We start from the raw sequence: 102,500 nt of genomic DNA on the forward strand, positions 1-102,500 counted from the left end.
CGCGCCTCCTCCAGCTCCAAAAGCAGCTGAAGCACCTGAGACCTCTGCTCCTCCTCCTCCTCCTCTTCCTCCTCCATCTCCTCCTCCTCCTCCTCCTCCTCCTGCTGGCCCTTCTCCCCATTCCTCAGGCGCGCCTCCGTCTCCTCCTCCTCCTCCTCCTCCTTCTGCTCCTTCTCCTCCTCCAGAGACTCTCTCTCCTTGGCCGTCAGCCCGACCTCCATCACCGGACGCTCCGCCTTCAGTTCACACACGTCGTCTGGAGGGAGGGAGGGAGGGAGGGAGGGGGAGGGAGGGAGGGGGTGGAGGAGGGAGGGAGGGAGAAATAGAGGGAGAGAGGGAGGAAGGGAGAGAGATAAAGAGAGGGGGAGAGAGGGAGGGAGAGATAGAGGGAGGGAGGGAGGGAGGGAGAGAGGGAGGGAGGGAGGGAGGGAGAGAGAGAGGGAGGGGGGGATGGGGGTGGGGGAGAGGGAGGGAGGGAGAGATAGAGGGAGGGAGGGAGGAACGGGGGTGGGAGAGGGAGGGAGAGATAGAGGGAGGGAGGGGAGGAGGGGAAGGGAGAGAGAGGGAGGGAGGGAGGGAGGGAGGGAGAGAGAGGGAGAGGAGGAGGGAGACAGAGAGGGGGAGAAACATTACTATCACTATCCACTGTGCACAGACTCTGTAATGATGTGGAGGTGATTGACTGCTCCTGTGTTCGCTGTCCAAACCAAACACACACACAACATCTCTGTGGAACAGGGAACTCACTGACCCTGCTTGGTGGGATTCTCTACTCTCCCCCCCCCCCCCCCACCCCCCCTCTCTCTCTCTCCCCCCCTCTCTCTCGCTCTTGGGGAAACAGCTGACAAGGTCTCCCCCCATTCAAGCCCCTGCCTAGGTTGTGTCTCACAGCTGAACTGGCCCCCCTCCCTCCCTCCCCCCTAATCCCTCCTCCCCAACCCTCCTCTTCCTCCTCCTCCACCTGTTGTCCTCCTGTCCCCCCCCTCCACTGGTCTTCACCTGGCCTCCCCAGAGACCCCCCCCCCCCCATGTCCTTACACACGTTCACACACACACACACACACACACACACACACACACACACACACACACACACACTACGAAAAGTCAATGGGCCCTATTATGCACTTCTTAACTTGCCGTCTTAAGTCTTAATTAAGACGCACCGCCAGGTTAAGACCTACCGCCACCCTTATTATGCGCTTCATACGCGCTACTGCTATTATGCAGGTGTCGATAGGCGCCCACACATAAGACGTAAGACTCCCGTGCATATATTACTCATTGTGGGAGTGTTCATATGTTAATGAAGTGCACTAGGCGCCCTTGCTATTATGCGATCTGACTTTGCTCCTAGCGCTAAGAAGTGGTTTGAAAAGTTCTTAAGTTTAGACTTCATGCACGTTTTGAAACACGAGCGCGCCTCCGCGGTTTGCGCATGCATGTGGGCACACATGAACACGCACGTGGCTCCACGGCAAGACGTCAATTACGGTCACAGTATAAATGCCACCACTGGCAAATGTTAAACCAGAGAGAGAGAACAATGGAATATATCCTAGGAAGGAATTATGATAGACGAAGACGGCGCGCCGAGCGCATATACCGGCAACGACTTTGTTACCTCGGGCTGACAGGTAGGCCAAATCTCAAATCAATCCTGGATTCGTGATCTAAGCATTTTAGCGCTTTCAATTGGTGATCCAACTGTTAATAATGCTATAATATATTGCAATTACAATTATATTATAGCCTATTATTAAAATATGTATAATATAGCCTATATATATATTATTTTATTCTGTTTACAGAGCAGCAATGCTTGTATGAGCTGCGCTTCACCCGTCAGGCAGTAACTGACATATGTCGTTTGGTCAGCAATGACATAGCCACCAATGCCTGTTTCACCACCTCGGCTCGGGGAGGATTTCGCGCCGTTCCAAAGATTGCGAACTGACGAGCCTTGACCTCATGCACAAGCTTGTTACTTTCTTCTGCAGAGAAGCGCGCTGACCTCCTTCTTAAGACTTCCATAATAGCATAGCGCTAAAGACTCAACGCAGCCGGTTCTTAAAGGGAATGGCACCTGGCACGCTGATTGGGTTGATTGAGAAGACGCCCAAAACACACCCATGACTAATTTCTTTGCTTAGCTACCGCACGCATAATAGCAAAGTGGCCTTGACCACGCCTCCACGTCTTAAGTTTATATCTACCGCCTCGTCTTATAGCTTAAGACTTATGAAGTGTATAATAGGGCCCAATGTCTCCAGCAGACTTCATTGAGGCAAATTGTGTCCACTGAGGCCCTCTAGTGGTGAGTAGATGTCACCACTAGATGTCAGTCTCATTGTGTGTAGAATCCCCCTTCACTGTGCTGGAGGCTCTGTTAAACCAGACTCACATCAGGAAGAGGGGGGAGGGAGGGAGGGGGAGGGAGGGAGAGGGAGAGAGGGAGAGAGGGAGAGGGAGAGGGAGAGGGAGAGGGAGAGGGAGAGGGAGAGGGAGAGGGAGAGAGAGAGAGAGAGAGAGAGGGCGGGAGGGAGGGAGAGAGAGAGGGAGGGGGGGATGGGGGTGGGGGAGAGGGAGGGAGGGAGAGATAGAGGGAGGGAGGGAGGGAGGAACGGAGGAACGGAGGAAAATATGTACAAATACTTGTACATATTTTTCCCATTTAACATATACAGATTTGTAGGTACACCATATGAACAACCCAACATGGGTCCTGTCAGTCCTGTTTGGTCAATTTCAATTCCCAGCTCAGGGAATGGATCTCCCTCGTCAGGACTTTCTGTTCCACTGGAGTATTCCCGTAACATGACTTGTTCCTTGCTGCTCAGTTTTTCAGTCCATGCATTTAAAATGTCTCTGGTATGCCGGGATGACCTCAGACCCAGTAGAGAAGCCACTGCCTCTGTGTTGTGAAGTCCGGGCCCAGCTACATCCACTTAATGCCTCAGTTTTACTGCCCCCACTGAGCACAAACGCTGGACAAGCCCAGGTCTACCATTGTCCTGAATGTCTAGCCGGGCGCCATAAATCAAAGGTTCCTCTAGCAGCCAGAACAGTGAGCTCCAGTCTGTTCCATTTGAATAATGTAAGTGCAAATTATTCAATAACGGCAGCCTGTTTCGTTTCAAGATGTATAAGAAAAGATATTTAATATTCTTCTGCAGAAGGAGGAAGTTTAAAAGCACGTCAGACAAGTCTTAACAGTGAAAGTTCCTCGTAAAGTCCAGATCATTCATTTCATCTCAGTATTTATACAATCAGGTACCTTCAGGTACCAAAACTGCTCTAGATGGTAGGGCAATCAGGTCTTTGTAATCATGTAAATGTGTCTATTGTCTTAGCCCATGTCAAGCTTCAAGTAGAGAAACTGGTTCTATTGTGTGACAACAGGAAATCATCTTCTACAGCCCGCTGCAGACATTCAACCCAAGATGATGTTTGGTTCTTAAATGTAGCTTATTACATATAATAATTTTCTCTCACAATAAAAACCATGCTCTAAAAAGACTCAGATAAAAAGGAGGCATTCCACACCAATGTGCAAAATTACAGTTAAGCCTGGTACACATATAAGGATTTTCGAAATCTTAACAGATTTTTTATCTGAAGCGGGGTACACACATACGGATTTTCTGCGATTTCAGCGATTTTCGGATGTCTGAAAACAACAGAAAACGCCCGGTTATCAGATGGATCTTAACATTTTCCTATAACAGAATCCTGGGGTGTGAGGTGTGTTAAGAGTCAATCTCTCCCGGCAACCTGCTCGGAAAATGGGCGTGGCCGGCAATCGTAAATGTGAAATGTGTTCAATACTTCCGACCAGAAATCATAGGGTTGCCAGATTGTTTGGTGGAATTAGCGGTTTTAGACTGTGGTTAGGGTGGAAAATGTCATTCCCATCTGGCAACCCTGCTCGCCAATCAGGAAGCGAGCTGACTAGTCAGGGTACTACGTTAGATAATAATAACTTTATTTGTATAGCGCTTTTCCTGCAAACGTTGCGGCTCAAAGTGCTTTAATCATTATATAATCTTAATTTAATTATTTTGTAATTTAAAGGCAATATTAAAAGTATGGGTTCACGCGAGATTTCTGGCTTGGGGAACGAGACTCTAGAGTCCGGAATCTGTCGTTCCCCACGCCCATTTTCCGAGCAGGTTGAGAGTTGAGAGTTGATTGCACAATTGAAGAGAATTGACTCTTAACACACCTCACACCCCAGGATTTTGTTATAGGAAAATGTTAAGATCCATCTGACAATCGGGCGTTTTCTGTCGTTTTCTGTCGTTTTCAGACATCCCAAAATCGTGCCAAAACCGGCCAAAAACTCCTTATGTGTGTACCACCCTTTAGTTAAAAACAGAGATGCATCCAAACCCACCCCTTCCACTCTCCTTAAAATGGCACTCATTACATGTTTCCATACAACATTGTCCCCTCCTATTAAAAACCGCTGGATATGCTGCAATCTAAAAGCTGCCTTTCTACTCCAGGTGCACTAAACCCTGACCCCCCTCCTCCTTCGGCAGATACAGTACACTCTGTTGCACCCAATGTAAGTTATCCCAGAAAAAAACAACCATTGTAGATTGCACTTTTCTTAATAATCCAACAGGGGGCTCTAGACATTTTAACTTGTGCCAGAGAGTTGATGCAACTAAGTTATTTATGATCAGAGCCCTCCCTCTGTACGACATTTGGGGTAACAGCCACCTCCACCTTTTCTACCACTCTTTCCCAGTTCCTCTGTACCGTCTTATCATCACCTAAGTAAACCCCCAGGTACTTTAATCCTCCACTCTTCCAGCTTAAACCTCCTGGCAACTGAGGAAGACCTGTCGACCACCTCCCAACTGCTACAGCCTCGCTTTTTGCCCAATTCACTTTCGCAGCTGACAACTTTCCAAAAGTTTCAACAATTTTGCCCAAAACCGTCACATCTTGCTGGTTTCTAATGATCACAACAATATCATCTGCATATGCAGATAAAATAAAATGTGTATCAGGTAAAATCAGGCAATTTATGTTAAAACGAACATTGTGCAACATAGGTTCAATGGAAAAAGCATACAGCATACCAGACATGGAGCAACCCTGTCTTACACCTCTCGTTGCTTTAAAAGGTTTACTTAAAACACCATTAATTTTCAGCACGCTCTCAATGTCTTCATACATCACCTTAATCTTGGCAATAAATCCAGGGCTGAGGCCAAACCTTTTTAACACTTTCCACAGGTATTGGTGCTCAACCCGATCAAAAGCCTTTTCCTGGTCCAAAGAAACCAGACCCGCTTCAAAACCCGCTGAACCAGAGACTTCCAAAAGACCTAGAATTAATGACACATTGTCAACAATGGACCTGCCAGGCACACAGTACGTTTGTGTCCTATGGATGACCTGGTCCATCACCTTTTTCAGTCTGTTGGCTAGGACTTTAGACAGCAACTTATATTCGCAACATAAAAGCGACACTGGTCTCCAGTTCTTTATTTCTTGGAGGTCTCCTTTTTTGGGCAATAGAGCTAGAACTGCTCTCCTGCAACTCTGAGGCAGCAAAGAGTCCTCAAAACTCTCATTAAAGACCTCCAACACATCCTCTTTCAATTCGTTCCAGAATGCTCTATAGAACTCTGGTGGGAGCCCATCTATCCCAGGAGCCTTTCCCCCCTGCATGCTCTGCAATGCTACATCCACCTCTTCTGCAGTCAAAGGTTCCTCCAACTCCTTATTGCTCTCCTTTGAAACAAAAGGTAAACCACTGCAGAAAGATTCAAACGCAGATTCATCCTCCTCATATTCACTTTTAAACAAGTGAGCATAAAAATCAACAGCCCTCCGCCGGATATCCCTGGCTTCAGTTAGAACCTGCCCTGTATCCGAACGGAGAGCATGGATACACCTGCTCTGTCCATTTCTTTTTTCCAAACTGAAAAAGAACTTTGTTGGCGAATCCATCAGCGCGACATTCTGAAAACGTGACCGGACCAGCGCCCCCTGTGTTCTAGTGCCCAACAAGTCTGCCAGTACAGCTTTTTTGAATTTGAGGTCTTCATTATACCCTCGATTTCCTGTGGACTCTGCAGAAGCTTGCATCTCCACTATTTCAATCTCCAGATCTCTCATTGATTTGGTGATGTTACAAGAAACACTGAGAGCGTACTGTTGACAAAGCTGTCGAATCTCTACTTTCCCACAATCCCACCACTGTTTCAAGGATGCAAACTCTCCTTTCCTAGTTTTAAAAACTTTCCAAAAAACCCACAAAAGTTTCCTTAAAATTCACATCTAAAAGCAAAGCCGTGTTAAAATGCCAATATGCAGACTTGTGCTTTACATTGGCAATAAAAACATTACATATTACCATTGAATCATCAGAAAAACCTACAGGTATTATCCTGCACTCTTTCACAGTACTAAAGTGATGTTTAAAACAATAAAACCTATCTAATCTGGCCATAGAAAAACTACTCTCTCTGCAATGAGCCCAAGTGTATTGTCTTTGTTTATCATGGATTCCCCTCCATACATCAATTAAATTGTTGGTGTTCACAAGCTGCTTCATAGCATGTTTTGAAGCAGGATGTGGTTCACTGTGGTTCCTATCTATCTGATCATCCTCTGTACAATTAAAATCACCTCCCAAAAATAAGAAGTCTTCAGGCTCACACTGACCTAACACTACTCCAAGTTCACTTAAAAACTGAATTTGGAGTTCTATTGTATTGTTTGTGTTACATGCATGCATATGTTTAATGCTTTTTGTGCTTTGTTTTTAACATGTTTTATTTTTCAGTCCCCTTTCCCCTTATTGCATGCCGGCATTGTAAATAAGAATTTTGTTCTTAATTGTCTCGCCTGGTAAAATAAAAAAAATAAAAAAAATAAAAACCCTGGTGGGTCCTATATTTGGAGCATAAACATTTACAAAAACAATATTAAAAAGCTCATATTTGGCTTTAACTATCAACAACCTACCCTTAATATTTTCTTCCACAACGAAAGATTTTGGTATAAAATGTCTGGCGAAAAGGACAGCCACACCTCCACTACTGTTACTTAAGTGGCTTAAAACAACTTCCCCATCCCATTCTTTCCTCCAGTCAATTTCATTTAAAGGGTCACTGTGCGTTTCTTGAACCATCACTACGTCGCATCTCTTCAATTTACAGAGTTCAAACAAGTTTGCTCTCTTCCTCATATCTCTGGCTCCATTTACATTAAGTGTGGAAACCTTGATATCACTCATTATATATAAAAGGAGTGTACAACAGGAAAAATTCTGATTTCCCTTCATTGTGTGTTTTATTGCATTTTTGTATGATTTTCTTCAGCCTAAAAACCTCCTGGGAAGTGTACCCCCCACCCTCATTGCTCCTCGCTCTCATTTGACTTCTTGCTGAGTTAACAAACATCTCCTCATCTTCAAAATAATCTCTAATTTCTACTTTCCTTATGTTTTTTGTTGTTTGCAAGAACTTTTGAATCTGTTTAACTGTATACCGTTTCTTCTGTTGTGATTCAGACACTTGTGAATCAGTGGGAAAATCATCTTCTCCACTACTTATTTCAACATTATGACTATCCTCCTCATCCTCATCCTCATCTATGCTGGACGAATAACCTCCTTCTACATCCTGCTCCTCTTCTTCCTGACTCTCTTTGACATCACTTTCCACTCCTTTTTTAGCCTGAGAGCCACTATTGTCCCTTTCTTTTTCCTTTTCAACTGGCTCAGGTATATAATCCTCCACCTCACCACTGTTGTCATCCACTGTCTGGCTGTTTACCTTATTTATCACATTCGGCTCTTTCTCTACTATTCCGCTGTCACTTGCTGTCACCTTTTCCTTGTCTCCTTTCCTTCTCCGACGTGTTAGGGGTGCCGAACCACCTTTGTTCTCCCCCGTCACGTTACCACTGTCCGCACCCGCACTGCCCTCACCACTGGCCGAGGGGGGGGCGCTCCCCCCTCCCTCTCCCGCACCCGCACTGCCCTCACCACTGGCCAAGGGGGGGGCGCTCCCCCCTCCCTCTCCTACACCCACGCTGCCCGCACCACCGGCCGAGGGGGGGGCGCTCCCCCCTCCCTCTCCCGCACCCGCACTGCCCTCACCACTGGCCGAGGGGGGGGCGCTCCCCCCTCCCTCTCCCGCACCCGCACTGCCCTCACCACTGGCCGAGGGGGGGGCGCTCCCCCCTCCCTCTCCCGCACCCGCACTGCCCTCACCACCGGCCGAGGGGGGGGCGCTCCCCCCTCCCTCTCCCGCACCCGCACTGCCCTCACCACTGGCCAAGGGGGGGGCGCTCCCCCCGCCCTCTCCTACACCCACGCTGCCTGCACCACCGGCCGAGGGGGGGGCGCTCCCCCCTCCCTCTCCCGCACCCGCACTGCCCTCACCACCGGCCGAGGGGGGGGCGCTCCCCCCTCCCTCTCCCGCACCCGCACTGCCCTCACCACCGGCCGAGGGGGGGGCACCCCCCCCTCCCTCTCCCGCACTGCCCTCACCACCGGCCGAGGGGGGGGCATTCCCCCCCCCCCTCCCTCTCCTACACCCTCGGTGCCCGCAGCTCTACTCCCCCTTCCTCCGCACCTGCACCGCTCCCAGCTCTGCGCTCTTGGGGCTGTGCGTCTCCCGCCTCTCTTTGCGCACAGTTTCGGATCACATGCCCCTCCCCTCCGCACTTAAAACACTGAGGGCCGGTTTCAGAGACAAGGCTTAAGCCTAGTCCTGGACTAAATCACACTTTCAATGTAAAATCTCCATTGAAGATGTTTTTTAGTCTAGGACTAGGCTTAAGCCTTGTCTGTGAAACCGGCCCTGAGAGTTCACAAAAACCACGTAATCAAATTCATCCACTCTCAATTTAAAATACCAAATTAAGCTCTTCTCTGCTGTTCTTGAGAACCATTATTACCTGTCGTCTATGTGAGACAACATGTTTCAATAGCGGAGATTTACATCCCGATGACACTTTCCTTATAGGGGAAATTATCCTCCCATGTCGTTCTAATTGACTTATCAATAGATAGTCACTTATGAACGGTGGAATGTTAGATATGGTGATCTTTTTACCTGGTGTGGAGAGAGGCGTCACGTTAACGAAGACACCGTCAATACTTACACCGGATTCAATCACGGTATTAACTTTCTCCATACAGTCCAGAAAAATCACAACTCCACCGTTCATTCTAGCAGCAGATTTAACACTGTTGTATCCAACAACCTCAGCTACAGCTAAACTACAATCCTCTACGGACACATTAGAAGCAGATATTCTAATTCCATGCTTTCTACCAAGTTGAGAAAACTCCATACTGGCGTCTTACGCCAGACTGCCAAACAAAACTCCCCGCTTAACCCTGTACACCCCAAACACTCAGTAAACTAACACTACACTATAAATTGCAATATTGCATATACACATTTAAATAAATATATAGATAAAGATAGAAAAAAGTTAAGCACTCACTACCTCCACGCACCTCCGATCTCCAATCTCTTTCCCAGCATGCACTGAGAGAGAGAGAAAGAGAGAAAGAGAGAGAGAATGAGAGAAAGAAGAATGTACCTTGGTGGGATAAAGAGTGTTGGCAAGCAGTTAAGCATAGGAATAGTTCATTTAGACAGTTGAAAAAACATCATTCTCTGGAATCATTAATTCAATATAAAAGGGCACAAGCAGTAGTTAGGAAAACTATAAAAACAGCTAAACGGACATACTGGAGGAAATATTGTAATACGATAGGAAGAGAGACTAAGCTGTCTGATATATGGGGAATGATCCGAAGAATGAGTGGAATTAAAAGGAATTATGTAATACCAGTGTTGACAGGTAGCAATAAATCAGCAGTCAGTAATAAAGATAAGGCAGAACTTCTGGCAGAAACACTAGTGAAAGTTCACAGTTCAGGAAATTTAACAGTAAATGCTAGACACCGTAGGGATACAATTCTTGCTCAGAATATAGATGTTAATGTAAAGAAGAGTGCAACAAGGGAAGGGATAGTTTAGATTTACCTTTTACATTGCTTGAATTAAAAAGGGCTGTAAATGTGAGGAGGCAATCATCACCAGGGAAGGATGGTATTTGCTATAGTATGTTAGCTCATATGAAGGATCATGCATTAGATTTAGTATTAAAGTTGTTTAATAAAGTGTGGGAATCAGGTAAAATTCCAAACAAATGGAAACACTCAATCATTGTACCTATTTTAAAACCAGGTAAAGACCCATCAGATCCATCAAGCTATAGACCAATAGCACTTACATCACAGTTAGGGAAAACTATGGAGCGAATGATTACAGAAAGGCTAACATACTATTTAGAAAGTAAAGAGTTGTTCTCTCCTTTTCAAAGTGGGTTCCGTAGAGGAAGAAATACTATGGATTCCATTTTACGTCTTGAGTCAGAAATTAGGAAAGCTCAAACTAACAAAGAAATGGTGTTAGCTGTCGTTTTCGATGTTGAGAAAGCTTATGATATGTTGTGGAAGGAAGGATTGCTAATCAAATTAAGTAAACTGGGGGTAGATGGTAGGTTATATAACTGGGTGTTAGATTTTCTTTTTGGCAGGACAATACAGATAAGGGTAGGGACAGAACATTCAAAGGAATACAGGGTTGAGAATGGGACTCCACAGGGGAGTGTTTGTAGTCCAGTATTATTCAATGTCATGATTAATGACATCTTTGAACAAATAGAAAAAGGAATAGGGAAGTCTTTGTATGCAGATGACGGGACCTTATGGATAAGGGGGCGGAATCTGAGATACATAGAGAAGAAAATGCAGATTGCAATTGAGAAGGTGGAACAATGGGCAAATGAGTGGGGGTTCAAATGATCTATACCTAAAACACAGGTAATAGTTTTTTCTAAACGATCGAGAGAAGTGTCATTGAAATTATATGGGCATACTTTAGAACAGGTTATTGTAATTAGATTCCTTGGTGTTTTATTTGATGAAAAGTTGACCTGGAAACAGCACACGGATAAAGTAAAAGATAAATGTAAAAAGGTCAATAACCTGTTAAGATGCCTGTCAGGGAGAGATTGGGGAGCAAGCAGAGCAGCATTGTTTAATGTGTATCAGGCATTGATGAGGGCTTCTCTAGATTATGGATGTTTAGGATACATGTCAGCAGCAGTAAGCCATCTTAAAAAGTTGGATGTGCAACAAACACAAGGACTTAGAATATGTAGTGGAGCTTTTAAAACATCCCCAGTAGCAGCAATACAAGTTGAAGTTGGGGAACAGCCACTGTGGATACGCAGAATTAAACTTTTGTTAGTTTACTGGGTTAATCTCCAAGGTCAGAATAGTTCACATCCAACTAGGTCTATTGTACAAGATTGTTGGGAGCATAATAAGACTCATTATATTAGTTTTGGATGGATAGGGAATACAATAGCAAAAAGATACGATTTAGATAAATTACGGTATAGTCCAGTAATCCCGCATTCAATTATTCCACCCTGGTTATATGTGAATCCATTAGTAGATTTAGATATACAACAAGAACTACGAAATAAGTCCAAACATGCACATCCTGGGAATGTGGTACAAAACTATATTGGTCAGCACTATACAGGCAAGTTCTTCATTTTTACAGATGGCTCAAAAGACCCAGAGACAGGACGTACAGGAGCTGCAGTATTCTTCCCACAGTATAAAACAGGAATTAAAAAAAGAACCACTGATCATTTATCAGTGTACACAGTGGAGCTTCTAGCAATATTGACAGCATTAGAATGGTTGGTAGAGAATAGGGTTAGTAATGCAGTCATTGCCTCTGACAGTTGGGCAGCACTGTCAAGTATCAGATCGTTGAAATCATGCAGACAGGATATTGTTTTCAAGATCCATCATTTAATTTATGTAATATATAGTATGGATATCACTGTTTGCTTTGTTTGGGTTCCTGCTCATGTAGGGGTAGAAGGAAATGAAGATGCGGATATATTAGCTAAGCAATCAATTAAGTCACAAACAATAGAAATGGATATTCCACTTAGTAAAGCTGAGGTAAAATCAATCAATAAAATACACATGCAGGAACTATGGCAAGAAAACTGGAACAGAAATGAAACAGGAAGGCATTTGTTTAACATTCAAAAGAAAGTCGGAATAGGAAGTAGGATGGGCCGGAACCGGAAAGAAGAGACAGTGATATGCCGGCTGCGAATTTGCGAAACCTAGGATGGTAGGGGGTGGCAGGGCAATACCGCTACCTGATTGGTTGGCGAAGCACTCCCTCATTGCCCCCTCATTGGCTGGCAATACCGCTACCTGATTGGTTGGCGAAGCACTCCCTCATTGCCCCCTCATTGGCTGGCGAGTCTACCATCTAAAGCCAGACTCCTTGCTATAAGCTATAGCTTGGGCTAACGTAAACGGCTAACGTAAACGCTAGCATGCGGCGTGTGAACGGGTTGAAATGCACGCCCAGAGAAGTTAGAAGTCATAAGGAAACATGTTTATTGACTGGGCAACACAGTGTAAAAATACACAGCTTCATAAAATAAACCAGAAACACTCATTCTGCAGTCTGCACGTTTTATTCCGATATTAACCACCCACAAACCATACTGCATAAGCAACCACACAGGGGAAATACAGTATCAAAGGAGCAGTACATTTCAGGAACATTTCAGAACTTTAGGAGTTGTTTAAACTTGAACTCTCTTAGATTATATTCAAGCCGATCTTCAGACTTAATGTTCATGGCTGCCTCGATATTTTCCCTCTCTCGCTCGTCTTTTCCCTCGCTCACTTCTCCTTCAGTAGTCTACCTTAATTGATACAAAATGTAAAATGTTAGACATGTTAGAAGGGTGGGGAACAATGAGACTGTTACACTTAGAATGTGTTTTTGAGATTAGATTGCAAGTGGACAGCGAGAAACATTGCTGTTTAAACTTGTAATATGCGTCTCCAAAAAAGTGTTCCACTGACCACCTCTGTCCACTTGTGTCCAGATGTCATTGACAGTTCAGCCAAGTTCCTCAGCAAGCATCCAGCGTAGATAATATATATATATATATATATATATATATATATATATATATATATACATATATTAGATAGAAAGGATAACGTACACATCTGCTCGCATCGGTTAACATTCCGGAAAGAGGAAGATTTATTTGGCGCTCTAACATTTATAGACATGAATGTAGCATGAGTATGCAAATGAGATCAACAGTCAACGTCAACAACGTGAACGTGACATGTTTCTTTATGACTTCTAACACTGTAGCTGATCGGCTTGAATATAATCTAAGAGAGTTCAAGTTTAAACAACTCCTAAAGTTCTGAAATGTTCCTGAAATGTTCTGCTCCTTTGATACTGTATTTCCCCTGTGTGGTTGCTTATGCAGTAATATGGTTTGTGGGTGGTTAATATCAGAATAAAACATGCAGACTGCAGAATGAGTGTTTCTGGTTTATTTTATGAAGCTGTGTATTTTTACACTGTGTTGCCCAGTCAATAAACATGTTTCCTTATGACTTCTAACTTCTCTGGGCGTGCATTTCAACCCGTTCACACGCCGCATGCTAGCGTTTACGTTAGCCGTTTACGTTAGCCCAAGCTATAGCTTATAGCAAGGAGTCTGGCTTTAGATGGTAGACTCGCCAGCCAATGAGGGGGCAATGAGGGAGTGCTTCGCCAACCAATCAGGTAGCGGTATTGCCAGCCAATGAGGGGGCAATGAGGGAGTGCTTCGCCAACCAATCAGGTAGCGGTATTGCCCTGCCACCCCCTACCATCCTAGGTTTCGCAAATTCGCATCCCGGCTCAGGATAGGTCATACTGGGTTGAATGACACACTTTACAGAATAGGAAAACACCCAAACGGCATTTGTGCACACTGCAATAACCCGGAATCTGTTCAGCATGTGCTGCTGGAATGTGGAAAATATGAAGAACAGAGAAAGCTCCTGAAAACAGCAATTCAGAAGGTTAAGTTAAGGTTTACTGTAGGGAACTTACTTGGAAACACAGTTAAAGTAAATAACCAGTTAATTAAATATTTGAAAGAAACAGGATTGATAGGTAGGATTTAACTCTACCCCTCCCCACCATTTTGTTTATTTCTTTCATTTACATTTTCCCCCCTGTCAAGCTAACGTTCCACACAGTCCGGTAGGGGGTGGTAATGCGCCACACAGTCCAGTAGGTGGCGGTAATGCACCTTAAGCTGGTTGCCAACCGCCAATCAAATAAAAAGAAGAAGAACGTTAGTCCGTTGGTGTGTCTGTCAGGTTGTGTTGGCGGGCAGATTGAAAGCAGGAAGATGGAGCTGATGGCGGCGCTGGAGTTCCTGCAGCTGAGAGAGGTCCCTGAAGGTAAGGTTCATCTTCTAGTGATGGGGGAAACAAAGCTTTCGACGCAATTGACAGTTCGACACAATTGTGTGGGAAAAAGTGTCGATCTATCGGTTATCTCTCTCTATTCTCGTTTGTTGTGGTCTGGGTTAGCTAGCTAGCTTAGCACACACACACACCTTTACTACGCCGGGCTCACCATGACAACTCACACTCTGGCTAGTCAGACACATTCACCTCAGGTCAGCTAGTCACACACATTCACCTCAGGTAAGCTAGTCACACACCTTCACCTCAGGTAAGCAGGGAATAAAGTTCTCCAATTGTTTCCAAGTCGCGACGGATTTCCGTCAATTGGCTACCTGGTGCAGTGTTCGATAGTTATGGAGATAGACTCCAGTTCTATGAGTGGAGCGGAGCCCCATAGGGGAGCTCTGCTCCTATTGGTTTACCCGCTACCTAAAGTAGCCAATGACTGAATTTTTCAATGCCTGCGCCCGCCTGGGGTGCTATATAAAGGGGCGTACATCGCTCCATCATTCTCCCAAACATACAAAACAGCCGGGTTTGAACGAGTCGAAGTGGGCCAGCAGCCCTATGGGGCTCCGCTCCACTCATAGAACTGGAGTCTATCTCCATAACTATCGTTCTATATCGTGGAGCTCCGCCCCATAGGGGAGCTCTGCTCCTATTGGTTTAGGCGGAGCGAGCGAGGCCAAATGTACCCCCACTGAGACTATTAATCCGAAAACAATCTCAGCGGCACCCGGAGCTGACCACTGATGTTGGTTCAAGACAACCTTAAAAAGTTGGCCCAACCCACACCGAGTCTGCTCCACTGATCTAGCCCTTACGTGAGCACGCAGGGTTGTAGATCTAACGGAACATGTCCTGGAGGAGGGTCCCCTCCCCAGGCACATCCGTAATCATCCTGACAGCACTTGAATAGCATCCCCAACCAGGGTAATCCAAGTGCCATCCCCACTACATCAGTCCTCAGCAAACTGAGGACAGAATGAGAAAAGGATGAGGAAGAAATATCACTTACCCAACCCTTACGTTGGGTTGTTGATCTAACAGACATGTCCTGGAGGAGGGTCCTTTCTTTGGGACAAGGAAATACGGGGAGTACCATCTCATGTCCCACTGGTCCCTCGGAACCAACGTCACTGCGCCCTTTGTTAGGAGATTCGTAATCTCCACCTGGAGCGCACGTGTCTTTATCGGGCAGGACAAAAAACAGTCTCTCTCACGCCCCTGAAGGGCGGAGGAGGCTGAATGAACTGTAGTGCATATCCCCTCCTCAATGTCCTGTCTAGCCAGCCCGACAGAATACCTGTCCCTTCTAGTCATTCTGCATAACGCAACGACAGCGGCTGGACCGTCTGTTGTGGTGCAGTCGACAGAAAAAAACTTGAATTTCTGTATGATCCCAGCCGCCGCTGCACACCGAGGAGGTGGCACAGCCCAAGGTGGGGTCATTTCGAAAGGGATGGGCTGCCGTCTGTAAAGAGTGTTTGTTATGTGTAACAATGCTCTTTATTGACGCAGGTTTATTATGATAATCAAAGAACCGTCCGCACGCTCATGAGCTGGGCCAGGTCTTGATAGACATGGAGGGGTTTTTGATGTACATAACGACCCCTCTATACGGCTACATACAGGGGTGTTTAACCCGCTACGTGTCGTGATAGGGGTAAGTCCGTTAGACAGAGAGCTGGCCACACGCCGGTAAGCTGGGCCAGTCTCCGGTTTGTTTCTAACCGGTAGCGAGTCGACCACACTCTGACAAGGCAGGTCGATCTCCGCTCTGGTAGATAACGGTCCCTCTATACGGCTACAGACAGGGGTGTTTAACCCGCCTCGTGTCGTGATAGGGGTAAGTCCGCTAGGCAGAGAGCTGGCCACACGCCGGTAAGCTGGGCCAGTCTCCGCCTTGTTTCTAACCGGTAGCGATTCGACCACACTCTGACAAGGCAGGTGGGTCTCCGCTCTGGTAGATACCATGGAAAATCCTCCTTAGGGATGGTTTGCCGTCTGTAAAGAGTGCTTGTTTTGAGTAACAATGCCCTTTATCGACGTAGGTTTATTATGCCTGATAACCAAAAAACCGGCCGCACGCTCATGAGCTGGGCCAGGTCTTGATAGACATGGAGGAGTTTTTGATGTAAATAACGGTCCCTCCATACGGCTACAGACAGGGGTGTTTAACCCCCTTTGTGTCGTGATAGGGGTTAGACCGCTAGGCAGAGAGCTGGCCACACGCTGGTAAGCTGGGCCAGTCTCCGCCTTGTTTCTAACCGGTAGCGATTGGACCACGCTCCGACAAGGCAGGTGGGTCTCCGCTCCGGTAGATAACATGGGAAAAAATCTCCTTTACTGAAAAGTAAGGTGGGGATTTTCCCTCTTTTGCCTCTTTATGAGGTAGCAGCCATGAAGAGGAAAACGGTGGTGGGGTCATTACCGACCCCTCCGCCCGTGAAAACGGGCCACGCTGCCGTGGGGGGCCGTAGCGGGCCCTCCCAGTGGTCAGCGGCGGGGGCTGGGGATGCCGAGTGGGGCATGGCTCCGTCGTTTAGAGGTAGAGCCAGTGCCGCATCACGCCGAAACCTCCGTTTCGCAGTGATTTTCGCAATGGCGGCGTTAAACACGGCGATGTTATTCGCCGCCTGCGCACCGAGATGGGGCGGCGAGGGCGGGGAGCACGTGCTCTACCTGCCGCTCGCTCTCATCAGAGCTTTCTGATTCTGACACCGGCACCGACCACTCAGCTGGGTGAGGGCGGCGTGATGTCAGGGCCGGCTGAGCGGGCGGGACCATCCCTACTTGGGGAGGTGCCTGCCCAGAACGCCGTTCTTGCTTGTCCTCCGCTGCTAGAAAATCGCAGCGGCAGGTAGTCCGCTAGGCAGAGAGCTGGCCACACGCTGGTAAGCTGGGCCAGTCTCCGCCTTGTTTCTAACCGGTAGCGATTGGACCACGCTCCGACAAGGCAGGTGGGTCTCCGCTCCGGTAGATAACATGGGAAAAATCTCCTTTACTGAAAAAGTAAGGTGGGGATTTTCCTTCTTTTGCCTCTTTATGAGGTAGCAGCCATGAAGAGGAAACCGGTGGTGGGGTCATTACCGACCCCTCCGCCCGTGAAACCGGGCCACGCTGCCGTGGGGGGCCGTAGCGGGCCCTCCCAGTGGTCAGCGGCGGGGGCTGGGGATGCCGAGTGGGGCATGGCTCCGTCGTTTAGAGGTAGAGCCAGTGCCGCATCACGCCGAAACCTCCGTTTCGCAGTGATTTTCGCAATGGCGGCGTTAAACACGGCGATGTTATTCGCCGCTGCCGCCGCCTGCGCACAGAGATGGGGCGGCGAGGGCGGGGAGCACGTGCTCTACCTGCCGCTCGCTCTCATCAGAGCTTTCTGATTCTGACACCGGCACCGACCACTCAGCTGGGTGAGGGCGGCGTGATGTCAGGGCCGGCTGAGCGGGCGGGACCATCCCTACTTGGGGAGGTGCCTGCCCAGAACGCCGTTCTTGCTTGTCCTCCGCTGCTAGAAATCGCAGCGGCAGGTGTCCCGGAGGAACTTCTTCGTGGTCGGCGGCGGACGATCCATCGCTGAAGGGAAAAGTCTCCTCCGCTGAAAAGTGTCCTCCGCTGCTTGGAAGTCGCAGCGGCAGGCGTCCCGGAGGAACTTCTCCATAGGCGGCGGACGATCCATCTTGAAGGGAAAAGTCTGGCGGGTCCTCCAGTCTTAGTAGTCGTCCTTCTCAGTCTTCAGATATAAACCCGTGCTGAACTTTTTGGGAGAATGATGGAGCGATGTACGCCCCTTTATATAGCACCCCAGGCGGGCGCAGGCATTGAAAAATTCAGTCATTGGCTACTTTAGGTAGCGGGTAAACCAATAGGAGCAGAGCTCCCCTATGGGGCGGAGCTCCACGATATAGAACGGAATAGCGTAATAGCATACTGCATACTAGCATACTCAATGAGTATATACTGCATACTGCCTACTACATTCATAAATTCACGGCTTAAGGCCCTTGCACACCAATGCGTTTTTTAACGTGCCGTTAAAAAAATAAATTAGAACTCATGTTGTGTCAACCACCGCACACCAATCCGTAATAATTCGTCCGTCAAAAAAAAAAACGCAACAGGTTCGATTTTCTGCGTTTTTCGCGTCCGTCAAAAGCCTTTTGAGAGTTGTTATTGACCACTCCGCCATGGTATAGACTGGGACACATCGTCAAATTAGAACTTTAGGACAGTTGGATTAATGTTACGTCTTAGGACGTCATCCAGCACAGAGGCAGCCTGAGGAGACACATTTGAGGTCTTTTGATAATGAAGAACTGAATAATCGGACCAACTGGAAATCCCATGGGTTTATATTAAGGGCTTGAGTGTGAGTGGGTTATTTGCAACCTATAGTGGTAACGATTGGGACAGTGACTGGGCATGCAATCACTTGATGTTATTGATGTCTTTAAAATCTATACTGTATGAAATGTATCTTAATTGTGTCTTAAATGTATCCCTCCTCAGATCTGTGAGTACGTCGCTTTTCTAGTTCAATATTGAACTTATAAACAGGATCAAGGGGGCGTGTCTGAACACCGCATGGAGTAGCTGCGTTTTAGAGAAGCTCTTCAACCCTCATCCAAAATATACAACTAAGTAAACTCGCACCGCCAACAAAATGTCAAGGAGAGGACGTATATCACACTGCAGGAGATGCACACCACGCTTTGTTAAAATAAATAAAGATTTATTGTACTTTTCTACTGATAATACATTCTACTGATGTGGTCTACCATTTGGTTTTAGTTATATTGCTCTCAGTTGTTTGTACCTTTTGCTAAATCAAGCATTTAGAATGTAGAGTGCATATTGCGAAAGTTCGCAACGTAAAAAAACGCAACGGACTCCGCAACGGACCGGTGTGCAAGGTCTCGGTGCGTAACATTTTTTTCGGATGACGGATTAAAAAATACGCATGTGTAACGGAGTAGAAAGGTCAAGTTCAATTATAGCTAAAATAGGTATAAACTGCGCCCTCTAGGGGTTTAATGACGTGGTATATCCGGGGTGTGTCCGTGACCCGGATGCTGTGTCCGTGACCCGGATGCTGTGTCCGTGACCCGGATGCTGTGTTCGTGACCCGGATGCTGTGTAAATATAGCTGGACAGTGCAATTGCACGTAACGTGATCTCCCTCGGTTCATTTTTAACCACTGATGCGAATGTAGCTCGATGACCCTGCAAGTCCCGTGTCCAGAAATTGATGCACTGTTTTCTACAGAATAAATGAACGTGAGCCATCCAGCTGAGAGTGATTCATGAAAAGATACACCCCGTCACATTGGTGCCGTGACCCGGATTATTTTGTTCCCCATGGCTCTTCGAGTAGCTCCTCTGTTACACAGTCCGACACCGTAGTCAAAAACTCCTTTTCTCGTGCTCTGATTTTACTGCTCTTATTTGTGTCTGGTAATGTCAATGTAAACCCAGGCCCCAGGTCTCCCTCCGATGGTCTACATCACCTTACCACCCCAACGGATCTAGCAACTAGACATGGTCTGGGATTTCTACATCTTAATGCAAGAAGCCTTGTGCGCAAGCTTGACTTACTAAAGTCCTGGTTTATAATGGCTAAACCAGACATTGTCGTAATTTCCGAGACTTGGCTGAAGCCCTCAGTAACTGATGACGTTCTGCATGTGGGTGGTTTTAACATATTTCGTTGTGGCCGTACAGGACATGCTGGTGGCATCGCGATCTATGTTTCAAATAAGTTCAACGTGTCCATCTTGAACTGCATGTCTATTCCGGGACAGTTTGAACTCCTATCTCTCCAATTAACGATTGCCAATGCCCCATTAACCATCGTCGGTTGTTATAGACCTCCCTCTGCTACTGCCGATTCAGTGTCCAGACTTACTGAAGTTCTGTCTGGCCTGACGAATTCAGAGCTGGTCTTGCTTGGAAATCTTAATTTGGATTGGCTTTCGGACAAGTCCGAAGCCCTAAAGGTAGCCTGCAACTCCTTGAGCTTAGTCCAACTTATTGATAGCCCAACAAGATGCAACTCCTCCAAGCCGAACCGTGATACTCTGCTGGATGTCATTCTCACCAACGCACCACACAAATTTACTGCTATTGGTGTATTTGCAAATATAAGTGATCACTGCGTCATTGGCTGTGTTAGAGACACACGACTCCCAAAGGCCAAGGGCTTATCTGTACTCAGACGAAGTTTTAGAAACTTCTCAGAGCAGGCCTTCCTAAACGACCTGGCTGTACTGAACTTGGACAGAATTACTCTTATCCCGTCTGTAGATGAGGCTGTCTCCTTCTTGTTGCAACAGTTTCTGTCTGTGGCGAACAAGCATGCTCCCTTTAAAACCTTTAGAATCAAGAATAGAGACAACCCCTGGTTCACATCTGATATCGCTGACCTACTTCACGCCAGAGATCTGCAATGGGCTAAGGCCAGAAAGGCTAAATCCAATCTGGAATGGCAGTCTTTTAGATTCTTGAGGAACCGGTGCACCTCTGCTATCCGGACGGCTAAATCAACATATTACCTTACCCTGACAAATGACTGTGCTTCTGATCATTCTAAATTCTGGAAAACCATCAAGGTCTTACAGAACCAAAAGGTCTCGGACTTCCCTGAACAATTGATTGTTGGTGATATCCCTATTACAGATAAACAAGATTTACTAAATGCCTTCAACAGTCACTTTGAAAGGGCAGGTCATATATTTGACCAGCAATCCTCAGTACCCTCTGCTGACTCCTCTGAGGGTCTAAACCCAGCGGATTTGCCCCCTTTCACTGTTCCCTTATTCAACTTCACACCCTTCCAATTCTCGGATGTCCTTAAAGCGCTCTCATCTATTGACCCTAAAAAGGCCCCTGGGCCTGATGGATTGGATCCTCTTCTACTAAGGGCAGGTGCCTCTATCATCGCAAAGGCTGTTACCTACATCTTTAACCTTTCCCTGGATCTTAATCAAGTTCCATCAATCTGGAAAGAAGCCTTTGTCACACCGCTCTTCAAATCTGGTACACGAACAGATCTTGACAACTACAGACCTATATCTAATCTGTCTGTACTCTCGAAGATCCTGGAATCCTTGACTGCTGCCCAAGTTAAATTACATCTAGACTCTCATAACATTCTCAATGAGATGCAGTCAGGATTTCGCTCTGGGCACAGTACTATTTCTGCCACGCTTAAGGTCTTTGATGACATCAAGGAGGCGCTTGGTAGAAAAATGTCCTGTGAGTCCTTGTTTATTGACCTTTCTAAAGCGTTCGATACTGTGGACCATCCTCTGCTACTTGGATCCTTGTCGAGGGCCGGCCTTGGATCCAATGCTATTGGGTGGTTCCAGAGTTATCTATCCCAGAGAAATCAGAAGGTTAAATATGGACATTTCTTGGCGGACCCCGTCTTCATCACAAAAGGTGTTCCCCAAGGCTCTGTCCTGGGACCCTTACTTTTCTTGCTGTATATTAACAACATCTGTGACAACTTCAGCTTCTGCAAATACCATCTATATGCAGATGATACCGTTATCTATTCTTGCGCTGCCTCTGCTGAGGAAGCCCTCTCCAACTTGCAGGCAGACTTCAATGCCCTTCAACATGCTTTGTTTGGACTTAAACTCTGCCTCAACTCCTCAAAGACAAAGGCAATGTCTTTCACCTCCGGGAGGAAAAAGGCCAGTGCCTTTTGTTCTCCAGTCACTACACTGGATGGCATCGCTATACAGCCCGTCGACCACTACAAATACTTAGGCATTTGGCTTGACTCTCACCTCAACTTCAAACATCATGTTGATCTTCTCGCCATAAAGCTTAAGCGTACAGTGGGCTTCCTGTATAGATTTAAATCTTGCTTTTCCTTGGCTTCCAGAAAACGTCTTGTCTCCGCCCTTTTCCTTTCACAATCTGAGGAGAGATCTTTCTGAAGCAGCACAGATCGCTCAAAGGAATGCCATCAGGGAACAAGATCGTCACGCCAAACTGTACAACCGGAAGGTCAGAGGACTGCCGTTGGGTGTTGGTGACAAAGTGCTACTTGCCAATCGAGGTGAGAGAGGGAAGAGGAAGATCGCAGACCGGTGGGAATCAACTCCTTTCGATGTGGTGTCTGTGAGATCGGACATCAACGTGTACAGGATCAGAGATGTTGTCACGAATAGAGAGAAGGTTGTACACAGGAACATGCTGCTTCCGGTTGACTTCTTGACAGTTCCGGAACAAGATGGGAACCCGGCATCCCTAGAGGAGTCGCAGTCTATAGCTTCCTGTGCCAGTGTTCAGGGCTCTGTCACCTCTGATGTTGAAGAGGCCTCTCGGTTGCGCACCAGGGACTGGGTCTTGGAGTCGCCTGAGCACGCGGGGGCAGAGAGCATCCATGAGGAAGAAGTCAACGGAGGGACTATGCCCGTGCCGAGTGCCTCGAAGGAAGACCGACCAGATGAGTTGCTGGATAGTGTTCCTGATGACTCTGTACCTGACTGCCACACTGATTATCCCCCTGACACAGTATGTGACACAGTACACTCACCTGAAGCTAGATGTGATGCCCATGGTGACCTTCCAATTCTAGTTGAGGTTGAGCCGGAGCAGGTAGTTTGCACACGTTCACAGAGTGCTCAAGTTCCATCAGTTGTCACGAGATGTGGGAGGAGTGTTAGGAACCCAAATAGGCTTATTTGTGAGATGTCAGGGCAGATGCTTAAAGGGAGTACTGAGCCTTTCATAAGTTCTGCATTTAGTTTCATTGCGGCGTCTATGTAGGGGCGTAGTGCATCCAGTTTTTTTCTTTATTTATTTTGCTTCCGGTCTGAGTCGTGACCTAGAGTCATGAGATCCTCTTGTAAGGGCAAAGTTATGTACAACTGTGGGATGTAGATGGCATCTCTTTCTCCTCTGTGATAAGTACGGGTTTTGGTACCAATCTGTCCTTACACACTTCTTATGGAAGAATTTATAATGTTGAGTTTTGGTACATCAGTGCTCGAGATCCACGTTGTTTTTTTGTTTTGTCATTTGTTTGTTTTTTTTCGCTCCTGTTTTTTTTTTTACTGTCCTCCGGTTTTCATGCTGTTGCCCCATTTTAGTATAATTTAAGGGGGGTGTATGTAACGGAGTAGAAAGGTCAAGTTCAATTATAGCTAAAATAGGTATAAACTGCGCCCTCTAGGGGTTTAATGACGTGGTATATCCGGGGTGTGTCCGTGACCCGGATGCTGTGTCCGTGACCCGGATGCTGTGTCCGTGACCCGGATGCTGTGTCCGTGACCCGGATGCTGTGTAAATATAGCTGGACAGTGCAATTGCACGGGACGTAACGTGATCTCCCTCGGTTCATTCTTAACCACTGATGCGAATGTAGCTCGATGACCCTGCAAGTCCCGTGTCCAGAAATTGATGCACTGTTTTCTACAGAATAAATGAACGTGAGCCATCCAGCTGAGAGTGATTCATGAAAAGATACACCCCGTCACACATGCGAAAACGCACGCATTGGTGTGCAAAGACCTTAAGTATCCGAAAACCAGCCGTCCATTATGCATACTGCATTCTCGCATACTGCCTCCCAGAATGCATTTCGCCGGGAGCGGCAAATTTAGACCTCAATTTTAAACCTCCATTAGCTAAAATATGTAATTTTGGCTTTACAAGTGTTAACATGTCATTTTATGAAGTTTTAATATGTTTTCAGGCGAGAAAGTAACCACATATATTCCCAAAATGTGTCCAGTTTACCAAAATAACCCGTTTATATATCTGATCTGACGATTTTTTGCGTCTTGTTAGCTAGCTGCGTTCGTAAATTCGCCCTGGAAATATGATCAGCACTCATGGAATGCCTCTTGTCCAATCAAATTACCTGGTCCCTTTATGACGTTGCCCCCCGTGTGCGCTCCGGCGCTCTCAGAGCGATTTTACGAACGCACCCTACGTTTACCTTCACACACTCGACAGAAATATCGTAACATAATTACAACACGTTGTAAAATGATTTGGGGGGCCAATATCTTAAGTATATCTCAAGTAACTAGCTTACTATATTGTTGTCTTAACAGTTGGTAAAAGAACATGATTAAAATAAATATATATGAGCAATAACAAGACGTGGGCTTGCTGCAGCAAGCACAATAACAACCCAACCTGTCCGTCTGAAGCTACAATACTGGGATCATTCGTGATTGGGCTTCAGGCAGTCAAATACTAGGTGAACATGTGTGTAAGACACAAATAAACGTGGATTTCATGCATTTCAAGTAGCATATTTGTAATCATGACGACTAGCCTGGTCTAAGAATGCATTTCATCATGTTAATTCCCAGTAGGCTATAGTGAAAATACCACCTCTCATCCGTGATCAGACTTAGCTGGGGTGCTGCAGCTGAAGAGTATTAAAAAAAACGATGTTTATTGCAAGCTTTCGGTCCCCAGGCTATCGGACAATGTAAACAAAAGCTGTATGAGTTTGACGAGGCTGAAAGCGCACAGGGTTGCCAGATGGGATTGACAATTTACAGCCTAAACTTAAACTTAAAAATGTAATATAATGGAAGAGACTCGGGAGGATGTTTTCTTTAAATGCAGATGAGGCAACAGATGGTAACATGGACAGGATCCTTAATGTTCTTGTAAGGTACTTCGATGAGGATATGGGGAAAGTGTTGACCCAGCATCTGGCCTCAAGGATAGTTAACATCGCAGATGCCTCAACCCTCACACACACACTGACAGATATCCTCCAGTCATACAACCTGAACTGGAACCAGGTTGTTGCTATACTGCTGGATAACTGCAATGTGATGAGAGGGAAAAGGTCTGGAGTGGAGACACAAATCCGAAAAGAAAATCCATCACTCCTGGACATCAGCGGAGACACGGTTCACATGGTCTCAAATGCAACCAAGGCCCTTTTGAAGCCTTTCCAGGGATTTGTGGACGAATTTTGCTCTGATGTCTACTATGATGAAACAGAAGGAGCTTTTTGGCGAGTTTCAGTCCTTGCTCCATTTGGAGAAGAAGAGCTTGATCCGTCCCATCAGCAGCAGGTTCCTCCAAATGCTGGATGTGTGCAACAGAATACGGGAGCTTATGGATCCATTGATTGTGCACTTCTACAGCTTCCTGTCTCCTCAAGATCAGCACAAATACAGGTACAATAGCATTAGCATTCTCTTTTTAAGTCTGTTTTCTCTGTACTAGCAGGCCCAATTTGCAAAATCTAATTAAATAAATCAGAGCAAATATAGCATTCCTGTTCCCCCAACTGTATAATTGTATGCTTTTTGTGATGCAGATGGCTCCTGAACCAGGTTCTTGATCAGCATGCAGTTACATCTGATGAGAAGGCAAGGATCACGGTTCTGCAACAGCAAATGGCAAAATCTGCAGGGACCGGAACTGATGTCAACCAAAACCGGAAGACACGCATCTGTATGCTTTTCTCAGAGTTCAACAAGCTCACAGCCTTGATTGATTTATACAGAGGTATGTTCTCGGGCTGGGTGATATTGGAAAAAACTGACATTGCAATATTCTTTTTCACTGCAATATATAGGCCTATTGTGATACATAAAAAAAACTGGCATGCAGGCACGTGTTACAGATTTACTTATCTAACTTAAGATCAGTAAATCTGATTGGCTGACCTGGCATGTATGAAAGAAGCAGCTTCATTGGAAGAAACATTACACAGCAAAAAATAATGATGCAGTTTTTTCAGGAGTTGCAAGTGGGATTAATAGGGACGTTTACCCTATATTGTGCAGCCCCAGCTCAGTCACTTTTGAAGTGGAAAGAAATGTACAGAGATGTCTTATCGATTTATTTATTGTTGCATATTTTTCCTGTAATGGAATCTGAGTATGTTACATTACTATGTTTGTGATCAGGAAAGAATAGTAAAACATATTCAGCGACTTTTCTAATCAGGCTTAATTGTGATTTTCAGGTGTACTTCCAACTTTCCAGGTGTTCCTGAAAAAGTTGCAGCATGAAAAGCCCATGCTCCACGCACTGCATGCCGAAATGATGCTACTGGTCAGGGAACTTCTCTCCATGTTCATGAAGCCTGTTTACATCCCCCTGAGTGTGAAGGGCTTGTTGAAGCTTGATGTTCAGAAGAGAGACCTGCAGTACCCTGACCAAAGGTTGTCTGTGGGGAGATTCAGCTTCTCTACCTTAACACTAGAACAGCCGTGAGGTGTTAAACAGCACCAGTGAGTACAAAAAAAATTCTACCTTTGCACTCGATCACATTTCAGGACCCTCCTTTCATGACTTTTCCTAGATATGTGCGTTCTACCACCCAGCATTTTTACATTTTCAAAATCGAGTTAGTATAAAGCGTTTTAGCAGTATTTCTGTGTGTGTCTGTGTATTTGTGGCTGCTATCTTTTTCTCCAAGCCTGCAATTCTCTTTTATATCAGCAGATGTAGCAAGGGGGCACACACTGTGCTCAAATTCAGGCTTCCGTGCTGAATGAGACACAGTGCATAAGACTGATATTTGTGTTTATATATAGGCTATAATAACAATCAAAATAAGATATGTATATGTGCAGACAGTTATGAAAATGATAAACTGTACAGTATGTCTCCCAATCAATGTTCGTTCAGACAATACAACCAAAGGCGTAAAAATACTGATGTTCTCATAATGTAATTATAGATATAGCTAAATTAGACTGTAGACTGCTATGGAGGTATATTGAAACCAATATATATGTTATGAAGGCCCACAGTTTTAGAGCCAGTTTTAGTTTACCCGAAATTCAGCCCTTTTGCCCTGTTATTTCCTTTCTTATTTTTCATACTATTTCTGTACGTTTTATGAAGGTGTATGTATTATTATTGTAATGTTTATGTATATGTTTGATGACGTGGTATATCCGGGGTGTGTCCGTGACCGGATGCTAGGTTCGGTGGTGTATATATAAGAGACGGAAGTAGTCCGTGAGTCAGTGTGTGATGAGAATCAGAACGAGAGAGACCAAACGAGAGAGAGTAACGAGAAGCCCATCTAAGATGGCGGATTCAGCAACACGCACACCGTGCAGAAGCTGAGGACGCCAGGAAAGTGATTATCGAGTTCAGAGCTGTATAGCCCGTTTAGTTGTGTCCCCGTTAGACAGCCTTGCCAGCAGCCGGCTGTTAAACGTTGGACCAAGCGAGACGCCAAACTGGACAGAATCGTCGCCTCCACGAGCGGACTGCGACCGAACGCTGACTCCATCGGAGCTTCGACGTGGACCACCCGGACCTGAGCCCTTCACCCCTCGGCGCGGACTACGAAGAAGGCCCTTTCCCTCCGCGTTGCTACGTCACCCCCCCCCTTTCGTCTGCTACCTGCCTCGACGCACATGCCATCCGACCAGGCCTCAACGCGCACCACAGCCCTGGACTATAAGCCTGTTCAGGCCAGAGACTATGAGTGAGTGATTGAGTGTGTGTGTGGCCGGCGGGGAGGGAATGTATATATCTGGGGATGTATACATCAGTCATGTAAATAAATGTGTTGTTCATATGTGATACTGTTACCGTGTGTTAGTTGTTTGTATGCTAATTCCAAGGCTAATGCTAATGCTAATTCCAAGGCTAATGCTAATGCTAATTCCATGCTAATGCTAATGCTAATTCCATGCTAATGCTAACGATAGTAACTGCTAGTCTAACGGTTTGCTGGCGCCCCCTGCCTGTATCCTCCTACACTGCCTATTTAGCTTAGAGTTAGTTAGATAACCAGCCCCTTCCTAAATTATACAGTCCTTTTCAGCTACTCCCTGGTTACAATTGGTCCTTCGAGCCGGATAGGTAGTGTAGTGATAGCATGGCTGAGCGCAGCCAACCAGACCAGACAGTTACCCCCCCTTCTCCGCCCCCTGAGCCAGAGCCACGACCACAGAGAGTCCCGCGGTTGCCTCCGAGGTTACAGGAGTATGAGCTTGAGCTCGAAAGCTCACTGAGTGGTAGCGAGGAGCGCACTCCACGGGATACAGTGGTCGGAGAGGCCGAGGTGTCCGCCGGCGCGCGGGTGGCTAGCACTGAGACAGCCCTCAAAGAGCACCAGCCTGAGGATGAGATGGCAGAACCGCAGGGTTTTGCCGTGGAAACGGAAGAACAGGAAGGAGAGGCCCGGTCCGACAGCGCCTGCGGGCGGAAGAGGGAGGGCCTCAGCCTTAACGATCTGCCTCCCAGTACGGCGCGCTCGAGACCTAGCTCCTGCCGCTCAGTGGCTTCCTACCGGTCCAGGGTTTCCGTGGGCAGTTCTGCCTCTGGGGCGGATAGCCTGCACTCCAGAGGGAGTAGTGCCGCGCTGTCCGAATATATGCGCCAACAGGCCGAGATGGCGTTAGAGCGGGAGCGCCAACAGGCCGAGATGGCGTTAGAGCGGGAACGACTCCAGTTCGAGCGTGAACGCCTCCAGTGCCAGGAGGCGCTAGAACGCGAACGCCTCCAGATGAACGGAGCGGAACGCGCGGCGGAGAGACAGCGCCAGGAGGCGCTAGAACGTGAACGCTTCCAGATGGAGCGCGACCGCCTCCAGGCGGAGAGACAGCGCCAGGAGGCGCTAGAACGTGAACGCTTCCAGATGGAGCGCGACCGCCTCCAGATGGAGAGAGAGCAACTGCACGCGGAGAAGATGGAGGAAGTGATGCAGACCATGCGCGACGTGTGCATCAGCAGAGCTCCGTCGGCCCGTAGCTCCAGAGCATCATCCGCACGGCCCTCTCGAGTGCCATCTCCTGAACCCCCCGCCGATGGCTCCATGACCCCCGCCATGACTGTCCAACTACAGGCCCAGCTGACCACCTGGAAGGAAGAGGACCAGGGACCCGACCGCTACGCGGCCCAGAGGGAGCCAGCGTCGCTGCCCGGGAGGGGAGCCATCCCCCAAGAGCGTAGCACACCCCTAGGTCCTCCAGTGCACCAAAATGCATGCAGGCCGGACACCCAGACCGTCACTCCAGCCCCGATGATCCACTACAGGATGTTCCCCCAGGTGGAGGGACCCAAGTTCCCCTTCTTCAAGGACGAGGACAGGAGCCAGTATGTGGAGCTACGCATCTGCCTAGACACGCTCTTGGACGACTCCTGCTCAGAGTCCTACAAATATGCGATTCTCCTTCAGCATGTGAGGAACCCCAGAGCCCACAACATGGTACTGGCCCATGCCTCCGCACCGACACCTTACACCAGAGCGCTCGCTGACTTGGATGCCCGCTACGGTCGTCCCTGGAACCACGCCCTTGCTGAACTGCAAGCCCTCGAACAGCAGGCCCCCATCAAGGATGACCGGGCGCTGGATGACTTCGCGCTCCGCGTGCACACCTTGGTTGGAATGCTGAAGACGCAGGGCCCAGCTGGCGCCAGCGAGATCAACAGCACCTCCAACGTAGAGCGGCTGCTCCGCAAGATCCCACGCTTCCGGCAGGAGAGGTTCCGGCGACAGCAGCGCGTTCGTAACCCCGGGAAGTTGGGTCTGAGCATGGCTGCCTTCGCGGAGTTCCTACTGGAGGAAGTGCATGACACCAACGTAGACGCCATGGGTTACGCTGAGCCGAAGAAGGAGAGGGAGAAGGGAGACCGCTGGGACCGGCCGAGCTCGAACAGAGGACGCCCAGTAGGAGTGCTGCACACGGAGGAGGAGCCTCGGAGAGAGAGGAAAGCCCGACCTGAGGGAAAGGATTCCTCTCAACCCCCTCAAAAGGGGCGGAGAGGTCCACCGCCATGTCCGTACTGCACCAGCGAGCACTGGTTCAATGAGTGCAGTGACTTCAACAACCTGAGTACCGAGGACAAGCAGAGGTGGCTCGAGGAGAACAAGAGGTGCTGGAACTGTGGGCGCGACCATCTGGCTAAGAACTGCACCTTGAGGAGAAAGTGCAATCGCTGTGAGGAGGTCCACCTCAACATTCTACACGAGGTCTCCCTCGCCAGGTCCACGGAGGGCACCAGAAGCCCTAGGTCCGGTCGCGCACCGGAAGAGGAAACCCCTGTCTACTACCTAGACCCAACCCAGAGCAGCGGCTCCAAGGTCCTACTGAAGGTGGTGAAGGTCCGACTCCACCACAACAACGCTGTGTACGACACGTACGCCGTTCTAGACGACGGGTCGGAACGGACCATCCTCCTCCAGGAGGCAGTGCGCCGGTTGGGGCTCCACGGGACTGAGGAGAAGCTGACTCTGCGCACGATACGTCGCGACCTTAAAGAGGTCACCGGGGCGAGAATCAACTTCTCTATCTCCCCGGCGGGGAGGCCGTCGGATAGACATCGGCTTCAGAATGTCTTCACCGCCGACCAGCTAGCGCTCTCCCGCTACGACTACCCCCTGGAGAGGTTACGCGCAAGATATCCCCACCTACGGCGAGTAGACCTACATCCGATAGAAGGAGCGGAGCCAACCCTTCTCATCGGCTCGGACAACGCTGCACTGATCGTGTCGCTCCGTCCTCCGCTGAGAGGACCACGAGGCTGCCCGATGGCTGTTAAGACTGCGCTTGGGTGGGCCCTCCAAGGCGCTACCGAGTGGAGAGATAGAGACGGGAGAGCTACGTCATCCCTCCATGTCCGCACCGAAGAAGTGCAGACCATCAACTGCCTTCACACCAGTGTGGACTCCATGAATGCGGCGCTGCTAGACAACGTCCAGAAGCTGTGGACGCTAGACGTCGCGCCCTACAAGAATGAGAAGCTCTACGTACGGTCAAAGGAGGACGTCTACGCCCTAGACCTCCTTAAAGCAAAGACAGTGCGTATCGAAGTCCAGGGCGTTAAGAGATACGTCACACCACTACTCCGCAGAGAACTCATGCCAGAGTTTCGAGTATCCCCTCGAACCGTCCTACAGTGTCTGACCAGCACTGAGAAGCGTATGAGGAAGGACGAGGTCCTTGCTGCTTCTTACCGAACGGAGATGAAGAAACTGACGGAGTCCGGTCTGGTGAAGAAGCTTGAGCCAGCCGAGGCGAACCAGAGTGCCGAGTCTTGGTACCTCCCGCACCACAATGTTCACCACAACGGGAAGAACCGAGTGGTCTTCAACTGTAGCTACCAGGTGGGGAAGCTCAACCTCAACCACTATCTTCTCCCTGGTCCAACCTTGACCCCAGCCCTCTTGGGAGTTCTGGTGCGCTTCCGTCAGCAGCCGATCGCAGTCAGTGGTGACATTAAGCGAATGTTTCACCAGGTCAGGATGTTGGAGGAAGACAAGCCACTCATGAGGTTTCTCTGGAGAGAGGACCCGAGCGACCCCGACCCCTCTATCTACCAGTGGGAGGTGCTACCCTTCGGGACAACCTGCAGCCCCTGCTGCGCTACCTATGCGCTACAGACTCACGCCGCGCAGGAGACGGCACCTCCTGGAGTGTTTGACGCCGTCCATAAGAGCTTTTACGTGGACAACTGCCTCCACAGTTCGAAGACAGCCACGGAAGCCCGTCAGCTAGTCCAGGACCTGCGTGCTCATCTCCAGGAGGGTGGATTTGAGATCTGCCAGTGGGCCAGCAACGACCCGCAAGTCATCAGAGACCTCCCGAAGGAGGCCACCTCGACCAGCAGCGAGGCTTGGGTCTCTCACTCACCAGATGATGCTCAGGAGATGACGCTCGGACTTATCTGGCAGTTCCAGACCGACACTCTACGCTATCGCAATAAGCCTGCCAAGCCTCAACGCGTCACGATGAGAACGATATACAGCACTCTAGCGAGCCAGTACGACCCACTGGGATATATCGCTCCCTTCACGACGATGGCCAAGGTGCTTGTCCGGGAGCTGTGGACCCAAGAACGAGGATGGGACGATCCTCTGCCTCGTCACCTAGAAGAGAAGTGGAAGGCCTGGGAGCAGGAACTTCCCACTCTCCAGCACATCAAGCTGCAGCGGAGCTACTTCCCTCCCTCCACGGACCTAGAGAGGAGTGTCATCACGCTACATGTATTCTGCGACGCCTCGGAGATGGCGTACGGGTCCGTGGCATACGTCAGAGCGGCAGAGCTTGGAGGTGAAGTCCACGTCTCGTTTGTCCTGGCACGTTCCCGAGTGGCGCCGAAAAAGCAACAGTCCATCCCAAGACTGGAGCTGTGTGCTGCCCTGAACGGCGCGCAACTGGGAAGGTTCCTGCTCGACGAGCTCCAGCTACCTCTGAAGAGCGTCACCATGTGGTCAGACTCCACTACCGTCCTCCAGTGGTTGAAGTCCAGCTCATGTCGGTATAAGGTGTTCGTGGGCACCCGAGTCGCAGAGATTCTGGAGTTGACTGAGGTGAACTGCTGGCGTTATGTAGACACCAAGAGGAACCCTGCTGACGTCATCACGAGAGGGGCAACTCTACAGGATCTGGCTGAGCCCCACCTGTATCACACGGGACCAGACTTCCTACAGGAGCGGGAGTCAGAGTGGCCAGCCACGCCGGCGTTAGCCGAAGACAGAGAGGACAAAGAGCTGCGTAAGACGTTGTTCTGCGGAGTCACCCAGGTCGTAGACCCTGAGACTACTCCAGGAGAGGAGTGTGAGACGCTCGAAGAGCTGCAGAAGAGGATGTTCTGCTCCAAGGCCGGTCTACCCCTAGATACTACGCTCAGCGCCGAAGATTACACCGCGGCGGAGCTCCTGGTGCTGCAGAGTGCCCAACAGGATGCCTTCTCCCGAGAGCGGGAGTGTCTCGAGAAAGGGAAGCCGATCCCCTCGGACAGTAGACTCCGCGGCTTAGCTCCAGAGCTCGACGGTGTTCTCATTCGCGTGGGTGGCAGACTGCGCCGCGCTCAAGATCTAGACCTGGACACGAAGCATCCCATCGTGCTTCCCACTAAGCATCAGGTCACCAGGTTGGTCATCAAGCACCATGATGACAAAGTGCAGCACGCGGGTGGAGAGCGTGTCTTCGCGGAGGTACGACGGAGATTCTGGATACTCCATGGACGGGAGGCGGTACGGAGATATCAAAGGTCCTGCTCGGACTGCCAGAGGTGGCGAGCCACGCCGCCGCAGCCCATGATGTCCGATCTGCCCGAGGACCGGCTGCGACTGAGACAGGCTCCGTTCCACTCTACTGGGGTCGACTGTTTCGGGCCACTCCTAGTCCGAAACCGGCGAGCCTCCGAAAAGCGGTGGGGCATCATCTACACGTGCCTGACGACGAGAGCAATGCACCTGGAAGTTCTGCACCAGCTCACAAGCGACAGCTTCCTCATGTCCTTCAAGAGGTTCACCTCCAGGCGAGGGACCCCTAAGACCCTCCGGTCGGACAGAGGCACCAACTTCGTCGGTGGTGAGGCCGAGCTGAGGGCGAGCTACGCTGCGATGACTGAGGAGGCCCGTGACCGACTCGCCTCCCAGCAAGTGAAGTTTGAGTTCAACCCCCCAAATGCTCCACACTTCGGGGGAGCCTGGGAGCGGGAGATTCGCTCAGTAAAGAACGTCCTACGTACCATTCTCGGACAGAAGGTGCCTACCGATGAGGTGCTCCAGACTGTGCTAGCAGAGATTGAGGGCATCTTGAACTCCCGGCCCCTAGGCTATACCTCCAGTGATGTAGCAGATCTGGATCCCATCACGCCTAACTTCTTGCTGATGGGGCGGCGAGACTCTGCACTGCCTCAGGTAGTCTACGACCCTGCAGAGCTCACCGGAAGAAGATGGTGGAGGCACAGCCAGGTGCTCGCGGACCAGTTCTGGAAGCAGTTCATACTGCACTACCTGCCGACCCTGCAAGTCAGGCAGAAGTGGACGAGGGAGAGAGACAACTTGTCCGAAGGTGCCGTGGTACTGGTGATCGACCAGTCCCTTCCACGCGCCGCCTGGCAGACAGGCAGAGTGACCAAGGTCCTGCCGGGTCCGGATGGAAGGGTGCGGACGGCCATCGTGGACGTTGGTGGTCGCACTTACACCCGACCTGTGGCACGCCTGATTGAGCTCCCTCAAATTACCAAGGACACTATCACCTCCTACCTCACGCTGCTAGAGCAGCCTAGCCAGTGTGCCTTCTTAGTTAACTGAAACCGAGGGTTTCATGGGGCGGCTGTTATGAAGGCCCACAGTTTTAGAGCCAGTTTTAGTTTACCCGAAATTCAGCCCTTTTGCCCTGTTATTTCCTTTCTTATTTTTCATACTATTTCTGTACGTTTTATGAAGGTGTATGTATTATTATTGTAATGTTTATGTATATGTTTGATGACGTGGTATATCCGGGGTGTGTCCGTGACCGGATGCTAGGTTCGGTGGTGTATATATAAGAGACGGAAGTAGTCCGTGAGTCAGTGTGTGATGAGAATCAGAACGAGAGAGACCAAACGAGAGAGAGTAACGAGAAGCCCATCTAAGATGGCGGATTCAGCAACACGCACACCGTGCAGAAGCTGAGGACGCCAGGAAAGTGATTATCGAGTTCAGAGCTGTATAGCCCGTTTAGTTGTGTCCCCGTTAGACAGCCTTGCCAGCAGCCGGCTGTTAAACGTTGGACCAAGCGAGACGCCAAACTGGACAGAATCGTCGCCTCCACGAGCGGACTGCGACCGAACGCTGACTCCATCGGAGCTTCGACGTGGACCACCCGGACCTGAGCCCTTCACCCCTCGGCGCGGACTACGAAGAAGGCCCTTTCCCTCCGCGTTGCTACGTCACCCCCCCCCTTTCGTCTGCTACCTGCCTCGACGCACATGCCATCCGACCAGGCCTCAACGCGCACCACAGCCCTGGACTATAAGCCTGTTCAGGCCAGAGACTATGAGTGAGTGATTGAGTGTGTGTGTGGCCGGCGGGGAGGGAATGTATATATCTGGGGATGTATACATCAGTCATGTAAATAAATGTGTTGTTCATATGTGATACTGTTACCGTGTGTTAGTTGTTTGTATGCTAATTCCAAGGCTAATGCTAATGCTAATTCCAAGGCTAATGCTAATGCTAATTCCATGCTAATGCTAATGCTAATTCCATGCTAATGCTAACGATAGTAACTGCTAGTCTAACGGTTTGCTGGCGCCCCCTGCCTGTATCCTCCTACACTGCCTATTTAGCTTAGAGTTAGTTAGATAACCAGCCCCTTCCTAAATTATACAGTCCTTTTCAGCTACTCCCTGGTTACAATATAGATTATATATATAGATTATATATACAACCTGATTGGATTAAATAAGATTCTGTTGTGATTGTGTTGACATTGTTGTGATTGCAAAATAAATCTTGGTTATGTAATGTGTAAAGAACATGATGACACGAATGCCTTTTATGATGATATGCAAAAGGGACAATCTGTGTCTATGAATCTTGAACAATCACCGGTTGAATATGCTAATATAGGAACAGTGCCTAAAACCCCACTTCAAAAGGTTGTTATTCAAAGGCAGCATCCAAAGCCTACTAACACATTGCACAGTAAAAGAGAACATGATCAAATGTCAACAATGAATAATCAGTCAACAATGGATAATCTTATCAATCAAGACACCATGTCCAATGTAGAGCAAAAACATGACATCGCTGATATCCTTCTTACTCAGCAGAAACTTGCTTTACTTCCTGTGAGGGAAATGAATACATTTGATGGAGACCCAATGAATTTCCTACCCTTTATGCGTGCTTTTGAACATTGTATTGAGGACAAGACCAGTAGCAATCCAGACAGGCTTTATTTCCTGGAACAGTACACCACTGGACAGTCACGAGACTTGGTGCGTAGCTGCATGCATATGCAACCAGACAGAGGCTATGCTGAAGCTAAGAAGCTACTTGAAAAGAATTTTGGAAATGAAATCAAGATAACCAGTGCCTACATGGAAAAAGCCTTGAACTGGCCAAGCATAAAGGCTGAAGATGGAAAGTCACTACAGGCCTATGCACTGTATGCAAATATATTCAATGGCATGATCTCTTTCTGATCGTTTCCGATCACCACACAAAGGATGCCTCCAACAAGCCCTTCAAACCATCCCCCACCAGAAAGGTTGTACTTACAGGAAAGTAAGGAGAAGAAGGAAGAGAGTATATTGACAATTGATAATAAGATATTGATAATGTATTTCGCTGTCGACCAAAATCGTTTGAAATGACGTGCTTGTGCATTGAATGACACTATGTACAGCGCTGTCAATTTTTTAAATAATGCAATAGGCTATATATATGAATGTTCAGTTGTGATATGAAGTAGCCAACAATTCTCATGTCGACCATGATAATAATAGGCTACAACAAGGTTGTACATAGATATACGCAGATTCATATTTGGATAGTTGATTTTGGCACCATTGTATAGTAGCCAATTGCAGAGAGTATACATTATTTTGTTTGTTTACTGCACATTATAAATGAAATGATGTGTATTAATTATTTTGTTTGTTTGAATCCTCACTGTGTTCATGTTATAATGTTTAGTGAACAAACAATTGTTGGGTGTTTGCCACAAATCGGAATTCTCTTGCCGTGAAATGTGTACTCGACATGCGCTCTGCGCTGCGGGCTACATTTGATTATGTAATCATCAACGATTGATTAGTAGGCCATTGTTTATCAAAGATGAATCCTGACAATTGAATTCCATTTGAGATCGAGACTCGGTAGCCTAATAGTGATAATGAGTTCAATCTGTAAACAGTTATCGTCTCAATAGGACGGCCAATGTAATGCGTTGTTTTTTTGATTTTGCATTCCTTGTTTCGTGGTAAACTAATCTCTTTCTGATCGTCCCGTTCACAAAAACCTAAGGTGCATAAGTCACGTAATATGGTGAAATAAATGTTCGTTCAGACAATCACTGTATGGGACAACTCGTTTCTAGGTAACAATGTAAAGTAGTGTTCTAGTTAACTAGGTAACAATGTAAAGTAGTGTTCTAGTTAACTAGGTAACAATGTAAAGTAGTGTTCTAGTTAACTAGGCAACAATGTAAAGTAGTGTTGTAGTTAACTAGGTAACAATGTAAAGTAGTGTTCTAGTTAACTAGGTAACAATGTAAAGTAGTGTTCTAGTTAACTAGGTAACAATGTAAAGTAGTGTTGTAGTTAACTAGGTAACAATGTAAAGTAGTGTTGTAGTTAACTAGGTAACAATGTAAAGTAGTGTTCTAGTTAACTAGGTAACAATGTAAAGTAGTGTTCTAGTTAACTAGGTAACAATGTAAAGTAGTGTTCTAGTTAACTAGGTAACAATGTAAAGTAGTGTTGTAGTTAACTAGGTAACAATGTAAAGTAGTGTTCTAGTTAACTAGGTAACAATGTAAAGTAGTGTTCTAGTTAACTAGGTAACAATGTAAAGTAGTGTTCTAGTTAACTCGGTAGCAGTGGGGATTACTCACCCAATCCATTGCGCTGTTGCAGTGTTTTGTGATTCTCAACAACGTCAAAACGTAGTTCCCTGTTTCAAAAGAAACAAGTCCGAAAATGTTGATTGGGGTGACGACATGTGGACCAAAAGACTAGAACCAGACCAGAGTTTGAACCCCGGCTGGCCACATGTCGAAGTGTCCTTGGGCAAGACACTGAACCCCAAATTGCTCCCAATGAGCGGGTCGGCGCCTTGCATGGTAGCTTGCCGCCATTGGTGTGTGAATGGGTGAATGGGTGAATGAGAGCCGCTGTAAAGTGCTTTGGAATAAGGCGCTATATAAGTGCAGTCCGTTTACATATGTCCAGACCCCATATCCACTGACCTCCAGCTCTCATCCTGTCTTGTCCAGCCTGAACTGACCCTCCTCCCCTCCCCTCCAGGCCTTGTCCAGCCTGTACTAACCCTCCTCCCCTCCCCTCCAGGCCATGTCCAGCCTGTACTGACCCTCCTCCCCTCCTCTCCAGACATGTCCAGCCTGTACTGACCCTCCTCCCCTCCCCTCCAGACATGTCCAGCCTGTACTGACCCTCCTCCCCTCCCCTCCAGACATGTCCAGCCTGTACTGACCCTCCTCCCCTCCCCTCCAGGCCATGTCCAGCCTGCTGAAGCACGGCGTGATCACGCTGAGTCAGGAGAACCTGGCGGTTCTGTCTGAGCGCTGCCGCGACCCGGCCGTGTCCGTGAAGAAGAAGGCCCTGCAGAGCCTGGGGGAGCTGCTCAGCGTGAGTCTGACTTCCTGTTTCTACTTCCTGTTTCCTGTCTGGCATCATCCACCATACTGAAACTGTGTGAACGGTGTCAGCTGGACTCTGGGGGGTATTCCATCAATGTCGCTGTGTAGGAGGCAGGCTAATTTATGTGGTGCCCCAACTAGATACAGATACAAATACAGAATACTTTATTTATCCCCAAAGGGAAATTCAGTTTCCACTGTTCATGGCCACAAACACAATGATCACACAACAACACACTCACCACTGGAGCTCAGCACCCAGCCCACGGTTCACAAGTGCAAGTCTGACAGCTCAAGTTTAAGAACAGTTCAATAAATACATAAAAAGTGCATAAGTTTACAATTCAAGTTTAAGAACAGATTCAGGGATGCAAAAAGAAGTGCATAAAAAGTAAAAAGTGCATAGGATATGGCAGGACCCCCCCCCTGATATGCACACAGCCTCCCCTACCCCTAACCACCCCCCCTGTCCCCAGTGTGCGAATTAAATCACGGTGTGCGGGGGAGCCCAGGGATTAAAGCAAAAAAATATATATCTCCTGACGGGAAAAAAAATTCAGGCCAAATCGGGGCCGGTGGCTTTCCGTGCGCAAAGCGCGCGTGCGATTTTCCGTTCTACGTTCTAATGCTTTGACTTTTCTTTCGAAAAATGTGAATACATTTCCGCGTTGTCGAAAATCAATGACACATCGCTAGTCATTATTTTTGAATAATAAATGTGTGGACTGACGATGTAGCGCAGCCTAACTTATTCTAATAATTATTTAACATAGTTTTATTGTGATAATTATTCCCCCCTCCTCCCAGACTTACAAGGTCACATTATTATTGGATTGGTTGTTTGCGTGCCGGGTGAAGTTAGCTAAACATTTAACCTGCTAGCAAGAGAAACATCATGTCACTCTCCAAAGGTCTAAAGAGGAAAGTTGACGGTGGAAACAGGGCATTTAGGAATGGACAGTGAACTATGCGTTCATCCTACCTGGTTTCATCAATGCAAAGCCGTTGTGAGACTCACATTTTCCGTGCTCACAATGAATGTTCCCTTCCACCTATACATGCGAGTCGTCCTTTTCGTCAATGAATGTGATAAAGACGCACTGACTAGAGCAGGGGTCGGCAATTAGGTTTGGCCTCGGGCCCAAAAAAATTTGAGCCACTAGATGGCGGGCCCGAACGTTTTTTTTTTTTTTTTTTTTCTTTTTTTTTTTCCTAACACCAGGGGAGCCACCCCTCCTAAATTTCGTTGTTTGGTACCTGTACTGTAGCAATGACAATAAAGACCATTCATTCATTCCATTCATTCATTCATTCATTCATAAGTAAGTAATTGATTGTTAAAAAATGTGACACGTTCTAATGCTTTGACTTTTCTTTCGAAAAATGTACACATCGCTAGTCAACTAACACAGCTTGTTTTGTGAGCCTGCTAACAATGTAAAGTAGTGTTGTAGTTAACTAGGTAACAATGTAAAGTAGTGTTGTAGTTAACTAGATAACAATGTAAAGTAGTGTTGTAGTTAACTAGGTAACAATGTAAAGTAGTGTTGTAGTTAACTAGGTAACAATGTAAAGTAGTGTTCTAGTTAACTAGGTAACAATGTAAAGTAGTGTTCTAGTTAACTAGGTAACAATGTAAAGTAGTGTTGTAGTTAACTAGGTAACAATGTAAAGTAGTGTTGTAGTTAACTAGGTAACAATGTAAAGTAGTGTTGTAGTTAACTAGGTAACAATGTAAAGTAGTGTTGTAGTTAACTAGGTAACAATGTAAAGTAGTGTTGTAGTTAACTAGGTAACAATGTAAAGTAGTGTTGTAGCTAACTAGGTAGCAGTCCAATCCATTACGTTGCAGTATTTTGGCTTGACTAGCAAGTTTGTGTTGTGATTCTCAACAACGTTGAAACGTAGTTTCACCCTTTTCCATAGTTTTGAATAATAAATGTGTGGACTGACGATGTAGCGCAGCCTAGCTTATTCTAATAATTATTTAACATACTTTCATTCTGAATGATTCCCCCCTCCTCCCAGACAAGGTCACATTATTATTGGATTGGTTGTTTGCCTGCCGGGTGAAGTTAGCTAAACATTTAACCTGCTAACTAGCAAGAGAAACATCATGTCACTCTCCAAAGGTCTAAAGAGGAAAGTTGACGGTGAAAACAGGGCATTTAAAGAGGAATGGACAGCGAACTATAATGTTCATCCTACCTGGTTTCATCAACGCAAAGCCGTTGTGAGACTCACATCTTCCGTGCTCACAATGTTCCCTTTCTATACATGCGAGTCGTCCTTTTCCTCAATGAATGTGATAAAGACGCACGAGAGGAATCGATTGATGCAAAAAAAAACTTGAGAACTGCCTGCGGATTAAAGTGACGTCCATATAACCAGATATCAAGCAAATACTGACCGATGGGAGATGCCACTTTTCACATTAAGTGAGTACCAAGCCTGTCGTTATTGTATTTAATAACCTAATTGTATTTTTTATATTTTGAATGAATGGCTCATTGTAATTATTATCCCTAATAGCGTGTTTGCTCTGTCGTTTCAGGAGCATAGGCCTATGCACCACCACCCCTCGCATAAGCGGATTACTTTTCTTTCTTTTCTTTTTTTCACCGATTTTGTTGTCAATGTTTTTCAGAATATTAAACTGAATTTGCTTTGTTACTGTTCATATGTGTGTTGCAGTCACATATACGTAAACATTACGTTTGAATTATTTACTGAGCTGGTGTTATTTTTTTCAAACCACACACGGCTATTTCAGCACTACACGTTGTCCACCTACTTATGATTCACTATGAGGGGTTCAGCGTCAGTGCGCTTCGGTGCACCCCGCTGCCTGATTGTCTGTCCCTGTGTCATTCACTCTCAACATGGATAAAAGTACAATAAGCATTATTCAGGTGGAGGTAGATTCTCTATTCGGACATTATAGGCGCTATATGTGGGACTGTCGGTCCGATATTGTAAAAAAAAAAAAAAAAAGAAAAAAAAAAGTGGATTCTCAAAATATTCTGCTGGGCCAAATATTATTGGTGATGGGCCAGCAATGGCCCGCGGGCCGCCTATTGCCGACCCCTGGACTAGAGGAATCGATTGGTGCATAAAAACCTTGAGAACTGCCGGATTAAAGTGACGTCCATAATAATAATAAATAATAATAATACATTAGACTTAGCGCTTTTCTAGACACTCAAAGACGTCCATATCACCAGATAGCCAACAAATAGTGACCGATGGGAGATGCCAGTTTTCTCATTAAGTGAGATTTAATAGCCTAATATTATTTTTTCTATTTTTTATGAATGGCTCATTGTAATTATTATCCCTGGTAATGTAGCGTGTTTGCTCTGTCGTTTCAGGAGCATATAGGCTAAGCGGATTCAGCTTCTTTTTTTTTTTTTGCGCCGATTTAGTTGTCAATGTTTTTCATAAAATTAAACTGCATTTGCTTTGTTACTGTTCACATGTGTGGTGCAGTCACATTCACATAGCCTATAAGTAAACATTAAGTTTGAATTATTTACTGAGCTGGCACCATGTCCACCTACTTATCACTATGAGGGGTTCAGCGTCAGTGCACCCCGCTCTGTTACCTTCGCATAGTTGTAGCCAATAAAGGCCTATATGTAGGCTATATAGGCTATTATATATCATTTATATACCTAATACCAACATCTAAATAGATTGTATGCCTCTACAAATCATATTACACCAGGTAAAATCCGTCACAACTTAAATCCATCGCAATTTGGAATATTTTAGAGCTCCCCCAAAATTTCACAAACCATGTTTCCAGGGGAGCTCATGTCACCACTAGGGGAGCTATAGCTCCCCGAGCTCCCCCTTATTTCGCACCCTGCCTGTCCCTACCACCCCCCGCCCCCCCCTCCCCGTTCGCTGACTCTGTGTTCCATGTTACTTGTTGTTTTTTGTGTTTTCCGTATCTCCTATATTGTCAGCGTCTTTGAGCCTCGGAAAAGCGCTATATAAATTCAATGAATTATTATTATTATTCCCTGCTGGGTCTACTCATTTAGTAGTACTAGTGGTCGTTGTGTGTAAATAGCAGCTTAGCATTGTAAAGACTATGGTCATTTGACCCCCGAGGCGGCTCTTATAGTCGGTAACATAGACACGGCTGTTCTGCTGTTAAAAAACCGTGCCCTGCTGACATGCTCTCTTCTCCTTACTCTCCTTGCTTTCCTGTCTATCTAAACTATCTCTGTCCAATAACAAAGATAAATATGAGTGGGACTGCCCCACTCAGAAAGAAATAACCTTTAAACCAACGTGTGTCTCTCCCCCCAGGCCCAGCCAGAGAGCACTCTGGTCCAGAAGGCGTGGCTGGGCGGGGTGGTGCCGGCCGTGGTGGACCCAGAGAGCTCGGTGCACGAGAAGGCCCTGGAGTGTCTGGACCAGGTGATCCTCAGCCAGGTGAGGCGCCACGCCTCCCACACCTCCGCCCCCGAGAGGCTCACCTGGGCCCTGCTGGTTCTGCTGTGTGAAGACTGCAAGGACCTCAGGTAGGATGACACACCTGCTGCCTGCGTGTCTGGGCAGCCATGACAGTAGATGTGTGTGTGTGTGTGTGTGTGTGTGTGTGTGTGTGTGTGTGTGTGTGAAGACCACGCTCACGTGTGATATGTAGCACACTGCACGAGAAGGGTCCAGCTGCAGGCTTGCAGCCAGGGGCCGAAAGGAATGTGAGGACGGAATGGAATGTGAGGACGGAATGGAATGTGCCTGTGTGTTGATTGCTATCTGCGCATGCGCTTAGCACGAGCGAGCCTGTGGCATGTTAGAACAATGTAGGTAAGGGAAAGTCGGCAAGTCAGATCCGTAACTTCGGGATAAGGATTGGCTCTAAGGGTTATAAGCCCAGGAAAGAAAGAATGTACGTTAAAACAGCTTCTGAAAGGTTAGAAATGCTTAATTTATCGAGTGTAATGCCATGGCTAGCTAGCGCGGTGCTAACGGAGGTAGCAAGATGGCGTCGCGGGTGCAAACAAGCAAGATGGAACAGCCTCTGAAAGGTATAAATGACTTTAATATCGTTTATAATGTCCATAATATCGTGTATAATGTCCATAATATCATGTTTAATGTCCACATTATCGAGTGTAATGGCTAATTTATCGTGTATGAGGCCATGACTGAGCTAGCGCGGTGCTAACCGAGGTAGCAAGATGGCCTCGCGGGTACAAACAAAGAAAGATAGAACAGCCTCTGGAAGGTATAAATTACTTTAATATCGTTTATAATGTCCATAATATCGTGTATAATGTTCATAATATCGTGTTTAATGTTCATAATATCGAGTGTAATGGCTATTCTATCGTGTACAAGGCCATGACTGAGCTAGCGCGGTGCTAACGGAGGTAGCAAGATGGCCTCGCGGGTACAAACAAAGCAACATAGAACAGCCTCTGAAAGGTATAAATGACTTTAATATTGTGTATAATGTCCATAACATCGTGTATAATGTCCATAATATCGTGTTTAATGTCCACATTATCGAGTGTAATGTCTGAGAGACAGTGCTAGTCATCATCTATTATTTATCATCTATCCTATATGTTGGTATCTATCATCTATCACCTGTCATCTAACAGTATCATCTATCATCTATCATCTAACATTATAATCTATCATCTATCATCTATCATCTAACATTATCATCTATCATCTAACATTATCATCTATCATCTATCATCTAACATTATCATCTATCATCTATCATCTATCATCTATCATTATCATCTATCATCTATCATCTATCATCTATCATCTAACATTATCATCTATCATCTATCAGCTATCATCTATCATCTATCATCTATCATCTAACATTATCATCTATCATCTATCATCTATCATCTAACATTATCATCTATCATCTATCATTATCATCTATCATCTATCATCCATCATCTAACATTATCATCTATCATCTATCATCTAACATTATCATCTATCATCTATCATCTATCATCTATCATCTATCATCTATCATCTATCATCTATCATCTAACATTATCATCTAACATTATCATCTATCATCTATCATCTATCATCTAACATTATCATCTATCATCTATCATCTATCATCTAACATTATCATCTATCATCTATCATCTATCATCTGTCATCTAACATTATCATCTATCATCTATCATCTAACATTATCATCTATCATCTAACATTATGAATGAATGAATGGACTTTATTGTCATTGCTACAGTACTGGTACCAAACAACGAAATTTAGGAGGGGTGGCTCCCCTGGTGTTAGGAAAGGGAAAAAAAAACACTTTTAAAAAAAATCACAAGAAGGGAAGGAGCTGGTTTACATAAATAAAGGCTATGTACACAATCCACTGTACTATACTGTACAGATAGACGACTAGGGTTGTCATATTGCACAATAGTATTGTTTCACGTTATTTAAAGTGTCACAGTTTGCAGGCTTGAAATGTACATGTTTGTGCCTCAGCACTACACCTGATTTTTTCAGTCCAGCAGCTGCCATACAATCCGTCCAGACTGTCCAGGGCCCAGAACTTAGGTCTTTGCTGTGTTCAGGGCCTGGACGGCCCTGTGGTAGAAGCTGTTCTTCAGTCTGTTTGTCTTAGCGGCCAGGGTCCTGAACCGCCTTTTCGAGGGCAGCCTGGTAAAGTGTACGTACCCAGGGTGGGTCGGGTCCCTGGAGATCTTGGAGGCCTTCCTGAGACAGCGTGTGTTGTACAGCTCTTCCAGAGAGGGGAGAGGGCCCGGTGATCTCCTGTGCTGTTCTCACGACTCTCTGTAGCGCATTTCTCTCCGCTGTTGTGCAGCTGGAGAACCAGTTGCAGATGCCGTAGGTGAGGATGCTCTCCACTGCGCCGCGGTAAAAAAAAAACAGTATCTCCTGCTTGCTGTGTTCCTTCCTGAGGACTCTCAGGGTGTATAGCCGCTGTTGTGCCCTCTTGATGGTGCCTTTTGTGTTGTCCTTCCAGGTCAGGTCATCCCGCATGTGCATCCCCAGGAATCGGAGGGTTGAGACTCTCTCCACGCTCTCTCCGTCGATGAGCAGGGGCTGGATCTCAGACTTTTTCCTCCTGAAGTCTACGATGATTATCATCTATCTATCGTCTACGACGATTATCATCTATCATCTATCATCTATCATCTAACATTATCATCTATCATCTATCATCTAACATTATCATCTATCATCTATCATCTAACATTATCATCTATCATCTAACATTATCATCTATCATCTATCATCTAACATTATCATCTATCATCTATCATCTATCATCTATCATCTATCATCTAACATTATCATCTATCATCTATCATCTAACATTATCATCTATCATCTAACATTATCATCTATCATCTAACATTATCATCTATCATCTATCATCTATTATCTATCATCTAACATTATCATCTATCATCTATCATCTAACATTATCATCTACAATAATTGTATATTTCTCTATAGCAATCTAGCACAGCAAATCGACCCTGGGACCTGGACTGAAAAAACTGGCTATGATATGGGGAACTTACCACGCCAGCTCCATGGAAATGACTGTGGGGTTTTTATGCTTATGGTAAGGTCTATTTTTTTTTGGGGGGGGGGGGGGTAATTACATGCCGGCTTTTGTCAACATTATGAATAAAATTGCCTTCCGCTTTGTCTGTTCCAGTACACCCTGTCCCTTGTCCTGAACACAGGGTTTGAGTTCCATGTGGTAAGTTAGAATACCATTTAACCACAGAACAATTAGGCTAGTTAAAATAATGTTTATGTTGCACCATACTATTCATCTCGAAGAGAAGGAATACATTATGGACAAAAGATTATCCGCGTCGCTGTAATTTATTTCAGACGGACATGCCTCGGATCCGCAAGTGGTGGTGTCTCTTTCTCATGGAGCGTTTCAAAATACAAGGGTATGACAGCCCTGACCAATATGTGTATTCATTTTGGTAACACTTAATGTATAGGGTCACTGGCAGAAGATGTAAAACATCTGAAACTTAATGGAGCATTTGTTGGATGCATAAGTTAACACCCACATTCTATCAGTATAACATCATTAAAAAGATATTGGAAAAAGCCCAGGCATCAAGGCCATAGCCTTTTGCTATCCAATACTTAAAATTAATTTTGTTTGAAAGGTATGGCCAGATGTTTGCCTTTTGGAGTGACCAATGAGGCCAGAGGGTTGCTTAAGGGTAACCATAACCCGGTCTACAGAATCCCAAGCGGGAGGGCCAGCACGACAAAACTTCCAGCCCATGTCCAGGGAAGATATTGAAAGGTATTTTTTGGGTTGATTTTTGGTGCCGGCTTTGCTGTGGTAAAAATGGTAGCGGGTGCGTGGGTCAAGGAGAAATCTGAAAAGAGTGAGGTCCTGCCAGACCTGCAGTTCATCGCCAGATCGTAGTCTTATGTTCACGGTACTATCTTGCTCCTTGTGTTTTTCTAGTAACCTGCCTTCTTTCCAAACCCTGCCTTACCCCGTTTGTGTTCTCTCCCAAGATTCCCACGGACCCTCCCTCGCGTCTCCCCGGCCCCGGCTCTCGCATTCCCGCGGATCCCTGCCCCGTCTCCACGGACCCTCAGAACCCCTCGAGCCACCCCCGAACCCCTGGACACCCTTGGACGGATCTCCCGGTACCACCCTCGCCTCCTCCCTTGGACATCCCCTTTTGGACTCTCGGACTGTACTGTTGCCAGGCGCACGCACATACTGACAACACCCTGCCCGCCTACGTCACCCCGCACCCACGGTAGACCACACACATAGTCTTGACTACGCATTACACATAGGTATCCACATATCCCATACTCCAAGACTATCAGCACACCACACATTCTTCCGCATACCCCCTCCCTAAATCCTGTGAATAAACACGCCCACGGGCTAACGGATTCTCGCTCTGTGCCGCCTCTTTGGTCCCCCCGGGTAGTACCCCATAACACACACAGGTTGAGCCATTCCTCCACCTCGTTCTACAGCTGGTAAGACAGAGAGAAACGGTTGGTCCTCACAGTCACATAAACCTGACCCCCTCCAGACTCTTGAGCACAATCTTAATGAACCAGTCCAGGTGCGTTAGGATCCGTTAACGTCGGTACAGGCCAGGGTCTTGTCAACTTCTCTCTCTCTCTCTCTCTCTCTCTCTCTCTCTCTCTCTCTCTCTCTCTCTCTCTCTCTCTCTCTCTCTCTCTCTCTCTCTCTCCTGCAGGGGAAGGAGTCCAGCTGATAATGACAGCAGGCCTGTCAATACCTGAGCACCACGGCCGTCCCCCAGCTGTTCCTCCAGGGCCCTCGTCCGCCCTCCATCCATCCCTCTATCTATTTCAACCCTACCTCCTTCCTAGCTGCCACGGATTGTCAATAAAAGAAATAAACAAATAAACCTGTTCCGTCCTCTGACCTTTTAAAAGTAGACAATCTGGTTTAGGCAACTTAGATTACAAGTCAGTTTTGGGAAAAGTAAGTGAACACAGAAGAGCACAGCTTGTGATAACGGCTGCAGTGACTACTTATGAGTTTTATATTGTTAATATATTGTGTGAGCAAAAAGAAAAGAAAAATACATTTTATGAAGTATAGTTAATTTACTCATATACAGTATGTATATCCTCTGGCTTGTTTGTAGAACTGCCCTGTATTGTTGACAAAGCTAAACCCTATTGATATGAAGTCTACTGGGAACACGAGAGGATGCCGTCAGTATTGCATTACTGAGTTAAGATTTGGTACTGAGGAAAGGTCAGCGTTTAGGGGTAACTGGATAGCACTTGGAACACCATCCGTGTTCCATTTCTTGGTTTGACTTTGTGTGTATATGTTCTGTTTGTAGTTCCTCATAGGTAACAATTGTGTGTTAACACTTTGCCATCTAACCCTAGGTTATGAGGGAATCAAGTACATGTGGTTGGTGTCACAATTATGTATAACTAATACACAATCTATGCTGAGTCTTTCAGGCTTCATGTTAAGTATTGCATAAATCACAGATGTAACATTCATAAATGCTAGAGATCATCATTTGACTCACTTCATCAGTCAGTTCTACAAATCGGAATGTTAAACTCAATGGTTCAATGATAAACTCAATAGAATCCAACTGGATTCCCTCTTGTAAACAGTAGGTATTGGCTTTTTTTGGAGGAGTAAGCATTATGTCACACGTGAAATAGACTTAGCATTTCATGTCTTGGTGGTTTACAAAAACTTTCACTGATTGTGTGTATTGAATGTTCAGCCATGAGAGAGCATCAATCGTTCATGAAGGACATAGTATATAAAGGAGAATGCCAGTTGTTGGGTGTTTTCCGTCTAGGTGTTTCCCACGCATGATTGGCCATGAGGAAATGCAAAAGATCTTAGGTGAGTTCCATAAAATGCTCTGGGTTCTTTCGTCTGCTAGGGGTTTACTGTGTAACCACGGGAATGGTCTAACATGTGGCTTGTGTTTCTAGAAAGACTGAAAACTAGATCCTCTTTTAAGAGAGGGTAAAAACTAGACCACTGAAAAGCATCATAATGCTAGTGTTAGGAGTTCCCCTGCCACTTATTTATTTTGTTGTTTCTTAAGTGAGCTGCTGTAACGCATTAATTTCCCTTCAGGGATCCCATTATGTACAGTATTGTACAGTATTTTTCTGCTGAAATCATAACCAAGGTACCATAGAACTCCTAGCATCTGCTATTGTAACCATGTACTTTAGTAACTTTGTCTCAATGATAATATAATAATAATAATAAATGATTAAAGTGTATAGCACACTTTAATAATATAATAATAATAATAGTAATAAATTGTATTTGTATAGCACACTACTGGAAACTGTTCTCCGCTGCAATACTCCAATTTATCACTACTGGAAACTGTTCTCCGCTGCAATACTCAAATGTATCACTGGGTGGCGCTTTCCGTCCTGAAAGGCACATTCCATTCCGTCCTCACATTCCATTCCGTCCTCACATTCCTTTCCGCCCTCTGCTGCAAGGCTGCAGCTAGATACTACTGCACTGCACGCAGCTAGGCCCAGAGCCATGTGTTGATGTGAACAGATAATGGATTTGACTGATAATTTTGAGAGTTTAAAAGAGTAATTTAAAGAGTAATTTGTGTGGATTCCAAGTTAGGATTTGGGGAATGGATCTACATCTGTTTTTTGTGATTGGCATAGCCATGGCAGGGGGTGGTCTAGATCCTAGCCTAAATGACTACGTTTCTAATCTAATCTAGTGGGGGTAGTGGCACTCAGCCCTCAGTTACTCCTGGGAGACTGTCCCTGAAATCTCTCATTGTAAGTCGCTTTGGATAAAAGCGTCTGTTAAATGGTTAAAAATGTTAAAAACATTTCAAATCTAATCCTCCCCCCCCCATTTCAAATCTAATCCTCCCCCCCCCCCCCTGGGATGACATGGTCAGGTTAGTGCATCAGGACCCCCCCCCCCCCTAACCCTAACCCCCCCCCCCCCCCCGGGACTGCAGGAGGAGGAGGCCTTTAGATAGGATGTTCAGTCTTTAATGTAGCTGTATGACTTTCCACAACAAGTAACATGTCGTTAGCCTCATAGCATAATTGCCTCAGTCACGCTTCACTTGTGGTCAGCCATCTTTGTATGTAGTGTCAAACATGCCTATGTCAAAGAGATGACTTGGGCAGATAGTGATTTTGGAATGTAACAAGCATTCTGATAGGCTGATGTCATAGAGGCAATAATGCCCAGTGAATCAGCAGTGTTAGGAGAGTAGAGTTAGGCAGATATCTCAATTTGGCCAAAATATGACTTAAGCATACCTTTTGACGTGGGTCTGTTTAGGACCAAGAGCGTCAGTGTTACGACCTCCTGCAACATCCTGTCTGTGATCGGGGACATCGCTCAGCATCTCAACGACGACACCAAGAGCAGGATCGTTGGTGAGTTAAATGTTGTTGTTTTTTTACCGTAAACGGCGGTTTCTGAAAATGGCAACGTTTTATAATCAGATTAAAGGGGATCAATGACTATTTTACATTACTGGCAGTGCATTCCACAATTTGGGTCCATAAAATGAGAATGCAGCTTCACCAAATCGGTTGATATATATTACCAATAGGTAAGAGGTTACCAATAGGTTAGAGTGGTTGACAGAGGTGTCTCTCTGGTGACAGAGGACCTCATGACCTGGCTGAAGAGTCTGGAGATGCCCCTGGAGGTGATCAGCGCCAGCGTGGAGACCCTGTGCAGGCCCTGCAGGAGGAGGCCGTCAGCGACACACAGGTAAAAAAAATAATAATAATCAGTCTTCTATCATGACGACTGCCAATGGCCTGAGCTTGATTACTCTTCCTGCTACGACTGGTTTGATTGATGATTCACTTGCTTAGTCAAATGTATCGATTGTAAGTCGCTTTGGAATAAGGCGTCTGCTAAATGCCAAACATGTAAATGTAAAAAATGGAGTAAAATCAATGGTAAATCAGCTTTTCAAACAGAGTTTCTACTCCTCCTCTGTAGAAGTTCCTGAACCAGTACTGTGGGGAGCTGGTGTCGGTGTGCGAGGCCTACCTGTCTGACGTCCTCCTGAACGAGAACGGAGCTCAGAACCTGAATGAAGACCTGGTGGTGAGAGGAAGCACTCACTCACACTCCTATTGGCCAAGCAAGAAGTGCATGTTTCTGGCTGTGAATTCTGGGTACAGGGTTCCCGCGTTGGTCTTAAAAAGTCTTAAAGTCTAAAATCCAGCAATCCGATTGAGGCCTAAAAAGCCCCTACATTTCACCGATTCGGTCTAAAATTGAGGTGCCAGGTCATAAAAATGTGATCCTGCAAAGAAATCAGTCCGACCACATCTATTGAATGAAGACCTGGTGGTGAGAGGAATGGTTGCATGTTTGTTTCTGGCTGTGAATTCTGGGTAACATTTATATCACACTAACGGAGAGTCCTGGGAAAACTGTTGCGCCTTACTTTGTCCTTCCTCGCTTCCCGTAGTTGGTTGCAGGTGCGGTAGTTTGCAGGTGCAAGGTGTTGGACAAACGTTTCGGTCATACGAATGAGTGTCCACTGATGATGGTCGTATGACCGAAACGTTTGTCCAACACCTTGCACTTTTAGCACCAGAGCGCTTTGCACTTTTTAAGAGCATGATGAAATAAATAAAAATATATTCTTCTAGTCTCTATACTATTCTATACTTAAAGTTCATGTAGTGTGCCAGTTTTTCTACACTTGCTGCCCTGTCACACTAACATATAAATGACAGTTTCTATTAGTTTATTTTTCGCTAACGACTCTCAACTTTGACCCTGTCAGGTGAAGCACCTGTTCACCCTGGGCGTGGCGTCGCTGCACTGCCCTGCCAAGGTGGGCCACCGCCTCGTCCTCCTGGTCCAGTCTGTCCTCACCTGCACCGCCGACCAACAGACAGGTAGTTACCCTGTCTGTCTGTCTGTCTGTCCTCACCTGCACCGCCGACCAGCAGACAGGTAGGTACCCTGTCTGTCTGTCTGTCCTGTAGAACAACAGGTAGGTAGGTACCCTGTCCATCTGTCTGTCCCGTAGAACAACAGACAGACAGGTACCTTGTCCATCTGTCTGTCCCGTAGAACAACAGACAGGTAGTACCAAATATGTACCACCCTGTATCTAGAGAATCTAAATGCCCATTTGCCAGATGTTAGGCTACACCACAACATCTGTCTTCAGCGTGTAGGTCTTGACCTGTGTGTGTGTGTGTGTGTGTGTGTGTGTGTGTGTGTGTGTGTTCCTCCAGCAGGCCCGGGGGAGCTGCCTGCCTCCCAGCCCCTGTCCCAGCCCCTGTCCCAGCCTCTGTTTCAGTTCAGGCCCAACTCCATGCCCAGCAGTGTCCGAGCCCACGCCGTCCTCACCCTGGGTACGACCTCTCACCTCTCACCTCAGGAACACCATACCTCAACAAATAACCAGCACCAAATTGCTGAATTCCAAATCAATTCGTGGCCCTACTTCCTAGATCTGAAAGGACTGGTTAATCGGAAGCAATATAGCACCATTTCCTCCTAGCTCATAGGAGGGTGAGATTGAACCATTGCCTTATTGCAAGTAAAACCGATCCAATCCCTTATATCTGTTAATGTGGGTCTGTGGGTCTTAAGGGATTGGATCGGTTTTAGTTGCAAGGCGATGGTTCAATCTCAGAATGTAAGGAGCTAGTTTAGACTTCACGGTGTGTTTACTTGTCCTCCAGGTAAGGAGCTAGTTTAAGATTTCAGCGTGTGTCTGTGTCTTACCTGTCCTCCTGTCCTCCTCCAGGTAAGCTGTGTCTCCAGCACGAGGAGCTGACCCAGAAGTACCTGCCGGCGTTCGCCCACGAGCTGGAGCTGTGCAGCGAGGTGGCGGTCCGCAGCAACGTGGTGGTGGTGATGTGTGACCTCTGCGTCCGCTACACCAACATGGTGGACCGCTACGTCCCCAACATCTCCGCCTGCCTGCAGGACAGAGAGCCGCTCATACGGGAGCAGACCCTCACCATGCTCACCAACCTGCTGCAGGTAGGACACCGCCATCTACTGGACTGGTGGTGGAAATGCGGGGGAAAATTTAAATAAAAGCCAGACTGCTGTGATTTGATTGGTTAACACTAGAACAGCCGTACTTGTTTTTTACCTAATGACCATAGTCTTTACAATGGAAAGCTGCTACTGACACACAACGACCACTAGTTGGCGCGTCTTGTAAATTAGCCTGCCTCCTACACAGAAAAACTAGCAAAATAGCTTCATACTAGCTTATCCTGATGTGATTTTGAAAATGTAAGGATACTGGGTGGTAGAACGCACATATCTAGGAAAGGTCATGAAAGGAGGGTCCTGAAATGTTTTACTCACAATTTTTTTTTTTTTTACTCACATGGTTAACACCCATGGCTCTTCTAGTGTCAAACAATATTGAGTGTTATTGAAAAAATCATGTACAGTGGTATCTTTGTGCTAAATATTCCTGTACATATGGATATGTCTTTTCAGGTCATACACCTAGCATGTTTTTATTCACTTTTTGTGTTCCTCCAGTGTGATATTAACGTTGTATTTTCTATGTCCTTGTCTGAAGGAGGAGTATGTCAAATGGAAGGGGTCCTTGTTCTTCCGTTTCGTTGCCGTGTTGGTGGATGAAGACCCTGCCATCGCCAAGTAACTACCCTCACCCTACTGCACTATACTATACCCTACTGCCTATAGACTTTCAGTTCAGTAACTATCACCACCACCCTGCCTATAGACTTTCATTTCGTACAAGCAACATCCAAAGTTTGAACGTTAAATAACGTGACACTCAATAACTAACGAGGATAAAACACAGAAAAGTCAGAGGCTTATTTCCACTGTGGTCCTCTTCCACATGACAGATAAGACATCAACACATATGTAACGGAGTAGAAAAGGGCAAGTTCAATTATAACTAAAATAGGTATAAACTGCGCCTTCTAAGGGTTTAATGACGTGGTATATCCGGGGTGTGTCCGTGACCCGGATGCTGTGTCCGTGACCCGGATGCTGTGTAAATATAGCTGGACAGTGCATTTGCACGGGACGTAACGTGATCTCCCTCAGTGCATTCTTAACCACTGAGACGGTAAGGTCACGTTTTCTGCAGGGTCTGAGATCGCATATAATTTAAGAGATTATTAATGTACCTATGTTTTATTTGAATGTTTGATGATTAAGATAGCTGTTTTGAGTTTCCCCATGTATTGTATTTTACTTGGAACATATCATAGCATTGGTAAAATGAGTTTTCTGTTGTTAGCATTGATGACGCTAATGTGACTGTTCGTGTGTAATATCATTTTAGAAATTAGACCAATGACCCTGCACGTTCCGTTGATGAAGCAGAAACTGATGCACTGTTGTTCTGCAGGTAATATTATTATTGTTGTGTTATTATATGTCTGTTGTTCTGTTAGTAGACTGTATTGTATGAGGTTGGGTTTTCCACCTCGCTAGTTTGCACCACGCTCGCGGCTTACCTAGCAGTCAGGTGGCGGCCATGTTTGCACGTGGTGCGCATGCGTATCCCAAGTGCGCTGTGTTTTTCCATGCATTTGGATGTTCATGATTTCTTGTTGTTATTGTCAAATGGAGACCACTATACGATCACACAAGTGAAGATGTATGTAGTTTACACATTTTGTATTTTTGTTTTATATTATTGTTATAATTTGTGTAGTGTGAGTGACTACTATATGTCTGAGTGCATTCTTAACCACTGAGACGAAATTAGACCAATGACCCTGCACGTTCCGTTGATGAAGCAGAAACTGATGCACTGTTGTTCTGCAGAATAAATGAACGTGAGCCATCCAGCTGAGAGTGATTCATGAAAAGATACACCCCGTCACATTGGTGCCGTGACCTGTGGACCTGAAGTCAACTCTTCACCTTGACCGGGACCACCACTGCTGGATCACTCTGCTGGACCGCTCCTGCGTGCTGTCTGGTGGGCGGCGTATGGTTTCACTCAGTTCATTCGGTGATGTTATGCACAAATGGATTGTTGAATTAATGAATGTGATCTGTGATTTATTTTAGTTTTATTGCTGTTTTGGTGACATTTTTCTTTACTGGTCTTTTATCTGATTAGTCTGTATAGTACTGTTTTCTTGAATTGTAATTCAACATGAGCCACAGACCAGGATGTTTCAGTACGCCACTAAGCAGTAGCATTGGGAGGGGTAGAGCGATCCTCCTCAGTGGAGGTAGGGGGATTCCAGTGTTGAGTTATGATAGTCCTGTTCAGGGGGGTGATGTTCATGTTGTGGGTAGTCAGGATGCTGCTGGGGCCCTTTCAGTTAGTGGGGACACAGTTCCTTCTCAGAGCCACGACATTGATCATGCACCGAGCACACGGGTCAGTGATGCCCCATCCCCAATCTCTGCTTTCCAGTTACCTAATGTAGTGAGCCAGATGAGTGACATAATTAGAGATGTTGGTCTACAGCTGGCAGATAGCATACTTGCACGCCTTGACTCAACGCTACCTCCTCTTAGCACTGCGCATGCACAGACCACGCCCACTGATACATCCACCCAGAGTCTAGACCTGTCCCAAGTCCAGTTGGTACCTCACAGGAGGGTGAAGGAGCCTCCAACGTTCAGAGGGGATGATAAGGACGCAGTGAATGTGCGTGAGTGGGAAGACATAATGAGGAGTTATGTGAAAAAGGCGAACATCAGAGCAGATCAGCAGGCGGAAGAAATATTCACCCATCTCAGGGGCAGGGCTAAGGATGTAGTGAAGTATGGGACGAGGAGCAGTGGCATTAATGTCGCTGAAAACCCAGAGGCCATCTATGGTCTTCTACGTAAGCATTTTGCTGCTGTTCCCTGTTCACCTATCCCCCTAGCCGACTTCTACACCACGCTGCCGAAGAGTGGTGAGGATGCGTATGACTACTGGCTACGCCTCAATCAAGCTGCAGATGTTGCTACTGATCGCCTCAAAGAACAAGGTAAAACACTTGAGTGCCCTCTCCTGGAGGTGACACGTATGTTCATCAGGAACTGTCCATCCAAAGAGCTTGCCATGACTTTCAGATCAAAGACGATCGTTAAGTGGACTGCTGTAGAGGTCCAAGATGTACTTGACGAGTTCCACACTCAGGTGTGCTCGAACGGTGTTGCCGCAGCCGTGAGTAAAAGGCCCAGTGAGGGTGTGCTAGTGAACAGAGTTGAGATGTCAGGCACTGATATGTGTTCACCTGAAAAGCAGGATACTCGCCCAGACAAGGGGGCAGAGGCCTTTGAACGTATCATCTCAATGCTAGAGAAAGTCCTAGTGGAGAAGTCTGCTCCTGCTAAGGACATGTCAAACAAGCAGTATAGACCCAGCCCCCCCAGGATTGAGGGTCTGAATAACCTGCCGTGTGCTGTGTGTGGCGACGCTAGACACTCTGCTTGGACTCACTGCCGTGACCAGAGGCTCTGCTTCCAGTGCCATTCGCCTGGACACCCCAGATCCAAGTGTCCGATGCAGGGGCGTGCCCAGTCGGCGCAGCAGGGAAACTTATAGATCTGCATTCAAGGGAGGACTGTGCAGATCCTGTTGATATCTCTCCCAATGATGAAATGGCTGATTGTGAGTCAACATACAAGTCATTCATCTCCAGAGCGCCTTCGAACAAAACAGTAGTATTTCAAGGTCTACACCGAGTCCAAAGGTCTGATAGTTTATTCTACACCACTGTCTCCGCTGCAGATGTCTCTCTTAGAGCGATGATAGACAGTGGTTCTATGGCATGCACGCTTAGCGAGGCTGCGGAGGCGCGTCTCTTGCAGCGTAACCCTGATCTGAGAGGATGCCCCGCTGATGATGTCATTATCATAGGATGTGGTGGTCACCGAGTTGTACCTAAGGCAATATACAATGTCGATGTGGTGGTGTATGACTGCAAGATGGTCATCCCAATGCTTGTGGTGCCTGGACAGACCGATGACATGATACTAGGCAGTAATGCCATCAAGAAAATCCTAGAGTTGATGAGGAAGACTGACAGCTATTGGCGGCTGATATCTGAACATGGTGGTGGCAGTGATGGGGACTGTCATCACTTCTTCTCTCTCCTTTCCAATACAGAGAGATGGAGGGGTGAGACAGTGCCTGAGAAGGTTGGCACACTGAAGCTACAACAGTGTGTGGTGCTACAGCCAAATAGTGAGCATCTTGTATGGGGCAGACTCCCTGTGTCGGCACCTATATCAGAGGGCAGTACGGTGGTTGTGGAACCAACTCAGTCCAGATGCAGACCGAATAAAGTTCTGGTTGGCAGAGTTGTTACGCCGATGTGGGGCGACCGATGGCTGCCTATGAAGGTTGTGAATCCCACCGGTGAGCCGGTAGTGCTGAAGCGAAACACCAAATTGGCGGACGTGTTCCCCTGCATTGCCGCTGAAGATCTGTCCCCGCCCGACCACATTCAGTCTTCCCCACAATCCGTGACTGGTGAGTCTGTAGCAAGGCCCAAAGAAGACATCAGAAAGGCACTGGAGGAACTTGGTCTACGCGACCTAGACTTGGACGCGTGTGAAGTCTCTGACCTGTGGAGAGAGAAGCTTTGTCAGCTTGTTGTGAAATACGAGTCAATCTTTTCACGCCACAAGTTGGACTGTGGTGAGGCGTCTGACTTCGTGCACAAGATACATCTGGTGGACGAGAGGCCATTTCGCCTGCCCTACCGCAGAGTGCCACCGAACCACTACGAGAAGCTGAGGTCTGCCATCAACGACATGGAGGAGAAGGGCATAATTCGTAAATCCAACAGCGAATATGCCTCGCCCTTGGTTCTTGTGTGGAAGAAGGATGGAGGATTGCGCATCTGTACGGACTTCAGATGGCTTAATGCGAGGACAACGAAAGACGCACATCCGCTGCCTCATCAGGCTGACGCGCTGGCTGCACTAGGTGGTAATGCCTACTTCTCCACAATGGACCTTACCTCTGGTTTCTACAACGTGCCTTTACATGAGGACCACAAGAAATACACTGCGTTCTCCTCTCCCTTTGGCCTGCATGAATATAACCGGATGCCTCAAGGGTTGTCCAACAGCCCGGCTACGTTCATGCGGATGATGCTCTCGATCTTTGGGGATCAGAATTTCACCAGTCTATTGTGCTACCTAGACGATGTTATGGTCTTCGCTCCTACAGAACAGCTGGCACTCGAGCGTCTAGAGATGGTTTTCTCTCGTTTGAAGTACAACAATCTCAAATTGGCTCCAAAGAAGTGCTATCTTCTGCGGAAATCAGTACGGTTTCTCGGCCATATCATCAATGAGTCAGGAGTGCAGACGGACCCTGGAAAGGTTGAAGCCATTAGCCAAGTACAGGTATCCGATCTGATGGACAGTGATGGGGTGTCTCCTTCACAGAAGAAGATTAGGTCCTTCTTGGGCATGATGCTTTACTATCAGCACTTCATTGAAGATTGTTTCTCTAAGGCCAGACCCCTATTCAAGCTTCTCTCTGGACAGAACGCTGGAGAAAAGGCACGCAGAGGGAGAAAACCAGTGAAGAAATGTCACAATCTTGTAAAGCTCAAACCAGCTGACTGGACGCCCGAGTGTAGGGATGCTTTCGAGACATTGAAGCGCGATCTCCTGCATTCTGTAACCCTGGCCCATCCTGATTTCGCAAAGCCATTTATCCTAGCAGTGGATGCCTCATTCGATGGGATTGGCGCCGTCATCTCTCAGCTCCAGCCTGGTGATAAAGTTGCAAGGCCAGTTGCCTTCGCTAGTAGGACGCTGTCACATGCTCAGTTGAACTATCCAGCTCACCGACTTGAGTTCCTGGCATTGAAGTGGGCTGTATGCGAGAAGTTTTCCCACTGGCTGAAGGGAGTGCATTTCACAGCGTGGTCGGATAACAACCCCTTGACCTACATCCTAACGAAGCCCAAGTTAGATGCATGCGAACAGAGGTGGGTGGCCAAACTTGCTGCATATGATTTCGATCTGAATTATATCCCAGGGCCTAGGAACATAGTCGCTGATGCGCTGAGCCGTGAGCCATTTGTTAAGTCCTGTGTGAGCCATCGCCTGGTGAGGGAGCCTTACCTGTCCTTGCAGGATCAGGTGAATGGAGTAGTGGCTGGTACGGTGCAGGACGCTTTCCGGCTGACTACCAACTGTCAAGGTGTTCAGCACACTGATGTCGACACAGATGAGGTCCTGAGTCCTGAGTCTTCTGGAGGTGCCATTAGTGCTGAGGAGGTGTCTGCTGTCATGGACGTCCATCGTACTGGGGGTGTTTCTCAGCTGCCCTACATTAATCCGGAGTATTTGCAATTGCCCGAGGAAGACCCTTCCATCGCCATCCCACAGAGTCAATTACACAATCTCCAGCAACAAGATGCTGTAGTGAGCAGGGTTCTCTTTTATATGCAGCGACATAGGAAACCAAATGCACACGAGAGAACAGCTGAGTCTAGCTGTGTGCTCAGGCTGTTGAAACACTGGAAGAAGTTGAGAGTGCGTAGTGGACTCCTCTACCGTGTGAAGAGAGACCGCATCAGGGACAAGAGGATCTTTCAGTTCGTCACTCCAGAAGCTCTGAAGCGACAAGTCTTGCATGGAGTCCACGATGCTGCTGGCCACCAGGGTCGCTCAAGATCATCCTCTCTGGCCAGTGAACGATTCTTCTGGACAGGCATGCAGAGGGATGTTGAGAATCACGTGAAGCACTGTCAGAGATGTATTTTGGGGAAGACTCCTGAACCACACGCCCGAGCACCTCTTGAGAGCATCCGCACTTCAGCTCCTATGGACTTAGTGTGCATCGATTTTTGGACCGCAGAGCAGAGCGACAAGAAGACCATTGATGTTCTTGTTGTTACGGACCATTTTTCTAAAGTAGCTCTTGCCTTCCCCTGTCGGAACCAGACTGCGAAACAAGTTGCCCGCTGTCTATGGGACAAGTTTTTTTGCATATATGGGTTCCCCAAAAGAATCCATTCGGATCAGGGAGCTAACTTTGAGAGTCGGCTTCTAAAAGATCTACTAGAGATGGCAGGTGTGCATAAGTCCCATACGACTCCATACCACCCCATGGGCAACGGCGTCACAGAGAGGTTCAACAGGACCCTCGGGGGCATGATAAGGGCCCTCCCTCCACTGAGCAAGTCCAGGTGGCCACAGATGCTCCAGACACTGACCTTCTGCTACAACTCCACTGTGCATGAGACCACGGGCTTCGCGCCATTCTACCTGATGTTCGGACGGGTCCCACGGCTGCCCGTGGATGTCATGTTTCATCATGTGCTGGAGGATGATGCCGTTGTCAGTCGTCATGAGTTTGTGCAACATCTGAGGAGAGATCTTTCTGAAGCAGCACAGATCGCTCAAAGGAATGCCATCAGGGAACAAGATCGTCACGCCAAACTGTACAACCGGAAGGTCAGAGGACTGCCGTTGGGTGTTGGTGACAAAGTGCTACTTGCCAATCGAGGTGAGAGAGGGAAGAGGAAGATCGCAGACCGGTGGGAATCAACTCCTTTCGATGTGGTGTCTGTGAGATCGGACATCAACGTGTACAGGATCAGAGATGTTGTCACGAATAGAGAGAAGGTTGTACACAGGAACATGCTGCTTCCGGTTGACTTCTTGACAGTTCCGGAACAAGATGGGAACCCGGCATCCCTAGAGGAGTCGCAGTCTATAGCTTCCTGTGCCAGTGTTCAGGGCTCTGTCACCTCTGATGTTGAAGAGGCCTCTCGGTTGCGCACCAGGGACTGGGTCTTGGAGTCGCCTGAGCACGCGGGGGCAGAGAGCATCCATGAGGAAGAAGTCAACGGAGGGACTATGCCCGTGCCGAGTGCCTCGAAGGAAGACCGACCAGATGAGTTGCTGGATAGTGTTCCTGATGACTCTGTACCTGACTGCCACACTGATTATCCCCCTGACACAGTATGTGACACAGTACACTCACCTGAAGCTAGATGTGATGCCCATGGTGACCTTCCAATTCTAGTTGAGGTTGAGCCGGAGCAGGTAGTTTGCACACGTTCACAGAGTGCTCAAGTTCCATCAGTTGTCACGAGATGTGGGAGGAGTGTTAGGAACCCAAATAGGCTTATTTGTGAGATGTCAGGGCAGATGCTTAAAGGGAGTACTGAGCCTTTCATAAGTTCTGCATTTAGTTTCATTGCGGCGTCTATGTAGGGGCGTAGTGCATCCAGTTTTTTTTCTTTATTTATTTTGCTTCCGGTCTGAGTCGTGACCTAGAGTCATGAGATCCTCTTGTAAGGGCAAAGTTATGTACAACTGTGGGATGTAGATGGCATCTCTTTCTCCTCTGTGATAAGTACGGGTTTTGGTACCAATCTGTCCTTACACACTTCTTATGGAAGAATTTATAATGTTGAGTTTTGGTACATCAGTGCTCGAGATCCACGTTGTTTTTTTGTTTTGTCATTTGTTTGTTTTTTCGCTCCTGTTTTTTTTACTGTCCTCCGGTTTTCATGCTGTTGCCCCATTTTAGTATAATTTAAGGGGGGTGTATGTAACGGAGTAGAAAAGGGCAAGTTCAATTATAACTAAAATAGGTATAAACTGCGCCTTCTAAGGGTTTAATGACGTGGTATATCCGGGGTGTGTCCGTGACCCGGATGCTGTGTCCGTGACCCGGATGCTGTGTAAATATAGCTGGACAGTGCATTTGCACGGGACGTAACGTGATCTCCCTCAGTGCATTCTTAACCACTGAGACGGTAAGGTCACGTTTTCTGCAGGGTCTGAGATCGCATATAATTTAAGAGATTATTAATGTACCTATGTTTTATTTGAATGTTTGATGATTAAGATAGCTGTTTTGAGTTTCCCCATGTATTGTATTTTACTTGGAACATATCATAGCATTGGTAAAATGAGTTTTCTGTTGTTAGCATTGATGACGCTAATGTGACTGTTCGTGTGTAATATCATTTTAGAAATTAGACCAATGACCCTGCACGTTCCGTTGATGAAGCAGAAACTGATGCACTGTTGTTCTGCAGGTAATATTATTATTGTTGTGTTATTATATGTCTGTTGTTCTGTTAGTAGACTGTATTGTATGAGGTTGGGTTTTCCACCTCGCTAGTTTGCACCACGCTCGCGGCTTACCTAGCAGTCAGGTGGCGGCCATGTTTGCACGTGGTGCGCATGCGTATCCCAAGTGCGCTGTGTTTTTCCATGCATTTGGATGTTCATGATTTCTTGTTGTTATTGTCAAATGGAGACCACTATACGATCACACAAGTGAAGATGTATGTAGTTTACACATTTTGTATTTTTGTTTTATATTATTGTTATAATTTGTGTAGTGTGAGTGACTACTATATGTCTGAGTGCATTCTTAACCACTGAGACGAAATTAGACCAATGACCCTGCACGTTCCGTTGATGAAGCAGAAACTGATGCACTGTTGTTCTGCAGAATAAATGAACGTGAGCCATCCAGCTGAGAGTGATTCATGAAAAGATACACCCCGTCACACATACACAGTGGCAACAATCAAGACAACAATATTAAACATTACGAAGCACTTTTAAACAAGGCGTCTAGTGAATGCAGTGTGATCTGTTCTAATGTTGTTCTCTGTCTAAGACACTGTGAGTACTGCCTGGTCCACCTGCTGCTGAAGAAGAACCCGGTCATGTTCTCTCAGCACTTCATCGAGTGCATCTTCCACTTCAACTCCTACCACAAGCACAAGACCTACAACAAGTTCCCACAGACAGACAGGTAAGCAGTATGCACATCTGGGCCATCGCAAACCCCCCCTCTGTATAACCAGTGTTCTCTAAAGGCCTGTTCACACAGGACTAGTGTTACCTGGGGACCTCTGGTCATGTAATAGTTGCGGAGGTCGTCTGTGATCTTGATTCCAGTCTAGTCTGAATCCTGTGTGAATCTGGGTAATATGGGGTCGTTCGCAAGGTTTTTTGGTTTTCTTCGTGCCTTTTTTCTTCTTTATTTTCACCCTTTCTCTAACTGGGAATGTTGGTATTGGCAGTGGTAGTGGAAATACTCAAAATACCTTTTTCTCAAGTAAAACTATTACCTATCAATAGTAAAACTATTAATACCGCACAGTAAAAGCACTATAAAAATCCTGCATTCAAAATGTTACTTGAAAGTGAAGACATACAAGCACACAAAGACACTACCATCAGGGCAAATGATCAGGAATGTTTGTGACACATTCTAATGCTTTGGTCCTCATGTCTGGATCTGATGTAATGATCAGACTTTTGTTTCGGAAAATGTGAATACATTTCCGCGTTGTTGAAAATCAACGACACATCGCTAGTCAACTAACACAGCTTGTTTTGTGAGCCTGCTAACAATGTAAAGTAGTGTTCTAGTTAACTAGGTAGGTTAGTTGGCTAGGTGTGTTGCAGTATTTTGGCTTGACTAGCGAGTTTGTGTTGTGAAACGTAGTTCCGTCCGTGTTTCAAAAGAAAAGTCAGAACGTTTTAATTGGTTGCCGACATGCGGACCAAATGATCAGACTGTGTCACATATGGTGGAAGAGATGACAGGATATTCTACACATGTCTAATGTGTTGTTGTGTGTGTTGCAGTGAGAAGGCCAGGTTCTCTCTCAGAGGGTTCCGGAACCAGGACCGGAGGTTCCGGATCTACCGGTTCCTACTGGAGAACTTCACTGACGCCCAACGCTTCAACACCACCATCAATATCTGCCTGACCGTCCTGGGTGAGCCGTGTGTGTGTGTGTGTGTGTGTGTGTTAGAGCCGGCGTCTTAATGATTGCAAGATCCGCGGTTCGAACCCCGGCAGGCCACGTGTCGAGGTGACCTTGGGCAAGACACTGACTCTCTCTCTCTGTGTGTCTCTCTCTCCCTCCCTCTCTGCCTCTCTCTCCCCCTTTCTCTCTGTCTCTCTCCTCTCTCTCTCTCTCTCCCCCTCTCCCCCCCCCTCCCTCCCTCCATCCCTCCCTCCCCCTCCCTCCCTCCATCCCTCCCTCCCACCCTCCCCCTCCCCCCCCCCCCCCCCAGCCTGTTTCGTGGACGAGGAGCTCCCCCTGGACTCCGAGGGGCAGGACCTCCTACTGGAGACCCTGGGGGTTCTCAGTCTGAAGGAGATCCGGCTGCAGTCTGCCAGCGGGCCAGCAGAGGGCGGCGAGGAGCCGGAGGACGAGCAGCAGGTGGCCATGGCCAAGGTGGTGATGCAGGCCGCCCAGAAGAAGGTGAGTCGCCCCGCCAACAGGGGGGGGGAACTGGGGGGGCGGCTGTGGCTCAGGAGGTAGAGCCGCCGTCTAATGTTCGCAAGGTCGGCAGATCGGCGGTTCGAGCCCCGGCTGGACACATGTCGAGGTGTCCTTGGGCAAGACACTGAACCCCAAATTGCTCCGAGTGAGCGGACCAAAGCATTAAAAGGTGTCACACATCGTTTTAGGCCTGGGTCTGTGTTGGCGTGGTTAACTGCCAAACTTGCTGATGGATCTTCGCTTGTCGATATCGGTTCTCACCACTAGAGGGCGCTGTGGTCTAACTGTGGTCTAACACGCCGTCCGTCCACAGATGCAGAAGAAGGTGTTCATAGAGGACATCATCCCCATCTTCATCGCCCTGAAGAGCATGCTGGAGCAGAGGCGCTCGCCCGTGCTGAAGGGGCTAATGGGATACCTCCAGGTAACACACACACACACACACACACACACACACACACACACACGTCCTGAAGGGGCTCATGGGATACCTCCAGGTAACACAACACAACACACTCACCAGGGCTAACCCTAACGGAACCTTAAAATAATTAAAAAGACATTAATGAATCAAACTCACTAGATTTTGTAGGGAAAGACGATGTGATGTGATGAGGTGCACCGTTCGTGTTCCATATAGCAGTGTTCCCTCTTCAATGAATCTTAAGAGTGGGAGAGTTTTCTTTTTATTGATAGACAGTAGAGATCAGACAGGAAGGATGGGTGAGAGAGAGAGAAGGGATGACATGCAGGATATGTCCGTGGCCGGAATCCAACCGGGAACCCTGCGGTTACGTGGTCAACGCTTAGTCCACTACGCCACCTAAGCGCCCCTGCATTATTAATTTTTTTAAATCCCAGGTGACCATGCAGGGCTAGTCATGTGACCTCTCTCTACCCTATCCCAGGTGACCATGCAGGACTAGTCATGTGACCTCTCTACCCTATCCCAGGTAACCATGCAGGACTAGTCATGTGACCTCTCTCTCCTATCCCAGGTGACCATGCAGGACTACCGCAGCGAGGTGAAGGAGTTCTTCGCGGCAGACGAGCAGCTTGCATCAGAGTTGGAGTACAACCTGCAGCTGTACGACAAGGAGCAGGAGGTCCTGGACATGGAGAAACAGCTGGCGGGCCGCTCCCTGGAGGGGGCTGCACCTGGGGCTAAGGTGAGCACTGGCCTCTACTGGCCTCTACTGGTCTCTACTGTCCACCTCTACTGACCCTGTATGAGGTGGAGAGACAGAGAGAGAGAGAGACAGACACACACACACAGAAAGACAGAGAGAGAGAGAGACACAGAAAGACAGAGAGAGAGAGACACAGAGAGAGAGACAGAGATACAGAGAGAGAGACACAAAGAGACAGAGATAGAGAGACACACAGAGACAGAGATTGAGAGAGACAGAGACATGTCAATGTAGCTGTCTTGTCAATGTCTGCTGCCTTGTCAATGTAGCTGCCTTGTCAATGTATGCTGCCATGTCAATGTATGCTGCCTTGTCAATGTCTGCTGCCATGTCAATGTAGCTGCCTTGTCAATGTATGCTGCCTTGTCAATGTAGCTGCCTTGTCAATGTATGCTGCCTTGTCAATGTAGCTGCCTTGTCAATGTCTGCTGCCTTGTCAATGTAGCTGCCATGTCAATGTAGCTGCCTTGTCAATGTATGCTGCCTTGTCAATGTAGCTGCCTTGTCAATGTATGCTGCCTTGTCAATGTATGCTGCCTTGTCAATGTATGCTGCCTTGTCAATGTAGCTGCCTTGTCAATGTATGCTGCCTTGTCAATGTAGCTGCCTTGTCAATGTCTGCTGCCTTGTCAATGTAGCTGCCTTGTCAATGTCTGCTGCCTTGTCAATGTAGCTGCCTTGTCAATGTAGCTGCCTTGTCAATGTCGCTGCCATGTCAATGTCTGCTGCCTTGTCAATGTAGCTGCTTTGTCAATGTATGCTGCCTTGTCAATGTCTGCTGCAAAGAATACCTCTGTGTCATTGGCTGCTATAGGCATAAAAGGAGAGAAACTCATGGTGTGGCCCCCATCTTCCCCTGACCTCAACCCTATTGAGAACCTTTGGAGCATCCTCAAGCAAAATATATATGAGGGTGGGAGGCAGTTCACATCAAAACAGCAGCTCTGGGAGGCTATTCTGGCATCCTGCAAAGAAATTCAAGCAGAAACTGTCCAAAAACTCACAAGTTCAATGGATGCAAGAATTGTGAAGGTGATATCAAAGAAGGGGTCCTATGTTAACATGTAACTTGACCTGTTAAGATGTTTTTGTTTGAAATAGCTTTTGATTTCAGTAAATATGACCTCCTAATATGACCTACTAACCCTAAATTCATCAAATTACCATTTTTAGTTATTTACAACCTATAAAATGTTTTGAAACTCTGTTGTGCATAATAATTTGGAACAGTGCATTTTGAGTTTTTTATTTAAAAAAAAAAACTGTTATCATTGGGAGGTTTGTTCAATAAAATTTGAATTATACTCTAACGGTTGATGACTTTAAAAAAATTATACTGATTGTCATTTGCATCGACTATTTAGGAAAATCTGAGAAAAATATAATTTGCATAATAATTTGGAACGAGGTGTACATATACAGTAATTGTGTACACAACTGATCAGATCTGTGAGTGAGTCTGAATGCTGAACTCTGATCCCTGCTTGCTGGAGGACACAAGTTCAAACTGTTGTCACATTTCAACATGCCCCAGAGAGCGAGAGAGGGGGGGGGGGGAACAGGGCTCTCCTCCTCTTAACACTAGAACAGCGACGTTTTTTTACCTACTTTTAGCGCAAAGAGGTGTCGAATCACACGACCACTCTTCTCAATGGGGGAGTGTGTACTGACGCACAAAAATCGCTGGATGGCGATGTCACACAAGAAGAGAAAATGACAAGACACGACCTATAAAAATGCATAAAGTTCCAGAGAAGTGGGGACAGAGCAGAGAGTCAGCTGAAAAGGAACATATATATATGTATAATAACGTATGCATGCCATTGTAGATGTAACGTAAGTGGAGAGGAGATTGATCTAGGAGATTGATCAAGACTGCGGGAGTTTTCATTACTAACGAATGAAAGTTGAAAAAAAATAATAACTGTAATATATAATAACTGTTGTCCCTTTCACACATAGTTCCATGTAATTTCCTTGGAATCCCAAGCTGTGTTGACCAGGTATCTGTAATGTTCACATTTATATATAACAGTAATAAATATAGCAATAAATGACAGCGCTGTAAATAGTGTTATTCTTGCACAATTGCACCCACAACGTGCTATTGCCGTCCGGAGTTGATCAGCTCCAGATTGAACCAAGGTTCTTCGCTACAGAAACATGTGATGCGTTTTATATAATATTCTTTGAACAACAGAACGGGACAGGCGCCAGAAACTGCCATAATATACCATACATACTGTATATCTGGTAATATATCGTACCTCCATTTTATATTGAGAAATATGATGATAAATACATATAGGGCGGAGGTATGATATGTGGTGTGTTTAGTTGGCGAGCGAACAATTGGCTACTACAATGTACAATGTTGCCAAAATCAACTAGGCCTATCTTATGTTCGAAAACGAATCTACAAATATTAATCTGCGTACTGTATATCTATGGTACAACCGTCTTGCCTGTTGTGTATTATTATCATTGCCGACACAGGTCTATGAACATCTGATAATAAGGTGAAGGGCAGTATTATTCATCTTTACTGTATTGGGTGAATAAACTCAATATGAATGATTGTACAGTTGTCTATAGGCAAGAATGGGCTTTAGTTGGCGAGCGGACATGCCACATATCATCCCCGTACCTCCATCCCACATGTATTCATCATCATATTTTTCAATATACTGTATCTTGTATTGTCTGAACGAACATTTATTTCGCCATATTACGTGACTTATGCACCGTAGGTTTTTGTGAACGGGACGATCAGAAAGAGATTTGTTTACCACGAAACAAGGAATGCAAAATCAAAAAAACAACGCATTACATTGGCCGTCCTATTGAGATGATAACAGTTTACTGATTGAACTCATGTCTCTTGAGTATGTTTGCATATGAACACACTTATTCCTATGTAGCCTATTGCATTATTTTCATACATAATACATTCAATGCGCAGCTTTCCTAAAGCCCACGGCACATGAGAGTAATGAGAGTAAAGTTAAAGTTGTATATTATAGTCTTTGAACAACAGAGCGGGACAGGCGCGAGAAACTGCCATAATATATCATACATATATCTGCCATCCCACACCTTACCTCCATCCCACATGTAGCCTATTTATCATCATATTTTTCAATATACCTCCATAGCAGTCTACACGATTTAGCTAGGCTATATCTATAATTATATTATGAGAACATCAGTATTTTATTATGAGTGGGACTGCTCAGAATAAAAATAATAATACATTATATACTGTAGGCCTATTATAAATATCCGTTCGTTATATAATATTCGTTGATGATTACATAATCAAATGTAGCCCGCAGCGCAGAGCGCAATAATGTCTTATTGAGTCAACACGAGTTGACTCGCTGGAACGAGACAGACTGATACACACCACACCTCTGCCATATCATACATCGGTCCCACATGTATTTATTTACCATCATATTTTTCAATATAAAACGGTATGATATGGCAGATATATATGGTACATTGCAGTCGTCCCGCTCCAGTTCTAGTAGATCGCCGACATCATGTTATTTGATGTACACATTTCACGGCAAGAGAATTCCGATTTGTGGCAAGAGACAGTTTATTCACCCAACAATTGTTCGTTCACTAAACATTATAACATGAACACAGTGAGGATTCAAACAAACAAAATAATTAATACACTCTGCAATTGGCTACTACAATGTTGCCAAAATCAACTAGGCCTATCTAATGTTCGAAAACGAATCTACAAATATTAATCTGCGTATATCTATGGTACAACCGTCTTGCCTGTTGTGTATTATTATCATTGCCGACACAGGTCTAATCATAACTGAACATCTGATAATAAGATGAAGGGCAGTATTATTCATCTTTACTTTATTGGGTGAATAAACTCAATATGAATGATTGTACATTGTTGTCTATAGGCAAGAATGGGCTGAAGCAAAAGTAGTTACAGACTCGCTCAAACTGTAGCGAGATTAGGAGACTACTAATTGTAAATAGTAATCCACAATTATGGTTATTACTGGTGGCCTGAGGTGGTCCAGTGGTCTAGCACTGTGGTCTACAGTGATATACAAAAAATACATTATATACAATATTATAAATATCCGTTTGTTATATAATATTCATTGAGGAGTACATGCATAATCAAACGTAGGCTACTGCAATTACTTTGCTGCGGGAGCTATGCATGCACCACACAACTTGATAGGTTGACATACTGTGCAGTGTATCATTCATAACTGTACATAGGCTACACATATCATAATATCTTATCACTATTGCATGGAACTTGGGTAAACCCGCTGTGAAAAAAAACCCTCAGCTCCAACAAATCTGAAGGGATTGGGAGACAACTGTACAGTTTATCATTTTCATAACTGTCTGTACATATACATATCTTAGGTATCCCTATTGCTATATATAGCCTATATATAAACACATTATGTTACATACGTATCAGTCTTATCCACTGTATCTAATTCAGCACTGAAGCCTGAAGTTTGAGCACAGTGTGTGTCCCCTTGCTACCTCTGCTGATATAAAAGAGAATTGCAGCCTTGGAGAAAAAGATGGCAGCCGAATTCCAAGGCAAATACACAGACACACACAGAAATACTGCAAAAACGCTTCATACTAACTAGATTTTGAAAATGTAAAGATGCTGGGTGGTAGAACGCACATACTGTATCTAGGAAAAGTCATGAAAGGAGGGTCCTGACATTTGATCGAGTGCAAAGGTAGATTTGTTTTTGTACTCACTGGTGCCCTATGACACCTCACGGCTTTCCTAGTGCAATAAGCAAAAAGGACACTGGGGGTAATACAATAGACACAAACTCACAAACAAATGGCATATGAAGGTTAAAGCTGAGAAATGCTCAACTACATTGTATGTCTTTATAATCTACTACTGTGGATGTCATATGTTGCATATAAGAAGAAAAGCACGGTGAGCTGCCTAAACGACTACCGCCCGGTGGCACTCACACCAATCATCATGAAGTGCTTCGAGAAACTAGTCCGGGCCCACATAGTCACACGTCTCCCGCCCAACCTGGATCCATACCAGTTCGCCTACAGAGCCCACAGGTCCACAGAGGACGCCATCGCGACGACTCTCCACTCCACTCTATCCCACCTGGAGAGGGGAAACAGCTACGCGAGACTGCTCTTTGTGGACTTCAGCTCTGCCTTCAACACCATCCTTCCAGACAGGCTAGTGACCAAACTACTAGACCTGGGACTATCACACTCTATATGTGCATGGATCAAGGACTTCCTGTCCGACCGCCCCCAGAGGATGCGGGTGGGCTCCCACACCTCCACAGCCCTCAGACTCAGCACTGGGTCCCCCCAGGGCTGCGTGCTAAGCCCCATCCTCTACAACCTCTACACCTACGACTTCACCCCCGTCCACCCCAGCAACTCCATCGTAAAGTTTGCAGACAACACCACCGTGGTGGGCTGCATCTCGGGGGGGGGACGAGGCGGCGTACAGGGATGAGGTAGAGCAGCTGAGCAGGCTGTGCAAGGTTAACAACCTGCTGCTGAACCAGTCAAAGACCCAGGAAATCATCGTGGACTTCAGGAGGAAAAAATCTGAGGTCCAGCCCCTGCTCATCGACGGAGGGAGCGTGGAGAGAGTCTCAACCCTCCGATTCCTGGGGGTGCACATACAGGATGACCTGTCCTGGAAGAACAACACAGCAGCCATCATCAAGAAGGCACAACAGCGGCTCTTCTTCCTGAGAGTCCTCAGGAAGGACCACACCAGACAGGAGATACTGGTGGCCTTCTACCGCTGCGCAGTGGAGAGCATCCTCACCTACTGCATCTGCAACTGGTTCTCCAGCTGCACAGCCGCAGAGAGGAATGCGCTACAGAGAGTCGTGAGAACGGCCCAGAAGATCACCGGCGCCCCCCTCCCCTCTCTGGAAGAGCTGTACAACACACGCTGCCTCAGGAAGGCCTCCAAGATCTCCAGAGACCCATCCCACCCTGGGTACGAACACTTTGCTCGGCTGCCCTCGAACAGGCGGTACAGGACCATGTTCGCAAGGACAAACAGACTGAAGCTCAGCTTCTACCCCAGGGCCATCCAGGCCCTGAACACAGCAAAGACCTAGGTTCTGGGCCCTGGACAGTCTGGACGGCTTGATGGCAGCTGCTGGATTGAAAAATCAGGTGTAGTGCTGAGGTACAAATGTGTACATTTCAAGCCTGCAAACTGCGACACTTTAAATGAATGTGCAATAACACTATGTGCAATATGACAACCCTAGGGTACATAAGGTTGCAGAGAAATAGGAAATGTTAGAATAGGTATAGCATAGCATAGAGTACAGCACAGTGTTTTATCTGTACAGTATAGTATAGTGGATAGTGTACATAGCCTTTATTTATGTAAACCAGCTCCTTTCCCTTCTTGTCTTTTTAGTTTTTTTTTCTTCTTTTTTTCTTTGCTAGCACCAGGGGAGCCACCCCTCCCAAATGTCGTTGTTTGGTACCTGTACTATAGCAATGACAATAAAGACCATTCACCATTCACCATTCATTCACCATTCACCATAAAGTTATGCTCTGTATATATATATATATATGGGTATAGTACACTTACACACAGGACAAAGTGGCCTGGAACCCACAGTGGAAGGATAAGGGCATCCTTCTGATCAGCATGTTCCTGTTCAAAACCATGTACTGCATTTATCATTTTTATCCAACAATTAACTGGGGTGTGCATGATTATGAATTACATGATCATTTGATGAAGTCCTTTCTCATACATGTAGTGTTTTTTTTTGGCTTAGTGTTAGGAAACCATTTAATTTACCTTGATGAAATCAAGTAAAATAAAAAAGAAGGTATTTAGGACCAACACAGCTAATGTGCTGATGTCCCATGAAGGGCATGCCAATTGTAATGCTGGATACAATGTTGTCTACATTAGGGCTGCACGATTAATCGATTTTAAATCGAAATCGCGATTTGAGATGGTGCGATTAGCAAATCGCAAAGCCTGCGATTTGGGATACATTATACAGCGCGTCGGATTCAACGTCAATGAACGCACACACCCAACAACACTGCACGTGAAACGCCCAGGTGTGAATCTGTGAAGACGTTTCAGTAGCTAGCAACATTCATGGTGGATAAATGGCTTCAGCAGAGCCAGAAGCAACGATTTAGTCCCGAAGAAAAACAGCACTTCTGTTGTAAGTATTTCGGGTTTAGGATGTGCAACAAAAGCAGGTGTTGCGCACGACCTGTCGTGGAACAATCGCTCCATCCAGAGGCAACACCACAAACCTGTATCAGCACTTGAAAAAGTACCACGGGCAGCTCTATGACGAGTGTACGGTCAGAAACTGAGAGTTAAGTGAAAGTCCCTTAGCCCGGTCTAACGTTAAGCAAACTAGAGTTTTAGAGTCGTTTGCGGCTGTTCTCACGAAGGCACCGTGAAATAACCAATTCCATCACGCATTACCTCGCTAAAGACATGGTGTCTATTAACACTGTGAGCAACGAAGAGTTTAAAAAACTAATCCAAACGCTGGATAAAAGATAATGTGATTCCATCCCGCACGTACGGAGCTGAAAAATGTGGAGTACTATGCAACAACAACCGATCTGCGGTCGAGCCGTGCACTTACATACATTACGACGAGTTGAAGAGCTTTATCTATTTCAATGTTTACAGAAAGGACCTATTCTTTTTTACTGGACATTTTTATTATGACTTTATTTAACTTGATTGCAGTATGTGCAATATTTAGATGCTGCTCCTGAGCCATAATTAAATAACCTTGTTTGTAGAAAGGTCCTATTTTATTTTCATATTGGAATTGTTCAAAACATTTTGACACTTGAGAGAAACAAAATGGCAGCTGTTTAAAAAACCCATACATAAATATGTTGTTCCAATTCATATCTTTTAAGTTCTCATCCTTGCATTAGAACAGTTTGATGGCATAAGAGCAGTTAACAGTTTGATGGTATCATGTGGTAATGCTCTCTGAAATTAGTCCATGATAGAAGGTGATAGACAGATTCATCCAATCACCTGCCAAGTATTTTCTGAAAGTACCTGCCCTTTTCCAAACAGCTTCCAATTAAGCTTTCCTAGATGGTTGTGTGAAACAAACCACCTGAGTCAGGTTAGTAATGCTCCATCACATGTTTTAATCTGAAGCTTGATTTTAAAGCAACCCAACTTTAAAGCAACCCAACTTTAAAGCATCCCAATGTAAGTTGAGTTCTTTCACACGTAGCTCGGGCTGTGTGGGTGCTAGAGGAGGGAGCCTCTAAGTCCCCTGAAGACGTACAAACAAACTGCACGTTGATACGACCTTCCTAGCCGGAGATATGGCCACACTTTACAAAAACTTCCTTTGGGTCGCTTTAAAAAAAAATAATCGCAAATTAAATCGCAATCGCAATATCTGTCCAAATAATCGCAATTCGATTTTTTCCCCCAAATCGTGCAGCCCTAGTCTACATAGCTGTTTATCTTATTCAAATACCGGCTCATTCATTTGACTTACTGGGAAATGGCTCATGGGATCACAGTTGTGGGGCTGGACCCACGTTGCGGTTACATGAAGGTCAGCAATGAAAACCTCCTTTCCCTGTAGAATTCAAGTGCATCTCAAATTAGTCAATGCTAGAAAATGGTACGTAAAACATATGGCTGAGTTCCAGCTATCTATTAAAATCACAACAAGGCATATAAGCCACAACATTACCTTTTCATCCAGTCACTTCAACAATCAACTATCCTTAGTATAAACATTTCTTGCATAAATGATTTGAAAAAAACATACCGTCGTAAGGCGATGACGTCGTCTATGCAAATATGCAGGCGCAATATGCAAATATACAGGCGCGGTATGATGACGCGCTCCAACCACTCCAACCAAATATGGTCCATCAAGCTTCCGGGTGACAGGCGTGATGTCCGCAGCTGGATATACTTGGAGAGTGTTTGTAAGGCTGGCGGCCATCTTAGGTGAGTCTGGTTGTGTTGTTAGGCTGGTGGCCATCTTAGGTGAGTCTGGCTGTGTTGTAAGGCTGGCGGCCATCTTAGGTGAGTCTGGTTGTGTTGTAAGGCTGGCGACCATCTTAGGTGAGTCTGGGTGTGTTGTAAGGCTGGCGGCCATCTTAGGTGAGTCTGGTTGTGTTGTACGGCTGGCGGCCATCTTAGTTGAGTATGGTTGTGTCGTCAGGCTGGCGGCCATCTTAGTTGAGTACGGTTGTGTCGTCAGGCTGGCGGCCATCTTAGGTGAGTCTGGTTGTGTTGTAAGGCTGGCGGCCATCTTATGTGAGTCTGGTTGTGTTGTTAGGCTGGCGGCCATCTTGGGTGAATCTGCAAGGCTGCCAAGTTTCACCAAAAGTTTGGAGTGAGATTTTTTGCCGGTGGAGCGACCCAAAACTGTTTCAGTATGACTTTTATTAAACTGCGGTTCCTCCCGTGCACGCCCACATACAACATCCGGGTCTTACATGCAACATTATCAGGTCACCCCTAGGTGTCCCTGTAACACAGGCTACTAACATAGTGTGGTGGCCTGGGAAAACCCTTCACATGGTGGCATTTTGACATTTTCATTTTTTAATATTTCCATAAATTAGAAGTTCTCAGCTATTCATAACTGGTTGAATGACTGAGATAGCCCTTTATTTTAAAAAGTTATGAGCATTTTAATGTATCATGTCAAAAAAAGTGAAAGGTGAGAAATGCTGCCCCCATGCTGCCCCCGACTCCTTTCTCCTCCGGGTCGGGGGAGGAGCCTATGCAGATCGGCTGGTCTCGTTTGTCTGCTTGTGATGCGGTGTTAGCAGTGGCGGACTGGCCACCGGGCAAGCCTGGCAAATGCCAGGAGGGCCGCGAGACTCTGGGCCGCTCAGAATGTATTATATAAAAAATATATATATATATATATATTTGTAATTTTGTCTCTGGTGATTTTCATTGAAAATAACTTATTTCAGCATACCGCGGCCCAAAACATTTTATATCGGCCGGGCCATCCACGCAGTTCTGCGCGTATGCCCAGGGCCCTAAACCAATAGGAGCAGAGCTCCCCTATGGGGCGGAGCTCCACGATATAGAAGGATAGTTATGGAGATATACTCCAGTTCTATGAGTGGAGCGGAGCCCCATAGGGCTGCTGGCCCACTTCGACTTGTTCAAACCCGGCTGTATTGTATGTTTGGGAGAATGAGGGAACGGAGGACGCCCGTTTTATAGCACCCCAGGGCGGGCGCGGACATCGAACTGGAGTATATCTCCATAACTATCGTAGTCAGCTCTAGATCGCCAGTGGACACGCACCTCATGTCATCATTCCGTTTATAACAGCAGTTAACGTTACACTGCTTTCATTTTCAGAATGGGGGAATTTGACGAGAGCGATGCAGTTAATGTGCAACAACTGGATGCAGGGAGCAAGTGTAGTTGGAAGTAGGAATGCACCGAAATTCGCATGTATTGGGCCGAAAATAGCACAAAAAAGTACATTCAGTGTGAAAAGGCTATTGAAAGAGATATTGACTGATGACTGCCTACTGATAATACATATAATTACAGCAAACATGTTGGTAGTTTGGCATCTGTCCTCTGACTTTTTATGTTAACAATCCGTGTTGCGTGTTGCGTTTGGAAATAGGGCTGTTGTGTCGCAAATGCCAGGGCTGTTTTTTGATTCCAGTCCGCCCCTGGGTGTTAGTCTGCTCGCCTCGTCGGTATGCGAGGGACAGATCCATTTGTGTGTCTTCTAGTTAAGATTGTATTACTTTATGCTTATTGTGAGCATCAGTAAACTGGCAATAACACAGGTGGAAGTATCGTCTCTCCTTTCGCTCATGTGTGCGTGCGTTGCTTAACTGAGAATGAGACACGTTCAACGTGACGTTGTTTCGCTAGCAAACTACCCACCACAAAAACATAAAAATAAGTACTTTCTCTTTTGTTTTCTTAAAATGTTTATTCACCATAATGTAGTATGGAGTTCAAAGTACTAGAATACCACATAATATCAAAATCGCCGAAATAGGACATTTCCATCTATTTTTGCTCTTTGCCACAAACGAATGCCAGCGACATCCGACGGGTTTTCCCAGGCCACCACACATATGCCTATATGTAACATCTCCTTTCCTTTAGCTGTTTGCAAATTAAATGACATGCTTGCATCTCCGTCTGCAATTCCATTGACAATAACAATCCCAAACATTAACAATAGCATTACAACATTGCATTATTTCCCTTTTTTTTTTTTTTTTTTTTCTGAACAAAGAACAACAGTCCAGTACAGCCGTCTGAGGCAAAGTCAAAACAGTCCGAGAAGAGCTGTCCCTTTACTCACCCCTTCCTTTTTTTTCCTTTTTTTTTTCTCAAAGTCATAAGTCCAGTCGTTGTGGCGGCCGTGACAGGCGACCACTCCGTGAGTAGACACCCTGGCCTGCCGTGGTGTCGCCGGTGCCCTTGGTGTACGAGGATGTACCTCGCCGCCTGTCTCCCCCCGACTTGAGACAATCCGTGTCTCGGCTGAGGCAGTCTCCCCAGCGACCTGGGTCTGGTCAGGACTGCTCCGCTCAGGCCGTAGAATGTCTGTCTGTTGCGCTTGAGCTGAGCGCTCTGCAACACGCAGATCCACTCGGTTGCGTCTGTACAGTGTGCCGTCCACATCCACCACGAACGAGCGGGGAGCGACTCTCTGGAGGCACTGGCCTCGTCGCCACCGCCCTGTGCGATCAATAATTATAATAATTTTGCCATTTAGCAGCTCTTTTATCCAAAGCGACTTACAATTACGAATTACAGGGACAGTCCCCCTGGAGTAACTGAGGGCTAAGTGCCTTACCTAAGGGCACACTAGTAGTGGTGTGGCTTCAGGCGGGATTTGAACTCACAACCTTCCGATCCCAAGTCCAACTCACTATCCACTAGACCACCACTACCCCCATCACCCCATCACCTGGCAGAGGCCTCATCCTAATGTGATCTCCAACATCCAGCTCTGGAAGGTCTCTGGCAGACGTGTCATAGAATGACTTGGCGACCCGCCGTTTCCACCGCAGCTTCTCTGCCACTCCGTCCACCACACGTGGTAGAAGCAGGCTGTCCGCGACGGGCAGTGACGTTTTGAGCCTGCGTGCCATTAGGCGCTGGGCCGGGCTGCTGTCCAACCCCTCTGTGGGTGTGTTGCGCCAGTGAAGGATGGCCATCCACGCATCCGTGCCATCCAATTTCGCCCGCTTGCAGAGTGACTTGACAATCTTAACGGCCGACTCAGCCTTGCCGTTGGATCGAGGATGTCGGGGTGAGGATGTGACATGGGCAAACCCCCAGCTCGCTGCAAACTTCCTGAACCGTTCGCATGCAAACTGTGGGCCGTTGTCCGAGACCACCCTCTCTGACTGCCCATAACGTGCAAACTGAGCTTTGCAGCGCGTGATGAGCGTGTCAGCAGACAGATCTGGCAGCTGGTCGATTTCCCAGAAATCCGAATACTGGTCCACAATGACGAGAAAGTCCTTGCCCGCATATGAGTAGACGTCCATACTCACTGCCTGCCACGGGCGCACCGGTATGTCATGCGACATCATCGGTTCCTTCTGCTGGACCCGTGCGTACTCATTGCATGCGGAGCAGTTCGCCACAAAGTCCTTTATCTCCGCTCTCATGTTCGGCCAGAAGAGAGTATCCCTGGCCCGTCTGTAACACGCCTCCCCACCAATGTGGCTAGCGTGTATGCGTTTGAGCAGCTCAGATCTCATGGCTTTTGGTATGACGACGCACTGTCCCCTGTACAATGCTCCGTCTTGAACATTCAGCTCGTCTCTGAAGGGCCAGTATTCCCGCACTGCCAGCGGAGTGTCCTCTTTAAAGTCTGGCCAGCCACTGAGGATCACAGATGCCAGCTCCTGAAGCACATCATCCGTCTCTGTGTGCTGCACAATCTGGTGGAATCTGAAAGCCGTAACGTCCAGGTGCTGCGCCTGGTCCAGCTGTGAATACCCGGCCTGGGTGCTGTTCACGGCGCACACAGCATGCTGCACGTACGGGGTGTCAGACCCATGGCACGGGGGCGTGGCCCTGCTCAGAGTGTCGCTGACATACATCTCGGGGCCCGGCTTGTACACAACATCCAGATTGTAGCTTTGCAGCTGCAGCAACATGCCTTGGAGACGTTTCGGTGCGCTCAGGAGGGGCTTCTTGAATATTGTGATAAGCGGCTTGTGGTCTGTTTCTGCAGTGATAGCCTCCCTGCCATACAGGTACTGGTGGAATCTCTGGCAGGCAAAGACTATGCTCAAACACTCCTTCTCAATCTGAGCGTAGTTTTGCTCTGTCTGCGTTAGTGCCCTCGATGCAAAAGCCACCGGCTGTCCCCCTTGTAACAAACAGCCCCCCAGCCCGGTCATGCTGGCGTCGCTCTGGACCGTGACAGGCTTTGTGATATCATAGTACTTGAGGACGGGCGTGCAGGTGACCATACGCTTCACTCCGCACACTGCATCTTCGTGTTTGGGCAACCAGTGCCACATGACGTCCTTATCCAAGAGCCTGCGGAGCGGCTCACAGACCTCCGAGAGCTTTGGCAGAAACTTTGCAAGGTACGTCACGAACCCAATAAAGCGCTGCACTGCTTTCACGTCGGTGGGTGTCGGCATTTCCAGCACGGCCCGTGTCTTCTCTGGGTCGATTTTCAGTCCCTCCGAGGACAGAATGCGGCCGTGGAAGTGTACGGCTTTGAGCTTGAACTGTTGCTTGCGTTCACTCAGCCTGAGTCCCACTGCTCTGCATCGTTCCATGAGAGCACTCAAGTTTCTGTCATGGTCCAGTTCGGCCTCGGCATCCGTATCGCCACACCCGACCACCAGGATGTCATCCGCGATCGGTTCGATGCCAGCCAGGCCCGATAGCAGCTCGTGTTGCTTGCGCTGGTAGATCTCAGGCGCTACTGAGACTCCGAAAGGGAGCTTGAGCCATCTCATCCGACCCCACGGTGTCCAGAAGGTCGTCAGACGGCTGCTCGCGTCGTCAAGCTTGCACTGTAAAAAGGCAACACGAGCGTCTGCCAACGTGAAGAGGCGAGCCTTGGGCAACTTGTACAACACATCTTCCAGCGTAGGCATATGGTAGTGAGACCTCAGCAGCGCTCGGTTGAGAGGCTTTGGATCGATACAGATTCTTATTTTCTCTGGCTTTGCGACAGTCACCATGTTACTTATCCATGCTGTCGGCTCAGTCACCGGCGCAATGTTGCCGACCTTGACATGTCTGTCAAGTTCCTCCTTGCCTCTCGCCTTCAGAGCCACTGGAACATTCCTCTGCGCGCACTGCACCGGCGTCACATCAGGATCCAGCTCGAAGTGTATCTCGCCCGGGACTGACTCGATTGGGTCATTGAAGACGTCATGATAGTCTCTCAGCAGCTGATCTTTGGTGAGGGGCACAGATTGGCTTGCATCAACTGTGTGGAGTTCATCTGGAACGGTGAAGGATACGAGGCCCAGACGTTCGCATGTGCCCCTGTCACGAGATGAAAATGGGACTAATCAGGGGAGGTTCGCGGGAAATGTTTATGGGCACAGCTGCCCTGGGTTTTGCGATTGACTGCACTAACGAGCGGATTGGCTGCTGCGCCCTTTAAAAACCCTGGACTTTAGAAGAGAAGGGGGGGAGACATGGGGGTCGTATTGTCGTGAGTGGACACATACTGTTTCATATATGACAAACCGATATTGCAGTTAGTGGAGTGCCTGTGTGGCGGATTGACTGCCTGGTCGAGTGGTGGCTGCCGACGGCGGACTACTCGGTGGAGCCGAGCCGACGGTGGTTGCTGACGGGGGACTAGCCGAGCCGAGGACCAGGACTAGCCGAGCCGACGGTGGTTGCTGGCGGGGGGGGACTCTACTGGGAAATCGCTGGGGAAAATCACTCTACTGCCGAGTCGCTCTGGATACCAGTGAGCTTGGGGATTCTCGGAGGCGGAGCCCCGCCGACGTCACGACGACAGGCCTCGTTTCAACCTCAGGCAAATAGAGACTCTTTGTTTATTTCTTTGGTTTGATTTTTGTGGGGTAGCGTTGAGGAGGAGAGCCTACCCCACGCACCTGAACTCTGTTGTCGGTCATGTGCGCCTTCCCCCAAACCCTCATTTTAAAGTAGTTAATTTATATAGATTTTAGCAATGTGTAATAGGAAATTTGTAATAAAGATGATTGTTTTCATACGCTCGTCTTGGTCTTCTGTGTGAGGGTGTGTGTTGGAGAATTACATATTCTGTGACGGGAAGGTTTAGGGGTGTTCACTCTAAACTGTGACATCTCTTTTGGCGTTTGTCGGCAGGATTCTCCTAACACACATTCCTACACAAGTGATCATGGATGAAGAGAATAGAACAGAACAGCCAGCAGGGAGCTCTAGTTCAGTAGGGATGAGCTTACCCCAGTCCACCCCAGTAACTATGCCATGGTTTATGTGTTCACCCTGGGTCCCCAAATTTACTGGTGAGGGAGAAGTTAGGTTTGGGGAATGGCAGGCACAGATGGAGGCAATACTGAGGGCCCAAGGATTAACAGAAAGACAGCAGGTGGACTTTATCATGAGTGCACTGGATGGCCGCGCTAAGAGGGAAGCCCTGTTGGGTAGTGATGGCCAGAGGGCGTCCCCTGCTGCTTTGTGGACGGTATTACAGGAACGGTTTGGGGCCCTTACCCCGGCAGCTGAGGCCCGGTCCCGCTTTTTCAACTGTGTCCAGAGGGGAGACGAGTCCGTGCCGGAGTACCTCCTCCGATCTCGGGAGCTGTTCTCCCGGTGGCGAAGGGCAGAGCCAGATGGATCGGCTAAGAATGAATCCACCCTACAGGACCAGTTCATTAGGAACCTAAAAGAGGGTGAGGTAAAGAGAGAGCTCATGACGTTGGTACGGCGTCAGCCGGGGGCAACTTTTCGGGAAGTGAGTGCAGAGGCTGAGGCATTGGACAAAGGGGGGAGGTCCCGGGACTGTCAGACCTGTCGTGTTGTTGTTCCCCCTACAGCTGCTGCTCCAACGGTTGTCGATTTGGAGAGATGGAAGGAGACCATGCGGGCTGAGCTAAGGCAAGAGATGAAGGAACAGTTGACCGCACTGACGGAGACCTTAGTGAGAGAAGTCAGACAAACCACCATCAGCTCCGAGGCCCTTCCCCCACCGAGACCTGGGCCAAGAGGAGAGGTAATTAGAGGACAGTATCACCCTGCTCCCAATAATAGGAGGCCGTTCCAATGGGACCGACAGGGCAGGCCAATCTGCCTACAGTGTGGACAGCCAGGCCACATCCAACGTTATTGTTCCACCCAGAGAGATGTACCTTTAAACCAGGAACCCCGGCTACTGTAGGGCGAGCAGTCGGGGATGCGGGCAGCCAAGGAGAGAGCCCTAAGAAGTCTGCAGTGGTGGGGACATGTCCCCGGGTGGAAGTGGAGGTGAGCGGAGTAAAAATACCATGCATGTTGGACACTGGATCACAAGTAACCATGTTTAGTCACAGTTTTTTTCAGAAATGGCTTGGCCCTGTACCAATGCAGGAGTCCTCCAACCTAAACTGGCTCACCCTGAAGGCGGCGAATGGTTTGAACATCCCCTACATAGGCTATGCCGTAGTAGATTTCACCGTGGGAGGGTTACGGGTTCCGGAGAAGGGTATAGTCATTGTTAAAGACGAATGTCTGGGTGCAGACCAAGGTATCCTGGGTATGAATGTGATAGCCCACTGTTGGAAGGAGTTGTTTCAGGGGGCGTCTCAAGGGGTCACAGGGTTCAACTCCACCTTAAGTGGAGAGGCTAGGAGGGAGTGGCAGAAGGCCTTTGCGGTCTGCAGGCGGGTCGTCCAGACCCACGAGCCCGAAGTGACGACCGGCACCGCCCGCCTGATGAAGAGGGACGAGAACCGGGTTCCCGCCAGCTGTGAGAAGCTCTTATGGGCCAGGGTGGTGGGGTGCTGCCCTTCAAAAGATTATCTTGCCTTAGTAGAGGACTGTGGCAAGGGGGCAGAGTGGCAGATTGCTCGGTCTGTAGTGAGAGTACAGGGAGGGCGGCTCCCATTGCGGCTGTTGAACCTGCAACCCTACGCCCTGGAACTGCCTGGACGCTGCCCACTGGCCACAGTGACCCCCCTCGACCCCTCCCAGGTCTGTGGGGAGAGAGACCTGGTGTTGCGTAAACAGAGGCCCGGGGAGGTCGAGGTCGATGTCCAGACTGTCCAGCTGAAACCAGGAGGGCACCCCCCAGTAAAACTTCCGTCCGTAGAGGGCCTGACTCCAGGACAACAACAGAAACTAGAGGGGCTTTTATCCCAGTGGACCAGTGTGTTCGCAACCAATGATGAGGACTACGGCAGCACGGATGCTGTCCTGCACCATATCCCTACCGGGACTGCCCCACCAAGTCGTGAACGATACCGGCCTGTCCCTCCAACCCTGTACCCGGAGCTCCGACAACTGCTGGCTGGGATGTTGAGCTCAGGAGTCGTCTCAGAGAGTTCGAGCCCCTGGGCTGCCCCTATTGTCCTGGTGAAGAAAAAGGATGGGACCTGGAGGTTCTGTGTCGACTACCGCCGGCTAAATACAGTTACCCACAAGGATGCCTTCCCGCTCCCCCGTATCGAGGAGTCCCTGACGAGCCTAAAGCAGGCAGCATGGTATTCTACTCTCGACCTCGCCTCCGGGTATTGGCAAGTGAAGGTTGACCCCCAGGACAGGGAAAAGACGGCGTTCACGACACCCCTTGGCCTCTTCGAGTTCTCCCGAATGCCGTTCGGGCTTTGTAATGCCCCGGCCACCTTTCAGAGACTTATGCAGAAGTGCCTAGGAGACAAGGTACATGACTTCCTCTTAATCTATCTAGATGATGTTATTATCTATTCCCCTGACTTTGACTGTCACTTACAGCATCTGGAGCAGGTGTTCCAGCGGCTCGCCAAGTATGGATTAAAATTACAGCCCTCGAAATGCAAATTCCTCCAGAAGGAGGTGGCCTACCTGGGACACGTGGTGAGTGAAGCTGGAGTTGCCACTGACCCTGAAAAGATAGCTGCCGTTCGCGACTGGCCTCGGCCAGAGACAACCACCCAGGTACGCTCCTTCCTTGGTTTTGCGGGTTATTACAGACGTTTTATCTCTTCCTTCTCTAAGATCGCCTGCCCACTCCATGGCTTACTGACTGGCACTGCGACTCTGGGAAAGAAGGGGCGTCCCGTGGTATGGACACCAGAGTGCCAGAGAGCGTTCGAGCAGCTGAAGGCCGCCCTCCTGAGTGCCCCGATCCTAGCATATGCGGACTTCACCAAGCCATTCATCCTGTATACCGACGCTAGCTTTGATGGCTTGGGGGCGGTACTATCCCAAGTCCAGGGTGGCCAAGAGAGGGTCATCGCCTATGCTAGCCGCAGCTTGTCTCCCCCAGAGAGAAATGACCAGAACTATAGCTCTTTCAAGCTAGAACTATTAGCACTGAAGTGGGCAATGACTGACAAGTTTCGGGACTATCTATGGGGAGCTGATGTTACAGTCTATACAGATAATACTGGTACACCTAGACACTGCAAGGCTAGGGGCAGTCGAACAGCGATGGGTGGCCCAATTGGCCTGCTACCAGTTTGAAGTAAAGTACCGCCCCGGCCGCTCTAATCAAAATGCTGACCTTCTCTCCCGACTCCCTAGGACTGAGGGGCAGGTGTGTCTGAGCCAGGAAGCTGGGTGTGAGATAGGACCACGGCCGGAACGGGTTGTTGAGGGAGGGCCTGACTGGAGACAGATCCAACAGGGGGACCCACACCTCCAAGTCTTGTCCGAGAGGCTCAGTCAGGGCAAGCTGCCTGTCGGCAGGGCCCGGGACGGTGTTCCCCAACAGGAGAGGCGGTGGTGGAGGGAATGGGACAGATTAGCCCTGCGGGATGGAGTCATTGGCCGGAGGGTGCGGGACACGGTCGAGGACACCTGGAGGTGGCAGATCCTGGTGCCCAGCTCGGCGACGCACGACCTATGGGAGAAGTACCACACCTCTTTAGGTCACTTGAGTGCTGGTCGGATTGAAGCAGCCCTAAGGCGGGGTTTCTATTGGCCCCGATTGGGGGAGGATGTGCGACATTGGATTATGGAGTGTCCTCAGTGTGTACAGAGGAAACCTGGGCCAGAGGTAAGGGCACCTTTGGTGCCGATCACCACCAGTTATCCCCTAGAAATCGTGGCCATCGATTATCTCTCTTTGGGTCGACCCGGTGACACCTACCCGTATTTGCTTGTCATGACTGATCTTTTTTCCAGATATGGGTGGGCAGTCCCGACAAAAGATCAGACAGCTGAGACCACAGTGAAGGCCCTCTGGACAGCGGTGGTGCAGCATTGGGGATGCCCCGAGAAAATTCTGAGTGATCGGGGGGCTGCATTTGAGTCGGCGATCGTGGCCCAGTTCTGTGAGTTATATGGGTGTAAGAAGATCCGCACTACCCCTTACAGACCCCAGGGCAATGGGGCCTGCGAACGTTTCAACCAGACATTACTGTCTCTCCTGGGGTCCCTGGGGGAGGACCAACAAAGGCGATGGCCTGATCACCTACCCATGTTGCTCCAAGCGTATAATAACACAGAGCACAGTAGCACTGGGCTCACCCCGTTCTTTGTCATGTGTGGCAGGCATGCCCGTCTCCCTGTTGATGTCATTGTAGGTGCAGAGGCCCCGAGGCCACGGATGGACCTGGATGGATGGGTCCGGCACCACCATGACCAACTTCGCCGGGCCTACAGCCAGGTCGAGGCAAGGACCCAGCACCAACAGGAGCGGGACAAACGACGGTATGACAGACGAGCCAAGGACGTTCCATTGGTGGCTGGGGAGCGAGTGCTCCTGAGGAACTTTCGCCGGCGTGATCAGGGTAAGCTGGCCCCTCGATGGCAACCCAACCCTTTTGTTGTTTTAGGACCACTCCAGTCTGGACTGCCTGTCCTCCGTATCCGACCAGAGGGAGGAGGACCTGTTCGGACCATCCACCGGAACCACCTGAGGCCCTGCCCCTACCCAGCCGCCCAGCGGACCCCGGCTGCCGTGCTGCCCAGCCAAGACCCAACCGACAGTGTGCTCCCCAACCAGGTCCCCAAACCGGACTGGCGTAACTACACCTGGTACCCTGTCCGTGTTCCCATGGCTCTTTCAGCTGCCCTGCCTGCTGCTCCCATAGGAGGTCAGGATGGTAGAGGTGAGGAGATTGTACCCCTAGCTGAGGAGGGGGGTGGACGTGAGGTTGCACCTCTGGCCGGGGAGGGGGAAGGACTGGGTAGGCCCAGAAGGCTGAATCGACAGCCTCCACTTAGATATCGGGAGGCGCTTAGCTCCTAATAGTCGGGACGACTATGGATAACGGGGGGGTGAGTGTCACGAGATGAAAATGGGACTAATCAGGGGAGGTTCGCGGGAAATGTTTATGGGCACAGCTGCCCTGGGTTTTGCGATTGACTGCACTAACGAGCGGATTGGCTGCTGCGCCCTTTAAAAACCCTGGACTTTAGAAGAGAAGGGGGGGAGACATGGGGGTCGTATTGTCGTGAGTGGACACATACTGTTTCATATATGACAAACCGATATTGCAGTTAGTGGAGTGCCTGTGTGGCGGATTGACTGCCTGGTCGAGTGGTGGCTGCCGACGGTGGACTACTCGGTGGAGCCGAGCCGACGGTGGTTGCTGACGGGGGACTAGCCGAGCCGAGGACCAGGACTAGCCGAGCCGACGGTGGTTGCTGGCGGGGGGGACTCTACTGGGAAATCGCTGGGGAAAATCACTCTACTGCCGAGTCGCTCTGGATACCAGTGAGCTTGGGGATTCTCGGAGGCGGAGCCCCGCCGACGTCACGACGACAGGCCTCGTTTCAACCTCAGGCAAATAGAGACTCTTTGTTTATTTCTTTGGTTTGATTTTTGTGGGGTAGCGTTGAGGAGGAGAGCCTACCCCACGCACCTGAACTCTGTTGTCGGTCATGTGCGCCTTCCCCCAAACCCTCATTTTAAAGTAGTTAATTTATATAGATTTTAGCAATGTGTAATAGGAAATTTGTAATAAAGATGATTGTTTTCATACGCTCGTCTTGGTCTTCTGTGTGAGGGTGTGTGTTGGAGAATTACATATTCTGTGCCGGGAAGGTTTAGGGGTGTTCACTCTAAACTGTGACACCCCCCCCCGAGAAGAGGCTTTTGCTCTGTGTCGACTATTTCAAATGTGAGGTTGTGCTTTTCTCCCCGGATGACACATTCAGTGTGGAATTTCCCCAGTGATGGCATGATTTCCCCAGAGTATAACTTTAACTTGGCTGCGCTCGGGCCTAGCGCCGCTCTGGGTGACAGCTTCTCTTTAATCTTGTGCCCCATGACATTGCAGGTGGAGCCTGTAACCAGCTGACACTGTTGCCTTTTCTCATTCAGGCATAGATTCACAAACCACTTGCGCCCCTGCTGGGCCTTTGCAGTATTGACACATTCAGTTACTAGAAACAGTCTATCATCAGTATCTGAGTCATCGTCTCTTTGCTCATCATTTTCAAGCACATTCACTTTTTTTATTTTGTCAGCCTTGCTGCCAGCCTGGCATACCTTGGCAAAGTGATTTGCTATGCCACATATCCGGCATGTCTTACCGTAGGCTGGGCACTGCTCCCTGCCCCGTTTGTGGCTGCCTCCACAGTATTTGCAGCTCCACTGTGGCTCTCTCTCCGCTGGCGCTGTTTTCCTTTGATGTGCTCGCCTCTCACTCTGCCTGTCCGCGGCATTCACATTGTCCGTCTGTGCTAGCGGGGCCATCACTCTCATGTGTCTCTCGGTTAGCTCAGCGAGCCTACAGATTTCAGTCGCTGTGTGTAACGTCAACTCACGTTCGCGTAGCAGACGCCTCCTGGTGCCCTCACTCGCAACACCCAGCACGAGCCTGTCACGAACCAGCTCGTCCTTCAGCGCACGGTATTCGCATGACGATGCTCTCTCCTTAAGCTTTGTCAGGAAACTGTCTATTGGCTCATCAGCCTCTTGTTTGCAGCTTCCAAACATGTACCTCTCATAAATGACGTTTCTCGCCGGTTTGAAGTAAACCCCCAAAGCGTCCATAATCGCTTTTGGGTCCTTCTGTTCATCCTCCGTCAACGTGAGGCTATGTGTGTACACATGACGGCACTCACTTCCCATCAGCCGTCTCAGCGTGGCTGCCTTGATCAGCTTCGACTTCTCGCTCAGTCCGGTAGCGAGCAAAAAGTCCTCAAACTTCTCAGTTTTTCGCCAGATCACCAGTCATGCGCATACCATCGGGCGCGGGGATGCTGTTGCTTGCCATGGCGTTTCATTTCTTTAAGCGTCTTTATTTTATTTTTATTTTTACTTAGATCCCGCTTCTGACTCCATGTTTCAGTATGACTTTTATTAAACTGCGGTTCCTCCCGCGCACGCCCACATACAACATCCGGGTCTTACATGCAACATTATCAGGTCACCCCTAGGTGTCCCTGTAACACAGGCTACTAACATATGCCTATATGTAACAAAAACTGTGCACGTTTTGGCAGCGGCGGCCCCTCTCTCTCACCCAATTATTTGTGCTAGTTTCCTGCAATTTTACATGTTGTTCATAATAAACCAGCATAAGAAATGAAAATAATAAATAATAAATAATAACATTTTATAAAACAAGAAAAAAATTCAGACAATATATCATATTTATGAAATCTTAATAAACAAATACAGTAACCTACAGACTCTAAAAGAAAAATGGGCCCCATCAACAGGACTCAGCCCCTTGGTCAGCAGCAGGAAGACCCGTGGTCATCATCTTATATACAGTGCATCATGTTATACAGTACATACCAGGGTTTTTCCTGGGTCCGAATGAGGGCTTGGTGGGTGATTTTGTGCACGCACAGCGCGCCCATATTTTTTTGAGGAAATTGTTGTATTTGTATTGTAAATTGTAATTATTAGTTATTATTATTATTATTATTATTAATGTACCTGGTTATGTTACAGTAGAGAAACAAAAAACAGTTACCAAAACTGAGTAGCTAAGATTGGCAAAAGATTGGCGTGGTGCAACCGAAATTAGTAAACAACTAGTTTGAAACTAACTAGTAACAACTAGGGGTTTAGTAACTACTACCGTAAATGCCTGCATTTAGTAATGACTTAGGCCATATTGGTGCAACCCAGTCCAGTAGGCTACCAGATACGATGTTGTAATGTATGCACATATTTTGCTACCACGGTTGCCAGACGGAATTGACAATGTCCAGCCCAACCGGTCTAAAAGCTGCCGAATCCACCCGTCCAGTGTGACCAAAAGTAGCCCAATCTGGTGGCGGGTGGCGCCAATAGGAAAAGGGGAGGTGCCCAAAGGAAAGCACTTAGGGCTCACCTTAGGGGGAACGCCAGAGCGCAGACGTGTGATCAGGTCGGAGGTAAGGTAGTTGCACACCTTACTCCATGCTGACAGGCAGAGATCAAGAGGTAGGCCGCAGCCTATGGCTATTTTCTGTGCGTAGCGTTTTATATTATTTCTTTGATTGTATGTAATATTGATGGTGTGATGTATTACAGGTCACCTACTTCCCTGCTGGGTTGAAGGCGGCTGGTAGTCGCTGGTAGGACGCTGCCATCGACGTACCAGGTATTTTAATGTATTCGTCATGTAAATTGAATCATTATGTATTTTAATATGTCGGTAATAGTGTTTTAAGATTGTTCATTTGTGTTTCCTCCAGAGCATCAGTGCGGCCAGCTGCTCTTGCTGTGAGACGTTTTGTTTGGTTAAAGTTTATGTTCTTATCTAGTCCGCCTGGGCAAGTGTGCCGGTAGCGGGGCGGACTAGTTTTTCTTTTTGTTTGTTTGTTTGTTTGTTTGTTTATTTGTTATTTAAATCCGCTTTTCCCCCACCATTGCCACTTCACCGGGTTAATCCCAGTTCGACCATCAGGGCAGGTTTGAGTGTGCTATATTTATAGATGATTGCAGTGAACAACCCTTTTCTACAGTGTGTAGCCTATGGTGTGCAGTGAACAACCCTTTTCTACAGTGTGTAGCCTATGGTGTGCAGTGAATATAACACCTGCCCTGGTAACAATAACTGAGGTTCTTTGGAGAGAGGTCAATGTGGGCCTGGATTGTGAACTAATGTAATAAAACTATTTTCTATTTAAAGTACATTCTCAACTGTCATTCTTATGCTAGGGACCTATATGGTGGGTGTAACACTGGCAACACTGCTTGCTACGTTCTTGCAGCTCGCGTGAACACAGGTTCTTCCATCAGCGCTCGCCTGCCGCTTCGATTGCAGACTCAAGTTAACGCGCGTGCAGAAAGATGCCACGAAACTCATGTCCGGTAGCTTTCTTTCAAGGAATTTCAAAAATAAAAGTCCCATAAAACAATTGTTATTTCTCACCTTGAGAAATAGAGATGTGGCGTGAGAGCGTGAGAACTGGTTGAAATGCGTGAGTCTCACGGCGATTGCGTGAGACTTGGCAGCTCTGTGTTTGTTATCGCATAACATGTCGTTCAGAATGCTCTCAGTAGTTCCCCTACAGTTGCCTTGGGGTGGGCGGGCCAGACCTCCACACACAGCTTCGTGCCGCGCTGGAGAATGGTTTTGTTTTTGTTTTGTTTTGTTTTGACCGAGAGAGTTTTTGCAGGGTGAAAGCTCTGCAGAAGAAAGTAAGCAAGTTGAAACGTTAGAAAATATAATTACTGTGTTCTGACAGAGAAAGTTGGTTCAAATTAGTTGTTATTATTGTGACTAGAAAGTGTCTGATTATAGTTTCATGATGTGAATAATAGTGTCAAAGAACTAGCAAGCTAGCTAGCGTGCTCAGAGGCGATTAGATGAGCTAGTCTGCTGCACACATGCCAGCTAAAGAGCTAACTGGATGCACTTTATTATTTTACTTAAAGTAGATATACAATCTTTCTTATTCTGCTAGAATTGGGCTTTATGGTAATACCATAATGGTATATTTACAGTACATGGACAGTGGATTGAAGCATTGGAACAAACCCTCACTCATTGAAAATGTCTGTTTTTTGTAGTTGGACATCCGATTTTCTTACAGGTGGTGCCCCTACACCCCACTTCCACAGGGCACGTAACGGCTTTCCAGCCAGCCTCCCTGCACTCCGCCGCCAGATCTGCATACTTGGCTCGCTTCCGCTCGTTGGCTGCCTCCAAACCACCCTCCCAAGGGACAGTGAGTTCGACCAGAAGGACTGTCTTGCAAGCCTCTGACCACATGACCAGGTCTGGTCGGAGCGATGTTTCCACGATCTCCCTGGGGAACTGGAGCTGTCTCCCCAGGTCGACCCTCATGGTCCACTCACTACCCGGTGCGAGGAGTCTTGCTGTATCTCTCTGACGGGAGGGTTTGACTCTCTCTCCAGCCCTTGCAAACTGGATGGGATGTCTGTCTGGAGCGGAAGGTCTGCTGTTTGCCTCCTGTCTGCATGACTCTGCCACCTCTGCCAGCTTTTTCAGCACCAGGTCGTGTCGCCATGTGTAGCGGCCTTGGGACAGCGCTGTCTTGCAGCCTGTCAGGATGTGCTGGAGGCTCGCATTGATGGTGTTGCAAAGGGGGCAGGTCTCTTCGGCAGAAAACCATTGGTGGAGGTTTCGGGGACAAGGCAAGGTGTCATATGTTGCTCTGATCAGGAAGCTGAGCCTTGCTTGGGGGATCTTCCACAGGTCAGACCATGACATGGGCCTGTTTGTGAGACCTTCCCATGACGTCCAGCGTCCTTGCTGGCCCTGGGACACCGCCTTTATGTTAAGGCGTTCCTGCTCAGTTCTTGCCACTTCTGCCACCACCATGGCTCTTCGATCTTCTTTGGAAGCCTTTGACCAGAACCAGTGTTGCCACAGTTACTTTGAAAAAGTATTCTGATTACTGATTACTGATTACTCCTTTAAAAAGTAATCTAGTTACTTTACTGATTACTTGATTTTAAAAGTAACTAAGTTAGATTACTAGTTACTTTTTTAGTTACTATTGGCAGCTGCCTAGGCACCCGACCCCCCCCCCCCCCCGCAACATAAAAATGAAAACTGGTTTTGCCAAAACTCACTTTATTTTAACAGTAACTTAAATTACATAATTAAACTTTAAACAATAACTTAAAACAACAAAATTAAGAGTCTTTCTTTGCCTCACCCAACATAAATACTTGTTTTTAAACAATAAAATAAATATAATCTTTATTTAACAGTAACTAGCAAGGAGTGGTTTCACAAAACCTAAAACCTACCCTGACCATTCAGATATGATCCTAATATAATCCTAATCCTAAACTGGGTGAGTCTGAGTTTATCAATGATCAACATTTATGTTCTTGTCATCCTTTGCTGACACAAACTCAAAATAATCCTTATATTTCCAGCTATTTAACGCATATCTCTGTTCTCGCTCCATTGTGTAGGCTACGCTTCTGTTTACACTGTGCAATCAGCGTGGTGATACACGTGAGCGATTCTGCTGCAATCTCGCGATAGTCGAGAGCCGTTTTTTGCGGGCATGGCCTTCCATAGTAACCTCGTGTTGAAAACGTGGGCACTGACGTCACTCCCCAAGACGCGAGAAATGTTTGTTTACTATCGAACATTACAAAGAAATACTGCATTTAGCCTAAGTTATGAGGTAGTAACGCAATAGTAACGCACAGCCACTTGAATAAGTAACTTTAATCCGATTACTGATTTGGAAATAGTATCGCGTTAGAATACTCGTTACCGGGAAAAGTATTCAGATTAGAGTAACGCGTTACTTAGTAACGCGTTACCGGCATCACTGACCAGAACAAGGGAGTCTCGCCCCTTCCAAGGCCTGCTCTACCCTCCTGGACTCTGCCGACCACCTCGCGGTGCTTCAGCTGGCCGATTGTCAAATCAACCTCCTCTTGATTTGATATGAATTCAATGTATACCTCTTATTAAATTATAAATACTCTGGTTGTTATATTTGCCTTTTGGTTGACAGCAAAATAGGTAGAGAGGAGGATAGAGAGGGAGAGAATGAGAGAGAGCAGGATGGTGTCGGCACACCAGAGAGACAGCAAGAACCAGGTGAGAAAGTGGACATGTAGTCAAGACCACATAAGTAGCCTTGAGAACCGATGGTTCTCGAGCCTAACGGCCCTTAAGGGGCCTGTTTCTGTAGCGTGAGGCAGCTTGATGTACAAGTACAGTCCATGCCGCCCCCCCCCCCCAAGGCAGCAAACACCGGTGTAGATGCATACTGTATGCATAAGTGAGTGTGGTGGTGCTTATGGGGTGTCGCTACGGGACAGGTGTCGCTCTGACTGGGAGGGCAAAATCACAGTATACCCACTAGAAAAAACTAGACTACACCACTGTGTATCATTCATAACTGTACATAGGCTACACATATCATAATATCTTATCACTATTGCATGGAACTTGGGTAAACCCGCTGTGAAAAAAAAAACTCAGCTCCAACAAATCTGAAGGGATTGGGAGACATACTGTACAGTTTATCATTTTCATAACTGTCTGTACATATACATATCTTATGTATCACTATTGCTATATATAGCCTATATATAAACACATTATGTTACAAATATCAGTCTTATCCACTGTATCTAATTCAGCACTGAAGCCTGAAGGTTGAGCACAGTGTGTGCCCCCTTGCTACCTCTGCTGATATAAAAGAGAATTGCAGCCTTGGAGAAAAAGATGGCAGCCGAATCCCAAGGCAAATACACAGGCACACACAGAAAAACTGCAAAATCGCTTTATACTAACTCGATTTTGAAAATGTAAAGATTCTGGGTGGTAGAACGCACATATCTAGGAAAGGTCATGAAAGGAGGGTCCTGACATTTGATCAAGTGCAAAGGTAGACTTTTTTTTGTACTCACTGGTGCCCGATGACACCTCACGGCTTTCCTAGTGTTAAAGAGCTGGTTTCAGTCATTAACAGAGCTGTTCTGAAAGTGTCCAAGCGGTCTGTTCTGAGAGTGGACTGTTTTTTGCATTTGTTCTCAAGTTATATCAAAGTGTTGTTTTCTACCTTTCTGGAGCACATTTTGACTTGTTGTTGAATGCTCCTATAATGTAACTCTAAAAGACAATCAGAGTATCTTGAATTACGTGTGTGCAGCCTTTTGCTCAAAAGTTATCAACGTTTCGTTTTCAGAGTCTCTTTTGACAATCTCTTAAAGAGCTGATTTCAGTCATTAACAGAGCTGTTCTGAAAGTGTCCAAGCGGCCTGATCTGAGAGTGGACTGTTTTTTGCATTCGTTCTCAAGTTATATCAAAGTGTTGTTTTCTGCCTTTCTCAAGCACATTTTGACTTGTTGTTGAATGCTCCTATAATGTAACTCTAAATGACAATCAGAGTATCTTGAATTACGTGTGTGCAGCCTTTTGCTCAAAAGTTATCAACGTTTCGTTTTCAGAGTCTCTTTTGACAATCTCTTAAAGAGCTGGTTTCAGTCATTAACAGAGCTGTTCTGAAAGTGTCCAAGCGGCCTGTTCTGAGAGTGGACTGTTTTTTGCATTCGTTCTCAAGTTATATCAACGTGTTGTTTTCTTCCTTTCTCGAGCACATTTTGACTTGTTGTTGACTTGTCTCCTATAATGTAACTCTAAATGACAGACACACAGACAGACACACAGACAGACAGACAGACAGAAAGACAGACACACAGACAGACACACAGACAGACACACAGACAGACACATACACACAGACAGACACACAGACAGACACAGACACACAGACTTACAGACAGACAGACAGACACACAGATGGACAGACAGACAGACAGACACACAGACACACAGACACGCAGACACACGGACACACAGACAGACAGACACACAGACAGACACACAGACAGACACACAGACAGACAGACACACAGACACACAGACAGACACACAACACACATAGGGCTTTCACACCGGCAAAGAACCGTGCCGGTTCGCGTTCGCAAACCAAGTCTGGAACCGGCCGGCGCGTTCAGACCGAAGCTCAATTGGTTCGGAACCTGAAAAGTTGGTTCGCAGCGGGCACCAAAAAATAGTGGTTCTCAAGTGAACCAAAAACGCGAACCGTGACGTCGTCAGAGGGTGTGTCATATTCTAGGCTGCAGAGACCAGCAAGGAGGAAGTAGACAACATGTAATCTAATCTAAATCTAATCATTAGTGATCAAAAACAATATCAAAAGTGTCATTATTCTCTCTATCTTCCTCACATGCTCAGCAAACACACACACGCACACGCTCGCGGACATGCGCGAACGCGAATTTCGTAATGCCAGTAATGGAGCAGCTGATTAGTAAAAGAACGCATATAGAAAGTGTCTTTTGTTTTGTTTCACAGAAAATTGTGTTTATTTCAGATACTGTAGTGGAAGATATTATCCTCTTTTCCAGTGAAATGTTTGTTTATCCCGCCCCCTCATCACCCAGCGTTGATGCCGCGGATGGTTCAGGTTACACTGGTATGAACGCGGGCTCATTCGCCAGACAGCACCAAGGTTCAGAGGTTTCCGAACGCGAACGCGAACCGGCACGGTTCTTTGCCGGTGTGAAAGCCCTAACAGACAGACACACAGACAGACACACAGACACACAGACAGACACACAGACAGACAGACACACAGACAGACACACAGACAGACAGACAGACAGACACACAGACAGAAACACAGACAGACAGACACACAGACATAGGGCTTTCACACAGGCAAAGAACCGTGCCGGTTCGCGTTCGCGTTCGGAAACCTCCGAACGTTGGTGCTGTCTGGCGAACCAGCCCGCGTTCATACCAGTGTAACCTGAACCATCCGCGTCATCAACGCTGGGTGATGAAGGGGCGGGATAAACAAACATTTCACAACTAGATGATAGCTACTTCACTGGAAAAGAGGATAATATCTTCCACTACAGTATCTGAAATAAACACAATTTTCTGTGAAACAAAACAAAAGACACTTTCTATATGCGTTCTTTTACTAATCAGCTGCTCCGTTACTGGAATAGAAATGGCTTACGAAATTCGCGTTCGCGCATGTCCGCGCGCGTGTGCGTGTGTGTGTGTTTGCTGAGCATGTGAGGAAGATAAAGAGAATAATGACACTTTTGATATTGTTTTTGTTCACTAATGATTAGATTTAGATTAGATTAGATTTTGTCTACTTCCTTCTTGCTGGTCTCTGCAGCCTAGAATATGACACGCCCACTGACGACGTGACTGTTCTACGTTTTGGTTCGCGCTTGAGAACCACTATTTTTTGGTGCCCGCTGCGAACCTGTAGTTTATTTGTATTTAATAATGGGCCTATATGTTTGCTCCTGACTGTGGGGCAAGGTATTTACCTCCTGGCCCCTCCCCCTGACCTGATAGGACCACTGGCTGTGACTGCATCTTGACCAAGTTTATAAGTAAGGATGTGGGCTCTGGCCCTGCCTTTTTTTTCTCTCTCACCTCTTGACCAAGCAGCTCCCTCTCTCTCTCTCTCGCTGTCCCCCTCCCCCTCTCTCTCTCTCTCTCTCTGTCTCTCTTTGCCAGACCAGCGTCCATCTTTGATGTCTGTGTACTTTTGCATTTTGAATAAATGGTCTTAAACTGCTCAATAACTGTTCTTCATTTTAGTAGCCAACAGGTTAAGAATATACGACAGATGGCGAGCCAGCCAGGAGGTCTATAAAAAGGAATCTACGTTTGAAAACTTAAGCTGAATCCACGGCTCTGAAGACGGTAAGTAAAATAGCGCTATTTTCTGTTTAAACCGCTAGGGGCGCGTGTGCAACAGCTGGGTTTTCAAGCGTTTTCTTTGAGACTAAAAACAACCTTCAACTTTAAGGTTTAAAGGAAAGTAACTTGTTGGAGAAAAGGAAACACATCTTTCATAGTCTTTAAACTGGGGGTGAGAGCCGGGTTAAGAAGCCCGTATTTGAAAATATACGATTTGATTTGTAAGGTATTTGTAAATGAGGGATTTGATTTGCATGGTGTTATGGAATATCGTGTATGTGTGTAAAATTTGGTATTAGAGGAAGACGTACTCTAATAGTGTCTATTTGATAGAGTGTAACTGGATTATGGAGTCTGTTTTGTAAATAAGAGCATTATTTGAAGTAGATTAAGAAATCAATTCTTCAGAACTGTGTCAGAGAATCCATTCTTAGACGCCATTTTTCTTTGTCCTTGTGGAAGGACACACACAGAGGCCATCTCTGTGTGGGAAACGTGAATACATTGTAGAATATTTGAATGAGATAAATAATAGTCTAACTGGATTGAAAGATAGTCGTGAAGTTGTTGTGTCGTGGAAGATGGCATTATTGTGGAAAAGCAATGTTATGTTGTAAAGATTGATCTGGGAGTCCACAGCGGGTTTTTCCCCCAGAAGGACAAAGACTAGCCCCTCCTTCCCCTACTCCATTTTTACACGGAGGCGCTGGCGCATGCGCAATCGATACGCAAATCGGTTGTTTGGCGCCGCCTGCTGGACGAAATACGACAAGACATTTTAAAACACTAAATCCTCAGGGAGATACAGCTGAGGTCTATGAAACAGTCCGATACATTAATAAATAGATGGTTATAAATGATTGTAATGTATTACATTACTTATATTAATTTAATTAATTACTAATTGATTGAATTAATTATTCAGATCATTTCATTTTCTGTTTCACAGAACTTTGATCAATTGTTTTATGATAATCTAATAATAATCATTTCTTTTTTCGATAATAGCTGAATGACTTCGCAGGTTTACATCAATGAAGTGTCAATGAATAATTCTAACTAATCATTCATTCCTTTCACTTAACAAGTCGATTTCTTTAACAGGTTGTAATTAATAACTAATCATTCATTCTTTTCCAAATAACAAGTCGATTTCTTTACAGGTTATAATTAATATTTGTAATTTACATCTTTTATTTTAGTTAGGTCATTTCCACAGTGTTTGATTAAGGAATAGCAGAATAGTACATATTTGATAGTTGAGCAGTAAAAGGGTTTTTGTGGATCAGTGAATACTTAGGTGTGACCAGCTTTTGTGATTTAATAATTGTGTTGACCAGAACTGTAATTAGTATTGAATGAGTAATCAAGTGACACATATTCATAAACAATTAGGAAACACATTTAAGTATAAAGTACTTACAAAGTGATTAGATTTAAGTTAATACTGCACTGACATACACAAGAGGCAAATCTGTTGTTCTGGGTTGTAGTGGTTTTGTGTGGACGGTTAATACAGTTATATTGGACTAGCATTTGTTTAGCAAACAAGACAATAGGAAGGTGGGTTGTAAGGAGCGTACACCTTATCTAATATAGAATATTGTCAGCATATTGAGCAAGTAGAATGGGGTCGAATTCCACGAAGCTGTTAAAAGATATTAGTGAACATCGTGGAATGTTGGCTACGTTATCCCCTATGGCTGTAGTGGAAAAAATGAATCCTCTTGTTAGGGAAATTAGCAAAATGTCTACGAAATGGAATAGCCGTTGGGCATACATTGAACAGCCGTGGCCGAAAGAGGGCAGCCTTAATTTACAATTAATTGCAACATTGGAGATACTTATCAATGGGCACAAAGCACATCAAAGAGGAAAGATTAGATCAGAGAAACGCAAGTTAGAGTTAGCTATTTTAGATCTATTTAAGGTAGAGGGACAGAAAATAGCTCAGATGGAACCGGAAAAGAAAAAAGAATTGGCCAGAACACTGGAACAGAAACTGAACATTTCATCCCCAGACCTGTGTCCTGCCCCCAGTCCCCCTCCATATGCTAAGGCACTGGAGGATCATTCCCAGAAGAAGAAGAAGGAGCCAAGGGGAAAAGGGGACGACAGGAGTGACGAGGAAGATGACAGCGAAGATGGCAGTGCAGACTCAAGTGATGACGACAATGCAGATGGAGGCTACAACGCGCAGGTCAGGAAGATGATAGCCACAGCCGAAAGGAAAGGTGGGAGAAGACGCCCGGAGAAAGAGGGAGATTGTCACCGAATGTCATCAAATACATTAAAGAACTGTCCAGTGCTGATTCGGGGTAACAAGATGGAATATCATCCGTGGCATCATACAGATTTGTCTGAAGTGATCGAGAAACTCCCAGTTCTTCAAGAGGGAGGACATTCGTGGACGCGAGAGGTCGACGTGATACTGACAGGAACGCAGGCCGCGATGGGAGACCTGAAAAGACTCTTAGCTTTTATTGCAGGATTGGATACAATGCAGGAAATATTGATGAAGGCAGGACTTCATAGATATATCAATACATCAGTTTATGATCCAGAGCTCTTCGCAGCAAACAGAGGCAGGCTGTGGAAAGCAATCAGAGAGACCTACCCTACTCACATTCACCCAGACAATATCATTGTGAAGCCACTGGGGGGGGATGAGAATCCCAGGGGTTATGTTGCCCGTGTGCACACTCAATGGAGAAGTGTGACAGGGAAAGACGCTGAAGATAACCCCTTAGAAAAATCCATAATCAGGGAAAAAATACAAGAAGGGCTTCCTACCCCAGTTAAGGATAAGCTAGCAGAAGTGGTGGGGCTACGACACATGAACAAAGCTGTTTATATAGACCACGTAGCTCATCAAGTTGAGTTATATCGAAAGAACATTCAGATACAGAAGGCACGAGACGAAGAATCCCTCAGAATATTGACTCATTTGCAATTGACTGAAAGCGAGAGGAACATAGAGGGAGTGCAGGCTTTAGCCCCACAGCAACAGCCACCTGGAGTGCAGACTGCTACTTACCAGTCCTACTCACAGGGGCCACAAGGGGGGTATCCTGCTACTTACCAGTCCTACCCACAGGGGCCACAAGGGGGGTATCCATACCCACAAGGGCCACCAGGGGTGCAAGCGGTTCCATACCAGATGTACACACAGCCTGGCCAAGGACCACCACCAGGGGGATGGACAGCAGCAGGGAAGGAGATGCTAGAACCATGCCAATGCGACCAGAATGGACATCTAGCCTGTGCCTGCTGCAACAGGCCCCAGGGGGGCGCAGGGGGGAGCCAAGGAGGAGGATATTGGCCCCCTACTACACCTGCTCCAGGAGTGATGAACCCTTACGGAGGCCCAGCAGCTGGCCTATAGGGGTGCCCGGAAGATCCGAGTGGGAGGTGCCAGCTGGTGGTGACACAGAAGCCTGAAGGCGCCACGCACCTCCCTATGTCTAGAGAATATGTGAAGACAATCGGATTTGAGGGAATTAAACAGCTGATTCCTACAACTGAGCTTGTAGACTTAGAGTACAAGGGACAGAGAGCAACTCTGTCAACACTTGTGTCAGAACACACGCCAACAGGGCTGCTAGGGAGAGATGCTCTATGCCAATTGAACTGTACAGTAAAATGCACACCTAACGGCTGTCAGGTGACGGTGCCATCCGGTGTTCAGATTCCATCGACAGCCAGAGTGATTAAGCATAGAACAGACCTACAAGCTTTGCCTTTAAAGGGAGCTGATATAGAATATTGGGTTGATGGGTCTTGTTACGGGGTAGGAGAAACGTTGTGCGCTGGGTATTCCTTAGTTAAAGCACAGAATTCAAAGTTTATTGTAGAACAGGCTGAGGCAGTTCCTCAGCCTTGCTCGGCTCAGTTGGCTGAATTGATTGCCCTCACGGAAGCATGCAACTTGGGAACCGGACGGAGAGTGACAGTGTACACCGACTCTGCCTATGCACATAATGTTTGTCATTTTAATGGAGCTGTATGGAGGGGGCGGGGTTTTAAGAGAACTGATGGTACGCCTATACAGCATCACGCACAGATCATGAAGCTGTTACAAGCCATGATGAAGCCAAAGGAATTAGCCATAGTGAAGTGTGCCACACACAGGTCTGACTCATCACATGTCACACAAGGTAACAGGGCTGCAGAGGATGCAGCCAAAGCTATTACAGGAGCAGACAAGGCAGGTAAAGGTCTTCTGGTCACACATGAAAAACAGTTACAGGGCATGGTCACACTTGAGGATTTATTGATGTTACAGAGTAGAGTAACTACGTTAGACAAGAGCGTTTGGCTAGCAAGGGGGGCAAGTCAGGATGACACAGGTCTATGGAGGAATCATGAGGGGTTGGTTGTAGCACCCTCAGATTTATTAGGCATGTTAATACAGGAAGCTCATGGATTAGCACATGTGGCTAGGGGGGAGGTAAGACGCAAGATCACCAAGAAATATGGGTTTTGGAGTCCATATTTGATGGAACAGATTGACCATGCTTTAGGTCAATGTGGGGTCTGTTGGAGAAACAACATCAGAGTGGGTACACCAGTGGTGTCTGGGCATATCCCTACCCCAATAGGGCCACGGGTGGTGGACAGGGGGGTGGATGTACAGAGTAGGCAGGATGTTGTGCCAACAGGTGCCGAGGTCCCCAGAGAACCTGAGAAGGAGGAGCTACGAGGAGATGCTGTGGTGTTGCCAGAGCCAGTGGCCATGCCAGTGTTACAGCCAGTGACATTACCGGCAGTGCCTGAAACCGAGGGGACAGCGGAAAGCTGTCCAGATGCCAATGAACCAGAAACCAACGAAGCAGAGAGTGTTGACAGTCTGGAGGTCCAGCCTGGGGGTGTCCAAAGCCTGGACACCTGTGCTACTGGGGATGCTGGCGAGTGCCTGCACCATGCTTCAGATGATGCTGAGGGCGACTCCCCAGACCTTGATCAGCGTGGGAGGGGACCAGGCGGCTGCCTTAACCTCAATGACACTGACGGACGACGACCAGTTAGGAAAAGATTAAAGACTATGAATAGGGTAGTGAAGCAGCAGATCAAAGGGAACGACGGGAATGGACAGCAGATGATAGCATGGCTGGAAACGGTCTTAGGGGCATGGGAAACTTATTTTGCTAAGACAGGAGCACCTATTATAGCAGACATGATTTTTGACTTTCTTAGGAGGCAGGGCCTCATTGACTGTTTTTGGAAAATCAGTCACTCAGTCCACGTTAATGAACTTTTCAGAAGACTAGTCCTCACCTGAGGTGAAGATCTATGCATTAATGCATTCCCTTTGTTCTATGCTTACTGTTGGAGAATTATGTGTTATGATAACTGAATGTCATTATTTGTGTATTGTTTGTTTATTTCTATATCGTATGTGATTGATGTCAGTTGAGAAGTGATGTAGTGGTTATGCAAAGATAGGAAAGAGGTTCTGTTCCTAGCGCAACGAAAATGGAAGCTGCTGACTATGAAAGTGTTATCAATCTGAGACAGCGGTAAAGGCTGTTCTCCAACTGGGTTCAAGTGCTAGCAACCTCTGACCCTGACGCTTCAAGGACAAAGAAAACATCGGTCGTTGGAAGTTTTTGTGTTGAAATATGTATGATGTACTGTGTTTAGATTAATTTGTATTTGGTTTATATGATATCTTTGGTTGCTGGTACTGGTGCTGGGTTGGTCTGTGTTATTATGTTTCTTGTGTTGTGTGTTGATGTAGTTTTTCTGTTGTTTATTGGAACATGTTGTTTATTTTTTGAATTTTTTATTTTTTTTTTCTCTTTGGTTTCTTAGTTACAGTCGGTGGGGTTTTGTGTTTTTGTTTTTGTTTTGTGGTCATTTAGTTTCGGAACACCCTCTGGGTATTCCGAGGGGGGAATCTGTAGTTTATTTGTATTTAATAATGGGCCTATATGTTTGCTCCTGACTGTGGGGCAAGGTATTTACCTCCTGGCCCCTCCCCCTGACCTGATAGGACCACTGGCTGTGACTGCATCTTGACCAAGTTTATAAGTAAGGATGTGGGCTCTGGCCCTGCCTTTTTTTTCTCTCTCACCTCTTGACCAAGCAGCTCCCTCTCTCTCTCTCTCGCTGTCCCCCTCCCCCTCTCTCTCTCTCTCTCTCTGTCTCTCTTTGCCAGACCAGCGTCCATCTTTGATGTCTGTGTACTTTTGCATTTTGAATAAATGGTCTTAAACTGCTCAATAACTGTTCTTCATTTTAGTAGCCAACAGGTTAAGAATATACGACAAACCAACTTTTCAGGTTCCGAACCA

The 102,500-nt window shown here is 47.0% G+C and overlaps 1 pseudogene across 1 annotated transcript; it reads left to right on the plus strand.

Annotated features, from left to right (window-relative positions):
• Positions 1–14,313: 14,313 nt before the first annotated feature.
• LOC308164154 (condensin-2 complex subunit D3-L-like) lies at positions 14,314–65,432 on the plus strand (annotated as a pseudogene). The gene is made up of 17 exons: positions 14,314–14,365; positions 26,337–26,542; positions 38,297–38,431; positions 42,763–42,977; positions 46,993–47,127; positions 50,300–50,397; positions 50,632–50,740; positions 50,978–51,085; positions 51,777–51,891; positions 52,237–52,356; positions 52,755–52,993; positions 53,553–53,632; positions 62,583–62,720; positions 63,563–63,696; positions 63,998–64,188; positions 64,523–64,633; positions 65,208–65,432. The product of its transcript is annotated as a condensin-2 complex subunit D3-L-like (transcript).
• Positions 65,433–102,500: the final 37,068 nt, after the last annotated feature.

This window comes from Nansenia antarctica, assembly GCF_963989245.1.
Source record: "Nansenia antarctica genome assembly, chromosome: 8".
NCBI lineage: Eukaryota > Metazoa > Chordata > Actinopteri > Argentiniformes > Microstomatidae > Nansenia > Nansenia antarctica.